The sequence below is a fragment of the Lepus europaeus genome, chromosome 7, assembly GCF_033115175.1.
Source record: "Lepus europaeus isolate LE1 chromosome 7, mLepTim1.pri, whole genome shotgun sequence".
Lineage (NCBI taxonomy): Eukaryota > Metazoa > Chordata > Mammalia > Lagomorpha > Leporidae > Lepus > Lepus europaeus.
The window spans coordinates 46,334,510-46,478,368 of record NC_084833.1 but is presented as its reverse complement, the minus strand read 5'-3'; the positions used below and the strand labels follow the sequence as shown (position 1 = coordinate 46,478,368).

The window sequence follows — 143,859 nt, the reverse complement described above, 5'->3', positions numbered from 1 at the left end:
CGAATGATCTGAGCTCAGAGCTAGGAACACTTGGAACTATGATCTGAGCTCAGGGTAGGAACTCTCTGAACTGGTCCTTTGAGGACAAGCAATGTCGTTTGTCCCCAGCTTCACAGGTGTGTCAAGTCCAACAGCCACCAATATGCTTCCCAGCATCCACCAGGGGGTTTCCAAAGCCATCCGTTTTCATTCTGAAAATCATTTTGTGACTATGAACAGTGACCTTTTATATAGTTGGTTGCAATTGACCACACATGTCTGTGTTCACTGCCATTGGAACCTCCAAAGCCCCCGACTGAGAGGTAAGGTCGGAGCGGCATCCTCTTATTCAGATGAGGAATGGGAGCCCCTAGAATGGCCATGGCGAGATCAAGAGGCTTATGCAAAGACAATGGTTTCTAAGGAGCCAGAGCTCCTGATTCCAGATCCAGGTGCAGGTACCAGCCCTTCTCGGGGGAAATCCCTTACCTCTGTCATCAGAGCAGCCCCTCGGAATAATGAAATCTCCTCTAGGGGGCCACAAAAGGTTCATGGAAAATGGAATTACAAGATAGGTTTGTTTTCGTGAAAAATTTTTTGAAATTCATGCATAGTTTTTTTCATAATATGCACATTTCATGGACTTTTTGGAGTTATGCATGGATTTCAATTATTTTTGGAATAATTCAAAATAAACTCATTTAGAACTACATTTTCCATGAACTTTCCAAAGCCCCCCTTGTAGGAGGAGAAAGGTTTAAGTTTCATAACCATGGAGGCGCTAAAGCTTCAGTGATCATCTTGGGATACAGCTCTTCCCTGTCCCCTCCCATCACTCCTTCCTGGATCACAGCAGAGACCCACAATGGTTACAGTAATGCACCTGCCTCTCTTCCCAATGGGAGGCGGTGTTCATGGTGACTGAGAGCACAAATTCAAGTCTGGTCTCCTCTTCAGTTGTGTGGCCTTGGGCAAGCTGCCCAACCAACTTGAACTTCTGTTCCATATAGCCAGCCTTGGGGGGGATGTGGTGATGACTAAATAAGATAAAGCACTAAAGGGCTTGGGACAGTGCTCAGCACATACTAGGTGCTCAATAAGTGCACACAGACCAAGCACAGCTGTCTAAAGCTAGGACTGTTGGTCAAACAGTAGAGCCATCAAGACTGCATTCATTCAAGCAGCGTCGAATGAACACGTGCTTCATGCTGGCTGCTTCCACATACGTTACTCAGTGGCTTCTCACAATGCATGTGGAAACTCAGGCTTGTCTGTCAGCTACATGTACGTCAGAGCCGGGATTTGAACTCTACTGTGTGTGACTGTTACACCACTCCTCCACTGTGCAATGGAAGGTCACTGATACACCGAGATTGAACAGCACGCACTAGTGATTGACAGAAGAGATGGGAGCTCCCCAACTGGGGCGTCCAGGAACTGGGCCTCCAGAGCTGTGGCTCGCCATACTTACGGGCCAGCCTTGAGATGGCCACATCACCTGTCTGGGCCTCAGTGGCTTCCTCTATGTTCCAAGGAGAACGGATAGCTCATCCCAAAGAGCCTTTCCAGCCCCCGCTCAGCTGTGATGTGTGGCAGGTCTCAGAAAAGACTCCAGTGCGTGATCCTGGACCAGAGGAAGCCCAAGAGCGACCCCTGAAATCGCAAATCAGTTTTGCCTTCTGAACCCCTGCGCATCTGCGTGAACTCAGAATCCGCCAGAGGAAAGCTCTCTAATTATCCTACCAGGACCAGCCCAGCTAGTAATTACCACTATTATTTTTAATTGTATTTTATAAGGTGCCTTTCATCCAAGATCTCAAAGGACTTCTCAAACATTCATTAGCTGCGCCCCACCCCCTCCCTGAGTGAATATGAAAGGCAGAGATTGATTTTAATGTCAGAAAGAAGGGGTGGGGGAGAGAGCAAGGGGCTGAGATCCTGGGAGTAACCTCAGCGTTGAGTTCGAAGGAGAGAAGAGCGGAAATACATCAGGGAAGCACTCACCTACGGAGGGAGCGCAGAGGGATCAGTGTTCCTTCAGTCTGTAAGAGCCCAGGAGAAGGGCATCCGGTTTGGCTCAGTTAATCCACTGGTGGCTTCCTCTCACTTCAAGCTTATTCATCAGCTGGCCAGCGAGCTGGTCTCCAGCATCTGACCCGGGCTAGGTGATGTGAAGGACGCAGGGAAGGCAAAGGTCTCAGAGGGCACCGTCTGCAGATTCGGACACATTGCAGGAGTGGAAGCAGCGGGAGCCACAGGAGCCTCCCAGGAGAGTCCTGATTGGCCAGCTGAAGGGAATAGCTGACCCTAAGGCAAGGATGCCCCAGCATGGGACCTGCAGCTGCCCTGAAGGTGGGTGGAGGCCCAGTGAGTCTGCGGCCACCCTTCCCCTTCCTTCCTGTTTTCCCCCAAGACACCTGGGGTACTGATACCAAGTTCCTATCCTGGGGTACTGATACCAAGTTCCTATCACCTTTGTTCCAAGGAAGGGACGGGGGGACCACTATAGAGCCCAGAAAGCTTTACCCGCCATGGCTTTGGGCATGGCCAGCAGTCTTTCCTCCTGGTCTGGGAGCTCCAGGAGGACTGAGCGCTGCCTGCCCACTCCCCATTGTGCCTCAGCACATTTATAGGGAACAGAATTGTGGAGGCTCCAGACACCTTTGTCGACAAAAGCACCAGATGAGGAAGCAGCCACTCTGCTTGTGGCCCTGCAAGACGCCCTGAAGCCGGACAGAGGATGATCCTGTCCTTCCTCAGCCTGGAGAACATTACCACACCCCAGGGCCACCCAGCTCCAGTGACGGCAGGAGCCAGAGCTGGAAGTCATTGCCTAGCTGGAGATGGGTGCCAAAGAGGGGGTAACGGAGGGCCCCCCGGGGTGGGGCAATGTGGGAAGCAAGGCTGGTGCTGGAGAGAGCAAAGAGGAAGACGGCCCTGGTTGTTGGGGTCTTTAGCGAGAAGGGTGGGATCTATGGCTTTGGGCTCCAAGGACTCTCGTTCCCCACAGTGGTGCTTCCAGGCTGAAAGGGCCTGGAAAGATCGGCTGACACAAGAGGACGATGAGGCACAGCCTTGCCCATGAGGAGCCTGGAGGTCTGTCTGGGAGACTAGACTTGGGCAGAGAGCAATTAGAGAACAATGCAGGGAGGATATTTGTCTCTGACTCAGTTGGGTGTCTCCTGTGTGGGGAGAGAGGGTCTCGCTCATCCCAGTATTTCTTGTTGAACCTGGTGAAGGTGTGGGCACTTTTTCTGCTCCAGATAAATTGACTGTCAAGTTAGATGGCAGGAGAGGTGAAGCCGCACAGGCCAGAAGTGGGAGAAGGATGGAGGCCAACTATCGGGAAAGGCTTCAAAGAGGGAGGAAACACCATAGCAGGTGCTGAATAATGGACAAATGAAATGCTTCATCCAGGGCCTGTCGTGTCACAAGAAGACTGCACAGTGAGGATGAGCAGCTGAGGGAACTGAGAGGCTCCAAGTGGACAAGGACTGCTTTGCAGTCATCCAGCAAGAGGGCTTCTGAGATTTGCCTACCCAGTATCCACTCCTCTCTCCTCTGGCAATGTCACCCTGTCCCCACTCAGTGCAAGGGCTTCATTGCATCTAACGTCACCTCTGGACTTTGGCAGCAAGAGGGGGCGGGGCATGACAGACCCAGCCAATTAGAGCACTGTACCCTCTTGGCCAGAGGACTTGTTCATGGATGGGCGCGTGACCCAGGCCAGGCCAGTGACAGTCTTCCTGAGGACTCTTCTAGAATCCTTGGGGGACAAACACTGCTTACTCTGCAGTTGCAAAGCTAGAAGAATGAAGTCCTATGCTACCAATGGTGAACCTCGCCCCTGGATGGGCCAAGGCTAAGGACGAAGTTAACATGATAAAGAGCCACAAGATAGTTTTTGCAAACTCTTCTTTTTTCAGGTCAGAGATAAGGGCGGATACAAAGAGTACCACATTTATCTGGTGCCAGAATCCTTCTACTACTGAGCTTCTGAGAAGGGGTTTCATGAGACATATTTTTGAAATTAACTGTCCAATTGGGCATAAGGTTGATCATGTGTCAGATACGGTGCTCAGTAGATTTCTTATTTACTCCCTCAGGAACCATTTTGATTTCAACATCTGGCACTTGTAACTGGAAAAAAAATCTTTGTTCATATTTCTAGCTGATGAGGAATATTGTGGACCATACTCTGGACCTCCTATTTCATTGTCACATTCCCTCCTAATGCTCATCCACCCATCCATCCATCCATATACTCACCCACCTACCTACTCACCCATTCATCCATCCATCCATCTTTGCACTCTTCCATCCATCCATCCATATATCTACCCATCCATCTACCCATCCACCTACCCACCTATCCACCCATCCATCCATCCACACACTCTTTCATCCAATACACATGTATTTAATGTACAGTGAAGTTGTTCAATGTACATTTTGGATGAGTTAATGAATGGCTAATTTGTCATGATTTACTTAATGACAAAGATGCACATACCTTCCTTTAACCATATGTGGAGATGGGTTGATGAGGGAAAAACCAAGTTATGAACTGAGACTTTGGAACTCATTCAGAAACTCAGTCCCCCACGCAGTACCAAGTTGCATCAGTGCCATCAGTACATACATGAGCCTTCCTTTGCCAACATGAGTCAGTCATGCTGATGCTGCAGCCCAAGCAGGAGTGTCTAGAAGCCCAAGGAGAAGCATGCAGCTTTTCCTGTTGGAGCTAATGCCAATACTGTGAGCTCTCCAGTGACGTAAGGATTACCAACAAGGATTGTTGGCTCTACCCTTATGATACCTGTTGTGCTCCTTTACTTGGCAGCCATATTAAACCAACAGTGAACCAAGAATGCAGAAATGAGTGCAAACTCTTTCAGGAGGACTCTGTAGCACTCAACAATCAGGGTATATAGAAATAAGCCATCACCTACTTCCAACCCCTGCTTTTTCAAGGAAAACTGCAACTTGAAAAAAGAGATGTACCCAAGAGCATGCTAAAAAATTTCAAGAAGAGACTGGATACAAATTCCTGGTTTCCAATCTGATGTTTTCTCTTCTATGCAGCTCCCTCCCTTTGGACTGCATTCCAAAACAGGTGGAACATGTGTCAAAGGGCTCATTTCCTCTCTGAGGGTAGGCTAGAGCATGCTGCAGGCACAAGACTGTATTTCCATGATGTTCTTCATTGCCGTCATCTGCTTGAGGACCACATGGCACAGTAAGGATGAACAGGCATGATGGCCACAACTGGTGGGAGGGGCCACAAAGTTCATCTTTCCAGGATCCCTTCTAATGCTTACATTTCCTCCAGCACCCAGTGATGTGCTTGTCAGATTTGCAGGTGGCAGAGGCTGGGGGGGGGGGGAGGTGGGAAAGAACTGTGTTCCTGCTCTCCTTGTTCTCTGGACTGCTCCAGGACATAAATCCATCAATTGTACCCTCTCTTTCTCTACAATATCTTCAGCCTTTCCCTTGCTCACTCCTTTCTCTCAGTTAACAAATATTTTGGGTCTTCTCTCATAGCAAACAAACCCAATAAACAATGATTCTTCTTGATTTTTGCCACCTGCCTAGTGACATTATCTTTCTCTTTGGTTCAACCAAATATCGACTCACTTATGTATATTTTCTATTCCCCTTTATGACACACTTATTCTTTAATGTTTGGCAGCCTGACTTCTCTCAGAAGTCACCAAAGACCTCCTAATTATGAAATCTTTTTCTCTTCATAGCCTAAAATCTTTTAATTCTTCTCCTTAGAGTTTGCCTTCAATTACTTTTTTGATTTCATGTCCTTGGCTTATTTAATTGTCTCCCCCCAGAGACTTTATCCACAACTGAGAGGCCTGCACATTCAATTCTTGATCGGGCATGAGGCACTGTGCCAGGAACTGGAGATACAGAAGTGTATATCACTCACCATGCTCCACCCCAAGGAGCTTATTATCAGAGAAGGGTAAGCTCACCCCAACTCCACGTGCTGTTAAGTGAGAGCACAGTTATGTCACAGAATCAAAGAAAAGCAGAAATGAGAAATGAAAAAGTCCTTAGGGAAACCCTAGACCCATTCTCACATTTAATGGAAGGGTTAATTGAGGCACAGAGAATCAGTTGCCTGTGGCCTGTAGAGAGTTGGAAAAATAGCTGCTAGACCCGAAGTCTCTTCAAAGAACAGCTAAAGATATAAAAAGTACCTGGAGTTTGCTCTGAGAAACAAGTGCATTTCACTGAGTTCTTCCAGCAAGTAAAGATTCATCACTGGAAACTGTGTCTTCCTCCAGATACCCCAGCAAGAGGCCAGGCAGTGCAGATCCTAGAACTGGGTCTTCCTTGTGCAGAAGAGGAGAAATAATACTGAACATGTAATGTTAGCCAGAAAACCAAGGCCCCACAGTTAAGTGACTCACATCAATTTTGAAGCAAATCCAGGATTGGAACACAGATTTCCTGCCCCTCACCTATTGTTTTCTTCATGAAGTCAACAGCCATAAACTGACTGTGTGTGCTGGGCTTCCGCCTGCCTGCGGCAGAGATGGAAATGGCTGTTGGCCTCCCGATTTGGGGAGCCTCCTGCCAACCCACTGTGTGCATGTGGATGAGAACCTGCCCTCATCATTTTTACCCCCAGAAGACAGGGCCAGCATCATGAGCCTGCTACTTGTAAGCAGAGGACATTAAAAGGACCCTGTACTTAGCTTAATATTGCCGTCTTGAAATTCTTAATAATTTGTGAACAGGGGCTCTAAAACTCATGTTTTAAGTCTGCTCCCAGACTCCAACTTCTTTTGGTACTACTCAAAGCTCTTCCAAGATCACTCATTTGAACAGTTCCTTCTCGCCCTGTCTGCGTCGTCCTTGCAAAGGTTTTGTAAGGCTCACCTGAAAGTGAGCTAAAGCTGCACCAGCGAGGTGCCTATTCGGGTTCCCTAGACCATGTCTTGAGATGGGTTTTATCTTCCTCGTACATATGGAACTCCGTTCTCCTAGGGACAGCCAAGTGCAGCCAATCCATCCACCACTTGAACCATCTCTTTTTCTGGTTCACGCACTCTTGTCACTTCTGGCCTACAGGAGGGTGTAGACTCTAGCTGGTGTCCTAATCTATCTATGCAATGTTTTCTCTCAATGCTCACCTATACAGAGTCCAGGCTCTGACCCAGTGTCTTCTTTTCTTTTCCTAGGTCCACACCGGACACTCAGACTTCTGTACATTTGCTTTTCCATCTTTCTCACCAGCTAATATTGTCTGTGTCAATTAAAGCCCAGCTGTGGTCCCATTTCCTCTATAAAGGGCCTCCTAGGCCCACCCCTTCTATAACCTCTCTCCAAATGGACTGTTGACTTCTGGAAGACAGCCCAGTTCACTTCTTGAAGTACAGGTGCCCCACTCTGCACTACCCCACTAACCCCAAGCCACACACCCAGAAACAATCAGTGAATAGCTGCTGATGCCTTGATTCTCACAGGAGGAGAAAGGACAGGAAATCCGTTTCCTGTGAGGCTGGATCACAAGCTCCCAGACCTAGCTTATGTGCTGTTACTGGGTGAGTCAGTGAGGACCTTGTCAAACCTGTTTCCCCATCTGACACTCTGCGCCCAGCCCTGACCCCAATGCCCAGGGTAAACACAGATCTCACCAGGGGATGTTGGTGGGTTCAAATGTCCAGAGAAGGGAGACAGCTCCCCTGAGAAGGATATAAGTGTGTGGGCTAGGGAGAGTAGTCCAGGCTCTACAAGTTATACTTACTAGTCTCTGGTGGATCAGACTTTATCCAGAGGTTGGGCAGCCCATGAGTAAACCAAAGGTGAGAGTCAGAGCCATGCCGAATGGAAAGTGGCTGTAGGAATGGGGGTGAGTAACTTGGGGAGAAGAAAGCTTGAGAATGTGAATCCATCTCTTTAAGATTGTCAGAGGGCTGTGATGGCCCAGCAGAGGCAGAATGGTTCTGTGTGGTCCCTCAGGGCCACAGCTGGACCACAGCAGTGAAGTGACATCCTGCTCAAGTAGGGCTATCAAATATGGAAAGGGTGCAGGTGGAGGAAGGATTGCACTGACTCATCCTCCTTAGAAACGTCCAAGCAAAGGTTCTAAGCCCAACTGTTCCTTCAGCACAGCCCCTCGATCTTTCTGGTCCTCTGCATCACTCTCCCTGCTCCCCTCACCATGATCTTTAATACCTCCTATTCCTTCTTAGGACTCGGATTCCACCCCAGGGCAAACGCACCATCTGTCCTCCATGCCTCATCCATCATCTCAGGCTACAGTCTCCTAACACAGGCCCAAGTCTGCTGCCCACGTTCCCGCCAATCTGCCTCAATGTTCCAGAGAGAGATTTACAAACTACAAATCTGGCCTCTTATGTTTCTTTTTTGTTTAAATAATTTATGTATTTATTTGAAAGGCAGAGTTACAGAAAGGGAAAGCCAGAAGTAGGGGCAGAGGCAGAGAGAAAATGAGAGAGAGAGAGAGAGAGAGAGAGAGAGAGAGAGAGAGAGAGAGAGATCTGCTATTCTTTGGTTCACTCCCCAAATGTCCACAACTGCCAAGGCTGGGCCAGGCTGAAGCCAGTAGACAGGAATTTCACCCTAGTCTCCCATGTGGGTGGCAGGGACTCAAAGACTTGGGTCATCTTCTGCTGATTTCCCAAGTGCATTAGCAGGGAACTGGATCAGAAGCAGAGCAGCTGGGACTCAAACCGGTGCCCATATGGGACGCTGGCACTGCAGAGGGCAGCTTAATTCACTATACCACAGTGCTGGCCTCTGGACCTCTTGTATTTCTATTTAGGGTCTGGAAATGGATCCATACATGGTATCCCCATGAAATAGATGAATTCCTTGGTGTAGCATTCAAAGTCCTTCATGTCCTGCCCCAACCAGCCTCATCTCTTATATTTTCTCTTGGCACCTTACCCACCAGCAATGCTGGCTACTTTAGATTCCATTCCCTACCACACTCGCGCTCACCTCTGGCCTTCTTCATGCCCTGCTTCCTTTCCCTCAGCTGGGAGATTCTTGTTTCCTTACACTGTCCCAGCCCACCTACTCCACTCTGCCCAGCTTTCTGCTCTGTTAGGTCTCAGACTCAGTGTCAAGCCTTTCAGGATGCACCCCTGGATTCCCCAAGTCTGGGTGAGGCGTCCCTAGCAGGTATCCCTCCAGCATCCTATCTCTAGCTTCTGGCACACAGTGGTGTGCATCTCCATATAATTATCTGAACTCCAGCACCCCTCCCTGCTAGAGGAGGGCAGTTTTCACCTTTCATCTTCATTGCCTCGTTCCTGACAAGTAGAACCTACTCAACACGTATCTGTCGAATGGAAGATTGTGCTTTGCAAAGAGGCTGTGAAAGAGATGTCTGCTTTGGACCCCTTCTACCTCTGGGACCGTGATTCTGTAAGCCACACCTTTTCCTACCCTTAATGATAAGTTATCATGTGTCATAGGGATTTCCAGTGTTCACTTTCCACTTCAAACAGAATGTCGCTCCAGTGTGTGATGCAAGGGGTGGCAAGCGTTTCCTCAGGATCCAGGATGGACAGTATTTGGTTGCATAACACGATTACAGAAGAAAGACTCACTGGTCTGTTTTGTTTCTATAGCATCAAGCTCATTCTAGATACACATAGGCGGGTAATTAATTTTCTGCAGGGGGCTCTGTAGACATCCTGCCTCCCTGTGTATGATCTTCCTTCTGCGACTCTTGCAGAACCTTGTGTTCTTGTCTCATTTGGCTAGGATCAAATGGACAGAACATTAGTAGCCAAGAAAAAGAACGATGACCTGCCTGTCACACCTTGTATATGAACTAAAAATAGATCAGAGATTTCAATGTAAAGTGTAAATCTACGACTCTTATGGAAGAGAAGATGTTTGCAATCCAAAGTTAAGAGCAGAGCTTTTAAGCATGGTACCAAAAGGACAATCCAAAAAGGAAATAAAATGAATTCTACTTTATTAGAATTAGAAACTTGTATTCTGTGAAAAACACACTTAAGATGATTAAGTGAAAAGAACCAGTTGAGAGACAATATGTGCAAATTACATATCTGTAAAAGGACTTGCTTTCTGATTAAAAAAAACCTAAAAACTCAGCAAAATTTCCACTTGAAAGTGAACCAAAAAAATTGCATGTCTCTAAAAATGGCAGGAGATGAAAAAAATGTTCAGTATCAACTAATTATTAGGGAAATACAAATTACAGAGATACCATTATACATCTATTTTTTAAAAGATTTATTTATTTATTTATTTGAAAGGCAGAGTTACAGAAAGAGAGAGAGAGAGAGAGAGAAAGAGAGAGAGGTCCTCTATCCGCTGGTTCACTCCCCAGATGGTTGCAACAGTTGGAGCTGCGCCCATCTGAAAACACAAGCTGGGAGCCTCTTTCAGGTCTCTCATGCAGGTGCAGGGACCCAAGGACTTGGGCCATCTCTACTGCTCTCCCAGGCCGCAGCAGAGAGCTGGATCGGAAGTAGAGCAGCCAGGACCTCAACCGGCACCCATATGAGATGCCAGCACTACAGGCGGCAGCTTTACCCACTACGTCAGAGCACCGGCCCCTACACACCTATTAGAAAGCCAAAATAAAAATCCTGATGAAGTAAATGCTGGCAGGGATACAGAGAAACTGGGTCTTGCAAATGTCCTTTGTGGGCATGTAAAGTGGGACATTCACTTTGGAAAATTATCTGTTGATTTCTTTAAAAGTAAGATATATTTACCAGTGCTAGGCACTGAAGTCAGAGAAATGAAAACTTATGTTTATACAAAATCCTGTAGACACATCATCATAGCTGTTTTGTCTGTAACAGCCCGAACTGAACAGAACCTGAGCGTCCTTCTGTGGATGAAAGTTAAACAAATTGAGATACATCCCTATCATGGAGTACTATCCAGCAATAAAAAGGAATTAACTATTGATAACCAAAACAATTTAGAGAGACCCTAAAAATGAAAAAAAGTTAGATAGATACAAAATGAACCCACTGGGGTCTGTGCTGTGGTGTAGTGGGTAAAGCTGCCGTCTGTAGTGCCAGTATCCCATATGGGCACTGGTTCAAGTCCTGGCTGCTCCACTTCTGATCCAGCTCTCTGCTATGGCCTGGGAAACAGTAGAAGATGGCCCAAGTCCTTGGAACCCTGCACCCATGCGGGAGACCTGGAGGGAGCTCCTGGCTCCTGGCTTCGGATTGGTGTAGCTCCAGTGGTTGTGGCCAATTGGGGAGTGAACCAGCAGATGGAAGACTTCTCTCTCTCTCTCTCTCTCTCTCTCTCTCTTTCTCTCTGCCTCTGCCTCTCTGTAACTCTGCTTTTCAAATAAATAAATAAATCTTTAAACAAAAAAGTGAATCCACTTATAAAATTAATTTCTGGAAATGAAAAATTATAGACAGAGAGAAGATGCAAGTGAATGCCAGGGGGTAGGGGAGGAGGTGGTGACTTTATAAGGGCAGCACTAGGGAGCTCCTTCATGATGACTGAGGGTTCTGTTGTGGCGGTAGTTGTAGCAATCTACACATCTTGCATATGCAAAGACATACAAAACAAATGGGCACATTGAGAGACCAGTGATATTGTACTCTGTCAATCAGTGGGTGATGCCCTATACACATACAAGATGCCACCACTGTGGGTAACTGGGTGATGAATACGTGGGGTTTCTCTATACTGGGAGTAGATGTTCAACACACAGGTTTAGACCTCTTCCTACACCCACACACTACATCTGCTTGCCTCAGTTCCATACCCAGCTCCCCTCCTGACTCCAGCTTCCTGCTAACGCAGACCCTGGGAGGTAGTAGCGATGGCTCGAGTAATTGGATCCCTTACACCCATGTGGGAGACCTGCATTAAGTTCCAGGTTCCCACTTCCTGGCTTTGGCCTTTGCAGGCATCTGGGGGTTGGGGTGCAGTGGGGAGGAGTGATCCAGAGGGTGGGAGTAAGTAACTTTTCTTAAAAAGTGGACTGAGAGTGGGGAGGCACAGGAACCTGACACATACTGAACATCTAACTTGTGCTAAGTGCCTTCAGCTGGGTCATTTATTCATCTACTGAGTGGTCTGTGTCTACTGAGCACTGTACCTGGAAATACAGACATGAACAAGTGGTTTCTGCCTTTATGATATTTACAGTTTAGCTTAGAAATGAGTTGACCCAGGTTGCACCCTGGTAAGTGATGAAAATAATCCTGAGTTGTGGCCCCTGCCACCTTTAGACATTTTTAACTATCACGTGGCCCATAGCCAACATCCCCCTTTCATCTTTGAGCGGCTGCTAACTCCGTTTCCGCAGAATGTCTTCAAACAACTAGTGATCTTATTTCCAGGGATAAGATGTTGACTCTGTCAAGGTTTTTGCTTTTTTTGTTTTGTTGTTCCTGTCAGGTTGATCCAATCTCTCTGGCACTGAAACAAAAGTATCACGGAAAGGGTTGAAGGAAGAACTGATATTTTTCCATTTGGGTTTTTATGCAAGACTTCCAACAATTTAGCTGGAATTTTACAATTATTTATTACAGTTGAAAGTTGATTTTCAACTAATAGTTTTATAATTCAGTCAAGAGGGAGCAACTATATTAAATTTTCTATAGAAAGAGAATCATGTTTATTAAAAATGAAGATCTCTGCCACCTTGCTCCAACCTTCACAAAATGATAACAACCTGATGTCTCCAGACCTGTCCCCTCCTCCTCTTTGTTCTGATTGTGATCTGGCTGATGCATGTCACCTCAGTTTGTGTTGTCATCTGGGAATGTCCATATTCTCTTCCGTAGTAATTAACTGTGTTGAGATGTCTGCATGCTGACGTCACCTGACCCTCAGGGATGGGGTGGGACCAAGGAGCCAAACCCTTCGTCAGTATCAGGATGTAGTTGTATAACGAAATCACTCAAACAGTGCCAGCCATCAGGGCAGACAGACAGGGTCTTCTGGAAGCCCAGAAGCACTAGCATATTGTCCTCTTAATCCTAAAGGTTGTATTTCCTCTTTCCCTTTCCCAAAATTGTGATGGTTTTGTGGTGTTTTCTGGTGATTAAAATAATAGACCTTCTTATTTTTCTATTTCTAATATAGAAAGGTACACTGTACCTTTATCCTTCTATCCTTCTAGATATATCTTTCCCTTTTTCTACACCTATGTAATATCTGATTGTATGGAGACCAGTATTTAATGGGGCAAGCAAAAAGTTTAGTAGAAATAAGAAATGGTTATAATAAAATAGTCTTATTTTTAAGTCCTTTATTCTAACTTAAAATACATCAATGTTTTAATGTAGTTTTTTATGGGACTATTAATCTGCCAAAGGGTTCACCTTTGTCTTTCTTAAGAAGACATAATATTTTGGCTCCTACTTCTCATTTTGGCTTCTTTGAAGAAGAAAGACAACTTAAAAATATTTGTGAAGCATTCTGAGAGGAGAATCTAGAATTTTTTATTCTCTCTTTCTTTATACCCACCTAACTTTCTCATAATAAAATAGCTGTTGAATTCTTCAAATCATTTGACTTAGTTTTCATAATTTTTTTGTATATTCAGTCTTTCTCTCAATTTATGTAGTACTTACGAAATTTTAAGAACAAGGAAACTGGCATAAAGAAAACTCCTGCTAAGTACACAGACTGTCTGATGGGAACAGAAGTGGGTGGCTCCAAAGTTACACAGCCCCCCATCCAGAACCCTCAGCAGGCCCAGGTCTCAACCCCTGATGCGTCCCAGAAGAGGGAGGGTTGACTCACCCAGTGAGTCAACGCCATGGCTGGAAGTCAGTTAGGCGAGTTTACATTGTATACAAACACACACACATCCAGATATAACTTGTTTACAAAAGATAGGATCGCTCTGTAAATACAGCCCACTTTTTGTTTATCATGGTATTTATTTATATAATAAATATAGACCTGGCCTTATCGCTTTGAAGGATTATATAATATTCCATTGCATGAACATACTGTCTTTACCTGGTTCCTTACATACATTTGTTAGATATCATTGTATTTTTTGCAATTGTCTATATTTTTATATGCTTATTTATTTCCTCAGGATAAGTTTTTAGTAACATAATTGGTACACTAAAGGATATGTATATTATTAAGATTTTTTCATATACATTGCTAGCAGCTCATCAGAAAATGTGTACCAATTTAAATACCTCCAGTAAAGTAACCCCTAACTTTTCCTTTTCACCCCACAGATACTCCTCTCCTCATCCAGCCTACTGGTGAGAAGTAAGATGTCCTAGGAGGAAAAGATTTTAAGGGTAAATTGAGGTTCTCTCAGAGATGGCAAACAGGGGTACCAAACTGTGCCAAACAGCAAATCCATCAGGTAAATCAAAGGTAAATCCATCAGAGACAGCAAATGCTGGGTGGAGGAGAAAGGGCTGGGAGAACGCTTCTTCCTTTCCTGCTGTCTCACTGCATTCTATGTGGTGGAAAGACCCGAGGATGGGGCCTCAGCAGACCTAGACAGGGGAGGCGGCTCTGACCTTCACAGGTCGTGTGACCTTCAGGTGGGTCAGTTAACCTCTCTGGCCCCCACTGCTTTATCTACAAGGAATGTTATCCTCTGTTGGAACATTTATCTCACTCTGCCTCGCACTACAACTAGACATGTTCCAGCCTCGCTCCTGCTAGGGACTTGCTGCCTTTGCGTGAGAACGGAGCTAACTTGGGCCTTCTGTGCTTATAACCTGGGTTCCATCCAGCTTCTGGGAACAAGTCCACACTTGCACCACAGTTGGGGTCTCTGCTTTGTGCTTGGCAGCCACACAGCCCATCCTCCGGACTTCTATCAGACTGAAGAAACACGGGCGACTGGGGTGAAGTATGGAGGAAACAGGGAGAAAATAACTCCCTAGGATGCAAGGTACTATGTTGACAAGATGGAGGTTACAACCATGTTGGAAAGACAATGAAGTAAACTATGTGAAAGTAGGACTGTAGGACACAGAGAAGTTAGTTCAAAGGTGGCAACTTTAAAAATTGCATTGTCTTTCACAAACTGTAACTTTTTTGACCATGCACTCTCAATTCAAACTGCAGTCTCTGAATGCTAACTGGTTCTTGGCTGCATCAGGGATGGTCCCCAGTAAGCCAATAACCCCCAGTCTCATCTATCCTTTTTGGTCTCTAACCCTAAGTCACTTGAGAGTGAATGCTGTCACTCAACAACCAGAAAGGAGGAAATGATCTCTGCCCCTTTCTGCCTGGCTTTCTCTAGCTCTCCCCAGTATCTTTTCCAAATCTGATAACAACGGGGCAGGTAACAAGACAAGATCTTGGCAAGTGCTCAGTCAGGGAATGGTATGTCATTCTTTCCTTTTTGTTGACAAAAAAAATGTTTCTGTTGAGTCTCTTGAAGTAGGGCATATATATTCTCCATTGCCTGCCAAACAGCCCTTCCACCTCCCTTTCTTCCAAAGGATAGGTCCTTGCCCAACTCTATGGGATGAGTCTTGATTTCTCAAAGCCTCCATCCCTCTTGGTCAATGATTGGTCCAAGAACAGCAAAGTGACCCAGTTCTGGCCAATAAAACATAAAGTGTATGCAGGGAGCAGAGATAAGATGCCATGTCACCAAGGCTTCCCCTTTCCCCTTATTTTTTTGAAATCATGAAGTGACAAGCTAAAAAATGAAAACCAACACATGAGACTGTGGAACAAAAAGAAAGAGCCTGGGTTCCTGATGGCTTGGTTGAAATTTCACACTACTATGAACCAATACGCTAGTCACCAGCTCCAGGTACTCGGGTTCATATTTTTGGTAACTTGCATCCAAATGTATTCTCAACCAATATATGGGGCCTCTCTACCACTGCTGCAGAGAGGGGAAACAGTGAGCACTCCTGTCTACCTCCTCACCAGGAAGTGAGCAAAGGTCATGACATCTCTTTTCAAATAATGTTCTCTCCAAAAGCCAACCCTGTCTTCAATGCCAGGCCTCCTCTTGTCTTGCCCACATTTGGAGCTAGTGGTGGCATGATAGGAGATGCTTCAGGTTCTGTTTGCCTAATTCTTTTCAATTGTAGGAGTGGAGAGTGGCTGGCTTTTAACTTATAATATGAGACATCTGGATGTTTTTATTCTCAACAAGATTCTGCTTGCTAATTCCAGATAGAATAGAATAACTTCACTTTGTATTTCATCTCTTGCTCAAAGATAGCCATGGTGTCATTTTTAGTTCATTCATTTTTATTTTATTCAAAATATAGGAGACATGTAGAGAGTGAAAAAGAGAGACAGAGAGAGATCTTTCGTTTGTTGGTTCACTACCCAAATAGCCAGGAGCCAGGAACTCAGTCCAAGTCTCCCACATGCGGGGCAGGGACCCAACTACTTGAGCCATCATCTGTTGCCTTCCAGGGTGTGCATCAGCAGAGAGCTGGAATCATAAATGAAGTCGGACTTGAACTCAGGCACTCTGATATGTGATGTGGATGTGCCAAGTGGCATCTTAACTGCCTCACTAAATACCTAAGGGGTCATGCTTCTAACAAGCACACCACCAACTATCCTATGGAACACCCTGATGTCTATTCTCTGCCTGATGGTAGAATGTGACTTGGCCCCAACATGGTACTGGTTGCACTGTTGCTACTCTGCCAGGGGCAGAAAAAATCCAAGTGTTGGACACCTGTTCTGTGATGGCCTCCAATAAGCCAACAACCCCCAGTCTCATCCATCCTTTATGTTCTCTAACCCTGTCAGTTGAAAGTGAATGCTGTCACTCAGCAACCAGAAATTGAGGAAGTGATCTCTGCCATTTCTGCAGGCTTTCTCTAGCTGTGCCCAGCAGGACACTATAAACCTTACACATGGTTTTGTACCCAGTAGTCAACAGCAAGGGCTATAACAACAGACATACCTGGATTCAAAGTCTGATTTTTTATGTGAACTTGGCCAAGTCATCTGGTATTTCTGAACATCTTTTGCTTCACCTGTAAATGGAAGATAATACCTGACCAATAATGTTGCTGAGAAGTGAAAGGCTGAATGCAAATACCCAGAATAATTCCATCATGTATGTTACCATTATGGTTACTCTAACACAGTCTGATCTAGAACTTCAAACTGTAAGATACCTCTCCCTCCATTCCTAGGTCAAGTGTCTAGACTTCCACACATGGCCACTCCTGGGTTCCCTGTCTGGTCTCAGCCACATTTCTTCTGCTTAGCTGTGTAGGCCTCCTGTTTGACAACGCCATCTCTTTCAACTAAATCAGTTCCTTTAAAATAACAACTTTGACATGAGGCTCTGTGCTAGGCATTATACATGTGTTACCCCTAGTAAAAGTCCTAGAGGGTAGGTATTAGCATTCCTGTTTTACAGGTGAAAAAACTAAGTCAGTGAGGTTGAGCAACCTCCCCAAGGTCACACAGATTAATGGTGAATGAGCTGGGGTTTGAGCTAGTCTGTGTGCAACAGTCACTGTTTTCAGCCATTGCCTATAACCTGAGAGGCAGGGAGGCCAGGTGTTGTAGCTGCTTTTCATTTTATAGAAGAAGGATCTGAGACTAAGAGCATGTCAAGACCACGTAGCTGGTCCGTAGCAGAGCCAAGCCTAGAACAAGATCCCAGTGAAAGCAACCCAGCTGAAGTAATTTTGGGTCACTGCAACATGGAGGGATGTCTTTCTGATTCCAAAGGCAGGAAGGAAAAGAAAGAGGAGACTTTTAGCAGTCTTGGCAGGGGGGTTACAGTACTCAAATAAAGTCCTTTTGACAAGAATCCATGAAATATTTGTAGTGACAGGGAAGGAGTTGTTCCTGTTGCTATCCTAAGGGAAGCTTGAAATGCAAATGTGAAGTGACACTGGAGTTTAGAGTTAGGGAGGAGCACTTCTCATTACATCAGGGAAGACTTCCTAGAGGGGTGCACTGTCTTAGTTCTTGAGGACTGATATAATTTGAACAGAGTTGAGGATGCCTGGATGCCTGGCAAGAATATAACCCTGACATTAGACCAAAATATACCAGAAGGCTGGACAGCGAGGCATGACACTTGTGTAGAGTTTGCATGATTAGTGGTGTAATTTTAAAGCTATCCTTAGTGAATGCTTAGCCTGTATTGCTTGTGCTATCTTATTAGATGAATAAAGGGAGGAATGATCATCTAGGACCCAAACTCACCCTGAATCTGACTTCACAGTCTCCTTGCACTAAGAACCCTCTACTTTGCTCTGCAAGGATCTTCTACAACCTCCCATGGTTCTTGTTGAAGATATAACATCTTTTTTAGTCTCCTGATTTAGTGTTTATAAAATGTTTTCTCGCCCATGATGTCTTCAAGAGGTAGATTTACTTGGAGTATTCCCATTTTACAGTTGAGGAAATTGAGAAATCAGAAGAGATATCAAAGAGGTTTTAATTCATATTGACTTCCTGGAACATTGTTTTGAGAATTCTGAGCTCAAGTCCAGGGGTTAAGCGAAAGTTAGTGTTTTGTTCAACGAGTGATGTCTCCCTGGTCATGAAAAGGAGGGTGGTGGCCCACATACTAGTGAGTTCAGGAACTCAAGTTTGGTGATTCCTAATCCAGAGCCGTTTCTTCCAGCATGTTCCCCATAGAAGGCTTATGAGAGTAGCACAGGTTTTTAGATACAGGTCAGAAAATAGTGTAGAGTAAATGCTCTAAGGAGTAGACTGAGAAATGGTCCACCAAAAAGTATCTATGTCTTAATCTTGGAATCTGTGAGCATTAAAGTACCTTATATGGCAAAAGAAAGTGAATGGGTTTTTGCACACATGACTAAATTAGGGATGTTGAGGTTGGGGGGTTTTCCTGAATTGTGCAAGGGAGCCCTAATGCAATCACATATACACTTAGGAAAGACAGAGGGATTCTGTCGAGGCAGAACGTGAAGCAGACAGAGGCTTGGAGACGTTTCCACAAGCCAAGGACAGCCATCCCTAGATTGGGAGAGATGAGGAGTAGATTCCCCCCAAGCAGCTTTGGAAGGCATGCAGCCTTGCTGATACCTTGACCTTGGCCCAGGGATATTGATTTCAGACTTTTGGCCCCTGGAACTGTGACAGAAGGAATTTCTGTGGTTTCAAGGAAACAACTCTGTGGTAATTTGTTATGACAGTTACATGAAATTGATATACCCACTAAGTATTATTTCCCTTCTCTTCCCAATCTTTCTGAACTCTGTAGCACACATGTACACACACATACACACTCACACACACAAAACACATGATATGTATTTCCATTTCATTGCCAATAGGAAAGACTTTTTATTAGTATATATGCTTTAAACAGAATCTGTTGCTTAATAAGACTATGCTCAGATATTTATTACACGAAGATATTTACCCTACTGGATACTAATTAAAATTTAATCCGTTTGCTCCATTTTCTACCTGTACATAATCTGCTGTTTCCTTCAGTCCATTTTCGATATCCCATGGATAGGATAACAGTCTTTTGAACAAACACAAACCTTTCATTCTAAGAGGAAGGCTTTGCCTCCATAACTTGCAAGAGGTTATTTTTTATTTTTTGTTTTGGAGGTGTTACAGCTGTAATTTTTTTCTCCTCTGGTAAGGAAGCAGAAGTTCAATGTGCCATAAAATTAGCACACACATCAAATAGTCCAAGGCCAGCAAACTGCTAACAATAAATCATGTAATCTCAGCTCGTTACCTGTGGAGCCTGAGTTAGAAAGGAAAATCCATTATGAGAAATGAAAGTCTTAATAATGAAATCTTAGTAGAGGATGGATGTGTGTTGAAGAGGCTATATGAAATATGACTTGGAGAGGCTTAGAGTGTTCATATCTGAGGATTCAGAACATGGCTGTCATAGATAATCACAATGCAAATATTAAACTGTGAGTGAATGCACCATTTTTTTTAATATTCCACACACGCCATACTCAGGAGAAAACACCTCCTGCAAGGAGACACAGAAGGCACGGAGCTAGCAGAAAAGCCATTGCCAAAAGAGCTTCCACAAAGGTTTCCACCAGGCTACATGTTCTTGATGGCCAGTGGTTCTCGGTGCTCTTTTTGGCTGGAAGAAGTTTCAGGAGATCTTTACCACAAGCGCTCCTCACCCTGTTTCACAGATAAGGATCCCTAAGTTCAGTGGTCTAGAGTTAATTAGTGTGTGGTAGAAACCTTACTCCTAGGCCTCTGCCTCCCCCGTGTAGCACACTGCCTGCTAGGTGCTCTTGTTTAATCAAGTTGGTCTATAACGGGTGTGCACTGAGTGGGACTGAGAACCCAGTCACTGTACACTTGGCTGTTTCAGGGGTAAGTGCCATGCAGAGTATGCCTTACTGATTACCCTTAGGAAACAAGGTTTAAGGTAGGTTGGGGCACTAGAACATTGACAAATGAACAGCACTTCAGCAGTCCTTTGGTTGAGCCACATCTTCTCTGACCTAGCATAATCTCAAATCACTATTGTCTTAAAGGAACCTCACCTGAGCTCTAGCTTCACACACCTTCATCACCATGCCAATAAGATCAAACTCTTCTATCCTAAGCAAATGCAGCTTTTATCCAGCAAGTGGGTGGGTACTCTGTATCTGAGATGGAATGATCTACTTCAGTAGCTGCGGAGTCCTGAAAATGACAATCACTCTGGTAAGTTCTGGGGAAGCATGGCTGATGAAGTCCTTGCCAGGAAGGCTCTGAGCCACTGCTTAGTAAGGTTCATCAAGTAGTCAGACAGCAGCTAGGGGTATCTCAGCGAGTGATCACTATGGTGAGGCGGTTGTCCATCGTCCTCACAGCACTTGTCAGCAGACACAGTGTTGATGGTTGTTGTGAACTGTCTCTACCCTGGAGCAGTTCCAGACTTCTCAACAAATGATCAAATGGTAAACAGAAAGACAAGCAACATCAGCAATATTGATTGATTGTTTCATTTATTCACTCAACCAATTCTTTCTTCCTCATGGATCCATGTGTTCTTTTTTTTAAAAGATTTATTTTGTTTATTTGAAAGGCAGAGTTACAGAAAGAGGTAGAGATAAATACATAGATAGATAGATCGATTGATTGATCAATCGATCTTCCATCTACTGGCTCACTCCCCAAATGGTAACAACCATAAGAGCTGAGCCTATCCAACGCCAGGAGCTTTCTAGGTTTCCCACGTGGGTGCAGGGGCTCAGGGACTTGGGGCCATCCTCTACTGCTTTTCCAGGCATATCAGTAGGGAGCTGGATCAGAAGTGGGGCAGCCAAGACTTGAACTGGCGCCCAGATGGGGTGGCAGTGCTGCAGGCTGGGGCTTTAACCCGATGAGCCACAGCAACGGCCCAGTTAGTGTGTTATTTAGGAGAGGGGGAGAGGGGTTTAGCTAACACTTCTCTCTACTCTCTGCTTTCCCCTCACCACTTCCTTCTCTCATCTCAAAGCAAAGGTGAGAGACTTGTCTAATAAAAGAGCTGATGGACAAGGCTGCTTACCCTGCTCAGCCACTGATTCTTCTGTTTGGAATCTGCCTGCCTATGAGTAGCATTCCTTTTGATCCATTTCTTGTGCTCAGACACACAAGAGCTTGCAATGGTTCAAGGTCACTGAAAATTGTGATTGGAAAAGTTTCTAATTAAAGAGTAAAGTAGGGGCTGGCACTGTGGTGTAGCCAGTAAAGCTGCCATCTGCAGTGCTGGCATCTCATATGGGCGCTGGTTTGAGTCCCGGCTGCTCCACTTCTGATCCAGCTCTCTGCTATAGCCTGGGAAAGCAGTAGAATATAGCCCAAGTCCTTGGGCCCCTGCACCAATGTGGGAGAGCTAGAAGAAGCTCCTGGCTCCTGTCTTCAGATCAGCACAGATCCAGCTGTTGCGGCCCTCTGGAAAGTGAACCAGCAGATGGGAGACCTGTCTCTCTCTCTCTCTGTGCCTCTCTGTAATTCTGCCTTTCAAATAAATAAATAAATAAATAAATCTTTTTAAAAATAAACTTAAAATAAAGAGTAAAGTATTAGAAGTTCATTGGCTGGAAGACCTAGGTCCCTGCTCGATTACCAGTTTTCATCACTCATAAAGCTGGCATTTCTATCTTTATGGGTCTCGCTTTTGAGTGTGTCTACCTTAATGAGCTCTTAACTTGAGTGGAGAAAAGAAAGTGTTACTTCTTAACTGTCACAATTGTTTTAAAAAACAAGCTTGTGAAAAAACCGTGCGAGGACAAACATTAGGTTGAGTAGGATGAGGTCCCATATCATCAAGGACTCACTGTCAGTGGGGATAAGGAAAAGTAGGGTGACCAACTCACCTTGGTTTTGGCACTGCAAGTCCAGTGTCCCATGGACCCTTCAGTCCCAGGAAAATTGGGATGGTTGGTTACCTACAAAACAAAGAGTTCATTATGGGATAATGCAATAACATCATAATGATGTCCCTAAGGGAGAACAGGGAACTTCCTGAGAGAATAAGGAAGCTTCCAGAGGAAGTGGCATTTACCTGGAGTGAAGGGCAGGGATGTAGGGGTGTAAGTGGGAGAACTGGGTTGGAGTAGAGCTAGTCACGGTCCTGGCTAGCTCTCTGGTACATCCAGTAGGTAAATTTCAAAGAAGCCAGGTACTCTTTTTTTTTTTTTTTTAAGCTCCCATGGTAAATTAGCCAACCTGAAACCTAAACTCAACCTCCTAAGTTCTTAAACCAAGCCCATATCCCTCAAGACCCATAGCCAGTTTTCTCTTAAAGAAACATCTTATGATTTCTCAGTGGATGGAGAAGGAATCATACTTTATTCTTATTATTCTTCCCAGGAGTATCTGTGACCATCTGGAATTAAAAAGCCATGGCCTCAAAAATTAGAATAAAAAAAATGGAAGTTCCTGACATTTGAAATATGTGTGTAACTCACACCCAAAACCATCTCTGGAGAATTGCTTTGCAAACTGACTGATACAGATGTGCAAAGTTCAACTGCTTTGCCTCATAGCAGGGCACATTCTTACATCCCACCTTACACCCCAGAGCTCCCCATGGCCAGACTCTGTCTGAAATCACATCCTTGCTCTAATTCTTCTTCCCTGTATTAGTCAGGGTTCACCAGAGAAACAATAGGATGGTGGATGGATGGATGGATGGATGATAGCTAGCTAGCCAGCTAGTTAGATAGACAGATGTTAAGTGATGGCTTATGCAATTGTTGGGGCTAGCAAATCCAAAACCTGTAGGGCAAGTCAAGTCAGTGTGCTAGAAGCTAGATTCAGCCAATAAAGTACTGGTGAGAATTCGGAGGACTGGATGAGAGAAGAGCCTTATTTCCTGATTCATGCTTCTGAAAGCATCCTTCCTGCCTGCATGGAGGCAAACGAGGCTTTTCATTTATTTATTTTTGGCACTTCCAGCACCCGTAGGTGGAGTTACTTCTTCAGAACCTCAGCAGCTCTGCAGCTCCACCACAGTCTTAGAATCAGTCACATTTAGAAAACCTTGGTGGCTCAAAGTACCAGCCCCAGCCTACCTTCCTCCCTAGTTCTGGATCCAGTAAAATTGCCTCCACTTTTTGTTCCCCCAGCCTTCATGACGGCAGTGTCTTCCAGCAGTTACTAAGCTCTAGGTCAACTCCAAGTCCATATTTTGCTCTTTTATCCCTTCTAACACTGTGTTACCACTTTCCCATGCTGAAGTCCTTTTGTTTAAAACATCTAGAGAGGTGTATGTTCCTATGAATATACCCTACCAACCCTGACTGATATTTAGACCCTCAATAAATACTTGTTAAACAAATAAATTGTAGCCCCAAGCTTGTATTTTTAGACTCATAACCTAAAAGAAAGAAACTTGTCTTCCTAGCATCCATAAATTACACTGAAGAAATGTAACTAGACCTGCTTGGCCACATGCCCCTCCCTATGGACAAAGGGATAGAGCACCTGTTGGGTCAGGACTGGCTCATAGCCTCAGTTCCATGGCTCACACACAGATCTGACATTGATATTGACAGTGATAGTGCCACCTGAACCACTAGAGATGAGGAACAAGGACTTCTCAATGGAAGACAGGAGCTGGGCCGACAAAAACAATACTTTCCCCATCACAATGTACTTACAGTCTTCAAGGGGAAGCAGGCACATTGGAAAAATGGCTATAATGCAATATGGTGACGTATCACCTGTTCTGGGAGTACAGAGGATCGTTGTTTCCACAAAGCTCATTCACACACACTACATAACTGGTTCCTCATAATGCTGGCCACTGTGAGGTCAACGTTTTCATCCCCATTTTATAGAATCCTCTTCGGCCCCCTTCTCTTTTTGGTTCCAAGCTCCCTCTCTATCTTCCCCCTGGCCAGGCCACACCAGCCCCAGCAGCAAGATTTTCCCCACTTTGTCTCCATGCCAGTTGAGGAATGGTTGGAAGGACAGCACATTTAAGGGTGTCATCATTCCTTCAAGTTTCTAACAGGCTGCCATGTTGCAGGCACAGGAATGTCTGTGACCTCAGCAGCCAGAAATAGGACTAACTATAAATTTGTAGTGAAGTAGAGTTCTGCTTAACATGAGAGGACAGAGGGCAGTGAGTATCCCAACGCTGTGGGTCCTAGGGGAGATAGTGTCAGCAGCTTTTATGGGTTGTGGGAAAGTGGGAGAACCCTGACTCGGGCAACAGACTGAGTAGAAGACTTGTACAGATCCTGTGACTATGAAATGACTTCTTACTTTCTGCCCACACCGTTCACTGAAGTTAGAATCCTTGCAAGTCTGATCCAAGATTCGGGGTTAACACTAGATGATAAATTGAGCAAAAAGTAAGTCATAATGACACATTAGTTTAAAAAGTCATGCAATGATAATATGGGCATGTCACAGGGATGTTTGGCAAACTTTTATGCATCTTTATTTTAAACTGCCTCAGATTTTTCCAAAGTTTTTAGTTTCATGTTTATCATTTTAAAAAATAATTGCATTTTTATCCATTTAACATGACTACGCATGGTTGAAAATATCCTTGTTGATTTCAATATTGTGCTTCAGACTGAAGGAAAGGACCTGGATGGGGTGGGAAGTGAGGTCTGATAAGAGGGCAGGGTTCCTGGGAGGCTTCCTGGAGGTGGTTCCTACCGTCTCCCTCTGACCACTCTTGGTCCATCATCCCCAGTTCTGCACTGAGGTAGGAATGAGGAGCCGCTCCTCCATTCCTGAGACAGGAGTCGCAGGCTGACAGTCTCCTATGTGGGACCACAAAGATGTCTGGGCCTGGGATCCAGCCAACGTGGCTTTGCAACTGAGGACCCCCTTCTTCATCCGTGGCGGATGAGGAACTCCACCGGGGTGCGTCAGTGCCCATGCCCCAAACTTCTACTCAGGTGTGCTGTGTCCAAAGCTCCATTTTTCAGATGAGGAAACTAAGACCTAGAGGAGTCCTCCGTCTTGCCACAGGCTACGCAGCCAGCAACGAGCCTCCTGCAGCCCTGACTCCTGGCCCAGCAAGCCTTTCACTGTCCCACATACCTCCGTTGCTTAGGCTCATGGAAGCCACACCAGGGAAAGGCGGGTTCTTGCCTCAGGTCCTCTGTGGGCCTGTGGCGTGGCTGTGCTCTGATCACAGCTGGAGGCCTGGCCTCCGGTGCCTTGTATTCAGGTCACCCAGCAACACAGTGTCTGGATTCTTCTTTCTGGCCTGCCCCACCCTGGGGACATGCCAGGCCCGAGAGCTGTTCCTCGTGAGGTTATGTGAGGCCTCCACAGCCTGGAGGCACTCGCGCTCCTGAACTGGCTGGCGCTGGTACCTGTGTCATGGGCTCCCTCCACACTCCCTCCCAAGGCCCACAGCACAGGGGACAAGTGAGCTATGCTGCTCCTGAGGCACCCCTAAGGGGAGTAGGACATGTGTGGAATCTGAAAGTGAGTCATGTGACTCACTGGAATTAGGAGCCACTGGGCCCTGGGTTAATCTCCGACTGACAGCTCTTTCTCCCTAGCTGTGATCTTGGGATGAGTTCTTGAAAATCCATACCCCTTCCCACAACAAGCATTTGTTGAGTGTTTACTGTGTGAAGGCCCTGGGGACATTGCCATGAACAGAAAGGTCGCTTCACTCAGTCACAGACTAGGGACAGAGGCAGGTGAGGGAACAGACAGCAAGACACGCGCCATGCCAGAACGCCATGGGGAGGACAGGACGACACAGCCCAGGAATCACAGGAGGCTTTCACAAGAGGGGACACCCACTCCAATCCTCTTCCTCCCTCTCCCTGACTGCCTGTTATTTGCCAGGCGCTGCCCTAGGAGTCAAGGGGAGTTTGCTCTGCATTCCTGAGCCTCCACCAGGGGGTCTTCGACCAAACCTGGAAATAAGCAAGCCTGTGTTCTCCCACACCCTGACGCTTTCGTTTTCTAGTTCTCGTCTAGCAGCTTCCTTCACGTTCTCCTGGCTGTCCAAAGTCCCTCACTATCCCACCCTGGCCTCTCCCTCTAGTTTCAGAATGACTGTGAGCGGATAGCGCTCTCCTCCCACTTCGAAACTGCTCTTTTCTCCTTGCCAGTAGATGCATCATCACAATGAGCAGAATTCTTACAGCCCTTACCTTCTGCTGCTTGGGTTGCATTGTGTCTCCCCACAAGAGAAGTGCAAGTCCTAACCCCTGGCACCTGTGGCTGGGACTTTTATTTGGAAATACGATTTTTGCAGAAATTAGCAAATTGTGTTCATACTGGATAGGTAGGCCTCTAATGCAGTGTTTGTTGTCCTTGCTGGACAAGGAAAATTTGGGTACATGAATGGTGTACAGGAAAAATGCCATGGAAGAGATAAGGACCAGAATGACTGTCTGCAAGCCAAGGCATGCTGAAGATGGCCAGTAGCTGCTGGCTGGGAAAAGGCCAGCAAGGGTCCTCCCCTAGAGGCTGCAAAGAGAGCACAGCCTGGCTGGCAGCTTCATCCGGGACTTTTAGGCTCCAGAACTGTGGGGAAGTAAATTCTTGTTGTTTGAAGCTACCCATTTTGGTGTTTTGTTGTGGAGCCTTAGGAAACTAGCACAGACCCCTGAATGTGCTAGTTTACTTATAAGGGCAAATTAATCTCTATTCGGTGGGAAGCCAGACAGTGCAGGTCCATGTCTAGGTGATCCATCTCCACCTACAGACCTCGATAAAGCCCTTGGGGTTTGCAGCAAAAGCAGACTACTCCATCACAGCTGAGTGATCAAGGTAAACAAGCGACTGAGGGCCTCCCAAGCCACTGAGTGAGTAAGTGGCTCTCCTTTAAGAATATGAATTAAGAAGCACAGAGACTGTAACAAGCATGTGGTAGGAGATGGCTATTGTCAACATCACGTGCAAGCAGAAGTAGCAGGCAGGGAAGTAGGAACCCTGAGCGAGCCTAGGACACCACTCTGGAAAATGGAACAGATGTCCAGAGACACAGAGTCTAGTGAGGGAGAGAGGTAGCTGCCTTGGTTCCTGCCCTAAGAAGGAGTCCAGAGTTTTCAGGAGGCAAGAGGGAGCCACAGCAGTTTCAAGAGAGTGGCAGAAGTTCACGATCATTTTGTTCAGCATTCTGCCTCTCCTGCCATCCCACTGATGACCTTACTTACAAACTACATCCCCGGAAGTCAGACTCATCAGGAACTTAGCCACTTAGGGAAGATCCCAGGTCTTGTCGTGTTTCACTATTTATCCAAAGCACAATGTGCGATAATTATATTTAGAAATGAGATGACAGTTAATCAATTCAGCCTCGGATGGCACCACCTTCTATATTTCTGAGTAGCTTTTACCACAGCCAGCCAGCTTGGCCAATCAGCTCAGATACCACTCCACTGCTGTAACTGGAGCTTGAGCTAACCAGAGGTTTAACCAGTACCTTATCCTCTGGTGGAGCAAAGCTGATGGAATGCAGCTTTTCTCTTCCACACAAAGAATTTCGTGTGTCAACAAGGTGGTGGTGGAGAGAGGTGAACAACTACTCTTAACTACATGGTACCTGTTAAAACTGGGACTACCATCCTGTGGAACCCTGGTCATTTTATTTCTTGCAAAGTCATAAATATCCCATAGCTGGGTTCATGATCAATGTGAAGGCAGAGTTTTCCAGAAGATTTTCTCAGTTGCCTTTGTAACACGTAACAGTTAACACTTATAGAGCACTTACTGTATGCCTGTTATATACATTGCTTCCTTTAATCCTTAAGTTTAATCCTCTATAAAATGATACTGTTACTATTTCCATATTAAGGGTGAACATGTGGAGGCTCAAATTGTGTGGTTTCTTGTAATGCAGGTGCTTTCTAAAATCCATGGCCCACCTCAATTCCCCCAATTAGGTATAACTTGGAAAATACCTTGGAAAACAGCTTGGAAAAAGTACCTGTATGAAGTTTTAAAGGCCCTAAAGCTGAATGAACTTCCTGGGATCTGAACTTCTTTCTTGCCAGCGACTGTGTTGACAAGGTCACAGCTAGGAGACAGCACTGCCCTTGTCATTGGATGCTCTTGGCCTCAGCTCTTTGACATTGCCTAATGTGGTGCTTGCGGGCACCTGCTTAAGCTCCCTGAGCCACAGTATGTACAGTGAAAGGCTAATCTTTGCTCCACTTCACGGAGCTGTTAGGAAACTCAATATAAGCAGAAGCATTTTGCAAATCATGTAGAGCCAGGGACAGGATTCTTGGTCACAGATCAACATTTTTGAGCACTTAGCCTGTGTTAGGAACCATGCAAGGTGCCAGGGATACAAGTGAAAGGGCATGACGTGATTGTCACCTCTTCAACAACTATATATGGAGAAGCTCCCATGGGCCAGGTACTGTGCTATGCACGGGGGATGCCTCAGTGTGTCTGAGAGAGGTCCAGGTGCTGCGCTCACAGACTGGCATTGCGTGAGAAGACAGACGTTCTATTTTTTATTTTTGACAGGCAGAGTGGACAGTGAGAGAGAGAGACAGAGAGAAAGGTCTTCCTTTTGCCGTTGGTTCACCCTCCAATGGCCGCCATTGGCGCAATACGGGTGGTGCATCGCGCTGATCTGAAGGCAGGAGCCAGGTGCTTATCCTGGTCTCCCATGCAGGTGCAGGGCCCAAGGACTTGGGCCATCCTCCACTGCACTCCTGGGCCATAGCAGAGAGCTGGCCTGGAAGAGGGGCAACCGGGATAGAATCCGGCGCCCCGACTGGGACTAGAATCTGGTGTGCCGGCGCCGCAAGGTGGAGGATTAGCCTATTGAGCTGTGGCGCTGGCCGACAGACTTTCTAAATGTGGATGCAATAAAGCAGTAATGCGGTGATAGGAGGACCACATGGTGCTACTGGGCCCCTTAACATGGCATCCTAACCTGTTCTAGGAGTCCAGGAGGCCCTTCCTGCAGAGGTGATGTTTAAGTATCTTCTAGGAATGCAGACACTGGTAGAGATGGCTACATAAGCCAATAAACATTCGAGTAGGACATTGGATAAGAAGTAAGGGAGGCAGTCTTGCCACTGCTCTGTATCAAAGCAAACTTATTGTCCAATCCTAAGTGTTGGCATCACAACTGGTCACATATCCAGAAAAATCTTCCATATAATTAAGGCTTAAAATAGTAACAAGTCAAAAATAGCAGGAACACTCTCTGATATTACCTTTCTCTTGCTCTCTAAAACACACACACACACATACACATACACACAAATTCAATTAATCTGGCAAAGAAAATACACAATGTATACTATGTGCTCCTAACCCAGTTCATGTGAACTGTGGTTCTTGATCTTATAATGGATCTTGGTGATTTGCATCAAAAGGAAAGGCTTTTAACTTTTCTTGGGTGTGGCTTTTCAGTGGGTAGAAGGCAAGAGTTCAAGACTGCTAAGCAATCCCTGCTCCATTGCCCAGCCCCGAGTCCAGAGAAGCTATGAATTTGGTGGTTGTTAGAAAGCTGAGGTTACCCAAGGGCTGGTGAGAACAGACGCCCCAGTCCTGCTTTCACTACTACATGGGACAAGTCAGTTTTCCTCCCCGAGACTCAGTTTCCCCATTTATGAATACAGGAAGTTAAGAAGTCATTTTCAGCGCTTTCATGACTTCCAGAAGAGGATTCTCTACCCCAACCCTCTCCCACAGGTTAAAGTGAGTCCCTGTGTTATAATCTTGGCCCTTTTCACTTTTAGCGCCTATCATCATCTCTATTTCTTTCTTTAAAATATTTTGTAAGATTTATTTTATTTATTTGAAAGAGTTCCAGAGGTAGAAACAGAGAGAGAGAGAGAGAGAGAGAGAGAGAGAGAGAGAGTTCTATCCATTGGTTCACTCCCCAAATGGCTGCAATGTCTGGAGCTGAGCTGATCCAAAGCCAGGAGTCAGGAGCTTCTTCCAGGTCTCCCACCTGGGTGCAAGGACCTAAAAACTTAGACCATTCTCCGCTGTTCTCCCAGGCACATAAGCAGGGAGTGGGATGGGAAGTGAAGCAGCTGGGACTCAAGCTAGCACCTGTATGGGATGCAAGTGCTCAAAGCTGGGGCTTTTAACCCGCTGCGCCACAGTGCTGGCTCCCTCTATTTCTTTTTATCTATGTATCTCCCTCACACTGAACCCTAGAAGAGTAAAGGCTGCATTGTCTACCACTTTACTCATATGCTACAGCCTGTGCCTCCAACATAGCAGGAACTCAGCAAGCATTTATTGCCCAAAGGGTGCAAGTGCTCAACCTCTCTCTGCCCCTCTGCCTTGGAGCTGGTGTTTGTGAGAAGCCCACGGAGGATATGTGTGTGGCGTTTCTGACATTTCAAAGGGTCATTTCCCTTCTACCATGGAAATGATTACATCCGTAAATCCCTGGTTCAAAGAAGCAGCCCTGTACTTTCCAGAGGTGTGGAAGAAACAAAGCCAGGATCCAAAGTTCAGTCGGCACGAAGTCAGTTGCCACCCACATTGTGAAAGTCAGGATTAGCAAAACTGAAGAAAGATTTTTTAAATTTAAGAATTATTAAACATTGTTGGAGTGATTTATGGAGTCAAGCCACTCTTGCTGTCATCCTGTGATCCATTTTTTCCATGGTTCATTTGTTCATTTGTTTCAACACTTCCTCTTCCACTTTCCCATGTGCCAGACCTTGTGTGAAGCATGATGGAAACACAAAGATCAATATGCACCAAGAGCCCATGGCGGTAGAAAGGGAAGAGGGGGTCAGGCTGACTGTGAGAAGTATACGGCTTTGTGGATCCATTTGATTAAAGTCTGTCTCTTGCTGCCAGACAGCAAGCCCCAGTCAGCCAGGGAACAGATCTCTCTGTCTTGCTCCAGGATTCAACATATATCAGGAGATTGAGGAAATAGCATCATCCAAGAAATCAGAAAATGCTCAGGGACATTGGAAAGGTACAACCTGGTTTCAACTGGAACAAATCAGACAATCAAAGCCAAGAGGGGCCACAGAGATTGGCACTCCCAGCCTTCCCCCTCGTGCCTATTCTACAAATAAGGAAATTGTCACAGAGAGATATGAAGTCATTTGCCCATGGTCACACAGTGTTATGGGATGAATTTTGTCCCTGTGAAATCCATATATTGACGTTTTAACCCTCAGTATCTCAGAATGTGACTGTATTTGGAGATACGGTCTTCAAAGAGGTTATGGAGTTCAAATGCGGTCATGGGGGGAGGGGGCTCCGATCCAACTTAACTGGTGTGCTTACAAGCAGAGGAAATTAAGATGCAGACACAGAAAGAGAGACCATGTGAGGATACAGGGTGAAGATGACCGTTGATGATCCAAGGAGACAGGCCTCCAGTGAACTCAACCCCACTAATGCCACCAGAAGTGCAATACAATAAATTTCTATTGTTTAAGGCACCCAGTCTGTGGTTTTTCGTTATGGCAAGCCTAAGAAGCTAACGCACAGAGAAAGTGATGGCAAACCCGAGACTCCAAGACAGGCTGAATCTCTGGCTTTGCCCCTTTCTTTTCTTTATTTTTTTTTTAAATTAAGATTTTTATTTACTTATTTGAGAGGTAGAGTTACAGACAGACAGAGAGAGAGAGAGAGAGAGAGAGAGAGACAGTGAGAGGGGTCTTCCATCCGCTGGTTCACTCCCCAAATGGCCTCATCGTCCAGAGCTGTACCAGTCCAAAACCAAGAGCCAGGAGCTTCTTCCGGGTCTCCCACGTGGGTGCAGGGGCCCAAGCACTGGGCCATCTTCTACTGCTTTCCCAGGCCATAGCAGAGAGCTGGATCGGAAGAGGAGCAGCCAGGACTAGAACGAGCGCCCATATGGGATGGTTGCGCCACCGGCAGAGGATTAACCTACTGTGCCACTGCACAGGTCCTTGGCCCTTTCAAGATAGCATCCAGCTGGGCCATTCAATCCTCTCCACACCCACTCCTGAGGATGATGACAGATAACTAGATAGAGAGCCCATACATAGTGCTTAGTACCTGCAGGTCTTCCTCAAAGTATTTTGCATACATTAGCTGATTGCATTCCCTCAACAGCACTGTAGAGCAAGTGCTGCTGGGTACGGCCCGTGTTTACAGATGAAGAAGCAATGAGGAAGCACAAAGAGATTTCCTAACTTGCCCAAGACACACAGCTACTAAGTACCGGACCTGAGATTCGGGCCAGGCTGTCAGTCTCAGAAGCCAGAAGCATGCTTTCACAAGTATGCTCTTCAACCGGAGCATGTCTAAAAACCACAGGGTTTTCCAAGATGAGAACTAGTGGCGGCACTTAGAGTCAGCCCTGGGTTTGCTTCACATAGCCAATAGACATGGACCTGAAGTAGCTCATTGGAGGCAGAAAACAAATGAACAGAGGGGAACCAGGAGCCTGGCTAAGGAGTGGGGTGTTAGGAGTGAGGTGGTAGTATTTACTTGCTTCAAGACCTTCCAATGTACTAGCCTATCATTACCGAAGCATTGAAATAGCAGATTTTGAGCCTCAGTAAGAGACCTGGGTGTGAATTCTCTCTCTGCCATTTACCAGCTGAGTGACTTGGGATTTGAGGAATCAGTCAGAACCTGTTTCTTCTTTTGGGAAATGGGGAAACAACACTCATCTTGTGGATTAGACATAATGTATGCGAAACACTGGCACAGGTGCCAGCGCACAGTAGTTGATCAATAAACAGAGCTCTGACTAGCCAAGCAAAATGACCACACCCAAACATTTCTTCCTCTGTGAAGCCTTGCCCAGTGCCTCATTCTAGTCTCTCTGAATTAACTGCTCTTTCCGCTGGTCCTCAAAAGAAGCTGTTTGCACTGCTCTTTGACAGTCAGTTTGTCCCTGCACCATAGAAGCTGATGACACACCTGTGCATCCACCCATGTGCTCCAACACAATTGGGCTGAGCATTTGCCATGTCCCAGTGCTGTGGCAGGCATCGGGAGTTCAGAGATGGCCATGACATGGTTCCCGCCCTCAAAGGGCTTGGGCTTTCTGGGCAACCAAGGGCTGTTGTGCCCAGTAGTCAGGAGCACTAAAATGTAATAATAATAATAATAATATACTTTTAATTTATTGTATCATAGTAACAGTCTTCATGAGAAAACTAAGCATTTCGTTGGATTTCCAGGTATTTTATGGTTAACATTACTAGTATGGGACAAGGGCATCATAATATTTTCAGTTTTCAAGATCACACAAGTAGACACTGGCGAATCTTTTAACAGCTAACACGTATGGGCTCCTTTCCATAAGCCCAGCATTGGTTCCATACTTTAAACTTTTTCTCATTTAATCCTCTAGATAATTCTCTCATTTTTCCTCTTTCACAAATGAGAACACTGTAGACATTTTCACAAGGTCGGCCAGCTACTCAGCTGCCCAGTCCAAATTTGCTCTCGGTAGAAGGTTGCTGCTGTTGTCCTAACAGCCAGAGCCTGTTGTAGTAGGATCACTCCACTACGGCTAGATGCGCACAGTCTTGCACGGAGGCTGTGGGAGCCCGAGCGTACCGCGGGGGCGGGCCAGGGGCGGGGTCTCCGGCTGGCGCTTCCCTACTGGCCTCCCAGGAGGAGGGAAAGTCCCGCCCCCAGCCGAAGGTGCTCGCGGATTGGCTCTCTGAGATCGATTGACGGCACAGAGCGTAAGCTGGGACAGCGGCGGCGGAGGCGGGGGCGCGAGCAGGAAGTGAGAGTCGAGGCGGCCCTAGGCGGGCTGGCAGGCGGGCTGCGGCCGCCACTTCGCCGAGTCGCTGCCGCCGCTACGGGTGCCTAAGGAGATGGAGGGGTCGGGGCTGAGCTCGCAGGTGAGTGGGGCTGGGGCTGTGGGGAGAGAGACAGTGTGAAGTGGAAGCAGCTGAGGGGCCTCCGAGGGCAGCGGGGGCCTGGACCGGGGAGCCAGGAGCCTGGAAACTCCGAGAAAGATGCTGGGAAGCCGAGGACCGTCGGCTGAGGGCCCGCGCCGGCCCCTCCGGCCTCCAACCCCAAGTCAGGGCGCCCCCTGAGCCCTGGGGCCGGTGCCCGGCGCGGGCCGCTGTGGGGCCTGGTTGGGGGGTTCGCTGTGCCTAGGGGACCTGTCAGGTGACACACCTGAGTTGGGCCAGCGCGCCTTGACCGTGGTCTGAGCACCCGCCGTCGCCTCACACATCCCTGTTGTAACTCTTGTTCCCACATCCCTGCTTGCTCCTGGAAAGAATTAGGGCCGTCTGTTTGGGCTGCTGGGAGGGGAGGTACTGGTAGCCATCTGCAGAATCCCGGAGGACTCCGTTCTGTGGAGGAGGAATTAACAGCCAGGTGTGAGAACAGGAGCGGGCGACGGGCAGGGAGTGTTGGCACCGAGAGAGGAGTTTTGTCCATTTTCCGTACGCACTTTTCCCAGTGCCTAGAGTACAGAAGTTCACGGAGTGTTTGTTGAATACATGAAGAATTAGCAGATTCGGCCAGTTTTACTGAGCACTTTGCATATGCCGGATACTTTTACGTGTGTTGTTTTACTCCAGAGTCAGTGCATCCGTAAGGTATCTCTCTACTTATAGATAAAAAAAAAAAAAAAAAAAAAAAAAAAAAAAAACTGAGGGTGTCGCCGACTTGGATGAGTGAAGTCATTGATTTTCGAGCATGAAATGATTGAAGTACATGGACCCTGAAGGAGGTTTTTCAGTCCCGAGAATGTGTCTCTTGCTCCCCCTTTTCCCGTGGAGGTTTAAGTGACAGGTTGTGTGGGGGAAGCATAAAGGTGTTCTTACTGGGTGTTGGTGCATTTTGAGCAAAGAAAAAATGGTGTGCAAGTAGACTGGACTTTACAAAAGCGTGTAGAATCTTCACATAGAAACCGTGTCTTGCTGTTTTTCTCAGAGCCTCGAAGAAAATGAGTAGAAGTAGCTATCATGTCCTAATTACGGGCACGCATTTACAAAATCCTTCAAGCGGCCCACGTGTACTCCGTCAGCTGAAGGGAAGACAGGCGTGCCCCAGTCCCTACACACGGAGGGAGAGAATGACTCAGAGGTGGCTGTGAGTAGGGCAAGGTAGAGAGAGCACGGCAGCCACTGTTTTTTTATCATGTGAAGATCTTAGCTATGTGCTGTGCTTTACAGGGGGCAAAATACAGCCCCTCTGTTGATTTTCACTATGATCCTGTGAAGTGGAGAGAGAGTGGTACAGTAGTCCCTTGCTATCCGAGCAGTAGGAGTTGATTCTAGGACCCCTGCGGAGACCGCAATCCACAGATGTTTACTCTACTTATATAAAACGGGATAGTATTTGTATATAATCAGTGCATATCCTCCCATACATTTAAATCACATCTAGATTACTTACAACACCTAAAAGTACATAAATACTTGTTAAATTCTACTATTTAGGGAGTAATGACAAAGAGTCTGTATGTGTTCAGGCCTAACAATTGTAGGCCCAACTACACAGTAGTACATGTCTGCATCAGCGTAACATTTTTAAAAATATATATATATATTCGGCCGGCGCCGTGGCTCAACAGGCTAATCCTTCGCCTGCGGCGCCGGCACACCGGGTTCTAGTTCCGGTCGGGGCACCGGATTCTGTCCCGGTTGCCCCTCTTCCAGGCCAGCTCTCTGCTATGGCCCAAGTGCTTGGGCCCTGCACCCCATGGGAGACCAGGAGAAGCACCTGGCTCCTGGCTTCGGATCAGTGCAGTGCGCCGGCCGGCCGCGGTGGCCATTGGAGGGTGAACCAATGGCAAAGGAAGACCTTTCTTTCTGTCTCTCTCACTGTCCACTCTACCTGTCCAAATAAATAAATTTTAAAAAAAGAATTAAAAATATATATATATATTCAATTCACAGTTGGCTTAATCGGTAGATTTGGAACCCAGGGATGTGGAGGGCTTTCTGTATGGTTGCTCCTCAATTTCCCATGGGGTTATGCTCAAATAACTTGTAAGTTGAAAATATTTGAAGTGGAAAATGCACTTAATACACCTAACCTACCAAACATAATTTAGTCTAGCCTACCTTAAATGTGTTCCAAATTTTCCTGCATTTGAGCTAAATCATCTAACACAAAGCTGATTTTATAATAAACTGTTGATTGTCAATAATTTACTGTATACTGAGAATAGAAAACAGAATGGTGTTGTGGGTCCGCAATATTAATATACACCGCTGAAAGCACACTGGGGCTAAAGAATGCTTGGAGCATTGAATAAAAATTAGTTGCTGAATGGTGGGGATGTTATAGCAACAGAGCCATCGATTTCTGAGAGCTGTGGCTCGCTGCCACTGCCCAGCATCACAAGAGAATGCTGGTATCACTCCTCTGGGAAAGATTAAATTCAAAATAAAGTTTCTACTGAATGTTATCACTTTCACACAATTGTAAAGTCAAAAAATGATGTCTGATGATCTTATATCATGGACCATGTGGTATTCGAGTTAAGAGAAAGAATTGAAGCTTAAATAATTGGAGTCACTTGCTACAAGTCAAATAGCTGCTAAGTGGTAGAGCCAGGACTTCCTTTGTTCATTTAACAAATGATGTGGGGTTTTTTTTTTTGGCTTAACAGTGGGTCTTAACATTTGAAAGAGTTACAGATAGAGAAGGAGGACTTCTCTCTGCTGGTTGACTCCTCAGATGGCTGCAATGGCCAGGGCTGAGTCAGGCCAAAGCCACAAGCCAGGGGCTTTATCCAGGTCTCCCACAAGGGTGGTAGCAATGCAAGCAGTTGAGCCGTCTTCTGCTGCTTTTCCCAGACTGTTAGCAGGGACCTGGAGCAGAAGTGGAACAGCTGGGATACAAGCTGGTACCCATATGAGAAGCTGACTTTGGAGGCAGTGGCTTTACTTGCTGTGCCACAGGCCAGCCCTGAAAAATGAGTTTTGAATGTCTCCTAGGTGTGAAGGTATCCTTCTAGCTACTGGCAATAAATTAGTGGATAAAACAAGAATAAAAATTCCCTGCTGTTGTTGAATTTGGTTTTTGATTCCAAGTTCATCATTGATGGATTTTTACCAGAATACCCATACAACTGGTCTTCCTATAAGCTTCTTTCTGACCGACCTCACCTTTTTTGAGTACTTTCTTACTTGATCCATCAACCCCAGCCCCAGTGGCTTTGGGAGCTTAAACTTACTATTTGCTATGGCTCAAATGCTCTTTTGTTGTGTACCTACATGGCTGATTTCTCCACGTCTGAGATCTGGACACAAATACCACTTCAGTGTGGCATTCTGTGACCCTGTGTTCCCTTCATCACTACTACCAGTAAAAATCCCTTCCTTGTTTTATGTTGCACCTCAGCATTTAATACCATGTAACACACCTGTTGGTCCTGTTAATCTCAGGTTCACTGCTGTGTGCTGCATGTCTAGAACAGGGCCTAGCATTGATGAAAATACTTGTCTAAGAAGGAACTTGGAAACTGAACTCTGCTGCTTGTGTTGATGTCATGATAAACTACATGTCAGCTTTTTCACTCTTTCTCATTGTTTCATAATCTGGCAAAATACGGTTCCTCATCAGAGTTCCAGTATGATTTTCTAAATCTTGGTTTTCACTTCAACTGCTGCCCAGTGTAACTTCAACAGTACTTACGTACTATTTACAAAGGTAATGTTACCTGTGCTATTTCTATGTAACAAATGACACATGATCACTTAGAGCTGGAAGATGATCCAGAGATGGTTTGGTTATGATGAACTGGCCCAGAAACCACGATGTAAAACAACTGCTGTCCTGCTCATGGCCTCCATGTTCTGGAGTCTGGTCAGGCCAAGGCCCCACCACATCCAGAACCTCGGCTGGGAAGGGTCCTGTCCTGGGATTGGTGCACCAGAATGGGCTGTCATTGAGGGGTGTCTTCACTCACGGGCCTGGCTGTTGACGGTGACTTTCAGCAGGGACATTTATGTGTGACATCTGCACAGCCTGGTAGCTGAATTCTAAGAAGAGTTGTCTCTAGAGACAAGAAGAGGAAGCTGCTGACTTCTAAGGCCTGGGCCTGTGAAGTAGCACAGCATCACTTCATAAATGAGCAGTCACAGAGCTGAGTCAAGAAGGAACATCGACTCCCACCTCTTGATGGAGAGTGTCTAACGATTTGGAGCTGTAGTGTAAAAATCACCACAGGTGTATGCATTTGTCTCATAATTTTCATAATAATCTTGTTCTGCTCCCCACTCTCTAGGAGGGTATTTTGCTAGCTATATGTCTCTTTCTTGATATTCCGTTCTCCCTCCCCCCTCTCTGCCCCTCCCCACTCTTTTCTTCTTTTGACCTGTGTATCTTTATTAAAGCAACACAACAAACATATTATCCTAACATCTGAGGAAGTTTTGGACTGGGATCGTAGGTGGACAGAGAAGATAAAATAGAACAGAATCCTAGAACACTTGGGAACTGAAGACTGAATTATGTAGCTCAGAAACTCTTAAACTGGTATATAGCATAAGCTTCAGGACACCAGTAGACATCTTAAGATTATATGCAAAGGTCAGCTTATAGGTACAGTTGTGTATTTATCTGAGTAGAGAATTCCTAGTTTTGATAACATTTTCAGAAGGACAAAGAGATTCATGAAATTGAGACTCAGAAGTAATTAATGTACTTTCCAGACATCCACAGCAGGAGCTAAAGTAGCAGGAGAGCCCAGATCTCTGGACTCCTAATGTAGGACCTTTTTGCTAGTCAGGTGGTCAGTGAGAGAGAGAGAGAGACAGAGAGAAAGGTCTTCCTTCTGCCGTTGGTTCACCCTCCAATGGCCGCCGCGGTAGGCGCGCTGCAGCCGGCGCACCGCGCTGATCCGATGGCAGGAGCCAGGTGCTTCTCCTGGTCTCCCATGGGGTGCAGGGCCCAAGGACTTGGGCCATCCTCCACTGCACTCCTGGGCCACAGCAGAGAGCTGGCCTGGAAGAGGGGCAACCGGGACAGGATCGGTGCCCTGACCGGGACTAGAACCCGGTGTGCCAGCGCCGCAAGGCGGAGGATTAGCCTAGTGAGCCGCGGCGCCGGCCGTGGTAATAATCTTGATTGATCGTTTGCTGTCCGTGGAGCTCACCTGTTCTTCAGTCCTAGGAGTAGTCTCTGTTACTGTGTTCTGAGGGTGTGAAGGGAGTATCTTGCTAACTAGAATATAAGTTCCTTGGAAACCAGGATTCTTGTCTCTTGTGTTCATTGCCTTTTTCTTGTGTCTAAAACAGGACTGGGCACATAGTGGGCACTCAGTAAATATCTGATGCATGAATGAATTGCAACAGAAATCATGTCTTACCTTTCATCTCTGATTACCCAGGACCATGCCTGCTACATAGTAGGTGTTCTTACCTTTCCCTCAGTGAATGATTTGTGAGTTTGCTGGCATCACGAGAATCTGCTTAGTTTGCTCTGCTAGGTCAGCCTTGCAGGTAGTCCCGTAGCAGTTAAACTTGCCTGTGCATACAGGGTGTGTGTTCATGCAAAGCAGTCCTTATTAGTGCAGAAGTCAGATGTGACTATTGTTTTTTTTTTTCTTTTTTTAAAACTTTTATTTACTAAATATAAATTTCAAAAGTACAACTTTTGGATTATAGCGGCTTTTCCCCCATAACCTCCCTCCCACCCGCAACCATCTCATCTCCCACTCCCTGTCCCATCCCATTCTTCATCAAGATTCATTTTCAATTCTCTTTATGTACAGAAGATCAACTTGGTATATGCTAAGTAAGGATTTCAACAGTTTGCATCCCCACAGATACACAAAGTATAAGGTACTGTTTGGGTACTAGTTTTACCGTTAATTCACATAGTACAACACATTAAGGACAGAGATCTACATGGGAGCAAGTGTACAGTGACTCCTATTGTTGGTTTAACAATTGACACTCTTATTTATGACGTTAGTAATCACCTGAGGCTCTTGTCATGAACTGCCTTTAAATATTTATTTATTTATTTGAAATTCAGAGTTACAGAGAGAGAGAGAGAGAGATATCTTCCATCTGCTGGTTTACTCCCCAGTTGGCCACAATGGCTGGAGCCGTGCTGATCCGAAGCCAGGAGCCGGGAGCTTCTTCCAGGTTTCCCACTCAGGTGCAGGGGCCCAAGGACTTGGGCCATCTTCGAGTGCTTTCCCAGACTATAGCAGAGAGCTGGATTGGAAGTGAAGCAGCCAGGATTGGAACCGGTGCCCATATGGGATGCTGGCACTGCATGTGGTAGCTTTACCTGCTACGCTACAGCACCGGCCCCCCGTTATGACTATTTTAACAGCTCCTCTTAGGATCATTCTGCATGGGAGTTGGGAAGAACTTTATATGCCTCTTTGATTTAAAAAATGTGGAAATGAGCCCAAAATAGGGTAGATGGTGAGCCATCATCATATAGACCATAGGAAATACCGGGAATCTTTGTTTAGTTGACACCTGTGTCAGAAGAGATTAGGCTAGGAGAACCCTGCAGATGCAGGGATGCAGTCTCTTCTTCCCTCCCTTTTCAGACAGAGTTGCATGCTCTCATCCTGCTTTCCCCTACTCTCCTTCAATCTCCCAGAAAATAAAGATTTCCACTCCCTTCTGTGCATGGTACAGAGACAGTTTCTAAATTCATACTGTCATGAGTCATGTTGTTGTAAGATTTGACAGTGTGTTTCTATATTTCATTCATCAATGAATAGCTCACTATATACTCATGGCAAGATTTGAATAAAGATAGTATAAATCTGCTTCAAATGAGCCTTTTTGGTAATTTTGAGTTTTTCTAGTTGGGGGGGGGGGGCTGACATTTCAGATGGATTAGGTTGTCTATGCCTCCTGTGACTGATGAAGCACTCCTGCTACAAACAAAAGTGTCAGCTCTGCCATTTTCTTGTTTACTTGTGCCTGTTTCATATTACCTTAATTGGTGGTTGGTTGGTTTGTTTTGTAGAAATAAGTTTAAACCACTTAGTCATTTTGGGAGCAGTAATTTAGTTAAAATTAGATAATCAAATTTGAAAATTACATAACCTGATGTAAGCTGAAGTGTGCTCCAGGTCCCACTGTCAGTCCCACTGGTCCTGCAGCTTTACTCTGTCCCCAGGTAACCTTGTAAACAGTATAAGGAGTGGCCTGCTTGACAAACAAATCAGTGAGACTGCCCATAGTTTTAAAAACTTGAATTTGTGAATTCTGTTATTTTTTCTATCTTTTTACTGACAAAAGTCATGATAATAAAGTTTTTACATTTTTCTTCCAGTATCTACTGGGTCACTGCGTATGTGGTGGCCTTGAGGGCATTTGTTGTACTTTGGAGACTGTTGATTTCGTACACGGGCTTTGAATTTATATTGTCATTTTTAGGTTTTACTTTTATCTGGATTAAGGCCAAAAGTACTGACGTGAACAAAAGGTATCTCCTGTTCTCTTGTCTCTTATTTATTTTTGCCATTTAATCAGGTATTATTGCCTTCTCTTATCACTTTATAAATCTTTAACTTGTTCCCCCTGTTAGACTTGAGTTCCTGGAGGATAGACACCGTGTCTTCTTTACCCTTAGCATGATGCTTTGTACATTGTGAATACCCAGGAATTAATTGCTAAATACATAAATGCTCTTTATTGTTGATGTTCTTCATGGGAAACATGTGATCCTACTCTGCTTTTCAGATGAAAAATGAGTTTGATGTCCTCGATGCTCAAGGCACTATAAGAAGCAAAAGGGAGCAGGCATGGAGCCTAGTAGGTTAAGGTGCCTGTGTCCTACATCTGGGTCCCTGGGTTCGGTTCTGGTTCCAAATCCAGCTTCCTGCCAGTGCAGACCCTCAGAGGCAGCAGTGCTAGCTCAAGTAACTGGATCCCTGCCACCCATGCAGGACACCTGGATTGCATTCCCAGCTCTGGACTTCATCCTGCGTTGGCCATGGCTTTTGCAGGTGTTGGAAGAGCAAACCAGTAGGTGGGAGATCTCTCTCTGTGTTTCCCTGCCTCTCCTCAAATAAAAAACTTTTTTGTTTAAAAAAGGCAGCATATTTGTGTCTGTAGAATGAGTCAGTTTTCTCTGTTGACAAATCTGTATGCAAAGGGTTAATTTCCCTAATGTCCAAATAAAAATTGATATACGCAGTCCACTGGATAAATGACCAGGCAGTGAAAAGGCAGTTTACAAAGGAGAGAAAATATGGAGAGCCAATATACATAACAACAAAGCAAAACATTCAGACTCTTTAGCAACCAGAGGTGTGCAAATGAAAAACAGCATGCTGTTGTTTAACCATCAGTTTAGCAAGATTGAAAAAAGATTGATAATATCCAGTTTGGGAAAATTTTTAGGAAAAAAAAAAAACCACTTATATGCCATGCAATAGGAATATGATTTGGGATAAAAATGTGGTATCTTATATGTGTTTATAATATATAAATATTTTTTAAAAGATTTATTCATTTATTTGAAAGGCAGAGTTAGAGAGAAAGGGAGAGGCAGATCTTCCATCTGCTGGTTCACTCCTCAAATGGCCACGATGGCCAGGGCTGGGCAGGCCAAAGCCAGGAGCCAGAAACTCCTTTTTTTTTTTTTTACAGGCAGAGTGGACAGTGAGAGAGACAGAGAGAAAGGTCTTCCTTTGCCGTTGGTTCACCCTCCAATGGCCGCCGCGGTAGGCGCTACGGCCGGCGCACCGCGCTGATCCGATGGCAGGAGCCAGGTGCTTCTCCTGGTCTCCCATGGGGTGCAGGGCCATCCTCCACTGCACTCCTGGGCCACAGCAGAGAGCTGGCCTGGAAGAGGGGCAACCGGGACAGGATCGGTGCCCTGACCGGGACTAGAACCCGGTGTGCCGGCGCTGCAAAGCAGAGGATTAGCCTAGTGAGCCGCGGCGCCGGCCGAGAGAAAGGTTTTCCATCCACTGATTCACTCCCCAAATGGCTGCAATGGCCAGAGCTAGGCTGATCTGAAGCCAAAAGCCAGGAGATTCTTCTGGTTCTCTCAAATGGGTGCAGGGGTCCAAGCACTTGGACTGTTTTCTACTACTTCCCGAGGCCATAGTAGAGAGCTGGATTGGAAGAGGAGCAGCCAGGACACGAACCAGTGCCTATGTGGGATGCCAGTGCCTCAGGCGGAGGCTTAACCACAGCGCTAGCCCAAGTACATATATTTTTTAACTTAATTGTCCTACTTCTGGGAATTAGTTCTATACAAGTAGACTGTGGAAGTGTTCATAGCATTGAAAGGCTAAAATTAACTGTCATCTCTAACAATAAGGAGGGTGGTTAAGTTATGTTAGATTTGTATAATGTAATAATATTGCACTACTACTGACATGCAGGTCTGTGTGTGATATATTGTTAGGTGAGAAAAGCAAGTCGAAGAATACTTTGATCCCAATACTTGTTAAGATGATTAAAAAGCTATAGCTGTGTTATACAGTATAATAAATATGTTAAATTATATGCTCATGTACATGATGAGGAAGGATGTACCAACCTGATAATAATGGTTATCTCTGGTGGTACAGTGTTGGAGAATGAATTCAGATTGTTGACCTTTTTATTCACTTCTGGTTTGCTAGATATTTAAGACTGCTATATATAGGGGCTGGTGCTGTGGCTCACTTGGCTAATCCTCCGCCTGCGGCACCGGCACCCCATATGGGCGCCGGGTTCTAGTCCTGGTTGCTCTTCTTCCAGTCCAGCTCTCTGCTGTGGCCCGGGAGGCCAGTGGAGGATGGCCCAAGGGCTTGGGCTCCTGCACCCACATGGGAGACTGGGAGGAAGCACCTGGCTCCTGGCCTCGGATTGGCGAAGCTCCAGCCGTGGCGGCCATTTGGGGGGTGAACCAACAGAAAGAAGACCTTTCTCTCTCTTACTGTCTATAACTCTACCTGTCAAAAAAAAAAAAAAAAACTGCTATATAGATGTATCCTTTTATATTTAGATATCATTTTAGAATTTTAGAATTCTATTAAAAATTAAGTTTTGATTAGAAAAGGCAGATTGATTTCTCAATCTTTGTTGTACTTTTCTTTTTACATCTGTTACTTGTTGACATTCTAGAAGTGCTAAGTATAGTTCAACTCTTTAAATTTTTGTCTTTATTTAGATATGATTATAGCCGGCGTCGTGGCTTAACAGGCTAATCCTCCGCCTTGCGGCGCCGGCACACCGGGTTCTAGTCCCGGTCAGGGCACCGATCCTGTCCCGGTTGCCCCTCTTCCAGGCCAGCTCTCTGCTGTGGCCCAGGAGTGCAGTGGAGGATGGCCCAAGTGCTTGGGCCCTGCACCCCATGGGAGACCAGGAGAAGCCCCTGGCTCCTGCCATCGGATCAGCGCGGTGCGCCAGCCGCAGCGCGCCGGCCGTGGCGGCCATTGGAGGGTGAACCAACGGCAAAAGGAAGACCTTTCTCTCTGTCTCTCACTGTTCACTCTGCCTGTCAAAAAAATAAAAAAATAAAAATAAATAAAATAAAATAGATATGATTATAATTTTTGTGATATCGTGAAAAGAATTCTAAGGTAATATTTCCACTTGTATTTTAACCTACTATCTACATTTTTTATTTTCAGCTGTGTGTGTATGATTATTTACCAGTTAAATAGGAAGTTATTTTCAAAAGAGCATTTATGGTTCTAGTTCTGGGTAAGGTGAAATAAACACACACGTCTCCTGGTTTATGCAGCTGTGGAACCTGGACCGAATGCAAAATTGCAGGTAGATTCTTGAAAACTAGAATTCAGAAACCACCAGACAAGTAGCCAGTGTGCCATGGACTTGAACCCTGGAAGTGAGCATGAGTATAGACAGAGGAGAGCTCCTTGAGAAGCCATCTGGTACAGCCCCAAGGAGCAAAGGAGGGGTCTCCTGGCAGAGCAGGCATCTTAAACCCTGAAGGGACACTTTGTTCTTTAAGCAAAGGAATTGTGACCCAATAAAGTAATTATTAGAAGTGAAACCGAAAGCGTAGTTGTAAAAGAGGAAATTGAAAAGTTGGACTTCATCAAAATTTAAAACTTCTCTCTGAAAGAGACTGTTTTGTAAAGACTTATTTATTTATTTATGTGAAAGGCAGAGTTACAAAGAGAGAAGGAGAGAGAGAGAGATCTGCTATCTGCTTCATTTGCCAAATTGCCACAAGGACGAAGGCTGGGCCAGGCAGAAGCCAGGAGCCAGGAACTTCTTCCAGATCTCCTACGTGGGTGGCAGCCGCCCAGAGACTCGGGCCATCTTCCTGTTGCTTTCCCAGGTGTATTAACAGGAAGCAGCCAGGACTTGAACTGGTACCTATGTGGCATGCCAGCACTGCAGGTTGCCACTTAACTGGCTGTACCACAGCTCTAGTCCCAAGAGACTTAAGAAATAGAAAGAGTGGCGGGCGCTGTGGTGCAGCGGGTAAAAGCTCTGGCCTAAAGCACTGGCATCCCATATGGGTGCCAGTTCTAGTCCCGGCTGCTCCTCTTCCGATCCAGCTCTCTGCTATGGCCTAGGACAGCAGTGGAGGATGGCCCAAGTCCTTGGGCCCCCGCACCCACGTTGAAGACCCAGAGGAAGCTCCTGTCTCCTGGCTTCGGATCAGCTCAGCTCTGGCTGTTGCAGCCAATTGGGGAGTGAATCAGTGGATGGAAGACCCTCTCTGTCTTACCTCTCTCTGTAATTCTGTCTTTCAAATAAATAAAATAAATATTAAGAAAAGAAGAAAAGAAACAGACAGATATAGACCAAAAGAAAATATTGCAAATCACAAATCTGACAAAGGACTTATATCTAGAATATGTAATATAAAGAACTCTCAAAACTTAATAGCAGCATTACAAACAGTACAATTAAAAAGTGGGCAGAAGTCTTAGACAATTCACAAAATAATGTACACAGATGGTAAATAAGTATATGAAAAGGTGCTCAACTTCATTAACCACTAGGGATATGCAAATTACAGCTTTGAGATACCACCATCTATCAGATTTACTACTGGCCAAGTTGGTGGATGGTGCCCTGGTTAGTCTTCTCTATCCTCGTTATGATTCCTCACCTTTTTTCTATCCTACATAGCTTTCTCTTCACCTGCTTTACCAATTACTGAAAAAGATTGAAATCTCCAACTGTATTGGGTCTTTCTATGTTTCTTCCCCCATTCCATCTGTTTTTGCTTCATGAATTTAAAAGCTCCTTTTGAGTATGTACATGTTTAACATTATTATATCTTCTAAATGCATCTGCAGCTCTAATACTGTGAACTGCCCTTGTTTATTCCTGGAAGTATTTCTTGTGCTGATGTCTACTTTGTCTTCTGTTAATTAGCCACTGCATTCCTTACACTTGGCATTTCTGTATGGCATGCCTTTTCTCCATTCTTTTACTTTTAAGCTGCATGTTTTTATAGCTGCGGTGGGTTTCTTGCAGACAGCATATAGTTTGTCTTTTTTATCTAGTCTAACAATCTCTGGCTTCATTTGGGATTTAAAAAAATTTTGCATTTAACATAATTATGATGATTAGGTGTTACTATATCTTCTTTTAGTTCTACATTGTTTTTTAAGCATTTCTTGCTTTCACATATTTATATTAATCAAATATTTTAAAAATATTTTATCTTTACAATTGACTTAATACTTATCCCTCTTTATTTTAGAAGATGCTTATACACCTTTTACTTAATCACATTCAAATGCTGTTACAACATCTCTTACAATGTTCTTCATTTCTCTACAGTCATGGAGAAATTTTAAAAATGACAAGAGTGTTATATGTACATGTATATTGACACACAAATGGTTCTGGGACCCCTGTACCTTTGTTTTGATCCAAATTTCCATTTCTCTTACCTTTCATTAGCCTGAAGAACTTCCTTTATCATTTCTTGTGGTATAGGTCTGCTGATAATTATCTCAGCTTTTGTGTGTGAGGTGTTTTTTTTTCTTTTAAGATTTATTTATTTTCATTTTATTTGAAAGGCCTTCTGTCTGATGGTTTACTCCCCAAATACCCACAACAGCCAGGGCTGGGTTAGCCCAAAGCTACCAGCCTGGAATTCCATCTGGATCTTTCATGTAAGTGGCAGAAACCCAAGTCTTTGAGCCATCATCTGCTGCTGCCTGAAGTATACAAGAGCAGGAAGCCGGATCAGAAGCAGGGTAGTCACTACTTGAACCAGGCACTCTGCTACAGGATGCGGTGCTGACTTAGCAGTTGTGCCAAATGTCTTCCCTAAGATGTGCTTGTTTTACCTCCATGAAGAATACTTTTGCTCGTCTTCCCAGGTTTACTTGTTTGGGGTCCCCCCAGCTTGTTACTGTCATGCCATTGTCTTCTGGCTTATATTGTTTCTGATGAAATTCTGAGTTCACTCTTTGTTTCTTTGAATATAAATTTCTTTTTTTATATAGGCTGCTTTTAAGTTTCTCTCTCTGGCACACTCTCACTCTCTCTTTTTCTCTTGCATAAATGCTCACAATATTTTTTTGTTACGTCTGTGTTACTTTCTTGGACATTAAGGTTAAAAACTTGATTTTTGGGAACCCATAGACAGCCCAGTTTTGTTTTTTCAAAACTCTGTCAGCTTAAAAGTAAGTTAATGTTAATAATAACTACCCAGTTTCTAGATGATTAGTTGAGCATTTTACTGATCTAAAAATACTTTCAGATGCTTTACAAAAACTAGAAGTTCAGAAAAATTTCATAAGATTCTTTACCATTGGTTTTTAGTGATTTGATTATGACATGACTTGGTTTAGGATTGGGATTTGTTTTGTTTGGTGTTTACTTAGCTTCTAATAATTTTGAGTATAATTTTTACCAAATTTGGAATATTTTTGGCTATTATTTCTTAGAATTAAGAAAACCTTCTCCCTCTTCTTCTGGACTCTGATTATATGCATTCAGTCTTTTTCTCTGTGTGCTTCATTTTTGAATTCTCCTTATTTCTCTGCCTTCATTTTCAGTGATGTTTTCTATGCTTTCTAATCTGTTACTCTTATGTTATAAATTTTGCTGTGTGGATATGTTCAATTTCTCTGCTCATTTTGTTCATGTTTTCCTTTAAATACTTATACATATTTATAGCAGTTTTTAATTTTGCTCTTGCTAATTCTGTATCTTTATCATTTCAAGATCTGTTTTTTTTTTTTTTCTATTATGGGCCTTATTTGCTTTTTTTTTTTTTTGACAGGCAGAGTGGACAGTGAGAGAGAGAGAGACAGAGAGAAAGGTCTTCCTTTGCTGTGGGTTCACCCTCCAATGGCCGCCACGGCCTTTGCACCGTGCTGATCTGAAGGCAGGAGCCAGGTGCTTCTCCTGATCTCCCATGGGGTGCAGGGCCCAAGCACCTGGGCCATCCTCCACTGCACTCCCAGGCCACAGCAGAGAGCTGGCCTGGAAGAGGGGCAACCGGGACAGAATCAGGCACCCCGACCGGGACTAGAACCCGGTGTGCTGGCGCCGCAAGGCAAAGGATTAGCCTATTGAGCTGCAGCGCCGGCCCTTATTTGCTTTTTTGCATGTTTAGTGAGTTTTAATTGAGTGGTTGACACTGTAAATGCATTTTGCTGAGTTATCAGGTGTGTTTCCTTTCTTTAAGGAGTATTGGGTATTGTTTTGACAGGCAGCTTTTCTAGAATAGTTCTCATGTAGCCTTTACTTTACTTTACTTTAGCTACTGCTAAGGTGTGGCCCTCTGATGTCTCCACTGTGTAACTTCAGATCATCAGGCTCTGGCTGGCCAGAGTTTAGACATTGTCCTGTTATGTGTTCAAATTATAAATTCCTGGTGTTGTGCTTTGTCTTGTGGAGTTTTTTTTGTGTATATGCCTGGCCTATGAAGCAAAGACTAAAGGGTCCCCTGTGTAGATTTTTGAAGCCATTTTTTTCTGCTTAGCTTACTTCTCTTGAGATCCACTCCCAGCTTCCAGCCTCCTCAGCCCCTGATTTCTGTGTCCTCATTTAATGATGATTCTTGACTCTGAAACAAAATATTTTACTCTCAGTGCTTGTAATTCTGAAATTACTGGAACATTGGGTTCATGTGGTTTGTTTTTTCTCTTTCATTGGAGATCACAGTCCTATGTTTCCTATTGCCCAGAGTCTGAAAAAAGATCATTTCATATATATATTTTAAAAGATTTATTTATTTATTTGAAAGAGTTACAAGGAGAAGGAGATGCAGAGAGAGAGAGAGAGAGAGAGAGAGAGAGATCGTCTTCCATCCTCTGATTCACTCCCCCAATGGGGGGGAGAGAGAGAGAGAGAGAGAGAGAGAGAGAGAGAGAAAGATCGTCTTCCATCCTCTGATTCACTCCCCCAATGGCTTCAACGACCAGAGCTGTGCTGATCCAAAGCCAGGAGTCTGGAGCTTCCCGGTCTTCCATGGGAGTGCAGGGGCCCAAGGACTCTTCTGCTGTCCCAGGCCATAGCAGAGAGCTGGATGGGAAGTGGAGCAGCTGGAACTAGAACCGGCGCCCATATGGGATGCCAGTGCTTCAGGTTAGGGCGTTAACCCACTGCGCCACAGCACTGGCCCCATGGAGAACCTCTCTTTCTCTCTGCCTCTCCCCTCTGTGTAAAATAAATAAATCTTTTTTTAAAAAAAGTTAACATTCTTATGACGTCAGTGATCATCCGAGGCTCTTGATGTGAGCTGCCAAGGCTATGGAAGCTTTTAGAGTCTACAAACTTCGTCACTATTTAGCCATAAGCAAAGTGGAACTTCTCCCTTCAGAGAGAAGTACCTCCTTCTTTGATGGCCCCTTCTTTCCACTGGGATCTCAGAGATCCTTCATGTGGATCATCCATGCCTGAAATGCTCTCATGGGCTTCTCAGCCAGATCCAAATGCCTTAAGGGGCTTAGCAAGTATTAATTCGAGGAGGTTCTCTTTAAAATGTCATTTCTTTGAAAAAAAAAATAATATATTTTACTAAGGTTGAATCCAGTCCTGCTTAGGAATCTGTATAATTTATGAGATTAGTTAGATTGGTTATTATGTAAACGAATGGCCAGAAGTATCACCATAATCAAGGTCACACTTTATAAAGTCTTTTTTTTTAAAGAAATATATATGTCATACATGTTAAGTTTATGATATATTTATGCTTCTAGGAAGCTGAGAAACTTTGAGTATCCCATATCTTTAACTGACATTGATTTTCATATATGCTTTGTCAAATTACTCTTACTCTTCAGTGCAAGAATCACAGCCACAGCCCCCACCCTCCAGGGTTTGGTCGACATGGCGTCTGCACACACGGAGACAAAGAACTTGCCAAGGCGAGAGAGATTATTCCTCTTATAGAGGACTCCAGTAACTGTGATATTGTAAAAGCTACTCAGTAAGTCTTTCAAACTTTGTTCTGTTCTTATATTTTGTTGGGTTATGATAATATATGTATAGTTCACGGCACTCCACTTGTTTACCTTCCTCACTTCATACTGGGAATTCGTTAATACCAGCACTTAAGGTGTTTATCCTATGGCATCAGGGTGCTTAGTGCTTATGGACCAGGCTCCCCAGTTACATTGCAAGGGGAAGCTTTTTTTGTACAAGTGTATCCTCTTCCTGTTTGTTGCTCCAGAGTTTTACACAGTTCCTGTCTTGTAAAAGCATGCCCAGTAAATGTTTGTTGAATGAACAGGTGATTTAAAATGACACAAAAACAAGTCTCTGAGTTTGAACTTAAAATGTGCTATAACCTGAATATGTAGATGGAACTCACATGTTTATAGATATTTTTAACAATTATTTATTTATTGAATTTTTTCCTGTGTTCAGGGAGCACTGGAAGAAATGCCATAAGGTAGAAATACATTTTCTGACCACTTGAAACATACAGTGGGTTGTTTTGCTTGCACTGAAAATGGAAGTCCAATTTTTGAAGTTTTCCTTAAGATTTTCAAATTGTAGGTATCACAATTATTTCCAACGTTTTCACCCTTTTGGATCTCATTAATGATTAATATATCCTCCATTTCTTGCCATTGAACATATTTAAAAATATTTTGTCTATTAGACTATATTAAGTGTTAGTTCATTATCTTAGTAGTCAAATAAAATCTGCCTATTAAGTTGCCCATCAAATGTAGATCATGCTCTAGTAAATCAGCATGAAATGAACTGATGTCACCGTACTAACTTGATACGATTTTGTGAAAAGCAAAGATGTTTGGTAATTCATTAGCCTATTGGGCTTTAACATTTTATTATGTGTTATGTATGTCAATTTCAAAGCATATTAAAAACTAATCAAGTATTAATATGGATTCTAGAGGCCCTGGTAACCACTACTTTAAGTGGATATTGATTTTTGACCCTTGAGGACCGGAAACTTTGAGGTCCTTTTAAGTAAGTTTCAAAACAACCCAGTGGCCTATTGAGCATTCAAGTTTCTGTTAGAAATATTGCTAATAAGTGGCTTAAAAATTTGTTGTAGCATCATGAATAGGTATTTCTCATTCCTGACAGTCACAGATATCGCGCAATTCCATCCTTCCTTTTCCGTTCCTATCGCCTTTCCCCTTGTTAGGCTCTCGTTGTCTTTTACCTGTGTTTATTGCAGTCACCTCTAAACTGGTCTCTCGGTCTCTGTCCTTACCATGTTCTGAGCAGTTTCCGGAAGTACTGCCACTGACGTGATCTCTCTGAAAACTAAAAGTCTGAGTGCTTTCCTCTTTAAGGCCCTCTGTTGGTTTCCCATTGAACTATAGATAAAGTCTGAACTTAATAGGATACACTAGAAGGTCTGTATGTTTTTCGACTACTTCTTCTAGTCACATCTCTTGCCAGTCCCTGTCTTAGGCTTTGTGCTTTAACAGTGCTAAACTGTTTATATTTTTCTGAATACCCATGCAGTTCCATGTCTCCGGTTTCTCTGTGTGCTGTTCCCTGTACTTGAAAAGCTTTGCTTGCCTTTTGTCAGCCTTCAGTGTAAACACATAGCTTATGTATCATACTCCGTCTCCCGCAGGAAAGACTGATCATTCTTCCCTGTGCTCCACCTATAGGATGCCCATGTTTTTGGTTCTTGATTTTTCTCCCTTATGGTGAGGTTATTGTGTGGGCTTGGTTTGGTTCAAAGATAAGACTGCTGGCAGGAATTGGCACCCTGTGTTCCTGAGACATGCTAGAAGATCAAGTGAAACTTACTGAAGGAGATGGCATATGTGAGTGTGAAAGTGTGTTTAAGAAAATCAAGTTCATCTCCAAATGGATTAATTTGATCAGTCAGTAAACTAAGTTTGCTTTTGTTGTTTGGCTTTGCACTATGTTCTGCTTGTGCCTGTCTGTGTTTTCAGGTTCCCACCTGCAGGTTCAATCCCAAAGTATATGGGAAGATGTGTGTAGGTTATATGCAAATACCATGCCATTTTATATAAAGGACTTGAACATCCATGAATTTGAGTTTCTTCAGGGGGCCATTACCCCGTGGACCCTGAGGGATAACTGTTTTGTTTCTCTGTATTGGCAGAAGGAAAGTTTGAATAAAGAAGAGACATGGTAAAGGGAAAAAATTTTGATATTTGAAAGTATTTTAATAATATCAATTTTGTCCCCTTTTTTCTTATTTGAGATATGGGATTTTTGAACGATGTAAAGAGTTAGTAGATGCAGGATATGATGTCCGACAACCAGACAAAGAAAATGTGTCACTTCTTCATTGGGCTGCTATTAACAACAGGCTGGATCTTGTAAGGTAAGATGGGGTGTAAAAGGTGCTAATTGTGTGTTTCTGATTCTGGATCACGTCTTCATTTTTCTTTTTCTTTAAGTGCATGTATGAGAATTGAACCATCTGCAGTCTGTTGTTAATTAATTCCTGAAACCTTCTGCTATGCACATTAACTAGAGTTGAAAAGGAAGGACCTTAGAGAACATTAAGGCAGCACCCTCACTGGTCCTAAAAGGAAAATTAGAGATAAAACCCAAGGTAAAGTTTAGAAAGTGAAAGTGAAAATTTTTTGAAAAAAAACATATGACGGATTTTCTATGGATAGTAGAATCTTGTGTCTAGTTTAGAGGAAACTTTAAGATGTCTTACTTAGTGATGCCAGGAGGAATAGGTAAGTAGGAAATTTAACCTTTTTCTAAAAAAACTAAACATGGAACAGTTTTAAGTGGGCATATATGAATTGTATAAAGTGATTTCCCTTCATAAAGCACTATTGCCTATTCATTTTTTTTGTTGTTGTTTTATATCTTAGCAAGCAAAATATATATGCATATTTGCATGAGTAATTTATATTATAGTATTATATATTTTAAATCCTTAAAGTTTAAAAAATTAAAATTGACTAAAGTTTGAGATATTCTCATAAATATACACACAGGAAAACTCTGTTTATGTGGAAATAAACTGGCAGATTGTGTAGATAATATATGAAGAAAAACTTTAAAGTAATGAGGTTATCTTCTATAAACCATAGAAGAAAATCTCTTATTAACTTACAGGTTCACCTTATACAGTGCATCACATCTGTGTCCCAAGAATAGACAGCAAATCATTCAAAATGTCTATCTTTTCTGAAAGGATTTTAAATGAATATTTTATTACTTTTAGAATCCATTCTCAGGTGGTACTTCTGATTTTCAACCATTGTAAGTTTCCTGATTTCACCTGTCCCCTTCCAAGTTAAATGGAATATATGATACTATAAGCTATTTTAGGATTGCTGAGGTAGTTAGGATATGTAGAGAATAGCATCATACATTTGGCATGTGAGCTGTGATGGAATGCTAATTACAGCAAGAATAATCATCAGCATGCTAAGAATGTACCATAGAGGTTTGTTTGACACTGCTCTGTAAGTCTTTCAAACTTCTATATTAGAGTTATTATTTCTTTTTTCCAAAACATTTTTATATTAATAGGAAAAATGTACTTTCTTTCTCAATATGAAGTTTCAAACCTTATTTTCATTTGTATCTGTTTTTAACAGATTTTATATTTCAAGAGGTGCTGTTGTAGATCAATTAGGTGGAGATTTAAATTCAACTCCTCTGCACTGGGCCATCCGGTAGGTTTCTTTAAATATTAAAATTAATTAGACACTTGAGGTGAGTGAATGCTGTGTTGGAAATGGCAGTTACATTCAGCTTGAAGGGCTTTCTTTTTTTTTTTTTTGGCCCCCTTTATTTGTGTAGTTTTAAAGAGTTTAAGAAAGGAAGATTTTGGTGTTTAATTTAGAGCACCATTATGATTATCAAACTTAAATGTGTGTTTTATAGTTTATTTTTTATAATTAGAATATATGTCTTGCATTTGGTTACATGAAATAAAAGCAGTAGTTCAGTGAATGATATATGCCCATTTGAAAACTTACATAGTTTCAATTTTATCTCAAATTTTATTCCTTCTTCAAGTAAATGTAAAGTGTATCTCTATATCCTTTGGGGCCTTATGGGTCCACTGGTTGGAGGTTAGTGCAAGATTAACAAGAAATTTTGAGTTGGTCAACTTATTAGAACATTTATATTGTTGGATCACTGTCCTCTCTCCTCTGAGGTGTATTGGCCTTCAGAAGCTGAAATTAATAAATCTGGATACTAAACAGCTTTTCCTTTTATTTTAGCTCCATTCTCTGGCTAGTAGAGTTGACATGAACCTAAACTAAAATGCATAATTGTTCATGTAAAGCAAGAAGTTGAGTCTTTTCATTATAACCAAGAGTTTTGCAGAATCTAGGGGTAATTTACCTTTTAAACTACTAAAGGACAGTGCCTACTGTATTCAAGTATAAACATATATGGTTCTTAATGATATTCATTCTCTGTAAGTTTTATACTTCCACACATCTGGCTCATGAATTTTTTTTTTTTTTAATAGCAACAGTGAAGTCTAAGAGGTTTTAAAATTTTGGTTGTTAGCCTTAGCCATATAAAATTATTTGCACGTGGTAGCAGTGTGGTTGAGGTAGATTTGGAGGTCATCAGGTCAGTCACTTGCCCTCGAGGACTATCCTTGTAGTTAGAAGTTTGGAGGCACTAAGTCAAATATCTAGACAACCTCTGGTGCTTCAAAAATCCTGCTGTTGGAAAATTTCCTTGATATCTAATCAAAATTCCTCGTGTCTTAGGAGTATCAATTTCTCCCTGCATTTTTTTTTCTTTTTCTGGATGGTGCAGAATATAGCATACTTTTTTGTCTTCCTTTTACAGACAAGGGCATTTACCTATGGTCATATTATTAATTCAGCATGGTGCAGACCCAGCTCTCATTGATGGAGAGGGATTCAGCAGTATTCACCTGGCAGTTTTATTTCAACACATGCCTATTATAGCATATCTCATCTCAAAGGGACAGGTATGCTTTGAATTGTCTTACACTCCAGCTATTATTACCTGAGAGACTGGGAAGATTATTAGTGATAGTCTGTCCTCGTTTTTAAAGTGGAAGTTAATGGGTACCCAGATATTAAAAATTAGCCTTAGTAAATGTGTAGCTCTTGACTACTGCTTTTCCAGCTTCACTGGAGAGAAAAGACAGGTCATTTAGCTCAGTAACATATAATAGATGTTTCTGAAACTTGTTTTTCTTATGAGCCTAGTAATTTGCAGTTTTTCAAAAACATGCCTTCAAAGCCTATATTTTTCTTCTGATTGAATGTAGGAATGGTAGTCAGATCACCAGATTAACCCATCATTTGCTTTCATTATTTGAGCCCAAATAGGATCCAATTTGAAAGTGTGTTTCTTATTGTTCTCTAAAGTAATTTCAGGAAAATTGACTTGCCTTAAGAGGCATAGGTTAAATTATAGGTTATTGGCAGTGGGAGTTTCACTGTCAGCTATACTTGCCTGGCATGGGTTCCTGGTAACAAAGTAGTTGATATGTTAGCAGTCTTGCCTGTAACCATAGTGGAAACATGTTTGCACAAATGCTGTTGCAAGGGTAGTGCTCCCATTAAATAAGTACTTTCTCTCAGACTTTGCCAATTGAAGTAGAATAATTATAACCCCCTGGGTTTTATTTTGGAATGGTATATGAGGAGGAACCATTTCTGCTTCTCTTTGGGCTCCTTTCCAAGTTCTGTTTTTCCAGAGCTCCTAAGAATCACTGGTAACTGAAATTCTTTTTCTTTGGCTTGATTAGAGACTTAACTGTGTATCAAAAACCTAGACCTATTTTATTAAAAGGAAAATACTCTCATGGAGTTATGATTTCCTTTTTCCTCTAATTCAGAAAATAGAAAAGAATTATTCATATTTTACTATTTGAAACTTCATATTATAAATCCAAAATCTCAATTGGCATCAGAAGATAGGGAGTGTCTACTGTTACAGAAAGTGTTGAGCAGAACAGAATGACTTTGTGTAAGAAAAGATAGTGGGAATTAACCTGTCAGTTAAGGTCTAGCTGGATGACTTCCGAGGGTTGTTAGCAAGTTTACTTTTCCCCCAGGTGTCTTCCATTCACATCATATAATGCTTTACATCATGTACTCAGATTTCCCCTTTTAAAATACCTTGTAGAAAGCCATGGGTTTTTACCCTAAGGAATTGAAACACAACATTCTTTTATTCACATGATACTTGAACTCTTCTGGTAGACCCACTGATAGCACTGAATGTATTTCTACCAGGAGAAGAAAGAGAATTTTGACTGTGTTTATGGTTATGCTAATCAATTCTTCTGTTTGAATAGAGCGTGAATATGACAGATGTAAATGGGCAGACGCCTCTTATGTTATCAGCTCACAAAGTAATTGGGTGAGTCTAATAGAATTGCCTCAATCTCATTCTTGATTCCATCAGTTTATTTTCTGTGTATATGATTTTAAGTATCTCAGTCTATGAGAGATGATGGTATGTTCTCAAGACAGTAAGATTTTTTGCCTTGTGATTGTGATATAGACTTGTAGCTGTAGTTAAAAAGGTACTATTGAAATACATGGTAATATGAAAACTACTGGTAAGAAGAGTTCCCTTAAAGAACAGATAGCAGTTCCTTAACAAACTTATTTATAGTAACATAACTTAAATTTCCTCTTTTGCATTTTAAAAACAGCTACAAGTTTAAATGTTCTCATAATTTAAAATCTGACTGATAAATCTGTTTTAGGAAAACAGTAATTTTGAGATTCCCCGGCATCATTATTGACTGCTCTGACAATATTGACTGTAACTGCTCTATGAAGAGAGTGTTTGTGTGTTCTTGTCAGGCATTTACATATTTAAAGTTTCCTATGTATGTATCTTTTTTTTTTTTTTTTTTTTTTTTACAGGCAGAGTGGACAGTGAGAGAGAGAGAGAAAGGTCCTCCTTTTTGCTGTTGGTTCACCCTCCAATGGCCGCTGCGGCCAGCGCATCTGGCTGATCCAAAGCCAGGAGCCAGGTGCTTCTCCTGGTCTCCCATGGGATGCAGGGCCCAAGGACTTGGGCCATCCTCCACTGCACTCCCGGGCCATAGCAGAGAGCTGGCCTGGAAGAGGGGCAACCGGGATAGAATCCGGCGCCCCAATCAGGACTAGAACCCGGTGTGCCGGCGCCTCAAGGTAGAGGATTAGCCTGTTAAGCCACGGCGCCGGCCCCTATGTATGTATCTTATAAGCACCTGTAATCAATTACAAGTATGGTCCAATTGCTTGTATTTTATGCAGATATGAGAAAGCACTACAGTTTGTTATACTGAATTTCTGATTCTATTTGTACTTCTTTCTTCTAATAACTGAATTCTAATGCTGTTTTCCTGTTGTTCATGGAGTGGTGGGGCTGGGGCAGAATTTTGTCAAAAAGCGTTTTATCTTCCTTGTTAACTCTAAGGAATGATATATTCTCTAAAGATCTTGATAGAATAATTAAAATAGAATACTATTTTATTAAATAATCTCTTGTAGTCATGAAGGAAGAGAATGTATTGGCGATAAAGTAAAATATTTTCTTCTTCTAGTTCATAATTTTCTAAATATTTTAGGATAATATTTATACCTGTTTTATTTAATAAATGAATAGAGAGAGTATGTCAAGTTAGCTCTTGATTTAACTCCTCAAAAATAACATGTATTTCCTCTTTAATTAGATAAATAACATTTAATACTGGCCAAACTTAAATCCACAATTTAAAAAAAAATACAGGGGCCAGCACTGTGGCATAGCTGGTGAAGCCACTGCCTGCAGTGCCAGCATCTCATATGGGCGCCTGTTCAAGCCTTGGCTGCCCCACTTCTGATCCAGCTCTCTGCTATGGCCTGGGAAAGCAATAGAAGATGACCCAAGTGCCTGGGCTCTTGCACCCATGTGGGAGACCCAGAAGAAGCTCCTGGATCCTAACTCCTGGCTTCAGATTGGCTCAGCTCTGGCTGTTGTGGCCATCTTCGCCCCCCCTTTCTCCCTCTCCTTCTCCCTCTCCCTCTCTCTCTGTCTGCCTTTCAAACAAAAATAAATCTTTAAAAACATGTGCTAACCAGTAGAAAAATAACATGAAGTCTAAAACACAAAAACAGTTATTCCACTGTATTGATGTTAAAATATTATTTTCTGGGGCCGGTGCTATGGCTTAGCAGGTAAAACCACCGCCTGCAGTGCCAGCATCCCATATGGGCATTGGTTCATGTCCCAGCTGCTCCACTTCCCATCCAGCTCTCTGCTGTGGCCTAGGAAAGCAGTAGAAGATGGCCCAAGTCCTTGGACACCTGTACCCATGTGGGAGATCTGGAAGAAGCTCCAGGCTCCTGGCTTTGGATCTGCACAGTTCCAGCCATTGCAGTCAATTAGGGAGTGAGCCAGTGGATGGAAGACCTCTCCCTCTCTCTCTCTCTCTGCCTCTCCTCTCTCTCTATAACTCTGCCTTTCAAATAAATAAACAAATCTTTAAAAAAATTATATTACCTGTATAATAGACTATCACTTTATAGATGTCTTTTTTTTCCCCAAAGTTCTCCTGTGAGTAACTAGATTAGAATTCTGTATTAAGAAGTACCCCCACCCCAGTTGTTCAGAACACTTCTTAATTGGTTAATTGATGCATTACCTTAAAAACTTTATTATTTGCATTTACTCTTCAAATCATCATGTCTGATAACACCCCTTGGTATTTTATTGCTTTGAGACAGGCCAGAACCCACTGGATTTCTTTTAAAATTTAATCCTTCACTCAGTGTGGTTGACAAAATCCACCAAAACACTCCACTTCATTGGGCAGTTGCAGCAGGAAATGTGAATGCAGTTCATAAACTTTTGGAAGCTGGTTCTAGCCTGGATATCCGAAATGTTAAGGTATGATCAGGTATTTATCTCCTTTGGTTTATCTTTACTTAGAAGAATGATAAGTTAACATAAAGATAGGCTATGTATTTGTCTTCGATTACCACAAAATAGATATAAACACTAACAGCTAGGTACCCTTGGAAGAAATGTGTTGAGTCTGTGATTCTGGTGAGTTAAAAAAAAAAAAAAAAAAACATGGCTAGCACATTTATATATATATATATATTTATACATTTATATATATAATTGAATGCTTTCTTTCATATTAAGGGAGAAACACCTCTTGATGTGGCTCTACAAAACAAAAATCGTCTCATTATTCACATGCTGAGAACAGAAGCCAAGATGAGAGCCAACCAAAAGTTCAGACTCTGGCGGTGGCTACAGAAATGCGAGGTACTCTTCATTGGGAGCCTAATCTTTGGAATATAAGAATGGTTTTGGTTAATATGTTTCTGTTTCTTAGGACATCAAGGGAAACTAGTGAGTTGACTTTATGTTGTATTCTCTCTGTACATTAAATCTTTCCTTTCTCATGTGTCCTACAACCCAGAGCTGAAAATTTGATACTGTCATTGACTTTGTTGTTGGTCCTCAGTTTGATGAGCTCTAAACCTGCATGTGACTTTATGAATATGAGGATGCATTCTCACATTTATTTACTGAATGAATTGAAATGTGAATAGCTTAGATTCTTCCAGAAGCTGCCAGCTTCTCTACTCCTCCTGCCCCAGCCTCTAACTGGTAGCAGATCCTAGGATTTTCTCTCTGAACCTTTTTTCTATCTATTCCCTAAATGTCATTTATATGTTGACATCTCCCATATTTATCTCTCTGGGTCCATATCTTTCCAGATCCATCCAGCTCAGTGTCTAGAAGTATCTCTAATGTGATATCAAAAATTGAACCACTGATCTGCTTCTCTACCCTCCCCTCTCCCCCCCACCCCGCCCCCATCTAAGCCTCTGTATCTCAGTAGGTGACAAGTCTCTCTTTCCACACATCTTTGCCCTTTCTGTATCACACCACATACCCAGTTCATTGGAAAGGCAGCTTGGCTGTTCTGCCTTCAGTGTCAATCCAGAATCCGACGCTATCTTACTCCAATGTTGGCCTAACAGATGGATCTTTTAAAAGTGTAAGTCAGATCCAGTCGTTCATTGCTAGAACGCCTTCCTTTTGTGTTTCCCCACCTCTCCTGGTCTAAAAGCCAAGTCCCCACGCTGGCCTGCAAAACTACGTGTGATCCAGATTTTTAGGTACTATAAAATTTTCTTCATACATTTATTAGTCTGTCTTCTCCAACCAGAATTTAAGCTTTATGAGAGGAGGCCTTTAATTTGCAGATATGGCCCAAGTGTCTGGAACAATGCATTGCATGCAGATTGCCCTCACCTATTTGTTGAATGTATTGTGAGTTTCATGTATTAGTGTCAGACCTAGGATTTAGAATTTTGATATTCATATTTAATTCTTCTTTCTAATATGACATTATGTAGCTTCTAAATTTACGTTTTTGAAACCTAAGCTTGCTCATTTTATGTCATCAAGCAACCTGAATTGGATACATTTTAAGGGTTTGATATCATTTGAAATTGTCCATCCCCAGATGAGACTTTGAGAAGTAAAAATGGGAGACTATTGGACAAGATATGTTTTTCCTGTGCTGTTGCACAAGCCCAGCTCGCTTTCAGGATGTCAGATCTTGTAATTAAAGGACTATAGTGCAGAAACGTGCAGCCACCTACATTGTGAGCAATAGTCCAGGCAGGCAGTATTTTAACTTTTCCAAAACGAACCTGAGTCCGTAGTATACTGGGGACGTATTTCACTCTTTTTAAAAAAGATTTGTTTATTTATTTAAAAGTCACAGTTAGAGAGAGGGACAGATAGAGGTCTTCCATCAGTTAGTTCACTCCCCAGATGATCACAACAGCCAGGATTGGGCCAAGCCAAAGCCAGGAGCAAGGAGCTTCATCCAGGTCTCCCATGTAGATGCAGGGGCGCAAACACTTGGGCCATGTTTTTCCCAGGCCATTGGCAGGGAGCTGAATTGGAACTGGAGCAGCTAGGACTCAAACCAGTGCCCATATGGGATGCCATCATCACAGGCAGTGGCTTTACCTGCTGTGCCATGATGCCAGCCTCGATATTTCACTCTTTGACCTTCATGTGACCTTTGACACAGACTACTCAATTCTTGAAGCTCTCTTCCCTGGCTTCTCAGAAACCTCTTTGTTCAGGTTCTCATTCTGTCTTTCTGATCAGGCTTTCCTGGTTACCTCTGGGAATTTAAATTAATCTTTTCCCCTCAACCTTAAATGTTTGTGTTAGGCAAGATTCTGTCCCTTTCTATCTACACAGTCTTTGGGACATTGTGCACTCATAGCTTTACTGCTTATATGCTCATAAATCTCAAGTCTTCTGGAAAGAGACCTGAGTGGACTCCCTTCTGGATTTCTCCTAGGTATCCGCAGGTATTTACAGTTCTACACTCTGCAGAGTAAGCACATCTCTGCCGATCTGTTCCTTCCACCTTTTATTTGGGGATGACACCACCCACTGCCCAGGGTGGAGTTCCTGGGTATATGAGTCTTGGGAATATTGATTTTGATGTGGTGCCTTTATCTTGCTTTCTGATATAAAATACTATTGGAGAGGAATTGTTTTCTTAAAATTTCAGCTATCATTAGCACTTTTCTAAAAGACCACCATTTCCTAGAGGGAAGAAAAGCAAAACACAGCATGTTTTAGCAACCTTTCATAAAAGGTAGGGCTTCTAAAAGGCGGTTGCAGGATGTGTGTCTTCTTAAACTTGAGGTTTATCAGTTGGCAACTTTGAAGGAAAAAAATCTGTTAATTCTGCAATTTTAATTTTGTTGTATACTTAGGAAGTAATTCTTGTATTGAACTAATTGTTATTAGATAATTAGAAAGTGACACCCTCAAAGTTCTAAAATTCTGAATCTCCTGATAGCTGTTCCTGCTGCTGCTGCTGTCTGTGATTACCATGTGGGCTGTTGGATACATATTGGACCACAATTCAGACTCTTGGCTTTTGAAAGGATGTCTTCTAGTGACATTATTTTTTCTGACATCTTTGTTTCCGAGGTGTGTATATTAGTCTCTGCAAGTAGGCTTACTGCATGTCCAATTTAATTGTTTATTTCTGTTGTTGATTAGCTGGAATCACAGATTTTTATTGAGCTATAAATACTATTTAACATAGAACAGCATCCTTGGGGGTGCTAGTAGCCTATGATTTGGCTGAAAGCAAAGTGTTCAACCCTGTAATTTGATTGCATTGATGATTGTTGGAAAGTAAATACCCTGCCACTTTTTGAACTGTTTTGATGAATAGTAGGGAGATTTTTGTAACCATTTTATATCTTGCTGTATTTTTGCCTGTTTTTCAGAAAATTTTTTTTTGAAAAGTTAAAGGCTAGTTATTTTTCTTTCTGTGATTTTCAGTTAAAACAACCTAATAAAACTGTGGTAAGTTGTAAAATAGTAAGTGTGGTTTGATTCTATTTTTCAGGGAAATACTTATACGTGTTTACATATAGTTAATGGTTCAGAGTCAAGTCCCTGGATTCAAGTCAAGCTTTTACCACGTAGTAGTATGACTTTGAGCAGTTGCTTTACTTTTCTGCCTCAGTTTGTTCATGTATAAAATGAGGATAATTATTGTGACACTGTTTGCCTGTGGCTAGTACACGTAAACGCTTAGAGCACTGGCTGACATACAGAATATCACATCCCAGTCTCTTCTGTCCCTCTTACCTGCCTCAGTAAAGTGGCATCGGGCTCCTCCGGTGCATGTGAGACCGGGGTCATGCCTGCTTCTTCCCCTCTCAGTTGCCACATCCAGCCCGTTGCCGAGGGCGTCCTGCTCTGCCTGCAGCTGCTCTGCTGCTCTCCATCTCCACAACTGGCAACTCAGACCAAGCCTCCTAACTGGTCTGCCCCTTTTTTCTCTTATCCCCATGGGGTTCATTTCCCACTTGGCAATCGCAGTGGTCTTTTAAAAAGGCAGATCATTCTCTGTCTTATCTCCCTCCGTAAAACCCTCTAGAAAATTTCCCCCTTTTGTCAGTGAAATCCAGCCTTCTTGCCTATGATGTATGATGTGTTTCGTTCCCTCCTGGCTGAACTCATTTCTTCCCCCTCGCTGCCCTCCAGTCGTTCTCTCCCTGGAACACATCGAGCCAGACTCATTCCTACCTGGGGCCGCCTTGGCTGTTGTCTGAAGTGCTCGGATACCTTATCTCTGCATAGCTGTAAGATGTCATTCAGGCCAGTTCAAATGTCACCTCCTTAGGGAGGCTGTCCATGACCGATTCTGCTGTGTTGCCCTGTTTTATTTTATTCATAGCACTGAATCTGCAATATAAGGCCATAAAAGCAGGAAATTTGTCTCTGCTATTACACATTTTCATTCCCTGAGTCTAAGAAAAATGTAATGATGCTGACCCATAGCAAAGTATTGAAAGGGAAATGAAGTGTTGTTATCTGTAGACTGTGATTATGGGCATTCCCAGATCCCCCTTTTGCTTGCCAGCATCTAAAGCAAAAAGCAGGCGCTGCTTTTGTCATAAGAGAAAACAGTATTAGAGGAATCCTATTGCTTGGTCAGCCAAGAGCAGGATAATTGACAATAATGAATTAGAATTTAAATGTAAAGTAAAGCTTCAAATTTCTGAAAAATACAAAAATACTTAACACAGAAAATTTGTAATTTAGAGATGTACATTAATCTTCCATAATTGGATTGACTCAGTCTCTAAATAAATTTTAGGCCACATCACCTCATTTTTCTCCCCCCAGGGAAGAAGCAAGGGAATGCAATACCTTCACCTAAAATAGGAAAAGTTGGTATTTTGTGGTTTTTGTTTTAGTTGAAACCTATGTTATGAGAAAAATCATATGACAACTTTTGTTTTTGATGGTAGTGAGTTGAGGTCTTCAAATACTATGCCTGGCATATGAACACAATTCAAATGTTAGTCAAAGACAAATGGCAGCTTTGTCTACACTGCTTTTATTTCTCTCCTCCTCCCAGTGTCCTGGAGGTACACAGCTGCAAAATTCTGTTCCTGTTAGGCTCCAGGTGCACTCCCTTACTGAGCCAGGCTGTGGTGTGATACTGTCAGCAGACAGGTAGTGCTGACAGGCTCTTACAGATTAGCTGTTTCTCGGCACTACCTCATTAGATGGGTCAGATGCATTTTTTTGCCATAGCCTGGAGTTTACAGCAGCTCCATTTGTCCTATTCTAGCAGCATGTTGGGTGCCTGAAGTTTGGAGCCACTGGCTCTTCTAAATATGATTTTATCCTAGTTATGATTATGATCCTGATACCTTTTTAAAAGGTATCTTTTAAAAGGTACCTTTTAAAAGGTACCTTCCCACCCACAATCAACCACTGTTTGTTCCTGGTATAAATTTTAAAATATATCTAGGTAAGCTGGATATATTCATGTATACCGTGACAATATTGAGTATTCGATGTGTGAGACAGATTTTTGTTTGTTTTGAAACTACAAGTATTAAACATTTTGACTAAGTCATATATGGGCTTCAAGTTGCTTATTACCCAAGCGGGATTGTTAGTGTTGTGGGGAATGGTGTTATTTTCAGCCTGAATGTATCTTTCTCCTATAGTGTCTGCTTCTCTGACTAATTGCAGGCCGGGTGAAGGTGCTTCAGGTTATGTTTGTCTATGTGTTTCAAATTTATTGCTAACCTCTGGATGAAAGCTGGTTAAATGTGAGGGTAAATCTCCAAGTTTTTACATTTTTGCATTTTGGAGTATTTAGAAATATATGCCAAAAAAAACAAATATGTGTCTCAATAGAAATACAAAAGTTCATTGAAAATAAGTTCTTATGGGGGCCAGCTTTGTGGCATAGCAGATTAAATCACCATCTACAACGCTGGCATCTTGTATGGCTGCCGGTTCAATTCCCTGCTGCTCCAGTTCCTATCCAGATCCCTGCTAAATGTACCTGAGAAAGCAGCAGAGGATGGCCAAGTGCTTGGGCCCTTGCACCCAGGTGAGAGACCTTTAAGAAGCTTCTGGCTCCTAGTTTCAGCCCAGCCCAGCCCTGGCCTTTGTGACCATTTGGGGAGTGAACCAGTGGATGGAAAATTCTCTCTCTCTCTCTCTCTCTCTCTCTCTCTCTCTCTAACTCTGCCTTTCAAATAAATATTAAAAAACAATGTTTTCATGAGTGACATGACATGAAAGTTAGCCTAGAATGTCTACTTCTTGAGGGTCACTGTGCTTCAGTGTTCTCATGTAAAACAGGATAATGGTGCATAAATCTGTTGCCACATTGAAATTAATGTATATGAAACATTCAGTAAGTGAAAGCTATTGTTGTTGTTATTGTCATCATTATTTAGCAGAGTTTAGAACTAAAAATATAAGTCATTCTGAGATGTTATTTTACTAATATCTTTTTTTTTTTTTTTTTTTAGGTTTTTGGTCGGATATAAGAACCTTGTATACTTACCAACAGTCTTTCTCCTAAGTTCCATTTTTTGGATATTTATGACTTGGTTCATCTTACTGTTTCCTGATATCCTTTCAGCTTAAATTTAGATTCATACCACATTTTACCTTTAAAAAAAATGGCAGTGCTGTTATTGGGATTTAAATATTGAAAAAGACCTGATGTACCTGAGAAAGCAGCAGAGGATGGCCAAAGTGCTTGGGCCCCTGCACCCAGGTGAGAGACCTGGAAGAAACTTCTGGCTCCTGGTTTCAGCCTAGCCCTGGCCATTGTGACTGACATTTGCATTCATTTAATGATTTTAGTAGAAGATGTTTAATGTTGAAAATTGCTTGATTTTGGAAATAATCTGGGCAAACTATGGCAACTGTAGGTGTCCAGTGTATTACCCATAGGAGGGAAACACTAGAATGGATTGTTGTCTTACTTAGACCAATAGTAATTTGTTGGATTGCTTTGAGATTTCTTCAAGGTCAAATGATCCTTTTCATTTGGTCAGCAATTACAGTCGATTGATACATCTTCTGGGCACTACGATGGCCGGTATAGGAGATACTTTAGGGAGAAGGTGACTTGCTCAGTAATAGTGAAATGGCAGTGATTCTCATTCCACAGTAAAAAGAAATTTACTTTGCCACCCAAAATGTATGTGAAACAAAAGTTTTAAAAAATAATACTTCTAATGCTTACTTTACCATGTTTTGTTTCCTATTTTACCCTGTCCTTTTTTTCTTTCTTTTTTTAAATTCTAGTCACTATCAGTGATCTTATATGACCTAATGTACGGAAGACTATGAACTATGATTGAAAAGCAAAACTCATCTGAAGAGTAGGTTTGTCACTTAAGAATCAAATTGAGCTCAGGAATATATTGTCCTATTTGAGTTAGCCAAGTCCAGGTAAATGGAAGTGGAGAGTGGAGAGAGTGGATACTTCCTGGTTGTGTCTGTGTGTAACTCAGCTTAGGTGGGAGGCATTTTCAATCTTCCCACCTCTTTCCAGATGCCCTTCCCCACTTCTAAGGACCCTGGAAAGCCATTATAGCCCTGCTTTGCTTACAGAATAGGGAAAAAGAAATGTGGTAGATAGAAATGCACCTTTAAACATATTCCTTTAACTCCTCTGTTACTTCTCAGTCTGTTGATGACATTTCTGAAAATAAAGAACACAAGGTTTTTGAGAGTTCATAAACTGAACTCAGGAATTTTGTTTGCATAGGAATAAGTATGAACTGAGGTAGACTAGTTCTCAGAGGGCATACATCTGCATCCACTGCGGTATGTTTTTGCTTTAATGCTGCTTTTTATGAGTATTATCTCTAATATTTTTCAATTTCTTTTAAATGAATGGCATATCATGCTGTGGAGATCATTTGCTTTCCAAAGAGTCTTCTTCTTTTTTTTTTTTTTTACTAATTTGACAGGTAGAGTTAGTGAGAGAGAGAGAGAGACAGAGAGAAAGGTCTTCCTTTTGTTGGTTCACCCCCCCAAATAGCCGCCACGGCTGGCGCTGCACCAATCCGAAGCCAGGAGCCAGGTGCTCCCTCCTGGTCTCCCACATGGGTGCAGGCGCCCAATCACCTGGGTCATCCTCCACTGCCTTCCCAGGCCACAGCAGAGAGCTGGACTGGAAGAGGAGCAGCCGGGACTAGAACCCGGTGCCCATATGGGATGCCAGCGCTGCAGGCAGAGGATTAGCCAAGTGAGCCACGGCGCCAGCCCCAAAGAGTCTTCTTCCTCTAGCTTTTGTCTCAGAGGTGCTGATTGGTGGCAGATTTTTAAGCACTGGCCTTATTACTACAACTTAGTGAAGGCTTGGATATTATTAGGTATAAAAATATGTTAACTTGTAAGTAACCATGAGTGTATCAGGTAACAGCCCAGTTTATACCAAAACCACTTGCAAAAGACCCAAAGGTCATAAATTCTTGATGCTGAGAATGGCTAGCTGGTATTCTCTGTGTATTAACCCATGTGGCAGAGGAGTAAAAATGGTTGTTAAAATTATGTTTTCTGATGAACTTAAACATTTATTTATTTATTTATTTATTTGAGAGGCAGAGACAAGGAGGGAGAAAGATAAATAGACAAAGAGAAACAGATGGTAAGAGCTCCCATTTGCTGGTTTGCTCCTCAACTGCCTGCAATGGCTCCAGACTGGAGACTGAAGGTGGGAGCCAGGAACTCCACCCAGATGTCCCATGTAGGTGGCAGGAACCTGATTACTTGACCCATCACTGCCACCTCCCAGGTTGTGCCTTAGCAGGAAGGAGGTCAGGAGCCAGAGCCAAGAGTTTTTATATTGAATTATTTCAAGTTTGCAGAATCAAAATTAACAAAAATATAACTTCACTATTGTATGAAAAACCTCAGTGACAGATGTTAATATTCAGTTGAGCTTAACTAGAAACTGCTTGCTATTTGTGAAGATGCTATTCCATCAGAAGAGCTGATTTCCAGAACTAAGCAGAATTTTCAGATGTTGAAACTGTCCCTGTGAAATATTTTACTCGCTGGGACAACACAAAGCTGGTGGATCTAGACCCCGAGTGAAGCTGTTCCTGGCAAGAGCATGTGAGTCAGTAGGTGGCATACTTCACCATCAGATTCATCCTTCCAGCTGAATGTTCAGTTCTGCTGGGACCGCTCTGCGGACGGACTGAGCTGCTGCACTCCAGAGACCCATTCACACCAGTTAGACTGGCTTTGTCCCAGGTCGCCAGGTCTGGGTTGAGTGGGGGTTTTGCTCCCATAGCCACTAATCTGTTACAGGAAGAGGGACTGGGGCACTGTTTCAGTGTGATCTTTGGGATCAGGTGGAATGATTTAGAGTTAGCTTTTACTTACTAGTTTTGTACCATTGGGCAAATTACTTAATTTCACTGAGTCTCAGTTTTTTCCCATTATTTGGGATAACATTACCAACTGGGATGACTTGAGGGATGACTCTGATGTCTGTAAAGTGACGGCCCACCTGCGTAATCGGCATTCTATAAGTAATACCTAATATTTCACAGTAAGATGTAAAAGAAGCGGTGCATGTTATATTTGTGATGTTTGTGAGTTAAGTTTAAGAGGAATAAATACACTTAATGTTCTATACCTGGTTCCAGAGAATCAGCTGTACAGGTGCATGTTACAATGCGAAGTCACATAACTTCATTCAAGTGAAAAGAACCAGGAACTTTGGCTACAGATGCCATTATCAAGGAAGCCAACATACTCGTAAATAGCATTGTGAGCATTTGAGTGTCCAGGCAGAGGACAGCAGCAGCTTCACTGTCCTCTGCACTGATCAGTATACACCTGAAGTGTATTTGCTCTGTTTTGAATTCTTTGCTTTTAAAAGACATAATGGCTGGTGCCGCAGCTAAATAGGCTAATCCTGTAGAGCCGGCACCCCGGGTTCTAGTCCCGGTCGGGGTGCCAGATTCTGTCCCGATTGCTCCTCTTCCAGTCCAGCTCTCTGCTGTGCCCAGGAGTGCAATGGAGGATGGCCCAAGTGCTTGGGCCCTGCACCCCATGGGAGACCAGGAGAAGCACCTGGCTCCTGCCTTCAGATCAGCGCGGTGCGCTGGCCGCAGCGCGCTGGCCACAGCGCGCCAGCCGCAGCGGCCACTGGGTGAACCAGCGGAAAAGGAAGACCTTTCTCTCTGTCTCTCTCACTGTCCACTCTGCCTGTCAAAAAAAAAAAAAAATACATAATGACAAACAAGACCTTTAACAGAGGAACAGGACCAGAAAACTCTAATGTAAGGACCAGTGTGATTACTTCCTCCTGATCTGAAATGTTTGGAAGTCTACCATTTGGAGGCCAATACACTGTATAGAGACACTCTGTAAAATTTTTTGATTAAGCAAGGGAATAAGCTAATGCAAGTGAGCTCTAAGGAGAGCTGTAGTGTGGATCGAAAAGATCTATGAATGGAAACCAACTGATTGAAGTTATAGAATGGGAGATCTTAGCTCTGTATTTAGAGACTCTAACTGCAGAAGGCTCACCAGCCTACAGGGGGTCTATAAATAGCAGTAATCTAAGGTCAAGCTGCCATAGAAAAACATTCTTGGGTTCTGGGAAGTGAGAATTATTTTCTCTAGGGAGACAGAAAAGACATGTTTACAAGAGGAAGGAGAAGATAGGTTAAGTCTTACAGGCAGTTGGGACCTGAACATCCCAAAGTGTGGTTTTAGAAGTAAATGAGAGGAAGTAGAGAGCATTTGAGTTCAGTGAACCACCTAAACAAAGCATGCGAGAGAATGGAATGCCACTCATTTTCCTTGGACAGAGGAGAATCCAGTGATTCTCTTGGGATATTCTGTAAGTTACTCAGAATAGGAGCCCAAAATTGTCAGCTCAGTATTCAGGGCCATTTTTGAGAAGATGTGTGGTGATCAGGACTGTGGCAAAAGCAGGATGCAATTCTTTTTAACAAGAGTTCTTGCCCTGTGCCCCCTTAATCTGTTCTAAGTAAGCTTCATTTGTTAAAGCTCGATTTCACAGTTCTTTGGACCCTATCATTCTTAAAGTTTGGTCCTCTTGCTGATAAGCCAAACAGACAGGATTTGTTCCTGCCTGTCTGGGCCAGATGTGGCTGTGCTGGTCTTTGTGGATTAAAGCACCGCTTTTCAAACATTAACGTGCATGTGAAGTCGCTAGGGATCTTGTTAAAATCCAGTCTGGTTCTGTAGACCTGGGATGGAGCCTGGAGTTCTGCTTTTCTGACAGGCTCCCAGGGGAAGCCATTGCTGCGGGTCCATGGGCACATTTCAGTAGCGGTGGTTGAGAACCTATTTTATGGCCACCGTTTCCACTCCAAAGCTTGGCACAGGACCTCTTGTCATCACCTTGGAGGGTGGATCCTCTGTCAGTAATGATGTAAACTGGGCAAGGACGATTGGTGACTACTGCTTCATTGACATACGACTGCACATTCACTTTCCCTTCTCTGGCAAACAAATTTACTCTTTGTATAGAGTTGAAAGCATTAAAAACTTGAAAAACATTTCAAAGCAAGTGGTGTTTGTCCTGAAAACACTTTTTATTTTAATCTGTCCATAATGTCTACCCTTCCCAAATAGGATGTGGTGTGTAATCATTTTTCAAGGAGAGTAGTTTCTTTTGTTTCTGAATTAACTCATCCTAATAAATTACAAGGATTAGTTACTAAAATTTGCAGTAGGAAATTTTAATAAGCATTTATCTGGTAGATAAGGAAATATTTTTAGTTGGAATCTTTGTCCCAAAGAGTTTGTTGTTTTGAATGATGTTAGAATAACCAGAGAATCTTTTTCTAGAGGTACACAGGGGAGGCAGCCATTATACCAGAAGGGATAAATTTATTTGGATCTTGATTGCATTCCAGTCTTCAGGATGTTCCTCATAAATTGCGATTATTCCTATCAATATTTAATGTGAGTTTCAACTAATGAGGAAACATTAATTATTAGCCAACTAGGAGCAAATTCCTGTAGGATTACAGCATTGGATAGGGCTGGCTTTGGGGGTGGAGATGTGTGTTTATTAGGGAAGTGAGGATACAATGATTCTGAGGCACCAGAATTCTGTGTGTATCATAATTATGCTCCTCTTAATGAAGCTAAATATATTCCTTAACTGGGCTTTAACATTTAGCAGGCTCCCCTTTCTATTTCACTTTCATTTTCAGCATTTTAGCCTTTCTCTACTTCTTCTACAAGACTTGGGCAACTGATCCAGGTTTCACTAAGACTTCTGAAGAAGAAAGGAAAGTGGTGAGTTTTCTCTGTATTGTTACTGATATCACTGTTAAAAAAATACAAGAGCATGTAGATTCAGAAAGTCACAGCTACGTTGGTTTTGTCAATGTCTGGTACCTAATGGACACGGCACAAACATGGAGTGATTAAATCAGCAGAATGGTAGCTCTCCACTGTTAGACTTTTTTGGTTTGTGTGTGTGAAAAATGTGATTTCTGTTAATGGACATGATCACCTATAGTTTACAGTCTTAAAAAAAAAAAAAGGGTCATTTTTGTATAATGGTCAGTTAGCTTAAGTTTTCTCCCTTGGAGTATAACTAGCCAGGGCCAGGGGGTATCTTCCTCCCTGTTCACTGAGCTGCCCCTTTTCTTTCTCAAATGTGAATCTGCCAGATGATGTGGCACGTATTCCAGTGCTCATGAATGTTCAGAAGTGTGTGTGTGTGTGTGTGTGTGTGTGGTGGAGGGTGGGCCGTCATCGTCGTCTTTGTTGCCCAAAGACAGTGTTCCCAAAAGACTCAGGCACTGGTCTTGTGGCCCTCGGTTCTGATGTATACTGGTGGTTTTAATTTCCCTTTATTGTGTGTGTGTATGTGTGTATTTATTTTTCTCTAGCAGATTATATCTGGTAGGTGTTTGCCATTCATGGGGGTGGGGCAGCAGTGATTTTTATGCATTTTAATTTGTTGGTTATTGGTTGAAAATGCAGCCTCGCAGAGTCACGTTATTTCTGGTACAGAGTGACTCAGTGGCAGATATTCCAAATTGCTTTCTTGGTTACTTGAGTTTGGAACGAGAGCTGTGAGAAATAGCCATGCATAATACAATCTCTAATAAAATACAATAATAATTTGGTGTCTTTCAGAATATCATCACCCTTGCAGAAACTGGCTGTCTGGACTTCAGAACATTTTGTACATCCTGCCTTGTGAGTCTTTTCTATATTCTCCCGTGGTAAAGCCAAATTCTTGGTGATATGGCTCGTGTAAGCATGTGTCAAATCTTCATGATGTGTATTCATACAACCTTGTTTTTACCCAGTTCTAATTTTGCATTACTGTCGGAGCAATATTTTCTGCCTTGAATATATGGGAAAATACTATTTATAATCTTCTGAAGTTGCTTATGGTTAAATATCTTTGTGAGTTACCGACAGTATTCTCTGTTTGCTTTGCTCTGTCATGCAGCAATTAGAACTGACTTCAAGTCAGAGACTCGTAGTGACCCAGGAAACCACGCAGTGAAACCACTTGTTTTGCAGTTGAGAAATTAAAGCCTTAGAGGGAGGAAGGGGATTCCCCCAGATGACTGGCAGAGCCATAAATACAACTCAGGTTCCTCTTCCTTTCGCTCATTCTTCTTTACCATCTGCCTCATTTCCTCGTAGCCATTGTGGCTCTGCTCTGGAATTCAGATCTCCTTTAATGATCTAATCAGAGTAGACATCTGGAAATAAATATTAATAAGGCATTCTAGAGCTTCTAGGTGAATTGATGGTCTATTTAGGGTTATTTGCGCCAATGTCATTATGACTTAGGATTAAAATTTTGCTTGTAATTTGAGACACTGGTTTTTACATAGGCTTCTCTTAATTGCCTATTTAGATAAGGAAGCCATTAAGGTCACTCCACTGCCATGTGTGCAACTCCTGTGTGGCTCGATACGATCAACACTGCCTGTGGACTGGCCGATGCATAGGTGAGACTTTTCAATTAAGCCAGGGAAGGTAAGCATATGTTTAGCTATGTGTGCGACTCAGAGGAAGTGGAAGGTCATCCAAGGGCTCCGTTTACAGCTCTTCCTTCTCTGAGACTGGTCTCTGGTATAAGACTTTTGGAAAACTGGTTGTTGAAGTTGACAGGGACAGTTATCACTTATACAGTACTTTAGAGTTTTTAAAACACTTTCACATCCAGCTTCTAATTTGATCATCAGAACACATATGTGAGGTTGGTATTATCTCCATTTTAGTGCTGAAACAGTATAGGAGGTAAAATTATTTGCTTGAGGTCGCTTTAGTAGTATGTCTTCCACTCCAAATGACATGCTCTTCCCACTTGCCTTCCTCAAGGCTCACACAGGAGCTAGAACCAGAGATGTCAGAAATGGAGGGATTGCCTCTACAGCAGGAATATTCCTTTTCCTGATGTGCAGCGCTGGGTTTCCTCCTGGCCATCACAGTAAAGCCGGGGGTCTTTTTTGAGGGCCTGTGGTTGTGGGTCTTGACGAGAGGATATGCTTTTGTAATGACAGTGACCTGCAGGCTGCCTCCACCCACTCAGGTTTCCTTGGTGCATTTTGATATTCTCTCCTGTTCCTAGAGAATAGGTGACTCGATGATTCCGGGAGACCTAAGATTTATGGACTCCATCCCAGTGTAAAAGTTACATGATTGACATTATGCCAGAAAGCACTGATTGGCACTAGGAAAATGATAGCAGTAAGCCTTTCCATTTTTATCACACTGTATTTAACACAGTGTTTTTACTTGCATCATCCTGTGAAATACAAGAGGTTTTATCTCCATACTACAAGTGAGAATGGTGGGTCAGAGAAGTTAGGCCAGTTAACCTAGAGTGACATGACTAGTGACCGGCAAACCCAGGTCTCCTGGCTCCAGAGGCTGTGGCTCTTTCTGCGGGGCTTTGCTGCCCCCAGAGAAGGTGGCACCAAGATCAGTCCCAAGGAGCATTCATGTGTTTAGTGGGAACACTCCCAACTTGCTTCAAGGGGGCAACAGGTGCATCAGAGCAACTTGGTCCCCTGGCGCATTCATCCTTCCTTTGCTTCTGCGTGCCTCTGCAGGCTGCCAGTCGCCCTTCTTTGTTATGTCCAGTCTTGTGCCATGTGTGTATTTCCTGCTCCTTGGGTTTGTTTTTCTGTCCCTCCTCAGACAGTGATGTTCAGAGGTTGTACTTGTATAAATGTGTTACATGGAGGTAAGAAGGAAGCATGGTATAGAGTCTTGCCTGCTGCCTCCCTCCAACAGAATATGGCATTCTAGAGCTGGGTTTGCTTAGTTAACTTTGGTCTGTTAAAAAAAAATGCCTTCGTTTGGTTAAGTAATGAATCAGTATTACTTCAGTTAACATGGGCAATTGCCTGACATACAGAACTGTTTGGTTTGGGTATCATGGCCTTTAAAAGCAAAGCAACAACCTCATTTCTGGTTTACTTTGAAGGCTTTTGATAGCATGGTGGTCTTATGTGGAAGGTCTTATGTGGAAAACCATCATGAGAAAAGAAAGTCTTTTTTCTCTCTCTTTTTTTTTGTTTTAGGTTTTGGCAACCATCACTATTACATATTCTTCTTGTTTTTCCTTTCCATGGTATGTGACTGGATCATATATGGATCTTTTGTCTGTAAGTATACATTTTTATTACTGTAAGCTCATGTACCCACACTCCTCTACCTGTCTGTCCCATTCTGGCTGGGTGACTATAAACCGAACGCCTAATGAAGATGAAGTAGCTGCCTCTAAGAGCCCCTAGCCTCAGGAAGCTGCAGGAAATGCTGCAGGAGGTTAGTTCTCAGCTCTTGGGAAGAGAACCTTGAGGAATCTGAGAAGCAGTTCCAAACAAATTCACTTCAGGCAGGTGCAGCGTCTCCCAGCGAGGAGGAAAAGCCAACTGCTCAAGAACGAAGTAGATGATAAGTAGGGAAAAGGGGAGTGGGTGGTGGAGAGGTTGGGGGTACAGTGGTCACAGGAAACTAAGGATCAAAGCCCTGAAAGCACTTGCAATTTGATTTACTACCAGGTTGAACCTGAGCTGATGGTTAAACTGCAACAACTGAAAGGCTGGAAATTAGTTTTGGGAAAAGAAGTCACTTTCAGTAGCTATTTAAAGATTGGGGAACCAGCGCTGTGGTGTGGTGGGTAAAGCTGCTGCCTGGAGTGCCGGTGTCCCATATGGGCGCCAGTTTGAGTCCTAGCTGCTCCACTTCTGGTACAACTCTCTGCTATGGCCTGGGAAAGCAGTAGAAAATAGCCCAAGTGTTTGGGCCCCTGCACCCACTGTGAGAGACGCGGAGGAAGCTCCTTGCTCCTGGCTTTAGATCAGCGCAGCTCCTGCCATTGCGGCTACTTGGGGAGTGAACCAGCGGACAGAACACCTGCCTCTCTCTCTCTCTCTGCTTCTGCTTCTCTGTAACTCTGCCTTTCAGATAAATAAATAAATCTTTAAAAAAAAAAACAAAAACGCTCGTCTTGGCTGTCTCATACTAGAAATGACAGACGGCTGTTCCAAGGTGATGGTCTGAGAATGAGGGTTTAAATTGAAATATGAAGAATTTTGTGTAGCTATTAAGAATTGTGGCACCAACATCCCATATGGGTGCTGGGTTCTAGTCCCAGTTGCTTCTCTTCCAGTCCAGCTCTCTGCTGTGGCCTGGGAGGGCAGTGGAAGATGGCCCAGGTGCTTGGGCCCCTGCACCCGAATGAGAGACCAGGAGGAAGCACCTGGCTCCTGGCTTCGGATCAGCGTAGTGCCGGCCGTAGCGGCCATTTGGGGAGTGAACCAACAGAAGGAAGACCTTTCTCTCTCTCTCTCTCTCTCTCTCTCTCTCACTCACTGTCTATAGCTCTACCTGTCAAAAAAAAAAAAAAGTGTGACTATACTTTTCAGACCTTGAAGAAAGTTCCCTAATTGGAAAAGCTTATAGGACTTGTAATTTCCTTCTTTATTTGGACTATAACTGCTTGTTAGTTATTTATGTTGATGGCTTTGGCTCTAAGTCACTTCTAACCTGCTTAGAAAAGTTTTTTTTTTTTTTCCTACTTACTTTTTTTTTTCTTTAAACACCCCTACCAGTGTTTGTCTATCTGTCTCTGTCTCTTTCCCCCTGATCCCGACTTTCCTTAGTTTAAATTTTGTTTCAGGATAGTTTATTTAGTCTAGTGGTTGAGCTACCACTTGAGACACCTGCACCCCACATCAGAACTGGGCTCCATACCCAGTTCTAGCTCCTGACTCCAGCTACCTGCTAGTGTGCACCGTGGGAGGCAGCAGGTAATGTCTCCAGTACTTGGATCCCTGCCACCCCTGTGGGAGAGCTAGATTGAGTTCCTGGACTCCTGATTTCAGCCAGGCCTAGCCCTTGACCATTGCATGTGGAGAGAGAACAAGTGCATGGGGGAGCACATGCCTGCTCGCTTGCTCGCTGACTCTCTCTCCTTAGTTGTTGGAAAATAATTTCTTTCTTTGCTTGCCCTCCAGCCTCTCAGTTTCCCTTCCTATAAGCAGTTTTGTTTTATTTTGGGTTTCATATTTAGAGATCGTTTATTAGCTCCTGTGTAGAATGGGTTTTTTGAGCTGCCTTGGGCACGGTGAGGCCTCAGTTACCTTGCCAGACCTTTTCCCACCTGACCCCTTGGGTGTATCTGAGAACTGGGGACTGCTTTTGTAGCTAAATCTGTTATCAGAACAAATCAGGTTAATACAAGATTATGATCCCTGAGATCAGTTCTCGTCAGAGGCCACCAGTAACTCTGAGCATTGGAATTTTCAAATTCCATGAGTATGTCTTGTGGTATAAGAAATAAAAGATTTTTTTGACAGTGCTTCTTTCTGGTGAGAGAGCTGCCTTTTTAAGGCCTAACAATAACACATATTCTTGGAAAACCTGTCGGAGTTGGCCCATGGGCCAGCTTTTTTCTTGGAATTGGTCCTCGGGGAAAGGAGCCAGATTTTCCACCACTCTTGTCTCCAGTCTTCTCACTGCTCACTAAAAATAGTCACCTTTGTTTGCTGTCTGTGTCCAGCATACGACTGTATTGATAAGGACAAAAGCGGTTTTCCATCACATTCAGTCTTTCCAAGGTAATTTTTTCTTCATGACACACATTGGTTCTTCCATTCTCTTTGTCTTTTTCCTCTGGCTCTGGACCAGTTTTCTCATTGTGTTTTGTTTCTTAGAAACCTTGCATTGACTTACATCTGTGTAGACTAGTTGAGCATATTTTGTTACTTTTCTTCCATTTATATTCTAACAATAGGAGTAATTCTTTATACTGAATGAGGGCATGGTATCATTTGTCCTTTTTTCACCAACAGGAAACATGAGGTTGTGCCCCCTTTCTCTAATGAGGCCTCACTATTATTCTGTCTCCTTTATTTACCATTAGTGCTGTTATTACTGCTGTAGATCCCGCCTCTTCATGTGGCCCAGTAGCAGCTACTTCTGCCTCTCTGTATAGCCTCCATTCCTGCCACAGGCATGACTCAGGATCAGTGTCCTATTGGTTATAGGGGGAAAGATTTCAGGTCAGTAAGAGGAAGAACTTTGTAACCATCAGAGCTATCTAAAGATGGAAACAACTGATTTGGAACAATATGAATTCCCTTTCATTAGCCATTGACTACCTGATAAGAATATGTTAGCCCAGATCAGAGCGTTATATTGTGTACAAGACAATGTGCATGACCACTTTTAGCCATATCTCTGATATTAACTCTGAAATCAGTACTTGAGTAGAAGGTCATGCTGTGTTATTGAAAAAATTCCCAAAAGAAAGTAGGGGAAATCCATAAGCTAAAATAAAGTAGATATGGTTTCCTGCTCAACTGCTATTTTCTCCACCTGCTATGGGAAATTTTATATATACATATATATGTATATAAATATATAAACATATCAGGTGCGTAGGATGCATCTTTGCTGTCCTAATGGGAGGCTCTAAAGAGAGTATAATTTCCCTTAACTTGTTCCCTGGATTGTTACTCTGAGATGATTGTTCTTAGAGTGCCTCTGGCATATATTCATGAAAAATGGTTGGAAATCAAATGAGACTCAGAAAAAAGAGTAGATTTTTAGTACTAAAAGGGACAGACAGCTGATAGTAAAGTCATCTACTCATTTTTCTCATGTCCTGGAGCCCTTCTGTGCTTCTGAGGGGAATGTCTAAAACTGCTTCTCAGACTGTCAGAAGCCTTTATGAAACTTTATGGTGCAAATCTAGAGAATTCTCATTTCAAATATTCTTCACCCTTTCTGCACAGTCATGGTACCTGCAAAAGTCATTGGATTTACTTCACTTGAAGATCTGGTTCCTTGTTTCTATTGCTTCCTACTTGTGTTTCTCCCTCCTTCTGCTCTGGGATGCATGGGCTTGAGGGTCAATACAATGAGGGAGGAGTGAAGACCTCTCTTTTATTTGGCTCGTAAAAGTTCCTGAAGGAGAAATTGAGCCACGACTGTCTGAATCTTGCTCTGTGTGCTTATCTTTGGCATATCTTTCTGTAGAGTCCCTTCACCTGGCCTTTTTTCCTCTACAGGATTAGTTTTGGTGCCAGTACAGAAGCACCCATGCCCAGCCCTGCATGCTATGTTAGGTTGTATTCTGATGGTATCTTGGTACTTACAGGATATTTTATGACCACAGCAATGAACTCTTCATTTGAGCCTTTTTTTTTTTTTTTTTAATTTTTATTTTTGACAGGCAGAGTGGACAGTGAGAGAGAGAGACAGAGAGAAAGGTCTTCCTTTTGCCGTTGGTTCACCCTCCAATGGCCGCCGCGGTAGCGCGCTGCGGCCGGCGCACCGCGCTGATCCGATGGCAGGAGCCAGGTGTTTATCCTGGTCTCCCATGGGGTGCAGGGCCCAAGGGCTTGGGCCATCCTCCACTGCACTCCCTGGCCACAGCAGAGAGCTGGCCTGGAAGAGGGGCAACCGGGACAGGATCGGTGCCCCGACCGGGACTAGAACCCGGTGTGCCGGCGCCGCTAGGTGGAGGATTAGCCTATTGAGCCGCGGCGCCGGCCCATTTGAGCCTTTAAATAACATATTCAGTCCTGTAATAGACTCCTAACTTGTTATAACATGGAAAATATAGAGAATTTTCTAGGAAAAATATTTTTTAAATATACTCACTCTGAGTTGTCAAGTCCTTGAACAGTTTTGGCTAGGGCATTTTATGCTGAAGATACTGATTTTAATGATGGTTTTATAACATTTTTCTCTTTTATTCCTTCACTGTCAGTTGCTGATAGGGTGTTATCATAGTTGTCAATATCAAGGTACCGTATCTTCATCTTTGGTAGTTGAGGTAGTATATGGTGAATAAATTTCCTAAGCTGAAGTCTGATCTGTGCTATCACGTCTCACCTTCTATTCTCCCCAAATAGAACTGCAGTGATTGGATCTTTCTGGAAAATGGTCACTAATTTATTGCCATTTTAATAATAGGTTCCTCTCTTTTTAATTCACAGATTGGTCAAATCATTGTGCCACAACATTCAGAGAAGATGGACTGTGGACCTACCTCAGTCAGATTGTGGCCTGTTCTCCTTGGGTTGTGTATATCTTCCTGCTAGCAACTTTCCATTTCTCATGGTCAACATTTTTATTAATAAATCAACTCTTTCAGGTATTTATTTCTCTTCTTATAATGCCTTTGAGTAAAACTTCCATTCAGCTGTAGTGAGGTAGAAAGATACAAATTGAAAATCAAAAGACTTCAATTCTAGTTCTACCTCTTTCACTTTTGCTACAGGTAGAGGCATGTAATTTGACCCCTCCTGAATTTGAGCTTCCTTGTTGGTGTACTGTCACAGCATGGTTCAGCAGTTAGGTTAATAAATTGTTGGAGCTGGACCAGAGAGTTATCTAGCGGGACCTCTGTTTTACAGATGGAGGTCTAGGGAGAAGAATTGTTCAAGTTCACCCAGTGAGTGGCAGAATCAAAACTGGAAACTTAGGTCTTCTGACAGTCTTACTCAAGGGCTTTTCCCATCATACAATTAAATTATAGAGTGTGTGAAAGTATGCTGTGAAGTGTACAGCATCATGCAAATATAAGATGATTATTTTCCCTTGGTTTAGGAGTGGGAAGAAATGAAAGATATATCACTAACCAGTGGACATGGTAATTGCATTTTCAGAGAAGGCCATGGCCATTAGAAAGTTGAACCCTCAGGATGATAGTCACTTTCAGCAGTCCGTGAAACTTCTGTCCCTTCCCCACCTCCTTCCTTCCCCCATGGCCTAACCTAATTCTTATTGTTCCTGTGGCCTGCCCACATAGAATAGGCAGCAGGGGGCCAACGCTCTGGCACAGCAGGTTAAAGCCCTGCCCTGAAGCGCCGCCATCCCATATGTGCGCTGGTTCTAGTCCCAGCTGCTCCTCTTCTGATCCAGCTCTCTGCTATGGCCTGGGATAGCAGTGGAAGATGGCCCAAGTCGTTGGGCCCTGCACCCGCGTAGGAGACCCGGAAGAAGCTCCTGGCTCCTGGCTTCGGATCGGCACAGCTCCAGCCGTTGCAGCCATCTGGGGAGTGAACCAGTGGATAGAAGACCTCTCTCTCTGCCTCTACTTCTCTCTGTAACTCTGTCTTTCAAATAAATAAAATAAATCTTTAAAAAAGAAAAAAAATAAAAGCATAGATTACTTTAAAAAAAAGAATAGGCAGCAGTGATCAGTCTGATCCAGGTACTTTCAGAGTAATAATAAGAAGGAAAATTAAAAAATGCTAAGAAAGGGCATTTAATTAGTAATACTGACTGAACCGAGCTTTCTGAACGTTCATCTCAATCTCACCCCTGTGACATCAACAGACTCGGGCAGTGAGAATGGATATTAGCGTCAGTGACTAATTGACATTAATCACTATCATTTATTATAGCTAATATATAATTATATATGGTTTACATGTTCCAAAGTGCTTCCCCATCTATTTCCTCACAAGCATGTAAGGTGTAGACAGTGCCACAACATTTTACTTATTTATGAGGAGAAGCTAAAACTAATAGATGTCAAGTGTTTAGTTGATGGTCATAGACCCAGTAAGAGGTGCAGTTAGAGGGAGAATGTAAGATTTCAAGCATCGGTTCTAATTCTCTCTCTTTTCTACACTATCAGAACAAGTAAAAAGTATAGGAGACTATAATATCTTTAAAGTGTCAAAAGAAAGGTTGATATATATGTGTCTGTACTTTCAAAGGCATAAAAATGGATTAAGTTTCACACAGTATTCAAAAACAAGAACTCAGAGCAATTGTCTTCTTTCTTTTTTAAGATTGATTTATTTATTTGAAAGGCAGAGTTACAGAGAAGCAGAGGCAGAGAGAGAGAGAGGTCTTTCATCCGCTAGTTTACTCCCCAAATTGCTGCAACGTCCAGAGCTGGGTGGATCCAAAGCCAGGAGCCCGGAGCCCCTTCCAGGCCTCCCACTGGGTGCAGGGGCCCAAGGACTTGGGCCATCTTCTGCTGCTTTCCCAGGCCAAAGCAGAGAGCTGGATTGGAAGTGGAGTAGCCTGGACTCAGACTGGCTCCTGATGGGTTGCCAACACTGCAGGTGGCAGCTCTACCTGCTATGCCACAGCACTGGTCCCACACTTGTTTTCTTAATGAACAAAAACATCCACCTTTTTGAAAGCTCTCAAATCCTGGATGCTCTGCTTATGTATGGTTTTAACTGTAGCAAGTCCCGCTGAGACTGTAGACCGCCAGTGATGACCGTGGGTACTATTCCCACACTGACCAAGGTGTCAACCACAGCTCTGCCACACTAAGCTGCGTGGCTTGAAATCAGTTACCTCGCCTCTCTAAGCCTCTTCACTAAATAGTTAAATGTGTTATCTCAAATCCTTAAAACAATATGATGTAGATGGTAAGATGAGCTCTGTTTAATGGAAACGGAACTTGATGAGGATTTTAATGATTGGGAGTTTTAATGTCACCCTCAATCTTACTCTTTCCCCATATTTATGGATTTAAATGATCTGCACTCTAGGTTAACTTTTTTTCCTTTGGTCATTTTCAAAGAGATACTAAGAACTCACAAGTTGAAATAATTGTACTGATTCTGACTAGATTCTTTGATTCATCTAGAGTTTGTTATTAATCTAAATGTGGCCATAAGCCTGTAGCTTGAATAAAGCAGTTATTTCACAACTCTGAGTCAATGCACAGCATTTTCCTGGATGATAATAAAAATCAAATAATAGGAAAGGGAAAAAAATCCTGTTTATAGATTAATATGAGTGGTCTTCAAAAAGTTCATGGAAACACTTACTGTTTTAAAATTATGCATGAATTTCAAAATGTTTTACACCAAGATAAACTTAGGTTTAAATTCCATTTCTCCATGAACTTTCTAAGGTTCCCTGTATATTTTGAAGCTGCTGACTCTTAACCCTCACCATGACCCTTGGTTAGAAGGCTAGGGATACCATCTCTGGGAAGCGCTCAGAGTGTGCCAGTGTTTTGTGATGATACTGCTGAGGGTGGTTAGCCACAATGTGGTATTTTTCATGTGCTTCCCAATCTTCCTTTTCAGATTGCTTTCCTGGGCCTGACTTCCCATGAGAGAATCAGCCTGCTAAAGCAAAGCAGGCATATGAAGCAGCCCTTGTCCCTCAGGAAGACACCGTACAAGTAAGGAGCTCTGTTCTGGCCACTAAGCACAGTGGAAGCCACTAGGTTTCCTGACCTGATCCCGCTGCCAGTGGCCACCGTGTTTTGTTGGGTTCTGTTGAGGTCTGTTGGAATGGACCCCTTCTTCCTTAAGCCTCAGTGAGTGACAGGTGCGTTATAAGATCATGAGCTCCACGGTGGTAAGAATTTGGGCTTCAGTCTGCTGGATTCAGCACAAATAGTAAGTGACTGTGAAGTTTTGCCAACATAGAGAATCTCTCCACTCAAGCCACATGGTCACAAGGTTTTGTGTTACTGGCTTGGAGTCAGCGTGAGATAACTGAGCATGTGGCTGAGAAAGTCAGCCACAAGGCTCTCGGGAGGAAGCGTTAGGTTGTGTGCTTTGCCAGGATTTCCAGCCTGGCTCTCTGTCACCAGCAGTTCTCTCAGCGCTCTCTTTAATGTGCGCACCTGTGGCAAGGAGACGCTAGTTTGTTCAGGTTTGCGATAAGTTCCACCCAGAGAATTGGTTGTGTAAAACCTGTCCTGAGTTGACAGTGAGTGTTTGGAGGAAGGCCGTCACCTTGTGTTCTGGGAGATCAGGCTTTGAAGCTTATCTCCCTGCCACCTCTCAGGGTCTCGGAGGCTGGGAGTGCCGCAGAGGTGACCCGGGGCCCTGGAGGGATTTGAGCACTCACTGCCTATCTCACGAGCAGTCTATTTTAAAGCCGCCTCTTGGTACCAGAGGCAGCTGTTAGGCTGTTAGACAAGGAAGTCAGAGGCTGAGCTGTGACTGCAGTGTGTATCCAGAGAGGAGGAAAGTTGACTTCATTGGGCAGAGAGGACTAGAGCATCAGGGAGTGGTGTAAAGCTTCTGATGGTTATTTCAGACTGAAAGTGAAAATCAAGTCCCATGCTCGGGGGTTTAACCAGAGGAACAAATATTCCTGCACTGAAGTATGGAAGCCTTGACAGAGGTGGGATTGGTAGCTGAGCCTTGTGAGGTGTGGCTGGGGCAACAGTGAAGACAGGAGGAAGGGCACGCCCAGCGCTCAGAGGAGGAGTCTTGAGTGGAGGAACAGAGCCAAGGAAAGGCATGTGTGCTGAGCAGTGGCGGTGTGAGCTCGAGGAAATAGAGGCAGAGCCTCGGAGCCGCGTGGCATCCAGCTTCCAGAACCCTGTGCAGGCCAACCATGGGACTGCTCTGTCCTCCTAAGTGGCTGTTACTCAGTGACCTGCTCCAGCCGGGCCTTGCAGTTCCCAGCATGTCTCCCCACTGCCTCCCTGTCAGCTCCCGTGGCCAGCCCTCCTGCCAGGTAGCTGATTCCTGAGGAGTGCTGGTCCTTGCTGACAGCACAGTTGTGCTCATGCAGAGCGTAATCATGCAGGCAGCAGCGCAGTTGTCCTGCGCAGACGTGTTGTCATTCATCGAGGGGATCGGGTAAAAGGGCATAAGCATGGAAATAAGCACTCCTAGTAACAGGAATAGAGAACAGCACGCCAGGAAGTTGAGGGAGAACAGACGAGCAGAGGACAGTTGCAGTGGGGAAGGCTCCAGTGGGAATGTGAACATTAACTGGGCCTCAGGAACTGGTAGGACTGGAAAGCTGAAGGGGGTTACCTGAGCTGAGGGTGGCCAGTGTGGGTTCCAGGCAGCCACAGGTATGATCATGGGAAAATAGCCCCAGAGTAGCTGGGGCCACGACGTTTGTAAAAATGAGTTTGTGACACTGAAACCTGAGGGGCTTATTGTGCAGGACCTTGAGTACAAAGATAAATTTGGTTTTGAGCTGCTGGCCAGACAAACAAAGGGCTTTGATTGGGAAGTGAGAAGCTGTGAATTTGTCAGGTTTTTCTTTTTCTTTTTCTTTTTTTTTTTTTTTTTTGAACTAGACTGTCTCCAGTATATAAGAAGAATGGAAGGAATTGAGGCAGGAACATTCATTTAGAGAACTATTTAGAAGGGGTGGGTGGGGTGGGGTGAAGGGAACATTCTGTTGATTACAACGGTCTGGCCTATGTGGCCTTTATTTAAAATTAAAGATTTATTTATTTTATTTGAAAGGCAGAGTTAGAGACAGGGATATATATATATATATAGAGAGAGAGAGAGAGAGAGAGAGAGAGACCGACAGACCGACCTATCAACTGCTGGTTCGCTTCCCAGATAGCTGCAACAGCAAGGCTAGACCAGACTGAACCCAGGTGCCAGGAACTCCATCCAGGGGATGTGGGAACATATGGGTGACAAGGGCCCAAGCACTTGGACTGTCTTCTGCTGCCTTCCCAGGTGCATTAAAATGGAAATGGATTGGAAGCAGAACATCTGGACTCGAATCAGTACCCCAGTAAGGGATGCTGGCATGGCAAATCAGCAGCATAGCCCATTGCTCCACAGTGCCAGCCCTGCTAGGTGCCCTTTCAGCCAATCAGAGCCTGAACTTTGGCAGTGAGAATCAAGAGGAAGAAACTAGTTGATGGCAGTGACCATCCAGTGAGTGGGAGGACCCAGAATGAAGTGGTGAAGAAAGCCCAGTTCAGTTGCTGGGCAGAAGCCAAGGCCCTCAGAATAGGGAGTCAGGTCCAAACATGGCACAGGGCTTCAGTTTTGAGGTCTGATAAGCCCGGAACACTCTGATTGATTTCAGCTGTGGATTCCTGCAGGCACTTCAAAGGACACTGCAGAGGACAGAGCCTCAGCGAATGTTCAGGGTTTGAACGAATGTTCATCAGGAGCTGCGAGTAACACCTGTTCTCTTCTTTCTTGGCAGCCTTGGATTCGCACAGAACCTGGCAGATTTCTTTCACTGTGGCTGCTTTGGCCTGGTGAAGCCTTGCACAGTAGATTGGACGTCACAGTACACGATGGTCTTTCACCCGGCCAAAGAGAAAGTTCTTCGCTCAGTCTGAGGAAAAGCAACCCAAAACCGTCACTTTGATCTGTTTTTGTTTATTCTAATGCACTGAAAGTGAAGATTTAGAGTTCCCCCAAACCCAGAGGGAAGCACAGGTGGTTTTTAAAGCCATTTGGGGGAAAAAAAATAAAGGCATTAAACTTGATTTAGAAAGATGAACTGTTCCCAAACAGTCTTGGCAGACATCTCTGAAAGATTTTTATATTTTTCACAAGAAAATACAACTTACCTTTTTTTTGGAGATAATATTCTCTAATATGGATAAAATGAAGTATTTTCATATACTATATTGGCTGTTTCAAAATGGCACTGTTCTTTAAACTTGTAACTTTTGGTAAGTTATTTGTCTTTATCTATAAATATGTAAAGAATATTTAAATAGATGCACCTGTTTGACTTTCACATGTAATAAATTTTTTTTTTGTAGTTGAGTCTCAGTTCCTGACACACATCTCTAGAATCTTAAGATGTCAATAGACTGTAAAGAAACGAATAACACCAATAAGCAAGATTTAATGTCCTTCTTGCCTACTTAGAAAATTGAACATGGGATGTCCTGAAGATTAGTTACTATTTTTATGTAATATCCTCCAAGATCTTAGACTAATGTGATAGTAATTACTAATTTCTCTTGTCCTGGAGGACAAATTCTACTTTTGGCATGGCCTCTTCCTACTGAAAATCCTTTCTTGGGTTTTCATTGTTCTTGGGGTAAAAGCTGAAATTCTCACCATGATCTAAGGGCCAAATGCCCTCTGAACATTTTGTATTCTAAACACACTGACCTTTCACTTCCTGGGGATCCATTCTCCTTTTGCCTATAGTCTTTACAGGCATGGAAACTTAAAGCTTAAAGAAGTTTATATCTGGGGGCTGGCTTTGTGGTACAGTGGGTTAAGTCACTGCCCATGATGTCAGCATCCCATATGAGCACTGGTTCGAGTCTCAGCTGCTCCACTTCTGATTGTGCTCCCTGATAATGTGCCCAGGAAAGCAATGGAAGATGGCCCGAGTGCTTGGGCTCCAGCCACCCACATGAGAGGCTCGGGTAGAGTTCCAAGTTCCTGGTTTCAGCCTGGCCCAGCTCTGGCCATTGTGGCCAGCTGGGTAGTGAACCAGTTGAATAGAAAGTCTCTTTTTCTCCCACCTTCCCTCTTTCTGTACCTTTGCCTTTCAAATATAATAAATCAGTCTTTACAAAGAAGTTTGTATCTTCTCCAAGGTCACAGAAAATCAGTGGAGTTATCATTCTAGAGTCTCAGTCAGCTAGAGTATTGCCCAACACATAGTATTAAAATAAACAATTGAATTCATTTGTTGAGTGAATTAGAAGATTTTTAAACAACACATGATGTGATCACAGTTGTCTCTGAAGACAGATTCTCAATTAGGGGACAGGAGGACTTTTTCCAGCTACATCCTTTCTTTCTCACCAACCCTGTTATAATCCATAGACAATTTGCTTCAGAATCACAGGAGCAGGGAGGGATCTACTTGTTTAAAATTCAAATTCCCCACCTCAGACATTCCAAACCAAAATATTCCATCACTTCTAATTGGTACATAGAGGATGGAGGGGTATCTCACTAATTTTTATATTATTCCAGAAGTATTTACTGAGTACCATGTTACATCTCGCAGGCAGTGTGTCGTCTGATTGGGTTTACTCATCAGGCAGCTTGCTGTCTAGATGGGAAGCTGAAAGAATAAGCTATAAGATACAATAGAAAATGTAAAATGCCATTAGGAAGGGTACAGCTAAAATGCAATTAGAGTTTAGAAGTTGAGGAGAACCTCTATGGTGTGATCAAGGAGTGTTTATGGACAGGGCATTAAAAGGGTCTTTCAGTGATGCTTAGTTTGGGAATAAAGAATTGAAAGTGAAAAACATTCTGTGTAGGGAATGCTGTGATTAAGAGCAATGAGAACGCCTAAAGTGTGTGGAGAACCATGATAGGTTGGGTCCCTAGGATGTATGGAGTGGGGAGCTTGGTTAATAATTAGAAAAGGTGGATGGGGCAGATGATCGGGGCTGTTAAGCTTAATACCTGTAAGACTAAAATGAACAATAAGGAGCTATTCCTTTGCTTCCCTGTTAGTGAAAGAAGATTGTAGTTGGTACCTCCATGTCCTCTCTTCCCATCCTTGTAACTCCATTACACATGGGCTTTCCTCCCCAGGCCTTCCCCTTGTCAAGCAAACCATTGTCCTCCACGGTGCTAAATTCAGCTCACAGTTGCCCACTGCTTCTTCCTTTACGCACTTTCTTCACTTGACCTCTAGGAGACAGTACTCTAATTTCCTCCTCAGATTCCTCCTCAGAGTCTGAGACCTTCCCCATTGTTTTCCCAGGCCTTACTTTGAGATTGGAGGGACCCAGTGCCCACTTCTTGATTATCTTGTTCCTCTGTGACTAACCCCACTTCCTTTTACTGTGATCTCATCCAGTCCCATGAAGGCACATACCACCTCCATGCCAAAACACCCCAGATTTTTAACTTCAATCCAGACTTCTTCCTTCTAAATTCATACGGTATACAAACATAGCCACTTAAATGTCTAATAAAATCTTAAATTTAATAAGCCCCTGTTAAAACTGAGTTTCTCATCTTCACCTCATCCTTTAACGTAGCCCCAGAGAAATAAAGAATTTTTAAAAAATAGATAAAAAATGAAAACGAGAAAATATATATAGATAGATAAGAAAACAGCCCTGTCACTTGGTGGATAATCCATCCTTTCGTTCATTCAGGCTGTAAATTAGGATCTTCTCTAGACAACTCAATTTGTTCCTTTATTTTTTTGTTCCTAAATTAACCAGTTTATTGCAACACAGAAGCAAAACAAACAAAAATCTGTAAAAGGGCATACATGAACATATAGGAAAAAACAATAGGTAAAAGGAAATTACTCAGAGTGTTAGTGACAAACCAAACACAGTGTTAATAGAGGAAATTCTACAACCGCCCTCAAAGATGAACCTCTTCAAGGTTACACATAGATGCATGTGGATCGCCATCAATTCATCAGCAATGAAAGGACTCTGCAACTCCAGCATAGCCTCAGGTGGACAGTGTCTTTTCAGAATGAAAAGAGTGGAGTCACAGATGTGTGGCAATATGAAAGCCCTAGTATCTTTTGGTCCACAACATTGTATTACCTTAGCTTCCAGATGTCAACTGTGGAGGCTAAAGTTCTGGAACTAAACTATCTTTGCACATTGGTACATGGTTGTTGATGTTATCAGTTATCCAGAGTAAGGTGATTACCATCCAGCTGTGTGATTCTGTTACAATTTGTGTTAAAAGGCTCAAAATGGAATTAGTGTCTCTTAGGTGCTCTATTAGTTATCACCAGTTAGGGGTAACGTATAGAATTTGTCCCTTTGAGACTGACTTTGACTTATTTCACTAAGTATGATGCTTTCCAGTTTCTTCCATTTTGTTGCAAATGACTGGACTTAGGTTTTTTTTTTTTTTTTTTTTTACTGCTGTCTAGTATTCCATTGTGTACATATCCCATAATTCCTTTATCCAGTCTTCAGTTGACAGGCATTTGGGTTGATTCCATGTCTTTGCTATTGTGAATTAAGCTGCAATAAACATGGTGGTCCAGATAGTTCTTTTATATGCTGATTTCATTTCCTCTGGGTAGATTCCCAGGAGTGGGATGGCTGGGTCACGTGGTAGGTCTATATTCAGATTTCTGAGGTATTTCCATACTGTCTTTCACAGTGGCTTTACCAGTTTACATTTCCACCAACAGTGGGTTAGGGTACCTTTTTTCCCACACCCTCGCCAGTATTTGTTGTTTGTTGATTTCTGTATGAAAGCCATGCTAACTGGAGTGAGGTGAAACCTCATTGTAGTTTTGATCTGCATTTCTCTGACAGCTAGCAATCCTGAGCATTTTTTTGTGTGTCTGTTGGCCATTTGGATTTCCTCTTTTGAAAAATGTCTGTTTAAGTGCTTTACCCATTTCTTTACTGGGTTGTTTGTTTTGTTGTTGTGGAGCTTCTTGATTTCTTTATATATTCTGGTTATTAATCCTTTCTCAGTTGTATAGTTTGCAAATATTTTTTTCCCATTCTGTCGATTGTCTCTTCACTTTGTTTCTTTTGCAGTGGGAAGGTTCTCAATTTTATGTAATCCAATTTGTCTGTTTTAGGATTGATTGCCTATGCCTCTGGGGTCTTTTCCAGGAATTCTTTTTCTATTCCAATGTCTTGTAGGGTTTCCCCAATGTTCTCTAATAATTTGATCGTATTGGGTCATAGATTTAGGTATTGAGTCCATTTTGAGTGGACTTTAGTGAAAGGTTTGAGGTAAAGGTCTTGCTTCATGCTTCTGTATGTGGAGATCCAGTTTTCCCAGCACTGTTTGTTGAAGAGACTGTCCTTGCTCCAGGGGTTGATTTTAGCTCCTTTGTTGAAGATTACTTGGTTGTAGATATTTGGATTGATTTGGGGTGTTTCTGTTCTGTTCCATTGATCTATCCATCTGTTTCTATACCAGTACCAGGCTGTTTTGATTACAACTGCCCTGTTGTAGGTCTTGAAATCTAGTATAGTGATGTCTCTGGCTTTGGTTTTGTTGTATATGATTGCTTCAGCTACTCGGGGTCTCCTGTGTTTCCATATGAATTTCAACATCATTTTTTCTATATCTGAGAAGAAGGTTTTTGGTATTTTGATTGGTATCGCATTGAATCTGTAAATAGCTTTTGGCAGTAAGGGCATTTTGATATTAAGATGGCCATACCAGCTCTTTTTTGGTTTCTGCTAGTATGGAATATCTTTTTCCATCCTTTCACTTTCCTTCTGTGTGCGTCTTTGTTAGTAAGATGTGTTTCTTGTAGGCAGCAAATAGATGGGTTTTCTTTTTTAATCCATTCAGCCAGTCTGTGTCTTTTAACTGGAGAGTTGAGACTGTTTACATTCAGGGTGACTATTGTTAAGTACTGACTTTGCTCTGCCTTATTTCTGTTAGTATTCCTAATTTCTTTTTTTTTTTTTATTTGACAGGAAGAGCTATAGACAGAGAGACAGAGAGAAAGGTCTTCCTTCCGTTGGTTCACTCCCCAAATGGCTGCCACAGCCAGCACTGCACCGATCCGAAGCCAGGATCCAGGTGCTTCTTCCTGGTCTCCCATGTGGGTGCAGGGGCCCAAGCACTTGGGCCATCCTCCGCTGCCCTCCCGGGCCACAGCAGAGAGCTGGACTGGAAGAGAAGCAACTGGGACTAGAACCCGGTGCCTAAATGGGATGCCGGTGCCACAGGCAGCGGATAAGCAAAGTGAGCCACAGCGCCGGCCCCAGTAGTCCTAATTTTTTATTTTGAGTTTCCTTTGTACTTTTACGGGGTCATTTTCTGCATTCATCTTCTTTTATAGTGATGTTTCTGTCTCCGTGTTTCTATGTGTCGCATATCCCTGAGCATCTTTTGTAGGGCTGGGCAGGTAGTTACAAATTCTTTCAATTTCTGTTTGTTGTGGGAGATTTTTATTTCTTCTTCATTCATAAAGGAGAACTTTGCAGGGTTCAGTATTCTGGGTTGACAGTTTTTTTTCCTCTTAGGACTTGGAATGCATTTCACTATTCTCTTCTTGCCTGTAGGGTTTTTGATGAGAAGTCTGCAGTGAGTCTAATTGGGGCTGCTTTGAATGTGATTTGGCATTTCATTCATGCACATTTTAAGATTTTTTTTTTTTATGTGGAAAGTTTTACTCAATGTGTTGTGGTAATGATCTTTTCTGGTCATGTTATTGGGAGTTCTGTGTATTTCCTGTACTTGGATATTTCTTTCTCCAGATTGGGGAAGTTTTCTGTTATTGTTTCATTAAGAAGGGCTTCTAATCTTTTCTCTTGCCACACCTCCCAGAACTCCTAGGACCCATATGTTGGGTCAGTTGATAGTATCTGTAGATCTCCAACAGTGTTTTTTAGTTTTCTAACTTCTTTTTTTTTCAATCTCACAATAATATTTCGAGAAATTTGACTTCTAGTTCTGATATTCTTTCTTCTCTCTCACCTATTCTGTTGTTAAGGCTTTCCACTGCATTTTTTATTTGATCTATTGAATTCTTCATTTCTAGTATTTCATTATGACTTCTCTTTAATATCTCAATTTCTTGAGATAACTTTTCATTTAAATCATGAGTTTGCTTCTGATTGTTTCTGAGTAATCTGACAATTTTCTGAATTCCGTTTTTGGCATATCCTCGATCTCTTCATCTTCATCTTCTATTATTGAAGTGTTGTAGTGTTCCCTTGAGGGGCTTATAATGTCTTCCTTAATCTTATTTAGGGATTTTCCCTTGTTTTTTTTTTTTTTTTTTTTTTTGGCATTTGAGTTTTTTTCTTTTTTGTCTGGTTGCTCTTCTCTTTGATTTGTGTCTTTGTGATTTAGTGGGATGTCTATAGTTTCAGTGAGTGCCAAGAGGTTGTGCTGGATGTCGCCTGGGTGCTCTGGTCAATATTCTAGGGTGGAGCAGTCATCCGGTGTCAGGTTCCCTTGGGGCTCTGTAGCTTTCCTCTGGTTTTTTGGTTGGAGGAGGTTGTTCACTTCTATTGGTGTGATCCACCCTTTTCCTCACAGTTGTGGGGCACCCTGGTCTTGGTCTCTGGTGTGTTCCGTGTTATATTGCTCTGCTTAATGAACTGCACCTCTAATCTGTGGAGATTTTCTTGTGGTGAGGTTTCCCTCTGTTATGAGCTGCTATGGGTCCACATGTTTCAAGTGGGTGCACAGAGTCCTGCCTACTGGAGTCTGGCTCACTTCTCAATCGTGGTGGAGGCAGGTCTGAGCTTGGGTGCGTGGGCCCCTGCCTACTGGAGTCCGGCTCACTTCTCAATGGTGGATAGGGTGGGCTCGAGCTCTTGCTATTCAGGACCTCTCCTGTTATACAGCTTGTGTGGTGGGGAAGAAATTCTTCTGAAATGCTGTGGTCCTCGTTCCTGGGTGTCGGGTGTGATGAGGTGACCGTTGCTATTGTTGGCCTCCTAAGTCCCCTGCTTAAATGTAAACAAACAAAATGGCTTCTCCCTACTGCTGCAGGTCCTAAAGGGGAATAGGGGAGAGGGAGATGGGCAGGGGAGTGCCCAACCTCTCTAGTTGTTGTCCTATATTTTGTCTTTTTTCCTGCATGGGACTTCAAAAGCAGTTTGCCAAGCTCTCCCTCCCATTGGTGTTTGCAGCTCCATGGACCAGCGATTACCTGTCTCACCTGGCCTGCTGGGGGCTGGCGCCAACCTCCCCAGTCCAAGCCTCTGCCACTTCCCTTTCTTATTTGCTCTTTCAGCATGGACCTGCCCCGTCTCTGTTGTTCTCCTGGGCTCCCCTCCATGAATTTCCCATGGCTCTATCTCCAGCGTGTGTCTTCTCTCCTTTTTAACCATCACTTTTACCCTGCATGACTTGGATCGTCCTGTTGCTATACCGCCATCTTGGGACCTTCACAGTAAACTTTTAGACAACTCTTTCTTTCTCATAATACCACAGATTTCTTTGGCAAGTCCTGTTGACTCTACCTTCAAAATATATCCAGAATTGAATTCTTCTGGCCACCATTATCACTGTAGTTCTAAGTTGTCACCACCTCTTGTCTGGATTGCAGCTGCCACGCTCTCACTTGCTCCCTTTGCTTCCGCTCTGCCTTGCTACAAGGAGCCTGAGTGACCCCTGTAAAGGCACATTGAATCACACCAGTCATCTGCTCAGAAGCCCCCAGCAGCTGCTCATCTCACCAGCAGAAGGGCACGTGCCCTGCAGGATCCGACCGCCCTCCCCTACTCCCCCTTACTGCCAATCCCACAAGTGGCAGGCATGGGGCTGCCTCAGGCCTCTCCCGATCGGCTCCCCGGCCAAAACTGCCCTCCACAGATAGTCACACAGTGAGTGACTTTCCTCCAAGCCTTGTTTCAAATGTCACTTTCCCTGTGAATCCCACTCTGATGACATTTAAGAAATCATAATATCCTTTTCTTGCACTCGTCTTGTATGCTGCTCTATATTTTATTCTGTAACACACACCATTTTCTAACATACTACATGATTGTAGTATATTATGTCTACTGTATACCATTTTTTTCTGCACCTCATTAGAATATAAACTCAATGAGGTATCTTTTGTTTCGTTCTCTGATGTATCCGAAATGTGTATGTTCCAACACGGTGATACTAACACATAGAATGAATTTAGTAACTATTCAGCATCGTCTGTTAAGCGGGCAGTTAATGGGAGGGTTTTTTTTTTTTTTTTTTTTTTTGACAGGCAGAGAGGATAGTGAGAGAGAGAGACAGAGAGAAAGGTCTTCCTTTTTGCCGTTGGTTCACCCTCCAATGGCCGCTGCGGCCGGCGGGTCTTGCTGATCCGAAGCCAGGAGCAAGGTGCTTCTCCCGGTCTCCCATGCGGGTGCAGGGCCCAAGCACTTGGGCCATCCTCCACTGCCTTCCCGGGCCATAGCAGAGAGCTGGCCTGGAAGAGGGGCAACCAGGACAGAATCCGGCGCCCCAACCGGGACTAGAACCCGGTGTGCCGGCGCCACAAGGCGGAGGATTAGCCTGTTAAGCCACGGCGCCGGCCAATGGGAGGGTTTTTAAGCAGGACATGATCAGAGTCGTTTCACAATTCTGCTTCTCAGCTGGGGGACTGCGGACTTTTGAAGCTATAATCTGTCTCTCTAAACCAACCCCTGCCAAGTCAGTATTCTCAAACTGCGGTCAACTGACCATTTACATCAGAATCATGTGGTGTGGGAAGGGTGTCCAGGGCTTATTTGTTCGTTGCTGTGAAAGTTAAAAAGAAATAAAAAAGATGTTTGTGAATCAGTGTTCAATAGGTTGTGGTGGCAGAGACCAGATTCTAGGAACACGCCCTTGATCTGAGGCCTGGATCTACCGATTACAAACTACTGCCATCACCTTGGGGAAATGATTTAACATCCTCATGTGTGCCTGGATTTCCTCACTTATATTAGGTGGCTAATAATACTCTCCAAATGTTATGAAGATTAAATGTGTTAAATATGTGAAGGCTTCCAACCATACTTTGACACAGTAAGTGTTCAAAACATGTTCACTATTCATTTAGAAGTCTAAGGGAAAATAGATTACGGGGTGGGAAATGGTAAATAAGCACACCACATCCACCTTTAATACTCTGTGTCCTGTGTTCTTGGGCTAGGATTCTGCAAGCTACAGTCTCCTGCCATTTTGACCTGCTGTTAAATTCTGCCGGTGGTCTTGAAGGAGGGGGACAAAGATAACTTACTCTATTCTACTTGCTGGCTGTTCCTCTCAGTGTAGCCCTGGCATTGGCCCTGCAGGGAGAATGGGAGTTGGTGTCTAACCTTTCTTCTGCATTCCCCAAACCTGCTTTATCATACCCCTTAGAAGCACCAGCAATAACCAGGCAGAATTCCTACCCTGAGAGCCCGATTCCTGCCATGGGAGACGGACTTTACCTCTAAGCATCTGAATTATGACCACCTCATCTGCTCTCTGCTTCCCCAGCCCCAGGAGGGGAGTGCTTCTTTGCAGCTACTATCACTGTGTTAAACAGTGTGTGTCCCCTGTTCACCGTTTCAAAGATACTGGCACTGCTCTAGCCAATTCCCGCTATTACATTTTCTGTTTAAAAAGAAAAAGAGTGTGGTTTCTGTTTCATTGGCTGTACCCAATAGATACAGAATGTTGGCGATAAACTCTTTTTTTTTTTTAATTTTTATTTATGCGGAAGGCAGAGAGAGAGAGAGAGCTTCCGTTTGATGATTCACTCCCCAAATGCCTGCAAGAGCCAGGACCCAGGAACTCCAGCTGGGGAGAGAGAGAGACAGAGAGAAAGGTCTTCCTTCCGTTGGTTCACTCCCCTAATGGCCGCTACGACCTACACTGCGTCAATCCAAAGCCAGGAGCTGGGTGCTTCCTCCCAGTCTCCCATGCGGGTGCAGGGACTCAAGCACTTGGGCCATCCTCCGCTGCCCTCCCGGGCCACAGCAGAGAGCTGGACTGGAAGAGGAGCAACCAGGACTAGAACCTGGGGTGCCGGCACCACAGGCGGAGGATTAGCCAAGTGAGCCACGGCGCCGGCCGTGATAAACTCTTAATGGTGGTCTAGGCAAGAAATAATGAGCATTGGAACTGGGGCAGTGGCAGTGGCACAGAGAAAACCCAGTGCCACTGATTGTGAGAGAAGAGGAGGTGACAAACAGGACTCTTCTAGTGTGGAAGACATTTGGGAAAAGGGCAGGCCATTGATGGGAATCACCTGCATAGATGGATGAGATTGTCACAGGACAGAATGGCACTCTTCCAATGGGAAAGTCCAACTGTAAAAAGAAGCCAAAGGTGGGTCTCTGATGAGGGTCAGCCTGGAGGAGCCTGTGCCGGCACAAGACCGGGTGTTGCTCCCTCCTTGTTGAAGATCCCCATCTCCACCCCTGCTCTGGAGAGCTCGGAGCTCACAGTTCTGGCCCAAGATGGCTACATCGTACTTCGTGGAGTACGGCTTGTTGTGGTACCTGGAAGAACTCAGAAGGGAGGAGTTCTGGAAGTTTAAGGAGCTCCTCAATCAAGAACCTGCGAAGTTGGGGCTCAAGCCAATCCCCTGGGTGGAGATCAAGAGGGCCAACAAGGAAGAGCTGGCCAAGCTGCTGGAGGAGCACTACTCGGGGAAGCAGGCCTGGGAGGTGACCCTGAGCCTCTTCCTGCAGATCAACTGGCAGGACCTCTGGACGAAGGCCAAAAAAAAAAAAAAAAAAAAAAGAAATCAAAGGTAGCAACAAATGTAAGCAAGTAAACAAAAATCTGTGAGAGATGAAAATGAGAGTATAGAATTAGGGAGCTGGACAAGGCAGATGTGAGTTGGAGGTACTTGATGTAGGTGGATGGTCAAGAGAACAGTGCAGTGTCACAGCATCCAAGGAGAAGAATTTCAGAGAGGACACAGTATGTTGTTGGGAGCCAAGGGAAAGCTGAGAAGCAAGACTGAGGAAAGACCAGTTTGTGGTCAAGAGGTTCTTACCTCATAGTTTCAGTTACTAGTGGTAGTGGGGGCAGAGAGTAGGGGCAAGGAGGAGACTGGAAAGACAGATGCTGAAAGGTAGGTACTAGCCTTAGTTATCTCTGGAAGGAAAGGAGAGAAGGCAATAGCTTGGGTCATCATAGTAAGGTTTTGTTTTCAAGCCAACGCAAACCCTGTTATGTTTGTTGAAACCAGGAAATGTGACTATTATGCTATCTTTCTCCAGATATTTGTATAATCAAATAGGAGATAATAAATTCGAATTACTTTCACACATACCGTACAAAATCTTGATGATGCCCTCTGGGACTTAGGATGGTCATCCAAGCAGTGAGATACGGTGTTACTTGGTTGCAAGATACTTTAGGTGTTTATTAGTCAAGGGAGATGATGTGATAATCAATGTCCTCCCCCCTCCTCCAATCTCAGTTGCTTAACACTGAACTTATTTGTTCCTCACAGCACAGTCCCTTTAGCTAGTAGCAGATGTCTTTCCATGCAGGGACCCAAAGTTCTTCCCAGCTAGCGGGTCCACTAGTCCTTTGCTGAACCTTCTGCATCCAAAGATTTGGAGTGAATGGAAACCTTCCTGAGATGCCATGGAGGCCAAGACTCCACTGGCCAAACTCAGTTGTGTGTCCCAGTCCACAGTGTGCCCAGGAAGCAGGGAGAAACACCCACGTTACTGAGCCACAATGCATTCTTCCTTCGTTTTGTTTTATCCTTTCTAAGCTCCTTCACTTAAGTATAGAATAACCTCTTCATTTAAATTCTAGGCAAATTTGCCTTCAGTCTGGTTTGCACATTCTTTCACTTCAGTCACTCAACAGATGTTTATTAAGAGCCTGTTATTTGTTGGGTGCTGTGAATGCAGGCATGCCTCATTTTAACAAGGAGGCAAATGGGGATTCAAAATTCTGATGCAATGAGACAAGTGCTTTGTTAATTATATGTCAGCTATGGGCACACAGAAGTGGATTAATTCTGCCCAGGTAGTAGAGGAAAACTTTGCAGAGACCTGTGACTTGATTAATATAAGTTCACCAAGCTAAGGAGTTGGGTTATGAAGTGAAGATGGAGAGGCTTCCATCTTCCAGGAATTCCCAGAACAAGGAATAGTGTTAAAAACCGTGATGGGATGAGGGCAATAGGCATATCTGAAAAGCTTCAAGTCTTCGTGTGTAGCTGGCATTTGTGTGGAAGAGACTACTTAACACTAAGTTGAAGGATAAGGCCAGGCCCATTTGTAAAAGTCCTTCTCGGCACCCTACCCAGAGACATCGCCCCATGCCAGCAGAGAGTACCTCGTCACCTTATGTCAGCAGGAAGTAGCTCTAAAGACAGATCATTGTCCCTCTACCCACCCTGGACTTTTGGGCTAATGCAATCCCATATAACTCCTGCTTTATAAAAAACAAAGGGGGGAATCATAGTAAAATGGCACAGTCTTATCTATGGTGTGATCTATGCCCCAGACACTATCCTAGGCTCTAGCCCCCAGGTGACCTCATGGCCCAACCACCAGTGTCAGCTCCACCCCCCATCCTAAACTTCCCTGCCCACCCCCCAGCAAAGGTTTAACAGAACCTGTTCCTAACATGTGGCGCGCACTCTCTCTCTCTCTCTCTCTCTCTCTATCTCTCTCTCATACCCTCTCCTTCTCCCTCTTTTCCTTTTTCACCCCTTCACTCTGGTCTGATAGGTTTCCCCACCAATAAACCCTTTCCCTTAAAAAAAAAAGAAAGAAAGAAAGTCCTTGTATGATACACTGCTATGGGCTGAATTGTGTCTCTTCAAAATTCCTATGTTGATCTCCTAACTCTCAGTGTCTCTGGATATGACTTATTTGGAGACAGGCTTTTTAAAGAGAAGATTGAGTCAAAATGAGGCCATTCAGGAGGTCTGTAATCCAATATGACTGTTGTCTTTATAAGAAGAGATTAGGACACAGATGAACAGAGACACAAGGAGAAAAAGTCCATCTACAAGCCACAGAAGAAAACACTCTGCCAACACCTTGCTCCCTGATTTCTGGCTTCCAGAGTTAGGAGACAGTGAACTCCTATTGCTCAAGGCTGCCCATCTGTGGCACTTTATTATGGCAGCCCCAGCAAACCCATCCATGTACAGAGCACGGCAATGGAGAGAGTAATCTAGAGACAGCTGGGAATCAGAATCATGGATGCATGAGACACAGGCCAGGCAGGGTGAGGTAGAAGATAAAGCCAAAGCTAACCGAAGTTTTAGATGTTGTATCCTGAGAAGCTGGGTGGTAGGTCTTAGTTGCGGACACTCAGCAGAGGAAGAAAAAGTGGTGTTGACCTACAATCAGGTTCCATGTGTGTCTTAGCCCTCAGGAGGCCTGGAGGACCCCAGCGTGGGTACACAGTAGTGTACTGCTTTTCAAGTCCATGCAGGGCCTTGTCAAAGACAGCACAAAGGCATTCCTGCTCATTCTAAAGAAATCCGTTTGTGGGGCAGGGCAGCGGCATAGAAAAACCCACGATTGAGTTGTGTTTCCTAGTTTTTATTGATCAATTTTCTTTACCTTTTATTTACTGCAAATAATTCAGAATTGGCTGGTGGTGGGGAAAATGCTGCAGCTGTTCAAAGCCGAGGCCCAGGAAGATGAAAGTGCCACAGCCATTAGGATTTCCTGACTCAGCAGAGCATGGCATTTCTAATTGGCTTTGTTTCATTTGTGAAGGTGACAAATTGGCGTAGGAAGAGCTTTGAGAACATTTCTGAACTCCAGGGAATTGTTCTGTAATAAAAGAATGTCATCCTCCTGTTGTTTATGATACAGAAACAATTGCAATACTTTTCATTTCTGAATTTTCACAAAATGGGTTGATATTGCAAAGCCAAAGATAGGACAGAAGGATTGACTCTTTAGCTCATTAGTACTTTTTGTCACTTATCTCTTTTTTTTTTTTTTAAGATTTTATTTATTGAGAGGGAGGAGATGTACAATTGGGGACATGCTCAATCGGACTTGCCCCAAATGGTGGAGTTAGAAATGTGCCAGGGGATTTCAATACAATCCCATCAAGGTGGCATGTACCAATGCCATCTCACTAGTCCATGTGATCAATTTCAGTTCACAATTGATCACACTGATAGGTCTAAGAGTCAAAGAGGTCGCACAAACAAGACTAGTGTCTGCTAATACTAACTGATAGAATCAAAAAGGGAGAGAATGATCCAACATGGGAAGTGGGAGACACAGCAGACTGATAGAATGGCAGATGTCCTAAACAGCACTCTGGCCTCAGAATCAGCCCTTAAGGCATTCGGATCTGGCTGAAGAGCCCATGAGAGTATTTTAGGCATGGAAAGCCAAGACACTCTGGCAAAAAAAAAAAAAAAAAAAAAGAAGAAGACCTAAATGAAAGATCTCAGCGAATGAGATCCCAGTGAAAAGAATGGGGCCATCAAAGTATGAGGTACCTTTCTCTGAAGGGAGGAGAGAACTTCCACTTTGACTATGACCCTGTCAGAATAAGATCAAAGTTGGCGAACCCTAAAGACTTCCATAGCCTCGGCAACTCATGACTAGAGCCTAGGGAGATTACTGACGCCATAAACAAGAGTGTTAAATTGTTAAATCAACATCAAGAGTCACTGTGTACTTACGTCCCATGTGGTATCTGTCCTTAATGGGTTGTCCAATGTGAAGTAATGCTATAACTAGTACTGAAACAGTATTTTTATACTTTGTGTTTCTGTATGTGTACAAACTGATGAAATCCTTACTCATTATATACTAAATCGATCTCCTGTATATAAAGATAATTGAAAATGAAAAAAAAAAAAAACTTGGTGTTAAATTGGAAATTACATAGAAAATTAATCAATTTTTTAAAAAAAATATGTAGGATCTCTGTCATTAATGTGCTGTACACTGTGATTTAATGCTATAACTGGTACTCCAACAGTATTTTTCACTTTGTGTTGCTATGTGAGGGCAAACTGTTGAAATCTTTACTTTATATATACTCAACTGATTTTCTGTATATAAAGAGAATTGAAAATGAATCTTGATGTGAATGGAAGGGGAGAGAGAGCGGGAAAGGGGAGGGTTGCGGGTGGGAGGGAAGTTACGGGGTGGGGAAGCCATTGTAATCCATACGCTGTACTTTGGAAATTTATATTCATTAAATAAAAGCTTTAAAAAATAAAAAATTAAAAAAAATTTATTTATTTATTTGAGAGGTAGAGTTACAGAGAGAGGAAGAAACAGAGAGAAAGGTCTTTCATCCGCTGGTTCACTCCACAAATGGCCACAATAGCCGGAGCTGGGCCAATGTGAAGCCAGGAACCAGGAGCTTCTTCCGGGTCTCCCACGTTGGTGCAGGGGCCCAAACACTTGGGCCATCTTCTACTGCTTTTCCAGGCCATTAGTAGGAAGCTGGATCGGAAGAGGAGCAGATGGGATACAAACCAGTGCACTATGGGATGCCAGCACTGCAGGTGGAGATCCATCTCAATGTGCCACAGCATTGGGCCCGCTTATCTCTTTTTTATTATTATTGTACTTTTTTATTTATATAAGGTGAACAAATTTTATGTATCTCATATATACAAATTTAGGAGCATAGTGATACTTCCCACATACCCTCCCTCTCACTGTTCTCCCACCATCCCTCCCCCTTAAGCAAGCTTCTTAGTTTTTATTTTCCTTTTACAATTTGCTCTCATGTTCTCTGTATCCTCCTCTCAGCAGAAATGGGCTCAGCTGACAGGTTTCAGAAGACTCTCCTCCTTTGCCAGTTGTTCCTTCCTTCTCCCTCCCTTCCTGGTTGACATCCAACTTCATTACATTTTCTACAACTAGTTTGTTTTTTTAAAAATAACTCTATGTTTTATGAAAATTTCCCTCTATCAGAAAAAAAAAGATCCAGAGACATATAAGGTACCATTAAACCATTTTATTGCCTTTCCCACCCCGAATATCGTAAATAATAAATCACTTGTTGCAGATTGAATTTGAAGTACTTTTCTTGCAAAGGGTCAAGGCCATGATGGCTTCTGAAGAGAACCCCTGTCCTGCTACAAAGAAGAGGCTGTGTGGGGAAAGGCTCCCCTCGGTGCAGGGTTACTTGGCAAATGCGTCAGGTGCCAAGAGAAGGGGAGGGGCACCCTTTCACTCCTTCTTTTCCACTTGCTGTGTGAGGCCTCCAAACCCAATGCCTGTGGGGCCAAAGTTTTTGGCGTAGCAAACTGTGAACGAGAAGCAGATGAGGGGAGAGAGAACGGAGGTGAGCACCATCACTTGGAGCCCTTGTGTCTGGAGGCATCCTCCTGACAAATCTATGCACACCTTGACTTTCAAATCAATTGACCCATCCTGCTGTCAGTTCTGCTAATAAACATTGTTTACACTTCCTTGCTGTTCACTGCACTCACAGACAGATGGCGTAATCCGGCTCCCGACTGCTTGCCCAGCACTGGCCCCAGCCCCGGCTCCCTCCTGCTCCCTCACTACACAACCACATGCTTGCTGTTCCTGGCGGGACCTGCGATGTCTCAGCTTAGATGTCTTTTGAATCACTGCTTCCTGTGCCTGACTTGTCCCTTCCCAAACCTGCACATACTCTTCAAGCCGCAGAGGAATGATGTCTTCCCCACCCCCCAAGCTGATTGCATGCTTCTTTGTAGGCCACTGCATTGGGAATGTTCCTCTATTATAGTTGGTTTTTTTTTTTTTTTTTTTTTCATTTTGAAATGCAGTTGTTTGTTTACGTGTTGATCTCCCTGCTGGCTGCAGCAACTTGTTAGGGTTCCATGGCCTCCTGAATGTGGAGGCCACTCTACCCTGATCCTGGTAGAAGGCAACCGCTTGCCACAGAGTAGGTTAGTTCCCATCCTGCCTCACTGTGGAGGAAGCTTTGCCCGATCATCGCCTCCCCCTTAACCTCCTTTCCTCTGCTCCCCCGTACTCCTTCTGTGTGCATTTGGAGATTCTTGTGACACCATCATTAAGTGATGATGAGCCAGTGAGCACAGAATAGCACAGGCTCTGGGGCAGGCAATACACCACCCCACCCTAGAGCATCCCTGTCTTTTACAGTGTCAGGAAGGAGCTAAGCCTCATTATGTCTGCATAGGACCCCGGGAGTAGGGAGGCAGCCAGGGGCACAGTCATGAGGACCAAGAAGAAAACCAGTTCTGTGCACGTGATCACTAAGTGATGTGCAACATCAGTGATAGAAACGGTAGGAGAAAGGACAGGGAGGAGAGGGAGGGGAAACATAGGTATGTCTTTTTTTAAAAAAAAAAAAATTTTTGACAGGCAGAGTGGACAGTGAGAGAGACAGAGAGAAAGGTCTTCCTTTTGCCGTTGGTTCACCCTCCAATGGCCGCTGCGGCCGGTGCACTGCGGCCAGTGCACCGCGCTGATCCAAAGCCAGGAGCCAGGTGCTTCTCCTGGTCTCCCATAGGGTGCAGGGCCCAAGCACTTGGACCATCCTCCACTGCACTCCCGGGCCATAGCAGAGAGCTGGACTGGAAGAGGGGCAACCGGGACAGGATCCAGTGCCCCAACCGGGACTAGAACCCGGTGTGCCGGCGCCGCAAGGCAGAGGATTAGCCTGTTGAGCCATGGCGCCGGCCAAGTATGTCTTGATAAAGTCTAGAGAGGCCAGACTGAGTTCTTCCTCCCTCGCCCAGGAAGAATTATCTGGCACTGTCTGGCACTCAGGTGGACAGAGGTGTTCGAGTTTTCAGAAGGGACTTTGATATTGTTTGTCCAGGCCCCATTGCTTCCTCTTCTTCTGCTCTCTCCCCCCAGGTCACCCCACTACCCCAAACCACTTAGCACACTTCAAGCATCTAGTTCCAGCCAGATGCTCCAATGGCAAGGACCAAAGCTGGGTCAGGCGGGAGATTTCTTTCCCTTGGGTGGCTTTGCTATCCATCCTGAGCTCCCAACCCAGCTGAGCAGCCACACTCCTGGCAGCCACACTCCCAGGTGGGCCTTTATGTACAGATGGAACTTCCCCTCCCAGGGCCCGTCTTGGGAAAACATATCTCAAGAAAGTCTCTGGGACCACTCACCTTTGCAGTACAGTTCCCCATCTTTGTCAGTGACGTTCGTAGACTCCAGACTCTTCCCACAGATGGCGCAGCGGAAGCAAGTCTTGTGCCAGGGCTGAGAGCATAGGAGGGTTGCACGGTAGTAGGTGGGCAGCACCCTCTATTCCCGTGTGTAGGCCCCAGGCCAGCAGCATACAAAGTTGCCACTGTCTTATACTACCCCTTACCTAGTGGGCCCTCAGAATGATTTTTCCTGTGCCTCGCCTTGGCCAGCAATCCTCAAAACTCTAAAAATATACCTGGTGTGGCAACTTGCACAAACATTCCTTCAAAATAGACTAAACAGGAATGGGCTTCCCCTGGCAAAAAAGATGCAAGCCACATGTAGCAGAGGAGGATTTGAACATGGGTCAGTGGGTAGGGTTTATATTGAATATAAAATTAAAGAAGAAAAAAAAAGTGAGGAAATAAGACAGTTATCCAGGTAGCGCGGCCTTGCTTTCACTGATTGGTTCTGACTATCACAACTTGCATGAATCCTGTTGCCACATCTGCACGTGCACCGGGCACAGCCTGGAGGGGCTGACACCCCTGCAAGTCGCCAGTGTTGGGTGCAGACTGTGCCCTTATACTTGAAATCAGACCCTTCTTCCCCTGGTTTAGAATAATCAGGATTTCTCTCTTTCTCCATGTCCAACTCCTTTAGCGAGCAGCCTGGCTTTGGGCCTGGAACCAGAGCTTATAGCGCAAGTGTGTATTATATTCTCACACATTTGATGGCTTTCCTGAGAGAGATGATATTTGTACACGAGATGCTTCTGGCTGCCGTGAGGCGGTTACCACGTCGGCAGTAGTGATGGCAGCAGCAGGTTGAGTTACAGGGCAGTGACAGAGTCTCAGGGCTGAGACCTTTCTGGAAGGATTGCAGGTACTAAAGGGCAGGCAGCCTATGCCTCTCTGTGTCTCCAGAGCTTTAGCTGGGTGCCTTCCACTAGTAGGTTCACACTGGTTGCATTGACCCGCACCAAGTTCTAACCTAGGAAAGTAGGCTATGAGGGTGTGTGGTTTCTAAAGTTGTTCTGGGAACTGAGCCCAAAGAAGGGTCTGCTCCCGCCTACCCACAATTCCCACTTTATTCTCTCATTCCTCCCAACTGGCAGTGGTGAACGAGAGCAAACCCCACGTGGCTCACCCCAGGGCCTCACCTTGCCTCCTCCCATCACTTTCTCAGCGGCATACACTGACTTGCCACACCGAGGGCATTTCTCGGACTCTCCGAACTTCGCAGTGAACTTGGAAGGGTTGCTGGTGGTGGCTGAGCGAGCCGGCTTGGGGGACCTGGTAGAAATAGACGAATGAATGAAACGGAGAACACAGTGGGTGAACAATACGAACTTGAGTGAACTCCTTCACTTCTCTGTTCTTCAGACAAAGTGCAGCTTTCTGTAAGAAACTGTCTTTCTCACGGAGCTGTTGAGAGCAGGAAGTGAGCGGCCCGTGCACAGCAGCGAGAACAGGATCTGCTCTGTGTATCCTGAGGGCCAATAAACGTGAGCTGTAACATGTTGAAATCTTGGCTTTCTGCTGCCAAGCCCTGAGCAGGTGTTCCAAGCATGTCCTCTTGCAGCGTTATCATTACTGCTGTGCTGCCACTGTTGGACTTGTTTATTTAGGTTGTTCTGATCTATCTTCACGCCCATCAGTTTGCTTTCTGAAGTGAGTTGTGCACATAACAGGGCAAGACAAGATCTTGACCGGTAATGCTAATCAGCTTCTGACAAACCATAGTCCAGTGAGCTGATGTAATTCTTATCACAATTCAAGCTGCTGTCCTGCATCCAAAGGTCATCTGTCTCCATGACAGCAATGTCCAAAATGGAGGCACAAACACAGCCTTGGGTTTTTATGTGTGTGTATACAATCTATAATTATACTTGTATATTTTGTTTTCTTGTACCTTATGTCATCTGAGCCTTGCCACCCACCCTAGAAGGTAGGCAGGGCTAGCTGGAGGGAAGCGAAGGAGGGGAGGGTACCGGCCCCAGGCCAGGTAGCTCACAATCGGTAGAGCTGGGCTGAAACCCAAGGTCTCCACACTCCTGTTTCTCTTTGGACTGTATCACAGGAGGCCCTAAAAAGTGAGCTTAGATGATGCCAGGCAGAGAATGCAGTTGGCATTATCCTCTCTTTACACAGAGCCTCCAGCAGGGGTTGAGTAATGAGAGAAATTAGCAAGGACGAATTCTCTCCTGAAGCTTACTGAGGGCACATTCTTCCACATTTCCAGGCTCTGCCGTGGGTTACTGTCTTCTAACGGGACAGGATGACTCCAGGATGGTCGGAGTGCTCCTGGGGAAGGCCCTCCAGGGGACACTGCCTCAGCCCGGCTCGGCCTTTCCGGCTAGTCCCACCTCAGAGCTGCACCGGGAAAAGGGCTAGCTGGACAGCAGCTGCAGTCCGTGCCCATCAGACCATCTGTCCTCAGCTCCAGGCTGAAGGTCAATGTGACCATCAAGAACGTGGGCCCTGGGGAGCAGATGGAGGTGACCAGTGCGATGTTGCAGCTTCCCTGAGATAGTACTGAGGGAACCCTGGAAACAGGCAGCCAGGGAGACCATCATAGTTGGTTGTTTCCTTCTGAGGCTCAACCCACCCCTGCAGACCCACTCCCTCTGCCAGGCAGACATTAGTCCTTTTACAACCCAAGGGAAGAAATCTTTTCATGACAAGCACACAGAGAATGGGCATCGCCTCCCTGCCATCTTTATGTGATTTACATAGAAACTCTCAAAGGGGAAGAAAAGAGACTCCGTGCAGTTTTGCAAAGGTCAGACAATGGAACATCTGTATATTGCAGGTTTTCTCTTGACATGCAAACCAAGGGCCCTGGTGTAAAAGTAATTGGCCTTTAGAAAAGCAGATAATTTAAAGAGTCTTTGGAGAGGTAGCACATTGTTAGAACTTGGTCATCAGAGGATTCCTATTGTTGGCAAGTCAACAATAGTACATTCTCCCACTTCCAGAAAACGTTGCCATGGGAACAAAATGAACTGTCCAGATAATTGGCGACTCTAACAGGGAGGGAGGAAGCGGGCAGTAACTCACTGTTGGAACTGGAGACCAAGGTGCTCGCCTGTGTCCGTGCTGAGGCAGCCAGCTCCTTGTCCATACCCGATCCCCTTGGGCCCGTACCTGCGCCCATAGCACACCTTACAGTATATCTCCGACTCGTGAGCGGCCACTGTCGTGCTGTCCAGAGCCTTCCTGCAGGCCACTGTCAAGGAGAAGAAGGGTTAAGGCGATGAGGCTGAGATCACTCTCCCCTTCCTGTGCCCTCGCCGCTCAGGGCGGAGACCAGCGCATGGATCCTCTGGGTCCGGAGCACAACTTTGATTCCTGACTGTGCATCTGTCTTGAGTCCTAGACTCCAAGGCAGTCCTGATTTCACAGAAGGCGAGATTGGGACGCAGAGGGGGAAATCAGTGTTCCATAGCATCATGCAGAAAAGGGGTTTGTGAGCACTGAAACCAAGAAACTGCTTTCAGAGCCGCTGAGAATGATGTTCCTGAGTGTCTTACCCCCAGTGACATCAGGGAGGCGAGGCAGGCAGGGTGAGGAGCTAGACAAGAGAGGGCCTGACTTTGTCTGAAAGTGAAGGACTCAGGGCTGAGAAGTTTCTGTGCTCATCACCGTCTTTGTAGAGCACGGATAACCACAGACACAAGAGCCCCGGGAGCTGATTTGGGTCCAGTTTTGCAAGAGGAGTTGGTGAAGGGGGCAGGTCTGGTTCATAGACCCCTTAGACTTCTGTGGGCCCAAGCTCCCTGACCATTGTACGTTATCTAACATAAAGCGCCCCCAAATACAAAACGTCCAATCCTCCAAAGATTGGTAGATTTCTTTCATGCAAACGTGACCAAAAAAAAAACCTTTAAAGATATGGATGGAAGTGTTTGATCTTATGATATTTAATAATGTAAATCAATAATGTGTTAGAAATATTACTTTTCTCCCACCTAACACAAACTCAGGGAGCAACTGTGTCCAGTTCTTTCACTCCATCTCCGGCATCTGCATCCTCCTCATCACCATCCACTTTGGGGGGCAGCTGACCCGGACTCCCTGAGCACTCACCGTCACTTCTGTCTGCACCGTTGGTGAAGCAGCCTGGTTTTCTACCCGAGTAGGAGGCTGTCCCGTGACAGCTGTATCTCAACAAGATGTAACTGTTATCATAACACGTTAGGGCAGCATTTCCACAACTTAACCACCTGCTGTTTTGCTTTACAATGATTCTTAAAGGTTTCTGGTGATAGTGCTGGTGAGGTTATGTCCCCTAAGGAAGAATAATTCATGTGCATTTAATTTATTTGTCTCTCTTTTTAAAAAGATGTTCTTTCTTTATTTGAGAGGTAGAGCTACGGATAGAAGAAGTGACCAAGAGAAAGGTCTTCCATCTGCTGGTTCACTCCCCATATGGCTGCTACAGCCTGAGCTGAGCCAATCCAAAGCCAGGAGCTTCTTCCCGGTCTCCCACGTGGGTGCAGCAGCCCAAACGTGGGCCACCTGCTACTGTTTTCTTAGGCTATTAAGCAGAGAGCTGGATTGAAAGAGGAGCATCTGGGACACGAACTGGTGCTCATATGGGATGCCAGCACTATAGGAGGAGGCTTAGCCCTCCTATGCCACACTATGCCACAGTGTCTGCCCCTTGTCTCTCTTTTTTAACAACAGTCCCACCAAGTTACCTCTCTCCAGCATTGAGTGAGGTTGTTGGGGTTCATATGCCTTCCATAAATGGCACTTTGTTGTTAAAATAACAAGGAGTAAATATGTTAAAATGCTAAAATAGAAGAAGATAAAGTTGTATGTAAGGTAGGACTGGCCAGGGGTTGATGGTTGTGGGATGAGGAGATGTGTGTGTGTGTGTGTCTGTGAATTTTTTCAACTATTCTGTCAATATGGTGTGTGTGAAAAATGGCTCTGTAAAAAAAAAATTAAAGTAATTGCATGCATGCCCTGTGGCATGAGAAACTTTAGAAAGCTCTGAACGCAAGGCAAATCTTTTATGAAGAATGACTTGGACAGGGAGGATGCATTATATGGGAGCCCAGGAGGCCTGTGTGTGTCTGACTTCTCGCTGATGTCCATTACCAACCCCAAGAAGAACCACTCAGATGCTTGCTAATGGTCTACACCTTGCGTCCCTCCAGGACAGGGTCGGTCGGTGTTAATCTCCCTGGAGCATACGCAGGGCTCAGGCCAGAGTTAATCCCCTGTCAACAGTTTTTGAGTGGATGAATGAGTACATGAACAAACAAATGAATGCGTGCTCCAGTGAAGATCAGTGACGTATGCCCAGGGATGCGCAGTGATTTGCAGATCTATACTTGGCCCCGATCCTTTGACTCCTAGCCAGTACTGAAGCCACTGGTGCCATGAGTACTGTAAGGGCAAATTGCTCCCCTGATTTCAACCAATGCAGACACCAAAGGAGTGTGAAAAATCCCATCAATAACTCATACATTGATTACACCTTGAGATAATGAGATTTTTGGATCTGTTAGTTTAAATTAAATGTTTCAGAATTAATGTCACCTGTTCCTTTTATGCCTTTAAAACTATGGTTACCAGAAACTTAAATTTGCATATTTGGCTTGCATTATTTTTCTTTTGGACAGAGCTGATGTAGAGGTTAAGTATAGAGACTAATTGCAGAGATTTACCTAGAAGTCAGGGGAGCCCTGGACAGGAGGCAAGCTGAGGTAGATCCTGCCTCTTCAAACCCTGTTTCCAGCAAGTTCAGGGATGCCTTCCGGAGGTGAAGTCATGTGATGATAATTTAGAAAACGTGCTCTATGGTGCTGTGGCATAGCAGGTAAAACTGCCACCTGCGTGCCAGCATCTACATGGGCACCGGTTTATGTCCCAGCTGCTCTACTTCTCATCCAGCTCTCTGCTGTGGCCTGGGAAAGCAGTGGAAGATGACCTAAATCTTTGGACCCCTACATCTGTGTGGGCGACCCAGAGGAATCTTCTGGCTCCGGACTTCGGATTGGCCTAGCTCCCGCTGTAGCAGTCATCTGGGGAGTGAACTAGCAGATGGAAGATCTCTCTCTCTCTCTGTCTCTCTCTCTACCTCTCCTCTCTCTGTGTAACTCTGATTTTCAAATAAATAAATCTTAAAAAAAAAGAATAAACACATGGTTGGGGCTACCACTTGTAGTGCCAGCATCCCATATGGGAGCTGGTTCGCATCCTAGCTGCTCCACTTCCGATCCAGCTCTCTGCTATGGCCTAGGAAGGCAGCAGAAGAAGGCCCAAATCCTTGGGCCCCTGCACCCACATGGGAGACTCAGAGGAATCTCCTGGCTCCTGGCTTCGGATCGGCCCAGCTCTAGCCATAGCAGCCATCTGGGGAGTGAACCAGCTGATGGAAGACCCTTCTCTCTCTCTGTCTCTGCCTCTGCCTCTCTGCTCTTCTCCAGGGCCTTGTCTACCACTACTGAAGCTTACACTGCTACCTTCCATGTCACCCATGAGCTCTAATCAAATACCAAGAGTTTGAAAGGGCTGTGCCAAGTGCTCCAATCCCTCCTGCCATGGCTCCACTGAACAGGCCCTCTTCCTAGTAACTGGGAAAGACAAGACAGCCGCTACCATGGAAAGCTTTCTTACCATTTCCTGTTCCCACTCAGCCGCCAAAGTGAATCAAAGGGGACCGGACACTAGAAGTTTGGGCTTTGAGACCCAGACCCTGGCTTCCTCCTTGTAACACCTGTGCAGTAGGTAGGATGATGCCCGCTTTCCAGATGGGGAAATTGCGTCACCATGGTGAAATGAGATGCACAGTGAGGACATGACAGAACCCGAATGCAAACCCTGCTCCTTTTTCACTCCAGTTTGTGCTCATTCCTCTGTTCCTCACTCTAGCTCTCTCTAAAGCACACTGGCCATGTTTGGACAAAAGCCAGAGAGTTGTGTGAAGAACTCTCTTGAGCAATTAATTCTGTTAATTGCAATAATAATGATGAATCTGAGGTATAAGATGACTTAAAAATAATTACCCGTAATTAAAATCCAAAGCATTAGTAAGTCCACCAACCCCATCACTCAGAGCGGTTCCCTTCCCCCTGCCTTGTTCTCTAATAATAATTATGTTTGCTGTGGGAGGTAAGGGATAATGAAAACTCCTGCGGCTGGTAAGACGTTACTATTTCTGGCAGTGTACGGATGGAGTGTCTCTCTGCCTAACAGATGGAATTCAGACCTTGACATTCTGCTTGAAACCACTTTGTGTGGATGCCTTGCAGCCACAGGGGTGCAGCATGGGGAAGGGGTAGGTGGGGTTGGGAGACTGGACAGGGAGGAGGCATGCAAAATCTCCAGCAGAGCTGGCCCCTAAGCCAGACATGCTAGAAGGAAGTACAGAAGTTGCCCTTTCAAAGCCATGGCCAATTTTTCTCCCAACAGGACTAGCTGCTAGGAAACCCCATAGGATGCTGCTGTTGTGTCAGAGGGTGCAGGCCTGGGAGTCTGAACAGGCAAGTTCTATTCCTGGCTATGCTGCAAATGCACTGAGCCAGGGCTCAGAGATGCGAAATAACCATCTCAACATTACCCCCAGTTTTGGCATGTGTGAGTCTGTCGGACAGCGCTGGTAAAGATCCCCTTCGTTGAGGTCTCTGGTACCCAGGCCCAGAACACAACCCTTTCTGACTCACACAGAATTGTCCCATCTTGCTGCTGCCCACCATGGCTCTCTCTTAGGAAAGATCAGCCACAGCTGGCTTCGGGGACAGCTGGCCAGTGAGGGCAACACCAGGAGCCAAATCCTCTCTGGCTCCAGATAAGTGCTGGCACCTCCTCTCTGCCAAGTCACACTTTGTCAGTGTCGCCACTGGGTCAAGGTTTTCAGCACAGAGAGCGGTGACAGAGCAGCTTGTCCTGATTTTGAGCCGCAGGGGAGGGGCCTTGGAGCTGGGTAAACGGTGGAGAAAGGGTGCTTAGGAGAGCATCACTCCTTTAGGTGGGGCTCCAAGGCTTTACAACCACTGAGTCTCCAGGGATTGCTACTGCTGGGCCCAGAGCCTGAGAACTGCTGGCCCGTGGCATCTGAGGTTAAACGTGAACTTCAAACTCGCCTCTATGCTGAGCCCGCATCCCCACCCACGGAGCTCCCCCAACTCACTGCAGTGGAAGCAGGTCTTGTGGAAGCTCCTTCCATTGCACTGGATTTCCTCCGCGTGGTAGACCGTCTTCTCGCAGGCTCCACATTTCGCTCCTCCGCCCCAGTTTGGCATCTTGAAGACTCTTTGACCAAGGTCAAGTCTAACAGGATGGAAGGCAAATACCCTAAATGTAGGTGACTCCAGGCATGAATGACTCCCTAGCAGTGGAGTGACTGAAGACCAGGACCCAGCCTGGGACTCAGTCTCGTTTGTTTGGTGATTCACTCATTCCTTCATTCAATCAACAGTTACCATGAGCAAGTTACTGATAAGCTCCGATCCGCAGATGACTTTGGGTTGTCACTTAGTACTTTGGGACTCAGTTTCCTCATCTGTGAATTTTTTTTAACTTTTATTTAATGAATATAAATTTCCAAAGTACAGCTTATGAATTACAATGGCTCCCCCCACACACAACTTCCCTCCACCTGCAACCCTCCCCTTTCCCGCTCCCTCTCCCCTTCCATTCACATCAAGATTCATTCATCTGTGAAATTTTTTTTTAAATTTTTTTGACAGGCAGAGTGGACAGTGAGAGAGAGAGATAGAGAGGTCTTCCTTTTTTTTTTTTTTTTTTGCCGTTGGTTCACCCTCCAATGGCCGCCGCGGTAGGCGTGCTGCTGCCGGCGCACCGGGCTGATCCGATGGCAGGAGCCAGGTGCTTCTCCTGGTCTCCCATGGGGTGCAGGGCCCAAGCACTTGGGCCATCCTCCACTGCACTCCCTGGCCACAGCAGAGAGCTGGCTTGGAAGAGGGGCAACCGGGACAGGATCGGTGCCCTGACTGGGACTAGAACCCAGTGTGCCAGCGCCACAAGGCGGAGGATTGAGCCGCGGTTCCGGCCTCATCTGTGAAATTTTAACACCAGTATTTTTCCAAATGGTGCTATTTTTCTAAGGAAATTAAATAATTTTAAACTCACTCATTAAAGTTATACAATGCAAACAAAGACAAAAAAATACATTGAAACTCATGCATTTCTGTACCGTTAATATTTACTTTTCAAGCCTCAACTAAGAGCATCAACACAACCTGTCAAGTTCTGTGACCCCCCCCAGCCCACGTAATCAATTACAGTATACAAGAACAGTAATTCACATTAAAATTTTAATAGCATGGCTCCAGTGTGTCCAACACAGCTCTTGGAAGGAATGGGTGGGCTAATTTTGTGTATATAAAATTGTAAATATTAAGTATCATTATTCTTCCATCTGAGGTTTAAAAATTTATCCCATCAGACGTGGGAGTCACCTGTGAAAGTGACATTATCTTATCTAGCTTAATGCTTCTGGAATCACACTGGACCTTGGTAAGATTTGGGAGAACTGGAAGAAGGAGGAAATTCTGCATTTCTGACAGACTTTCAGCGATAAAGATACTCCTCTTAGTGTATTCCTCTTTGAATAACAGATAAAAAATATGTAATATATAAAATCTATGCTCATGCCCATGCATGTCTATTTAAGAACATCTCTGCCCAGGCAATCAAGAGCATATTGTTACTGTACTAGGTCTAGCCTAGGGACCTGCTGTCCACTTTCAGAATGACCTTCAACTTGCTGTATGTATCAGGATGAACTAGACAGCTTCTCTTGACATCTGTTTTCCCATGTATCCAATAAAACATTTGTGCTACTCCTTGCTGCTTTGCAAAGTTGTTTAGAAGACCAAATGGCATGGCGTGCAGGAGGGACTTGACAGAGTTCACACTGCTGGGCAGGGGCCCGGTGATAGCTCCGATGTGTCCCTCTGTGCCCTTAGAGCACATTCTACAGCAAGGCACTGAGAGAGCCACAACCCAGGGCTATCACTGCCACCACCCCCCCCACCCCCGCCAGCCCCGCCAAGGATTATACTTCCGAGAGAGTCACCAAAGAAGGAGATTTAAAGCAACCATTTGCTTTCTCTGTGTGTTTTTAGGTGTAAGTTCAAATTTCCAGTTTCCTCAGAACAAAATTGAGGGAAACCATCACTATTCGATGAAATTTCTGAAATCATGCCACCCACCCAGGGGGACCGAGTTTCTCACTGGGATCCCTGGGTTTCTGAGAAGCTTGGTGTGTCATATTGTCAGTGACACCGAGCACTATCAGGCCATTCTCAGTGGCTGCTTCTGACCTTCTCCTTCCCTTCTGGGAAGCCAGTCACCTTCTTATAATAGTTGGCGATTAACTCTAAGCCCTGTTAGGCCAACTGCTCTGGTAGTAACCCAGTCTCGTCACAAAGACAGTTTTTGCTAAGGAACAGAAAGTAAATAGCAAACAGACCACTGAACCTGACACTTGGACTGATGGAGATGTTCCTACCTAAATATACCCACAAAGAGCTTTTCTAGCCTGGAAAGACTGTGAGGTCTGTACAGTTAGCCAGGAACATCCTACTCTCCTCTCACAGAAGCTAGCTCTTCTATTTATTCAGTAAAAGGTTAGAAGACAATTTTTAAAGGAAATATTTACTGTGTTGATTTCTACAGTTCAAGGTGTTTAGTAGAGTGGAAAACGTTGCGGATTTTTAAGGTAAAGGCGCGGGAATGAGCCCAGTCATTCGTTTGGTCGTTCACTCATTTACCATGCGTTCACTCCGTACTGATCATGTGTCAGGAATCAAGGGTAGGGGAGATGCAAAAATGAGTAGGTTGAGTCCCTTGTCATTGAGAAGCCCCCATTATAGTAAAGCAGGGACCAGAATACTTGGTACCACAGAGCAGTCTTGAAAGAAGTACCGAGGAAACTCAAATGAGAGAGGGTGATTACCCACATTTAAACTGGAGTCACAGAAGAGATCACTTTCAAATTGGGTTTTGAAGAGTGACTAGGAGTTCACCAGGTAAAGAAAAGGAGTAAAGACATTTCAAGCACAGAAAATAACAAATAGGCATAGAAGCCTTACTATTTCTCCCAAAGAGCCCACGTTGTTTACTGTGGAGTCCATTTAAGCTACAGAATGTTAGAGTTCAAAGCGATGTTTAAGATTGGCTGGCTGCCTCACTTATGGCCAAGGAGTGATATAAAAAGTAAACACCCAGCGCTATTCTCTTAGCTGACTTCTTTTCTAAGGTCCCTCCTCTCTCATGAAAGATAATACCTTATCTAGAAAAGAGCAGTGTCACATAATTTTGCCCACATTCATTTTGATCCTGAGTTTCACTATAACCATGAAATACAGGAGAAATGTCGTCTATTTCATCCAAGAATGTGACCGGGACAACTGTGAAATGTGTGATGTGGAAACTTTCAATGAAAACAACCTTAGGTCAAATTTCTCATTTGAAATCTTCAGTGGAGGTTTCATTGTCATGTTCTGTAGGTTAATAGGAGACAGATACCTCTTAGGGGAGGTATATATTTTTCTCCAGCAATGCCTAGACAAAAATGCTTTTAAAATGCAGCTAAGATTACAAGTAGTACCTTCTGCACAAGCTAATGTATCTTAGCTCATGTTGTTTTTAAGTGATCGTGAATATCTGACATACATATATCAAGACGGAAAACTCAAAATAGAAATCCTTAAGTATTCTATTAACAGGTGCTCAGTTCTATTTCTAAAGATAGGGATGTAACTATGGAGGCTAAACAGAAGACATCTCTTCTTCCAATGCTCACTAGGCCAAAAGGCAGAGGGTGTCTTAATGTACCTTGGATCCAAAGACTTGGATTCTAATCTTAACCTTATGACTTTGAACTTGAATAAGAACAAAATGCTGACAGTAGTATCTCCTAGGACCACTGTGAAAGTCATGGAAATATGATGGAATTTAAGGCAGTTTTGTGGAGCTATTCAGAAACAAAATGCTGCTATCCACTTGATTTCAGGTTGTTCAAACAGCACTGCTATGTTAATTAAGTCGCTATGATTGAAAGCACATTAGGTCCTGGCTTCCATACATAACCTTTTCAGCCTCCCGGATTACTCTGGAATTCCTGTGTCTCAACACTCCTCTAGCCGGGCTGGGATTGTGAGCTTAGCCTGGCAAGATACCAAGAGATGGGCCATTTGTTTATCAGTGTTGCTTGGTACTGGCAAGGGCCACGGAAGGTGGGACTCCAAATATAGGCTTCGCCATCACTCAGCCCCGTTTATCACCTGGGTCACCATCTCCATCACATCACATGGCACTACTCTCTGGGCTGGGCCCTGCGATGCTTGTGTTGTCACTGACAGTTCACGGGACAGGACTGAAGTGAGCGCCAGGCTGGAATTTTTGAGGATGAACTATAATGTGGGGCCCTGCTCTGTCAGTTGGGAGAGGTTGAAATCGAGACTTGGGTCACCCAGACTCCAGAGAGAGAGAGAGAGCACCGTTTTTTTGTGGAACTCTTGAGGAGTAATGCTATGGAAGATTTTATACTGGGAATATGCTATAGTGGATGTGAAAAGTGCTGGGTCAGATACAGGAGGTATCTTCTTGCCTTCAATGCTGTGTGATCTGAGCCAACCATTCAACCTCTCTGAACTTCAGTATCCTCCCTAAAATGAGGGCAATAGTCCTGTCTGTCTCACTGTTGGTAGGGAATCATACCAGTTCAAGTACCGTCAATCTGAATGTTTAAAAGAATAACCAAAACGTGTATTTTGGGCAGCATATTCTTTCCTTTTTCTCTTTCTACCTTCCTTCCTTCTCTTTCTCCTTCCATCCTGATTTCTTCCTCCTCCTCCTCCTCCTTTTGCTTCTTCTCAGGGCAGAAGGGGATAGGATACATAAAATGAAAGAACCTGGCCGGGTAGGGAGGGAACCTTAAGCCAAAATGTTGAGCTGAGACCTCAAGCACCAATACCACAATGTTTTCACTGTCATCCGACTAGATGCTGACGCCACACAGTGAATTCAGTTGTCAACAGCCACTGAGGGAGGGGTTTGTGGCCATAGGAACACATACATGGGATCTCGGGGATGATCCTAGTCAGTACTAACATAGTCCTGTTGTTGTTGAAGCTGACATGCCTGGAGCCCAGCCCTTAGGCCAGGCACCAAGGCACATCTCATTTCATCTTCACAGCAACCCTTCATCTTATTATTTTTTTATTTATTTGACAGATAGAGTTAGACGGTGAGAGAGAGAGACAGAGAGAAAGGTCTTCCTTCCATTGGTTTACCCCCCAAATGGCCGCTACGGCGAGAGCAGGTGCAGCCTCCTGGTCTCCCATGAGGGTGCAGGGGCCCAAGCACTTGGGCCATCCTCTACTGCCCTCCCAGGCCACAGCAGAGAGCTGGACTGGAAGAAGAGCAACTGGGACTAGAACCCGATGCCCATATGGATGCTGGCGCCGCAGGCGGAGGATTAACTAAGTAAGTGAGCCACGGCGCCGGCCCCACAGCAACCCTTCAAGGCAGGCACTCTTACAACACAGACGTTTCAGATGGAGAAGTGGAAACTTGTCATTACATCCCTTGCCCAAGATCACTTGCTGGTATGTGTCATGTGGGAAGATCGGAACTTAGGTCGCTCTGATGCCAAAGTCACATTCTTATATTAATGTTAACTGCTATTTATGGCTTATTATTCATCAATTGCTTTGCATGCTAGTAGATCATCTCTTCTACATCAGCCCCACAGAGCAGCTTTTGTTATTCCATTTTTTGCAGATGAGAAAACCTGACAGAGAGCCCTAAAGTAGCTTGTTCAAGGTCACTACTAAGTGGCAGAGCTGCAACTCAAACCCCCACGAAGCTGATTCCGTATCCATGCTCCTGCTTACAACACGCTGGGGAAGGGATGAGATTCAGGGCCTCTATTAACCAAACTGCTCATTGATAGGAATTGAGATCCGACAGATCCATGGTCTCTCCATGGGATAGTATTCCAGAGCGGGAATAACAGATTGAATGTGATTCAGTAAAATAAAGGACTTTCTAAGAGTCTGTGCTATTCTGACATGGGAAGGGCTCCCATGGAGTGGAGTTCTTGCTCATCAGTGATTTTCAGCCCAGGTCAGAGTGGACGCCCAAGTGGCTGAGACACTTTACAGCCCGTTCAAGGGCTCTCCAAGCCCTGAGACAAGTTTGAGGACCTGGACGGAGGGACTGGGTCCTCACGGAGAGACGTGCTGCCCAATGGCATCCCCTCTTAAGCACTGCATCTTCCCTGGCCTTCTCTTCATTTGGGTAAGAAATTTGGTATAGCACAGTGGAAAAGTATAGCTTTGGGAAAAACCAAGCCAGGATTCAAAAACACTAACTGCTGGACTTTGGGCAAGTTGTTCAAATTGCCTGAGCCTGGTATCCACGTGCATGTAGGGACAAGGATGAGAAGGCTAGTCTGAAAAGGCTATTTGCAACCAGAGGGAAATAATAATACTAGCTAAGATACAATATATCGAAGCTTAGTGCACAGCAGGTATTTATAATTTGGGTTGCTTTCATTGTTACTGTGATTTTTTTCTCCAGTTTTCAAACATGTTTCTTAAAACAAGCCAGTCTCTCCTGGCTCCTTGTTCCTGGCCCGTTGGCTCAAACTGTGAACCAGCTCTGTTTTTCAGCCTTCCAAGAGAATGTCCAGCACCCCAGTGATCAGGTCAAGGAGGGATCTGGGTTGGGTTAGGCTGCCTGGTGCCATTGACTGCAAGTGAGGCAAGGCACTAAACCTCGGCCTCAAGACAGCCACTGATCTCTCTGGGGTCTCTGGTTGGGCTCTTTTCACTGAGGATCTGGGCGCTGGAGGGAAGTAGCCTGCAAGGGGCTAGGTGAGGCCCAGCAAGAGATCATGCCCTTCAACTGCTGGTCAAGGTCAATTGCTTCCTCCTAAGCTTCGAACCCAAGTATAAAAATGAAAGTCCCAGCCAGAGGCCCTTTCGTAAAGTCTGGGAGGCACAGCATGCTTGCTCCCAGCATGGAAATAAGCCCAAGGGTTGGTTCTCACTGTTTTAAAATTCAGATACAATAGACACACCTATTAAACTGAGGCTGTAAAGTATGGTCGTCCCAGTTTCTAGTCTCAGTTGGGGCGCCGGGTACTAGTCCCAGTTGCTCCTCTTCTAGTCCAGCTCTCTGCTGTGGCCCAGGAAGGCAGTGGAGGATGGCCCAAGTGCTTGGGCCCTGCACCCGCATGGGAGACCAAGAGGAAGCACCTGGCTCCTGGCTTCGGATCGGCACAGCGCCAGCCATAGCAGCCATTAGGGGAGTGAGCCAACCTTTCTCTCTGTCTCTCTCTCACTGTCTATAACTCTCTCTGTCTCTCACTGTCTAACTCTGCCTGGCAAAAAAAAAAAAAAAAAAAGTGTGGTCGTATAATGCTTTTTCTGAAATATCTCTAAAGTGTAGCCAGCCTGTACCTTCAGAAATGCACTCTTTGTTCTATTTTGAGCTCCACGCTTTATTATTAAAGATCACGTCGTACCCCCGTTTACCTCTTGGCTCTGCCAACCTTCTAGCCTTGTGACCCTGGTCATTACTACATTGTCTGCAACTTCAGTTTCTTCCTCTGAAGACTGATTTTTTGTAGGACCTTTGTGTTAATACTTGTTTTGCACTGGCCCAGAGCAGGAAGTGACCAGTGAGTCGTAATCAACGCTTGCCCAGGACAAGAAGCTCAGGGAAGCAGAGGACAGAGCTGGTGTTGCTTGCAGCCATCCGGACAATTGCTGTCTGCCATTCTGCTTCCCTTCTCTGGGATGAGTAATCGCAGCTTTGCGTGTTTTCAGGTATCACATTTCTCTTTGACCCTGAAGCCCATCCCTCCATGCAGTATTTCCAGACATCTGAGCCCCAGGCTGGTAACTGGAAGTCCTCCTGCCTGAGGAGTAGTATTTCCTGGGTATTAGATTCCTACTCCTGTGTCCTACCTCTTGTAAAACAAATTAATCTTCTTCTAACCCCTGGCCAGCTCGCTACCTACTTTGACCTCTGGACTCGTATCATCACCCTGCACTTAGCAAGAAATCCTTCCACGAGCTGATGGGTGTGGCCCTATCCTTTTCTCAAAGGCCTTGCATATTTGGACAGTTCTATTAAACTTTCCAGGTCCATTCCTGTCCCTTACCTCTCTCAGTTCTCACAAACCCCATACTCAGAGAAGTTATGTCCGGCTCAGAACTCGGATCAGAACTCACTCTGCACCTGCTGTGCCTTGGTTTCTTCTCAGGATTCCCAGGATTTCTGGATTTGTATTCAACAAGATTCTATACTCACTTCCTTCAAGAGCATCTTGGCTACTCGCCTGTTGAATGCTGCTGCCCATTCCCCGCCCCCACCTGTCTCTCCCTTTCTCCCCTACCCGCCCTGTCTCTGTTGCATGGCTTGTGTATCTGAGTTGTAGGACACCTGTCTTCCTGGCACTGCACCCCCCACCCAGCAGCTGGAACTCATCGCCATCAACCACAAATAGCTGAGTTGTTCGAATGGAACCAAAGCCAAGGCAGAAGAACCCCTGACATTTTGGGGGTCAAATGGCTGTTTTCCATACATTGTGATGAACTGTATGTATGTACTCACAGTTGGGACTCAATTCCCACAGTAAGCTGGGGACACAGGCCACCCTCTTTTCCTTGTCCTTCTTGCTGTTCGTACCCTCCCTTCCCTGAAGAGTGCGACCCCTGTCTCGCCCCAGATCCAGCACAGGTGGTGGCCACTACATGCTCATTACTGTGCATTGAACTGGATAGCAGAGTTCCCTTGGCCTGCTCCCTCTTGGAAGAGTCACCACCCTGGCTCGGGGACAGAGCAGAAATTAGAGCCCACAGCTTTGATCTCTTGGCAGCATTTCCACTCAGAGCATTGCTGAAAACCTCTTCTCATCCTCAGTCACACGTACACTTGATAATCACTGGGATATTTAAGAAATATCTGAAACCTAGAGGAAATACTGGGTATCAACTCCCACCACAGCTGGGAATGAGCCTCTCCTTAAATAGAGCCTCTAATGGATTTTCAAGGTAGCCCTGCCACTTTTGAGTCCAGTTTTGATTAATTCTAAATGATTAAAAGCAGGTCTGTTACTGAGCATCTTTGGGGTATAAAATCTATTTTAAACCAACAACTCTGGCTGGCACCGCGGCTCACTGGGCTAATCCTCCGCCTTGCGGCGCTGGCACACCGGGTTCTAGTCCCAGTCGGGGCACCGGATTCTGTCCCGGTTGCTCCTCTTCCAGGCCAGCTCTCTGCTATGGCCCGGGAAGGCAGTGGAGGATGGCCCAAGTGCTTGGGCCCTGCACCCGCATGGGAGACCAGGACAAGCACCTGGCTCCTGCCATCGGATTAGCGTGGTGCGCCGGCCGCAGCGCGCCAGCCACGGCGGCCATTGGAGGGTGAACCAACGGCAAAAGGAAGACCTTTCTCTCTGTCTCTCTCTCTCTCACTGTCCACTCTGCCTGTCAAAAAAAAAAAAAAAAAACCAAACAAACAAAAAAAAACAACCAACAACTCCAAAGTTCCTGTCATTCACCACATCTTCTAAATAACGCAATTCTTCCTAATTTGAGCAAAGCTGTCTTTATAATAGTGCATCTATTACAACTGCTGTGTAACCATACAGTACTTTCCAGTTTAGGAAAATGACATTTTGATTGATCTTTGCAGAGGAGACCAAGACCCTGAGCAGCAGGCACTTTCCCAAATCAGTTCTTTACCAAGTACATGGGAATCCCAGCAGTGGAAGGCAGGTTCGTCAACTATTGTCCCAGCAAACTTTTCTAGTATTTTCTTCTACCTTCCAGCCACCCCGACTAAGACAGTAGGAAACATTATTCCACCACAAAAGTAAGTTTAGACCAAAAAAGTCTATCATTCATTTCTTTGTCAGGTTCTATCAAGTCCCCAAATATGAATCATCCTTCTAGAAAAAATTTAAAACCACCAGATCAGCACCAGAAACCAAGTATATCTTGAGCCTCCTCGCACACTCCCCGAGTGGATGGTAGTATTTGGCATGGGAAATACATCCTCACTCTCTGGGACCCTTTGTAGTTCCAACCCACCATCCAGCCAGCACACCCTGCAGTCCAAAAGCCTGCCCCTCTCCACTTACCTGCCTGTGTGGCCTCTGTCGGCTCAACTGAATCCAGGGGGCTCTTGTCCTCTTTAAATACATGGAGGCTGTCACCAGCCTTGGCCTGGTGAGGGAAGGGCAGGAGGGAGGCCGAGGGGAGAGGGTGAATGAGACATGAGTAACACAACTGCTATCAGAAGCTGAAAATAGCTTGTGACCAAAGCCCTGAGTTTTGTTTCCCCCACGCCAGCTGGGAGGCTCTTGGAGAACAATATTGCTTGGGTTCTATTTTCATGGCCAATTGCCTATGACACCAAGGGATCCATCTGTGGAGCATGTAATTTCTGATCAAGTGGTTGGGATGGGATCAAAGGGTTTTGAATCTCAACTCGTTTTCCCCAGGTCTCTATCCCATGGGTCTCCCTGGAAATCAACGTGAAGTACCTGCAAATGAATCATGAGCCATATCTGGGAGCCCTGGAACGCTGAGACGCAGGTCGCTACACTCGTGAAGAGGACGCAGAGCTAAAAATAAGAGTGATGGGGGTCTGAAACGGCACTGAGATAATCTCTTCCAAGGAGATAGGGGAACAAAAGGTCAGCCAGTCATTAGGGGCCCGTCACTCCACCGAGCCTGGGAAGAAAGGTTTTCTCTCCAAAGTTTTGAGTTACTTTGTTCATCATCTTTTCCTATTTGAGAACTTGACACCCAGTGCATCATAGCTGTCGTCCTCGCCTCCCATTTATGACAAGTCTGAGCAGTCCCTGTAGAGTCACCTTGTCCTCACAGGTCTAATTTCCCTTTGCCTGGAATGTGCACACTTTGGCTTTGGTCAGCCATCAGAGACACCTGTGAATTATGGAATTGAATAGCTGGCCAGATGTTCAGGGATCTGAACAGAAATCGTGGCTGTTATGGTTGAGGAAACTGAGGCACCTAACTTGCCCAAGGCAGACAATGGCAAGGTCCAGACTGGAGTTCTGGTCATCCGTTCTTCAGGCTCAGGAATTTTCCAGGCTGGTGCCGCGGCTCACTAGGCTAATCCTCCGCCTGCGGCCCCTGGCACACCAGGTTCTAGTCCCGGTCGGGGCACCGGATTCTGTCCCAGTTGCCCCTCTTCCAGGCCAGCTCTCTGCTGTGGCCCAGGAGTGCAGTGGAGGATGGCCCAAGTGCTTGGGCCCTGCACCCGCACGGGAGACCAGGAGAAGCACCTGGCTCCTGGCTTCGGATCAGCGTGGTGCGCTGGCCGTGGCGGCCATTGGAGGATGAACCAACGGCAAAAGGAAGACCTTTCTCTGTCTCTCTCTCTCACTGACCACTCTGCCTGTCAAAAAAAAAAAAAAAAAAAAAAAACGAACGAAAGAAAAAAAGGAATTTTCCAAGTGTTGATCTGGGTGTTCAGGGTAAGTACAGGTAGCGCCCAACCAGGAAGTCCATGAGAGCCAGGCCTCACAGACAGTCGCATTAACCCTTCACTTACAAGGTTGAATGATGGGCTGTGTCACTGTCAGGAGAGGTGTGGTAATTTCACAAAGATCTCCACGGCACGGCCTCATATGCCACATCCTTCGTCTATGTTTTCACGAGACAGCTTGCTTATTATAGAAATGAGGCCACGATGAGTACCCTGGAAAGTTAAAACTAGAAAGGACTTTGGAAGACGTCTAAGAAAGTGACCTTCCAAACTTTGTGGGTTTTTTTTTTTTTTTTCATCACAATACTTCTTTCTACCAGATAATCTAAAATGGAGCATCTCCATACAGAACAGGGAAGAGAAGCTTCATTGCCTAAAATGAGTAGCATCCTTGCACCCTCACCACCTTGCCTTCTTCCCACTCCCTGACTTCACCTTCACGCCCCTCTCCACAGCAAGATGTGTAGATCATCTGGGATTTTAATTTCATAGTATAATTAGTTGTGTTCATTATGCCTTAGCAGTTATTTAGATATTATTACAAATTTCACTGCTTCCTTTATTCAACTACTATTTCCCATATACTTCTGGTGTCTTTTTTTTAATTCTGTATGTGTGTGTGCGTGTGTGTGTGTGGTGAGATGCATTTTTAATGAATTAATTGAAAGTGTTCTAAATTTACTAAATTCTCACATAATTGAACATGGCTTTGAATTAGTTTGCTAGAGCTGCTGTAACAAATGCCACAAACTAGTTAAACAACTGAAATTTTATTTTTCGTAATTTGGAGGCTGTCAGTTCAAAATCATGATGTTTGGCAAGTTTGGTTTCTTCTGAGGCCTCTCTCCTTGGCTTGTAGACGGCTGTCTTCTCCCTTGTCTCAAATGGTCTTCCCTTGTGCATCTGTGTCCCAATCTCCTCTTCTTCCATAAAGACACTGTTCATTTTAGATTAGGGCCTACCCATATGCCCTCATTATACCTTAGTTACTCCTTGAAAGGCCTTATCTCCACATGTAGTCAGATTCTGAGATGAAGGGCCAGTTAGGACTTCAACATATGAATTTTGAGGGATACAATTCAGCTTTTAACAGTGTTAAGTGTATCATCCACCTGAATGTTAATTTGATTACATTTAGGAATCTAGAGTCCTAATAATTTTTGGCCAGAACTTTGAGGAAATGTTTCTGTTATACTGTAGATGACGGTTCTGATGCCAATCTTGCTTACATTCCTTAATTAACAACTTGTTTTGTTTCCTTTGGAAACTTTTAGGATCTTCTCTTAAATTTTATGATTATTTCCTCAACTTGGGTATTTTAAATTTCATTTTTCTTGGAATTTAGTGGGTCATGTCAACCTGGAAACTTCCTATCTTTCCACTGTTGGAAAATTATCTTTTATTTTTTTTTTTCATGAATCTAGCTCCATTTCCCTCTGCTGGAACTCCAATTAGAAGTTGGAATGTCTTTGCCCTTTTATGTTTATGCAAGGATAATTCCTTAGCTGAATCTTACATAGAACTAATTTGCATTTCATCCAAGTACATCATGCTACTCATCTCATCTACTGATTTTTTAACAGTTCCGTTTATAATATTTAAGATGCCTAATTTTTCTGTCATCTCTCCTTCCTCCATGCATGCTACATCATGTTGAATCTCTCTGAGTATACTAATTACACTAATTTGAGGAAAGTCTTCTGTTTGCTCTATTAATTCTATTTTCTTAGACATTAGTTCCTTTGTTGATTGGCTTTGATGTTTCTACGTTATGACCCTGGTTTTTCAAATGTATTTGGGATTCTTGGTCAAGAATTTCTGTTTACCTCTTGGTGGGCACCTTTTTGGATTGAAGGCACTTTCCAGTGGCGATTGTGGGGCAGGGATGGAGCCAGTGTCCGGGGAGTGCTGTGTGGCTTGTCTTCTAGGTGTGAGTCTCCCTAGTTTTCTGAGGGGTTTCTCAAACTTTCTGCCCCCTAAGCCTGGAAAGTGAAGGAGGCCCCTGGATCCGGGTCATTTTCTTACTCATCAACCTGGTGATTGGCTGAAGTCCCTGCCACTCCAGTTGTCCACTGACTTCGAGATTGATTGACAGACATTTCCGCCTCCTAGTAGCGCTCTGCTGCCCGCACTCAGGCCTTGTCTCTCTATCCGCCTTGTTCGGCTTTTTCTCTGGAAGCCTCTCGGTTTCTCACTTACTAATGGGCTCGCCTACTCTGCTCTTCACTGTGGTTTCTGGCTTATTTTCTTTTCAGTCTTGTCTTGGAGCTCTGTGGTCCATCAGGCAGTTTCTTGAGTTGTGCCATCCAACACAGCAGCCAGTAGCCACCTGTTGCCATTTAAGTTGCCAATGAAGTTATTTATAAGAAGATAGCATTTACATTCATTCCCACAGTCGCAGTAGTCACAGTGGAAGTGCTTAACAGCAACATGCGGTTTGTGCCTACACGGGGCTGCATGCATACGAAGGTTTCTGTCATCACCAAAACTTCTGTTGGACAACACTGCTCTAGATGCTAGATTTGAAGAATGAGCAAGTCCCCAAATCCTTTTTTGGGATGCTATGGGGAGTATATAGTGCTTGCATGTGTTGGATACCTAGAAAAGTGTTTGCGCAATGCTGGTGGAACACCCACTCTGTGGTGTGTAAATGGTAAAGCTAGGATCGGAACCTGCTGCTCCTGCCTTGTTGCTCTTCCTCCATGATAACCAAAAATGAGAAGAAATTCAGAAACAAAGGTTGTGAAGGAAACCACATAAAGAGATTGAGGCAGAACGTGAAGGTGATCTCAAAACACATGTCTTAAAACACCACCACCTCAGGCCAGTGCCGTGGCTTAACAGGCTAATCCTCCACCTTGCGGTGCCGGCACACCGGGTTCTAGTCCCGGTTGGGGTGCCGGATTCTATCCCGGTTGCCCCTCTTCCAGGCCAGCTCTCTGCTATGGCCCGGGAAGGCAGTGGAGGATGGCCCAAGTCCTTGGGTCCTGCACCCCATGGGAGACCAGGAGAAGCACCTGGCTTCTGCCTTTGGATCAGTGCGATGCGCAGACCGCAGCAGCCATTGGAGTTGGAGGGTGAACCAACGGCAAAAAGGAAGACCTTTCTCTCTGTCTCTCTCTCACTATCCACTCTGCCTGTCAAAAAAACAAAAAACAAAAAAAAAAAAAACCACCACCTCTATACCCAAAATCTGAAAGAAAAGGGAACTAGATTTTGAAGTGTTTCTTTACTGCTCACAATCACTTTGTCAAGAAGTTATTATTTTTCCCCCACCCACATCCCATATAACTCAGGGAGGAGGCAAATGCAGCGCACGAGAGTAAGGTAAATCCTCCAAGGCCACGCAGGGAAGTCAACAGCGAGTCAGTGGCAATGCTAGGACCAGGGTGTGCTGCTTCCTCCTCTTTGTTCTCCTGGAATAGCTAAAAACTAGTAACTCTCGGGAGACACGGCTCACAAGGCTAACAGGCACATTCAAATTCAGTTCTAATGCCAAAACCTTTGTTCAACACTGAATCTCAAATTTATTGATCATGATCCCGTTAGTACACATTTTTTAACACATACACATGTACATTTATATATGTAAATACATTTAATGTGGATTACAAATATAGTACTCTAGTAATATATATTAGTAAACATTCAAAAGTATGAACTGAAAAGATGAAAGGGGCTGACGCTATGGTGTAGCGGGTCAAGTCGCTGCCTGCAGTGCTGGCATCCCTTATGGGCGCTGGTTCGAGTCCTGGACGCTCCACTTCCCATCTAGCTCTCTGCTGTGGCCTGGGAAAGCAGTAAAAGATGTCCCAAGTCCTTGTGCCCCTGCACCCATGTGGGAGACCTGGAAAAAACTCCTGGCTTCTGGCTTCGTATTGGTGCAGCTCTGGCTGTTGCAGCCATTTGGGGAGTGAACCAGCGGGGATGGAAGACCGCCCCCTCTCTTTCTCTCTGCCTCTGCCTCTCTGTAGCTCTGCCTTCCAAATAAATAAATACATCTTTTTTAAAAAGATGAAAATAAACATGATAAGATTCTAATTCTTTTTCTCATTCTCTAATATCATTTCACGTATTCCCTGGTTTGCCACTCCCCTCCCCCTGCTTTGGCTAGCACTGCTCTAAGCCGTGCTTCACAGAGAAAGAATATTTTATGGAAGCACTTGCAGGCTTGGGAATCTCAGCTTCCATCTGCTCATCCAAACCATTTTGAAAAGAAACATAATTGGACCATAATATATTCAATGTCAGCCACATTCTTGGGGTAACTAGGGCCTTTCACTGTTTCTATGCACCAGTAGCCTGACATTTGTCACTAGTTCTTATTTCAAAAAGATAATTAACTCTAACCTTTCATTCAAAGGTTGCTTCTGGCCACGTGTCCTATCTGTGAAAGGCACGGAAATATGCAAAGCGATACCGCAATGCGTCAAGACGGTTCTTTTTCCCCATGAAATAAGCACAATAGTTCTTCGTTGCAAACTTTTCTTTTTTTTATTGCATCTTTACTGCAAAGAAGTGAGACTTGATGAAAAATAGCTAATTTATTGAAATCGTTCAGATTTTAAAAGATTTGGTCTCTTTGTTTTCATGGCTCTCCATGGACAGTTGTGATAACTATTCTCCTTACAAAGTGTTTTTCATCTTCAAAGCACTGTCACCTGTTTGATCTTCTCTAGGATGCCAGCTCTCTCTTCTCTGCCTCTCTGTCCCTTATGGCTCTGTTTCTGTCTTTCTCAACCAGAATGATCGGGTGTCCCCTTTTTACAGGTGAAGAACCCAGGTTGGGAGGTTAGGTCACACAGCTAGTAACTGCTGAAGTCAGGACTCTCTGCTCCACAGCCAATGCTCTGATGGAAATTGTAACTGATCTAGTTGGCGTTATGTAAATGGGAGAGAGGATACTGTAGCTCTGAGCCCAGCACAGCCAAAGTACCAACTCAGCTTCATTTTGCACTGAGAGATTAGCAGGGCTTTCCATAAATGGTCCCGCAGGTGCAGTAGAGGCTGTTTCTACATTTGCTCTTCAGACGTTACAAAGCCTCTTGGAGAAGCCCAGTGCAACACAAGTCCCTAAAGTGGGTATCACAGGGACAGCAAATCGACAAATGCAAATCAGCTCACAGGGATTTGGAAGAGGATCGGTGGGGCTGGCTTAGGGCGTATTTTCACAGGTTGAGTAGTCTTTATGACTGTGTCAACACCAGACCCTTACATTGTCTGTTGAATTCAGCCTTTCTTGTCAGCCCTGCTCGCTTATCACCCTGGTTGCAGAAGCCCCTCCCCCACCTTCAGTTTCCCTTCCTTTTGTCTCTCAGCCACACAGGACTCAGGTTCTCCTTGGAAACTTGGGATGGCTCCTTTAGCTTTAAGACCTCTGGTGGTGCCCCATCCCCGTGAGACTGAGTTTAAAAAGTTGACCTGGCATCCAGTGTTCTTCATCCTGCTCCAAATTAACTTTCCAACTTCTTCTCCCACTCCCCTGCTTTCCTTTATACTCTCTTCTCGCCTCCCCAGTCTAATCACTGTTCTCCAAAAATAGCCAGCACTTTCATGCCTCTCTGCTTGGCTCATGCTCTGGCCTCTGCCTGGAATGTCCTCCACCTCCTCACCCTCAGTGGAGTCTTCCTCATCCTTCAAGAAGCGGCTGAAATGCTGCCTGTTCACTGGCGGCCTCCACACCCCCCCCTTTCCAGGTAGGGTGTGCCACTCGCCGGCCTCCAAAACACTATTATTATACTTCTTACCACAGGAATCTTTGGCTGGTTGTTTGTTTACATGTTGTTTTGACTCATGGGAGGATGAGCTCCTTAGCAGAAGAGAGAGTATCTTGCTCATCTCCGTGTTGATCTTAGCAGGTATTTGAAGTTCTTTGGTTGAATTTATTCTTAGAACTAAGCAATTTTGGGAGATCTTGAGAGAGCTAAATCCCTACCATATCTGAAATAAGCAGCAAGAGATAAAGCACAAATTCTGTAAGAAAGTTATTTACTAATTTATACTAAGTATAAAGCTACTCTATCTAAAATGCTAAAATAAGGCTTGGATGCATATTTCATAATAGTCGGAAGCCTTTTACTTTGCTTTACCAAAAAGTCCATGCTGGGCCAACAATAGTGAAGTAACACTGGATTGGAGTGGACAGCTATGGGCTCCCAGTCTCAGCTTTGCTCTTAACTATCTGTGTGCCCTTTGAAAGTTACTTCTCCTTTCTGATTTATTATCCACAGAATATTCATGCTGGACAAAATGACATCTAAGAACATTCCTTGAGGATGATCTGTACTTTGATGATTCTTGTTTTCCAGTTAGGAAAATTGAGTCTTAATTTTCCTTTTGATGTGATGGCCCTTTAGCAATGAGAGTGAACATTCCATATTGTCAGAAAAACATCTTGTTCTACTAAGCACAAAGGTATTGGTAAGGGTGCAAGTCTGGGTGTTGGAAAGGGCACGATGTACATTGTGAAAGAGGTGAGAGCTCTTGATATGGGACTTGGAGGAGACAAAAGCAAAAGTAAAAATAAACCAACAACCAAGAACCTCCTTACTGCTAAAGCATGTGGACTCTTTTAAAGTTGGAAGGCCCAACTTCAGAAGAAAAAGACCTCAAAAAGATTCATTGACCTATTGAGTATATAATGATGTGGGGGAAAATAAAGTGGTCAGGTCACACCTAAAGATGGTTTGAAGAGGAAGGGGATGCTTGGATGTTAAAAGTCAGTCTTCGGGGAAGGCGTTTTATAAGATGACACAGGTACGGAGAGACCTGAAAGCTTCAAGGCACTGTGTGCAGTTATGTTGCTGACTCGAACGGAACCTGTGACAAATAGCCTTTGCCTAAGCAACAGCACTCCCCATAGGGCCAGTGCTGTGGCAAAGTAGGTTAAGCCTCCTCCTGCAGTACCAGCATCCCATGTGGGCACCATGGCCCACCATGTGGGCACCAATTTGAGTCCCAGCTGCTCCTCTTCTGATCCAGCTCTCTGCTTATGGCTTGGGAAAGCAGTGGAAGATGGCCCATGCCCTTGGGCCCCTGCACCTGCGTGGGAGATCTGGAAGACGTTCCTGCCTCCTGGCTTCGAATCAGTCTATCTCCAGCCATTGTGGCCATTTAGGGAGTAAACCAGCAGATGGATGACCTCTCTCTCTGTCTCTCCCTCTCTCCCTCTCTCTCTCTCTGTCTGTAACTCTGCCTCTCAAATTAAAAAAAAAATCAATCTTAAAGAAAAAGAAAACAGAAAATTCACCCAACAATAGTTTTAATCTCAATTATTCCTACTTCTTTAAAATGGGCTTTATTTTTCATAACAGGTTCACAACAAAACTGAGTTGAAGGCACAAGGTGTCCCATATATATCTTGCCTGTGTAGAACGTCCCCCACCATACATAACATCCACCACCAGAGTGGGATACTTTTTTTTTTTTTTTAAGATTTTATTTATTTATTTGAGAGGTAGAGTTACAGTGAGAAAGAGATACAGAGAGAAAGGTCTTCCTTCCATTGTTTCACTCCCCAAATGGCCACAACGGCTGGAGCTGCACTGATCCGAAGCCAGGAGCCAGGATTTTCTTATGGATCTCCCATGTGGGTGCAGAGATCCAAGCACTTGGGCCATCTTCCTCTGCTTTCCCAGGCCACAGCAGAGAGCTGTATTGGAAGAGGAGCAGCCGGGACTAGAACTGACGCCCATATGAGATGCGGACACTGCAGGTGGAGGGTTAACCTACTGCACCACGGCGCCGGCCCCGGAGTGGGATACTTCTTACAGTCAGTGAACCTACACTGACACAGCATTAACACCCGTAGTTCATAATTTATACCAGGTTCCCTCTTTGTGCCTTAAATTCTGAGGTTTTAGGCAAACGTATAATGACATGTATCCGCTGTTATAGTATCACACAGAATACTTCCATTGTCCTAAAATCCTTTATGTGCTCTCTGTTCATCTCGGTCTCTCCCCAACTCTTGGTAACTGTTGTTCTGCGTGGTGTGTCCGTGGTTTTGCCTCTTTTCAGAATGTCATGTAGTTGGAATCACACAGTGTGTTGCCTTTTCAAATTGGCTTCTTTCACTGAGTAATGTGCACTTCCTCCAGGTCTTTCCATTTCTTTTGAGTGCTGGGTAATACCCCATTGTCTGCGAGGGTCATAGTTTATTTATCCATTCAACTTGAATGCTTCCAAGTTTTGGCAGTGACAAATGATCTGCTACGATATTTCTGTGCAGATTTTTATATGGATGTAAAATTTTGTGTGGACCTAATTGACTTGGGTAAATATCAAGGAGCTGGACTGCTGGATTCTATGGTAAGAGCCTACAGTATTTAGTTTTGTAAAGGACTGCCACACTGCCTCCCTAAGTGCCTGTGCCATTTTATAATCCCATCAGCAGTAAGTGTTGCTCCATATGCTCACCAGCATTGGGTGTTGGCAGTGTTTTGGACTTTGGCTATTTTAATAGGCACACAGTGGTGTCTCATTATTTTAATTTATGATTTCCTAGTGACAGATGACACTGAGAATCTTTTTATATGCTTATTTGCTGACTGTACACATTTGGTCAAGTGTCTGTTCATGTCTTCTGCCCATTTTTTAATACAGTTCATTTTCTTATTGTTGAGTTTTGAGTTCTTTGTCTCTTTTTGGATAACAGTCTTTTATTAGATGTGTGGTTTATCATAGTTGTGGCTTTTCTTCTCATTCTCTTAATCTCTTTAGCAGGACATTGGCAGTTTCTTTTGCAGAACTCTGCAAAGCTGTTATTCCCATTTTTAATAGACCTAGCCAAGCAAAATTCTACTTCTCAATTGCTTTAGCAGAAATCTCACTTATTCATAAGTTTCTTTCTAGCCTATAGAAACAGGCTTTGTTTTAGTTGCATCTCCTTGTCTTAGAAATTAGTAAGAACTGAAGGTAAAAAAAAAAAAACAACTCATCAAATTAAAGTTAAAACTTGGAATGCATATTTCAAATATTCATTGAAGAAATGTCTTGGGTGTGGTAGACTTCAACTATTTCTTAAATCTACTTTTGTTATATCTGATGTCATAGACAAAGGGATTTCAAGTTATGCTTCAAAATTCTGCAGGAGATAAAATGTATTTTTTTTGCTGGCTTGATACCCATACTGTTATGGCGATGTTATGGCGATGTCTGCCAGCTAGAATGTGAGTTTAGTGGATGCCTTATGCCCTGTGAGTGAAGAACCATTTCCTGAGATGAACTAGACCTGAGAAAGGTCTCCTGGTTCTGAAAGATTACAAGGCTTGGTCTCTGGAGCATTTGAGAAAAAGTGGCCAGGACAACACGTAGCTCTAGTCACAGGATGACAGAGTTAGCTGGGATGCAGCCCAGGATATGGTGTGACAACTGTAGAAATTCTTATAGATGTCCATCCTTTTATAGACGTGGAGATATGATGCCAGGGTTGAGTCATTGGTGACTTCTTCTGTGATGTTTTCTGTTGTGGGTTTCTTCTAGCAAGTTGTTCCCAAATGCTAGAATTTGAAAGTGCTCCAAGAATTCCCAGTGGCTGTAGAGCAAGCACAGAGGGGTCACAACACTTGATGACAATAATGCCCTGTGATATTTTCAGTCTTCAAAGAGAGAGTGCATTATGAGTATTTTGCTGGATGTGTGAAGGAGAAATCATGATATCAGTCTCCATAAAATTTCTTTCCTTGTAATTTCTGTGCTAATAGAAAATTAAATGCCATGTTCTACTAAGGTGATTTGGAAGAAATGCTGAAAATAAAGATCATGTTCTGGGGAGTTATAATCTTAAATACTTACCATTTGAGAAGTGATCAGACATGTTTATTCCAAGAAGAATCGTTAATGATGGGAATATGAAAGTGTGTAGCAAATCTTTACGTATCTGATGAACTGTTACAAATCCAAGATGGGAATAAAATTGTTTTTATAAAAGAAAACACTATGACCAATGAGAATAGACATTGTAGGTAGGGTAACAGTGTCTTTGTGTAAAAGGAAATATTTTAGGGGTGGCATTTGGCACAGCAGGTAAGATACTGCCTGGGACACCTGCATCCCATATTGCAGTGCCTGGGTTTGAGTCCTGGCCCTGCTTCTGATTCCAGCATCCAGCTCATGCACACCGTGGGAGACAGAAGCTGATGGCTCATGTATTAGGTCTGCTACCCATGTAGACGACCTAGAGTGAGTTCCAGGCTCTTGGCTTTAGCCTGTCGCAGCCCTAGCTGTTGTGGGCATTTGTGGGATAAACCAGCAAGGTGGGGGATCCCTTTCTTGGACTGTCTCTGTTTCTGTTTCTTTCTGTCTTCCAAGTAAATAAAAATAAATACATTAAAAATGTAGATAATAAAACAGAAAACATTTAAGTGACCTAATAAGGTAGTGCACCTTTTTCCTTGTATAGCAATGGCAGAGTATGAGGTAATTTTTGCAGCTCACTATGATAAAGAGTAGTGCAATGGCTTCTGCCTGCTTGAGGATGGAGATGATTAGTATCTTGGCAACCTAGAACCCATGCCTGGAACAGTGATTGAGAAATTCTCAGCAGGATGCTTGACTCTGGGAAGAGTGATTTCCTCACCACAGGTTATCTTCAAGTAGGGTCTGGGAGCAACCCAGACCGTATTAGATGCAAGTCCTTTGTCTGATAAGTGATTTGCAAATATTTTTGTCCAGTCTGTAACTGGTCTTTTTCATTTTTAAAACAGTGCCTTTTAGGAGAACAAATTTTCATTTTAATGACATCCAGATTAACAATTTTTTTCTTTCATGGATCATGCTTTTGAAGTTGTATCTAAGATATTTTTGCTTAACCCAAAGTAAAAATCCTTTTCCTATCTTTCTTCCTAAATGTTTGATAGGCTTTTGTTTTATATTTAGGTATCTTATCCATGTTGAGTTGATTTTTATATAAGGTATGAGGTATAGGTTGTTCATCGTGTGTGTGTGTGTGTGTGTACAACTCTTACAGCACTACTTCCTGAAAAAGTCTTTCTCCAATAGAGTGTCTTTGTACTTTTGTTTAAAAAAACTCCAGTTGAGGCCGGCGCCATGGCTCAACAGGCTAATCCTCCGCCTAGCGGCGCCGGCACACCAGGTTCTAGTCCCGGTTGGGGCGCCGGATCCTGTCCTGGTTGCCACTCTTCCAGGCCAGCTCTCTGCTGTGGCCAGGGAGTGCAGTGGAGGATGGCCCAAGTGCTTGGGTCCTGCACCCCATGGGAGACCAGGACAAGCACCTGGCTCCTGCCTTCGGATCAGCGCGGTGCACCTGCCGCAGCGTGCCAGCCAACGCGGCCATTGGAAGGTGAACCAACGGCAAAAGGAAGACGTTTCTCTCCGTCTCTCCTCTCTCACTGTCCACTCTGCCTATCAAAAAGTTAAAAAAAAAAAAAACACCTCCAGTTGACCATAGTTACATGGCTCTATTTCTGCTGTTTTTTTTTTTATTATTATTATTATCTATTCAATTGACTATCTATTCTATTGACTCTTAAACTTACTAGGATCTCTGGAGAATGTTAATTTTGGTTGTGCTAGTGAACCCCTTCAATGAATTTATTTTTATTTCAGATACTGTATTTTGAAGTTCTAAGGTTTCCATTTCGTTCTTTTTAGTAGTTTCTAATTCTATATTTCCATTCATTTCAAGAGCATTGCCTTTTCCCTACGATTACAGTAGTCACTTTAAATTCTCTTGTAATTTTATTTTTTTAAATTTTTATTTTTTGACAGGCAGAGTGGACAGTGAGAGAGAGAGAGACAGAGAGAAAGGTCTTCCTTTTGCCGTTGGTTCACCCGCCAATGGCCGCTGCGGCTGGTGTGCCGCAGCCGGCACACCGTGCTGATCCGAAGCCAGGAGCCAGGTGCTTCTCCTGGTCTCCCATGGGGTGCAGGGCCCAAGCACTTGGGCCATCCTCCACTGCACTCCCAGGCCACAGCAGAGAGCTGGCCTGGAAGAGGGGCAACCGGGACAGAATCCGGCACCCCGACCAGGACTAGAACCCGGTGTGCCGGTGCCGCAAGGCAGAGGATTAGCCTGTTAAGCCATGGCGCTGGCCTTCTTGTAATTTTAACACCGGGGTTCCCTTGAGTTTGGCATTTGTTGATTGTCTCTTCCTCTGAGAATTGGGCAGATTCCCTTCCCCACATATCTTTATTTTTTGTAAGTCAAGTAATTTCTGGTTGTATTTTTGAGTCTCGAATATTATGTTAAAGACTGGGTCCAAATAAAAATTTCTGGAGAGTGTTAACTTTTATTTGCCTATTTTAGTAGGCAGTCAACCTGGTTAAGTTCATACCACAAGTTGAGTTGCATCTTGCCTTCTAGGGTCGTAGTTCCAATATCAAAGCAGAGAGAGAGAGACAGACCCAGGTAGGTCACTGATATATCAGGTGGTCTTCTGTCAGGTGGTTGTTCTTGTATTCTGTCCAGGGATTTTATTGTCATCAGTGGAAGACATAGCCTTCAATATACTAATTCTGTCTTCAGCACTAAAAATTCTATCATGAAACCTTAAATACTGGATGAAGATTATCCCGGGTAATTATCCTTCAAACCTAGCAGCAAATTGGAATTACCTAGATTTCATTTAAAAATACAGATTCAACCTAGGCCCCAACTCTGTGGAATATGCTTTGGTGTTTCTGATTCAGCCAGTTTGTCACTGGTTTGGTCCAAAGTTAGAGTTGAAGTTGGAAGTTTGTGAGCCTTAGATGAGATGGTCCCCAATGTCCTTTTCAACCCTGAGGCCCTAAGACTTATATCATTCAGAATATCTCATTCACAGGGCTGGCACTGTGGCTTAGCTGGTAAAGCCATCACCTGCAATGCTGGCATCCCATGTGGGTGCCAGTCTGAGACCCAGCTGCTCCCTGCTAATGCTCCTGGGAAAACAATGGAAGATGACCCAAATGCATGGGCCCCTGCACCCATGTGGGAGACCTGGAAGAAGCTCTGGGCTCCTGGCTTCCACATGGCACAGGCCCCTGGCCATTGTGGCCTCTGGGGGAGTGCACCAGCAGATGGAGGATCTCTCTCTCACTCTCGCTCTCTCTCTCCCTCCTCCCCTCTGCCCCGTAACTCTGTCTTTCAAGTAAATAATACGTAAATGTTTAAAGAAAAGAATATCTCATTCACAAAGCCTCTTCTTAACAAAGTATTAGCCTGTTCACTTCCCTCACATTTTCAGCTGATCACATAGGCCATCTCAAAATTTAAAAAAAAAAAAAAAAATTCCCAAAGGACCAGAAATATAGAACAGTTAAGCAAAATCAAGATACTAAAACAAACAGGAGACTAAAGGAACTCCCAGGCTGTAGGATTAGTTTGATGGTAGTAACAGCTTCTTGCAATAACGGCGATAGTCCATCCTAAATCTCTTATGTGGTGTTAAGCCAAGAGGAATATCATGTGTGTTCCAATCTGAGGATTAGGGACTTCATTAAGAGCTTCCTTTCCTCTATCAGCCATTTCCTCACATATTTGACAAAATTCCTTTGGTTGAGGGCAGCTTCTGCTTACGTGCCAGGAATCAGTAGTGTGTTTGCCATTGCTTTTCATAAAAATGTATTTTTGAGCGACTTCAGATTTCATCTCCTTAAAATCACTTCTATAACAACAGGGGCAGACGCCAGCTCTGATAGGTTAAGAGCTTTATGTAGGGAGCTGGGTCTGGACTGGAGGACAGGCTTCAGCTCCTAGGCCAGGTATTTTCTACCTCACTGAGCTGAGTCAAATGAGATCTTGGATGCAGAATCTCTTGGCTTCATAACCATGCCGGGTCAAGGAACGGTAGTGCGTGGTGGCTGAGCTCCATGCAATGCATTTGTAAAAGGCACTTTGATGTAAGACTGCTTCAGCTCCCAGATTTGCAGCTGTGAAAATACTGGCAATGAGAATCACCCACAGTTTGCAAAATGCCAGCTCCCTGGCATGTTCCATTCTCTGGGCCCTGGGAATTGGATGGCCCCTAGCTATCTCTGGAATGTTTGTCCCTATTTCCTCTCAAAAGTGCCACATGCTGTTATATAGTCAGGGTTTAATCAGAGAAGTAGAGGTGTCATGAATGATGGAGTAAGGGATTTCTTGTGGAAATCAGACCTTCAGAAATGAAGGTTTGAAAGGATGGGTTGGTGGACGGGAGGTATCACAAACCAGTCGATCGGAGATGCCCAGTGTGTCCAGCAGCAAAGAGAGCCTGCATATCGCCTCTGTGGGTCCACGTGGAAATTTTGGTGATAGGCCTGAGCCACTGCTCATCATCAGGACCTACCAACAGGAAGAGGAGTAGACAGGAAGTGGAGGAGAGCGAATGCAAGGCAGAACCCATTACTGCTCAAATTGTGATGGCTTCCAGAGAGTGATGGGGGCTGTTTCGTTTCTCCCCCACATAACGTCTTGTGCAAACTGTTCCTTTGACCAACTTAAAATCACAAGCATAACACGAAGAGTGTGTGTGTGTATGTGTGTGTGTGTGTTTAATGTTTTGGCCTTTGCAACCTGATGCACAAAAAAAAAAAAAAAAAAAATCACCATAAATGCTGAGCTCAGGATGGATGGTACTGCAGCGATCTCATTTGTCACAAGTGATTTTGAATGAGCCTGTTTCACTAAAATCTGAATATGGTGCCAGCTCTTGGCTGACTGAACTCTGGAGTGCAGTGTGGGGAACCAGCATGAGTGTTGTCACCAAGCACAAATGCATGTATGTGCTGATCCTGCACACGTACTGTGTGGTTGGGGCTCGTTCCTTAAGCTTTTCAGAGTTAGAGTCCTCAAAAGGGGGCTGACAGTAACTGCCTCACCGCGCTGTTTTGAACTATGTATAGTAGTAGATGCTCAGTGAAAAGTATTCCTTTTGTCTCCCAAGTCCCGTTCTTTCCCCTAGGACATCTAGGACGTGTTCTGCTCCTCAGAATACCTCTTTATAGAAATGCCCTTTTTGCTTAAGTGCTTGATTTGGGCAATGACGATGGCTCTATGGTTTGTATTTAGCATTCCTGGAATTTCAGCATGGTCCCAGATGCCCAGTGCCAGCACGTTTTGGTTTGTGCGGACGGTGAGAAAGACCATTTATTGGGAAAGGAAACATTTGGCATGAGAGGAGAGGAATGCATCTTCCTTAAGCACTTCGATGGAAACCTATCGGCTTGGAAGTGTTTATGAAAGTTAGTCTGGGGACATGAGTTCTCCCAGAATCTTTTGGTTTTCCTGGGTCAGGAAAGAGAGACTTATCATGAGAGTTAGGGGATCAACTCAAGAAGAAGTGTTATCGAAGTTGGAGATGAAGAATCATAAATATAAAATTTGAAAGTGTTACATTGCATTAATTCTTAGGAGAGTCTAGCCTTACCCCTATAAGAGCCCCTGGAGTCACTACTGTGTCACAGGTGGCTTAAATCATGCTTATCAAATTTGAATTTAACAAACAATAGTGCTCATGAAGAAACATGATGAAAAGGTCAGATTATATTCAAAATGCTGTTGAGAAGCCAGGGAGCTACGTTATCATTCTAAATAATTATTTTAATCCATTGTACCTGAAATAAAAATGTTTTCATTCAGGGTAAATTTCTAGAATATTCAAACACACAGAAGATATTTTATTAAAGTAGGATCATAAGCATTTTTTGCAAAATGCAATGCTAAGCATATGGCAAAACTGAAATAGGTACTTTAAAAGTAGAATTCAATATATACAGGCTTTCCAAAAGTGCAGTTGATTGCTTGACTGTTAAAGAAAACAGATAAAATATCCCCACATATTTTCTCTCAAAAATGCTGACAAGGGCAGCGCCATGACTTGGCAGGTAAAGCTGCTACTTGTGGTACCAGCATCCCATATGGGCACCAGTTGGAGTCCCGGCTGCTCCATTTCCCATCCAGCTTCCTGTTAATGGCCTGGGCAAAGCAACAGAAGATGGCCCAAGTTCTTGGGCCCTACCACTTACATGGGAGACCTGGAAGAAGCTCTGGGCTCCTGGCTTCATCCTGGCTCAACCCTGGTCATTGTGGCCATTTGAGGAGTGAACCAGTGGATGGAAGATCTCTGTCTCTGTCTCTCCTTCTCCTTCTGTCTCTAACTCTGCCTTACAAATAAATAAATAAATCTTTAAAAAAAAAAGTGTTAACAATCATGACAATTCCTCATTTAACTGCTGATCCAACTGAACAAGTCACTGACCTGAGTTCACATAGCTGGGATGCTGAGATGTAAAACCTCTTCTATAAAAGCTGATTAAGAGCTTGATAGTTTTTCCTCAGTCTAGAATAATGACACTTTTCCTTTGAGCTTATCTCTTATTTTAGGACCCCAAGATTGGAAAGCTACCAGTTGGTAATAAATACTGTAACGGATCTGCAGTCAATCCACATTATTATATAATTAATAGGATTGCCCAGTCAGCTTATCTGCTTTAAGTTCTGAAAATCTCTTTATCCTTTATCTACAGGAGCACAAATCACTTGGAAAGGACAGGGATGAGAAAGTTTGTTTTAAAAATATATTTTTTTGCATCAAATTCTAGTGGTCTGGTCTCTTGGGTTTCTTCTAACTCTGTATTTCAATGATTTCCCCTTCAGATGTTTGCAGTGGCTGTGCAGTCCCCAGAGCACAGGTGAGTTATCTGCATTTTCTGGTGAGATGAGTGTTTCTGTCAGCCTTTGGTTGAATTCTGCCAAGACCAGGAAACAGGGGACGCACTGGTCTGAGAACTGGGAGGACTCAGCTCTGGGTTTCTCTCTAGGATCTGGTAAGATCCCCTTAGTTACCAGCCACAGAAATGACTGGCAACATGAACTAAAAGAAAATCTGTTGGGAGGATAGCAAACGTCCACAGATTCGGAAGCGACTGAACCTCAAGTTTGAACAGGGGCGGGTGCCATGGCCTTCCCAGAGGCCGGCGGGCAGGAACAGAACGGTGAGAACCCCGGTGCCAGGATGAAATGGAACTTCAGATCCCTCGGAGGTTGGCGAAGGTCAGATGTCGAGCCCACTCTTGCTCTTGCTGAACGTGGGCCAAGCCCACAGCTACAGTTCTCTCTGTTCCATCCGATGTGGGAAATGTAGTATCTTAAGAGGAAGTAAGAAGGCGGTTTTGGAAAAGGAACTGCACACTGGCCAGATAAATCTGTCCACTATTGTGCTACTTGCATCTTTAAGGTTGCTCCTGGCTTTAAAAATAGAGAGAGCTTTTCCATAAGAGCCTCTGTGTCACCACATCCCAGGGATGTTTCCTTCTATGGATGGCTATAAAACTAATGCACAGCAACTGAGCAAACTGGAAAAAGACATTTGGGTACACCAGTGGGCTATGAGGCTGCACTAGTTGTCTATTGACTGTAAGCTTGACTTCGTAAAACAATGCACTTTCTGTGGCCCAGCTGTCTGGGCATGGGCATAATTGGATCCCGTGCTTAGGATCTCATAAGGCTACGGTCAAGGTGGCGGCTGGGGCTGCAGTGTCTGAGGTGTGAGTAGGAAAGGCTCTGCTCCAAGCTCAGTCAGGTTGTTGGCAGAATTCAGTTCATTTCAGTCCCTTCCTGGTTGTTGGCTGCAGGCTGCCTTCAGCTCTGGGAGGCTTCCTACAGTCCCTTGCTGAGTTGGGTCCCCTGACATGACTGCTTTGATTCCTCTGAGCCGGCAAGGGTGAGACTCAAGCAGAGTGGGCACCACAATCTTGTGTAACCATGTAACCACACTGTCACTTTTATTGTGTCCCACTGAATAGAGCAAGTCACAGCTCTCACCCCACTCAAGGGCCTCCACACCAGGAGGTAGTGATCATCGGACAATTTGGCAGAATTGGATGGGGCAATCTCCAGAGCGGCCTCAAAACAATTTTTTTTTTAAATTTCCTTTAATATTCTTGCTTTTGTCTATTGCATTGTCTTTAGATTTCTTTAGACACTTTATTTTTAAAGTATTTATTTATTTATTTGAAAGGTAGAGTTACAGACAGAGGGAGAGACAGAGAGAAAGGTCTTCCATCCACTGGTTCACTCCCCAAATGGTCACAAAGGCCAGGGCTGGGCTGGGCTGAAACCAGGAACCAGGAGCTTCTTTCAGGTCTCCCATGTGGGTGCAGGGGCCCAAGCACTTGGGCCATATTCTACTGCTTTCCCAGGACATAGCAGAGAGCTGGATTGGAAGTGGAGCAGCCGGGACTAGAACCAGTGCCCATATGGGATTGCAGCGTTGCAGGTGGAGGCTTAGCCCACTGCACCAACAGCGCCAGCCACTGCCTCAAAATCTGATGCATTTCATCTCTTTCTGTGAGTCCCCTAGGAGGTATATATGCATGTGGACAATGGATGAGGGTATAGAATAAAATCTTGGCCTCCGACCTCTAGCTCAGCCACAGGCAGGTGGGATATAGGAGCCCAGCGTCCCGAGTTCGGGTTTGCTTTCTGTGTTGGTGCCTCTCTTAGGGCTCTGGGTGTGTGGCTGAAGCAGCACCATCGAGTATGTCTGTATTTGGCAACTTACTTTCTCCTCATTGCATGAAATGCTTTATTCATGTATAAACGCTGTCTTTCCTCACTCTATTGTAAGCACCTTAAGGGCAGGGGCCTTTTCTTATATCAGAGGCAAATCACAGGCCCACCAAAATAGGATGAAAATCAAGGCAGAGATTCTTTGGAGGAAACTGCTCACATTGGCTCTCCGTGGGGTGGAGGGAGGTCCACTGGCTCAGTGTGAAAACCTGCCCTCAGCCGCGTTTGGTTGTGCAGACAAAACACATATTTGGAAGGGGCGACCCTGTCAATGTTCAGCTTATCCTGGGAAAACGTGCTTGGTCCTACTAGAGCTGCTAGGCGTGCATCTGGAGGCACATGGATCATGGATGGATGTCCTACAGGCATACTATGCAGCTGTAAAAAAGAGTGAAATTCTTTATTTGCAGAACCATGGATGGAACTGGAGAGCATTATGCTAAGTGGAATAAATCAGGTACAGAAGGATAAATATCAAATGCTCTCACTCTCATGCGGAAGCTGAAACTGTAGATTTCATGGAAACAGAGGGTAGGGCAGTGGCCACTAGTGGCCAGAAAAGGAAGTGGGCCTGGGGAGAGGGAGGTCAGATGATGAGTACAAAAATAGTTTGATAGTAGGAATGTTACAGTGTGGCTTTATAAAGAGCTAGAAGGGGGAGGGTTTGAGGTTTCTCAGACATGGTTAAGGAGACAGAAATGCTGTTGAATTCATGCACAAAATTATCACACTGCCTCCCACAAATATGTATAATTTCTATTTCAATTGAGAAGGAGGCCAGAAGACATGGGTTGAATCCTTTACATGCAGTAGCTCTGATTGACTGTGGACTTAATGCTTTAACCTGTGCGAGCCTCAGTGACTTGGTCTTAGCCCGTGGAGGTAATGCATTTACAATGTCTGGCATGGTACCCGACAGTTAACAGAGAGAAAATAGATTAGGACCATGACCAGGAAAAGCACTTGTCTATTCTCAAGGGGCAGTTCATCCCATAGTTGGGGGTGGGGCTGAAAGGACATGGACACTCAGGACTTTGCATTTCATTCATTCTTCTTGGAGCTCATGGGAGTGCAGTACGGTAGTTCCCTGAGTGTAAAGAAAATCAGATTCCTGGGACCGGCATTGTGGTGTAGCAGGTAGAGCTGCTGCCTGCAGTGCCGCCATCCCATCTGAATGCTGGTTTGAGTCCCTGCTGCTCCACTTCCAATCCGGCTCCCTACTAATGCTCCTGGGAACACAGCAGATGATCCAAGTGCTTAGGCCCCTGCATCCACGTGGGACACCAGGAAGAAGCTATTGGCTCCTGGCTTCAGACTGGCCCAACTCTGGCTCTTTGGGGAGTAAACCGGTGGAGAGAAGATCTCTCCCATCTCTCCCTCTCTCTACAGCTGCATTTCAAATAAATCAAATAAATCTTAAAACAAACAAACAAAAAACCCCTGACTCCTCACTGCTGTTTTCCCATCCCTGGAGGGACCATCCAGAGTGTGCCTAAGAGGGCTGGCTGCAGACTCTCCTCAGTGGCGCCCAGCAGCCTGGCAGGGAGGTGGCCACGCCCGGCCAGGACAGGGAACACCCCAGCTCCTGCCTTTCATTCTAATCTCCCAGGACATGGTAGAACGCATACGGAAGTTAGCTGGGTGTCTTGGACAAGCAAGGCATCTCTTACTTCTAAAAAAAAAATTGTGCTGGGGCTGACGCTGTGGTGCAGAGGTTTAAAGCCGCCACCTGCAGTGCTGGCATCCCCTATGGATGCCAGTTTGTGTCCTGGCTGCTCCTCT

The 143,859-nt window shown here is 44.2% G+C and overlaps 2 protein-coding genes across 3 annotated transcripts; one reads left to right on the top strand and one right to left on the bottom strand.

The window, feature by feature from the left end:
- The first annotated feature begins 34,027 nt into the window (after positions 1–34,027).
- ZDHHC13 (zinc finger DHHC-type palmitoyltransferase 13) lies at positions 34,028–86,355 on the top strand. 2 transcript variants are annotated; one of them, XM_062196393.1, is made up of 17 exons: positions 34,028–34,139; positions 50,423–50,568; positions 52,804–52,926; positions 54,170–54,247; positions 55,389–55,533; positions 56,875–56,939; positions 59,282–59,444; positions 59,706–59,831; positions 62,413–62,546; positions 65,918–66,020; positions 71,580–71,702; positions 72,555–72,617; positions 73,294–73,387; positions 74,969–75,052; positions 79,898–80,055; positions 82,967–83,064; positions 85,815–86,355. In XM_062196393.1, the coding sequence occupies exons 1-17, from the start codon at positions 34,113–34,115 to the stop codon at positions 85,951–85,953; spliced, it is 1,869 nt and encodes a 622-aa protein (XP_062052377.1). In that variant the 5' UTR covers positions 34,028–34,112; the 3' UTR covers positions 85,954–86,355. The 2 variants fall into 2 exon arrangements, with proteins under 2 accessions (XP_062052377.1, XP_062052376.1); XM_062196392.1 differs by lacking the exon at positions 34,028–34,139 and adding an exon at positions 39,549–39,616.
- Positions 86,356–101,896: 15,541 nt separating this feature from the next.
- On the bottom strand, positions 101,897–122,308 carry CSRP3 (cysteine and glycine rich protein 3). The gene is made up of 6 exons (XM_062198077.1): positions 122,209–122,308; positions 112,210–112,349; positions 107,124–107,292; positions 105,224–105,356; positions 104,040–104,133; positions 101,897–102,203 (listed from the first exon to the last, which is right to left on the bottom strand). Exons 2-6 carry the CDS (start codon positions 112,319–112,321, stop codon positions 102,127–102,129), a joined length of 585 nt encoding a protein of 194 aa, XP_062054061.1. The 5' UTR covers positions 112,322–112,349; positions 122,209–122,308; the 3' UTR covers positions 101,897–102,126.
- Between the last annotated feature and the right edge of the window lie 21,551 nt (positions 122,309–143,859).

Coding starts and splice junctions, on each gene's coding strand:
- ZDHHC13 (XM_062196392.1), top strand. CDS start 39,569: ATGTCTTACCTTTCATCTCTGATTACCCAGGACCATGCCTGCTACATA. Junction 54,248..55,388: donor CCTCTGCACTGGGCCATCCG/GTAGGTTTCTTT, acceptor TTCCTTTTACAG/ACAAGGGCATTTACCTATGG. Junction 66,021..71,579: donor TCATCTTACTGTTTCCTGAT/ATCCTTTCAGCT, acceptor GGGCTTTAACAT/TTAGCAGGCTCCCCTTTCTA.
- CSRP3 (XM_062198077.1), bottom strand. CDS start 112,321: ATGCCAAACTGGGGCGGAGGAGCGAAATGTGGAGCCTGCGAGAAGACG. Junction 104,134..105,223: donor AAGTGATGGGAGGAGGCAAG/GTGAGGCCCTGG, acceptor CTATGCTCTCAG/CCCTGGCACAAGACTTGCTT. Junction 102,204..104,039: donor TGGGGAACTGTACTGCAAAG/GTGAGTGGTCCC, acceptor TCTCGTTCACAG/TTTGCTACGCCAAAAACTTT.